The following is a 141,195-nucleotide window of genomic DNA, read 5'->3' on the forward strand; positions in this document are numbered from 1 at the left end:
AGGCAGAAGGGCATTTATCAGAGTGCCAGAAAATTGATCCATAAAATGGTTCCCTTGTCTTCCTCCATTTATAAAGTACATCAGAAGCTGCTGATGGCTGGCTTTCAGGACTGCCCAGGGCATGGGCCAGCTCCCACTGAAGTCAATGGCAGTCTTTCTATTGATATTAATGTGAACTGGATCAAGCTGTTAATGAGAACACTTCACAACTGCCTGCAAAATCATCGTGAGAATTTGCTGGCTTCGGCACAAAACAGACTCACCTGTCCTTCCCAGGGGGAGGAGAATTGAGAAAAAAATAGGTTTTATTTCACCATCAAAACATATTAATTTCCCTGCAGGCAAGTGGGGGAGAAAGATTTACCAGATTTAGAATATCAGGAAAAGATAAAGAGGAACGTATCCTTTTACAGAGGACCCTAGATCCCTGAACTCTGAACACAGCTATGCAATGCAAGAGGAAAGTGCATTTTCATGTATAGAGGAAAAGCAGTGTCACGTTAACCCTCCTCCAACCCCTTGTTGTATTGGACTGTCCTGGATGCTGTTGTTAACCTCACTGTTTTTGTGAATAGGAAAGTGAGGAGAATACGATGTCAGCGTGACATTGTGCTCTTTATGATTAATGCTATATAGTTCATATAGCTATATGTGACCACTGATCTTTCACAGTCCTCGTCTCCATAGCTGTCTCTGTTGAGGTATTCTGCTTTAGCATAATAGATGTTATCAAGCATAGAGACGTATGCAACTTTGGGGTCTCATTGCAAGACAGAGGAGCACCTTGCAAGACAGAGGGAGTGGGTCACTGCAGCAGCTATCTGTCTTAATGCATCTCTAAACAGCACTTGTGATCAGGTGGGTTTGTCACAATGCCAAGTGAGCAGGAACAATACCACTGTACCAGGTGGGTGTGAGTACAGACCATAATATAATCAGGGAAGGCCATCCAGCATGATTTGAAGGTCAAGCTTCTGGCTGCATTAAATGCAATCTGTCCTGAATGTGTCATCCCCATATGCCACCGATAACAACTCACAATGTACATGCCTCACTTCAGACCACATTTGCATCTGTTCTGTGCAAACCTTGCTCTAGCTTCCTCTACATTTCAACCAGTTGTGGATCAGAAATAGCAAATCATGATTAAATTAAAAGGAAAACAAAAAGCTTTCTGTATAATGTGGGAATTGATCCCACTGTGTTATCACTTGCTTCTGAGATCAGAGCTACAGTAGAGCAAAACATCTCAAAATACAGTGGATCAAACAACTCCAAAATACCAACCACCAAATACCAATAAAGCCAGCAGATAAAGGAAGAGATATAATTATCTTTAAACATAAAAACTACATAAAAAAAGCCAACAGACAACTGCCACCACCTACTATGAAAAACTAGAAGAAGATCCAACTCCTGTTTTCACCTTAAAACTCAAAACCACCAACACATCATTTCCATCTGAGCTACAAGAAAAACTAAAAAGCTTTACTTCCCCCTCCCCCACACTACCCAGTCCAGGGACTTTTTACATGCTCCCTAAAATCCACAAACAAGGAAACCCAGGCAGACCTCTAATATCCAAACATGAAACCCCAACTGAGGAAATACCAGGTTTCATCAAATCCATCCTAAAATCTCTTGTCACCCAAAGACTGCGTTTTGTCCAAGATGCAACAGATTTTCTACAAAAACTTTAAAAACATAGACCATCTCCCCAGCAATACCCTCCTAGCCACCATGGACGTTACCAGCATATATATTAACATACCACACCAGGATGGCATCCAAGCCTGCCTTGTATGTCTACAAGAGCAAAATTACAACTCGGAGTACAGACCTAAAGATATTACTGAAATTGTACACTTCATCCTCACACACAACTTCAGTTTCAGTCACCAACACTTTGTCCAGACCATGGGCCCAGCTATGGCACCAACATGGCCCCACAATATGCCAACCTTTTCATGGCCCACCTGGAAGAAGAATTCCTCAAGCACTGCACCATCAAACCCCTGCTATACCTAAAATATATAGATGACATCTTCAACATCTGGACAAAAAACTTGCAGTCTCTGATTTGATTTCCATCACAAATTCAATAACCATCACCCCTCCATCAGACCATCTCTTGAATACTCCAGCAGCAACATTTCATTTTTAGATACTGTGATCAATATCCAGAAGGGTAAAATACAGACCACCGTATTCAAGAAACCCACAGACCAACATATGCATCTACACAGAACCAGCAATCATCCTAAACACACCAAAAAAGCTGTAATATATAGCCAAGCTCTCCAATACCACCAGATTTGCACTGAAGAGAACACCTGCAATCTCAAAAGGGCTTTCACCCAACAAGGACACTGCTCTAGAGAGAGAGATCATACTTTTCTAAGAGCTACGCAAATACCACATGAAGAACTGCCACAGTACAAAAAGAAAATCCCCGTGACTTGCACCCTATTAGTTATGACATACCATGCTTCCCTGGAACCTATACAGAGACTCCTCAAACAATTGCAGCCCATACTAGAAGAAGACCCAATTCTTAAAAAGACCTTCCCAGAATCGCCCATCCTAGCCTTCAAACAAGCACCAAACGTCACCAACCTTATCACCAGAAGCAAATTTCCTATGACCTAAAGCACACCGAATGGATCCAGACCATGCCAGGACAAAAAATATAAAACCTGCCAACACATCTCCACCACTTCCACAATAACTGCATCCCACAACAGGACCATCACCATTCCTGGATCTTACAGCTGCACCTCCAGACATGTAACGCATCTCATCCAGTGCACCAAGTGCCCTGATGGAAAGTATGTAGGAGAAACCAAACAACCACTGTGTACCAGAATGAACACACAGCGAAAATCTATCAAAGATAAAAATCCCCAGTTACCTGTGGGTGCACATATTTCCCACAAGATAACCACTCTCTCTCCAATCCTCAAAGAGAATTTACAAAATACCTTTTGTAGATGAACCTACAAACTTCACTTCATAAATCTACTGGATAGAAAAAATCATGGAGTAAATATAGACATTGGTTTATGGTACATTATAACCTGCCTGCCATCTGATAACCCCAGGTAACTTGTCTGCATTTTACCAGCTACATCCTATCACTAGATTAACATTCCTGCTCCCTCCCACCTACCTGTCTCACACCTATTGTCCCCCATTCCCTCTGATCCCCACTGCTATGCATTTGCATTTTCAGACCTTCATTGTGCATGTTGTCTTCTATTCTGCCCAGGGATCACACAATACACTAGCAAACTCTCCCTCTGCCTGAAGAATCATGTTTGTGCCCAAAAGCTTGCAAAGAACAATTTTTCCAACTATTTAGTTGGTCTAATAAAAGATAATGCATCTACACAAAGAACCTTGTCTGCAAAATACTTGTCTGCGTTTCAATGAACCGTGCTGTGCAAAACCCTATAATACCCTTGGAGAAACTTAGTTCCATGTTTTCCTTTTATGGTGGGAGAGGAGCCCATCAAAAAGTTGCACAGCTGCATGGTTCTGTTTGTTGAATGGTGAATTTTTGAAAACTCCTGTTGGTGATGGAAAAATCAATTATTCCCACTGCTATGCAAAGACAGAGGGTGTATAAGAGAGTGTGTTTAAAGTACGGAAGTAAAAAGCAACTGTCCTGTAATGAATGCAAAGTCAAGAGCAATGTTCTGAGACCTGGGGAAAAGAGTAAATCAATTAATTAGACTATTTTATAAAAGCATAGACCAGATTCCTGCTTGCCCAACGAGTTCCTTTGTGCTGCTCTGGCAATGCAAGGCACCTGGAAAACAGCTGTGTGCACAAACAGGGGAATTGCCTAATGGTATAAAGTCAGGGGAGCAAACTTTATTCAAGGCCTCCAGGCAGGAGGGGCAGCTGGCAGCCCAGCTGTATTGGCCAGTACTTGGCAATAGTCCTGTTGACTGGCCTCAGCTGCTCTTCAAGGCTAGGGACAAATGACTTGCACATAAACCGGTATAAGTGAACAGAAACCAGTTCAAATCTGTAACACAACAGAAGTTCAGTGTACATAAACCACTTTCAAATGGCCAAAACCAGTTTAAGATAAACCTGGATGGATGTAGTATCAGAGGGCCCTTTTACACATGCTCTGGGGGTGAGGAGGGTGGCCCTTTGATTAGAATGGCTCCAAGAGCTGCTGTAATTAAAGTGAAGGGCTGCAGCGTCTCGTGTATCAGCGTCCCCATGCTTAAAAATGGCACTGGGGACACTTGAACTAAAGCTCATTTGAACTTTAGTTTAAGCGCCCCTGCCACCATTTTTAAGTGCGGGGACTCTGATACACAAGAAGCAGGAGGCTGCTGGAGCTCGGTAATTACCATGCTCCAGCAGACTTGATTAATGGAGTCTGCTGCAACGTGCTTTAATTACAGCACATCAGAGCAGCCTCTGCACTCATGTACAGGCACCCAGACTGAATTGATTTAGTCTGAATCAGTTTATTAAATTTCTGTCCCAGATCCCCTCCAGATTCAAGTTAACTCAAAGTCCCCCAGGATGCTTTTCACCTCCCCTGCAAACCTCCCCTCGTAGGGTGGGAGGGCTAGCTTTGACCCAAATGGTCTGCTCCAGCCTACATAGGAGGCTTGCTGTAGCACCCCCCTGGCTTCTGGCCTAAGCTACTACAGGCATGTGGTTGCATTTCTGGAATAAAAAAAAAATGTCTGTTCACTTGCTTATTGGTTCAATCTACACAGTTTAAACTAACCAGCAAAGATTGAATTGATTCAGCCTTGGGATTTTAGACTATCTGTATTTAGCCCAAAGGACTCTTCCTGATGGTTTAAGTTGAACAGACTTTCTGTAGGTCTAAGTAACACCAACAGTCACAGAAGACCACAGCTGACCCAGCATCATAACAAAAATGGTGGAGAATTGTCTATCCTTCTCCTCCAGTCCTTTGCCAAGTGTAGCTCAACCAGACTGAATATCTGGCCCAGTATATATGGCTGGCATTATCTGCATAGCCAACCAGGTGTAACTAAAATAATTTCTTACGGAATGATTCTCTGAGGATTCGCACATGGTTGTAAACAGGATGCTAGCTTTATAGTTCATGCTGCCACTTAATTGACCTATGAGGAGTTTTTGAGTTACTCTGTGGGCTGATTACATTCGTTCTTAGGCAGACACAACTCCTATTGACTGGAATGGGAATTTGTTCTCTGTGAACACAGCAGGGAGAAGCTCAGAGTCTAAATGATGCCCGGGGGCACGCACATTCAGGCTAGGGACAGACGTTACACATAAACCAGTTTAAGTGATCACAAACTGGTTTAAACCTGTAAAAGAACACACATAAACCAGTTTCAAAATGGTGGAAGCTGGTTTAAGATAAATCTGGTTGAACGTAGCATCACATTTAACTGACTTGAGTCAAACTGGTTTATGCATCTTATGTCACAGACCCCTTCCTGGTTCAAGTTAAATCAGTCCCCCAACATCCCAGCATGCTTTGCAGCCCTGGGCTGTGCTGTGCTGTCTGCTCCAGAGAGCAAGGCTGGCCTTGCCCCACCCCTCTGCTCCCTACCTGGAGCAATGAGGGCTGGCTCACTGGTCTCACTATCTGGCTCATTGGTCCCCCACAAGCAAACCCCTGCTGGGGTCTAAGGCCAGGGAGGAGGGTTAAACTTCCCTTCCCCAGAGTATGAAGCTGCCCTGCCCCGCTTGCTTAGTGCTGGCTGCGACTGTAGACTACAAATCCAGAGGCACCTGGAAGCAGGAAGAGGAAGTGATGAGCAACCCCGCAGAGTCCTGCTGCTGTGATTGTGGACTGCAAATCCCAGAGACCTTGGGGGCAGCAGGAAGAGAAAGCGAACACACAGCCCACACTGGCTATGTGCCAGTGAGTCCTGCTGTAGTGCCCCCCAGCTTCTGGCTTGAGCCTCTGCATTTCCTGAATCAAAAGTGAATGTCTGTTCATTTGCTTATTGGTTCGATCTTTGTGGCTTAGACTAAACTTCAAAAACTGAATCAATTCAGCCTCTAGCTTTTTGACTGTCTGTACTTAGCCTTAAGGGCAGACTTAGACTCTGGGAATAATATTTCTAGCCTGAGGACTTGAATTATTTGTGCTTTCATGTCATTTAAAATTGGGCAGGCCTAATTTTAGGGCTGCTGAGATGTTCAGGGCTGCTGAGATCCAGGGTTTAGAACAAGCTATCACTAGAAGGGAGCTGCCAGATAGCAGATAAAGGAGTGTATTGAGAAGTGAAGCCACGTGACCAGATTTACAGAGGCATCTAGGCACCTAAAGAGCAGATAGACATCTAGTGGGATTTACTGAAAGGCTTAAGTGATTTAGGGACCAAACTCATTGACTTTCAATGGGAATTAGGCAGCTAATCTATCTGCATTTGTAAATCTGTCTCCGATTGCCCAGAGCCAGCTGTGCAGATGCTCAACACCTGGCATCTCTGATTGTTAAAGACAAAGACAAATTTTAAGAAATTCTTTGTTCTGATCATTCTGAATTGCTCTGAAAACTCTTAGCTGTGCTATACTTACCAGCACTGTGGTGAGTACTTTTAATAAACACCACATTAAAGGTGGTAAGGATTTTAAAATTTTAATTTCCAAAACACCAAAAGCTATGAAGCTATATTGCAAAAATAACTGGCACAGGTAACAGTGAAGCCCTGACAGCAGAAAGCTCATCATGGGCTTACCACCCAAGCATTTACCCATGTAGGGTTTTCACTTTGCACTGATCGGCAAGCTACCACAATCAGAATGCTACTGCGACCCAAGCTAGATAGCTCAATGCTAGCCTGATTACGTCTACCCTACCCAGCAGTCCCTGTACACTTAACATTGATGCACAACTAGGAATAAGATAAGATGTATTCTTTTAACTATGTTGGTTTTTGCAGGGCCAAGACGTGAAAAACAGTAACAGCTTATTTTTAGCATTCAAGCAAACAGTCATGACAGAAAGCAGCTCTCTAAAGAAGATGCTATTTTTTCATATTTATTTATTAGAGCAGGGCTGCACTTTATGGTGTATCAATAAATATGCTTTTCTCATTCAGAAGCCAATGTGGATTCCAGACTTTATGCAATGAAAAAATGCTCTGAGCTGAGTGCTGATGTCCCAAGTTTCAGAATAGAGGCATTGTTTAAGGTCAAGTTATAAAGAGAAGGAAAAAAAGACACCCCATAGAAATGCTGACACAGATATAACTGTAATGAAGCTCCAAATTGCTATCCTCATAATAATGCTCAGGTTTGTCTTGCATTCATTCTTTGGTGACACAGGGTCTAAGGCCACTGTTTATTAGCACAGGTTTTTTGGAAATGTTTTGCTGAAATGCAAACATGCATTTTGTGGGCTTTCCTCCTTTCCACTTGTCCATTGAAAGGCTCGATTATAATGTTGATGTGAATGAAAATTAGGCTGAAAAGAGTTTGGGTGATAAAAAATCTTAGAAGACTGATAGTTAAAGTGATAACACTCTTGCTCGGCTCCCCTCTGCTTTAAAGCTGTGCCTGCCAGTTGATTGAAGCCGGATGAAATGTGCCTTGCTAATTATATGCTTTATAAAATGAAATCATTTAAACAAAGAGATGGTATGAAGTTACAGTTGTTCTTACATGGCTACACTGGGGGCTCATAACATAAATGGAAAGGCAAACCCCACCACTGACATGTTCTGTCGTGCAGGGTCATTTTTTTCCTTTCTCTTCTCTTTGCAAAATGGTGAAAGGCAATATAAGCTCTGCCTGCTGTGAATCAGCTGCCTCTATAAAGCTACCCTGGACTTCACCATTAAGGTGGAGAGTGTTGTGTACTGCAGAACCATGAAACAGGTACTTAATCATTAAAAAGAAATGAAGGGGGGAACAGCAGAGAAGGAGAAGTGCTATTAAGTTAAAGGAGAATTGATATAAACTGGTCCTGAACATTTTATACTGGAATTTAGAGTGGAAATTGGGAAAACGTTTTCCAGAATGGTTTGCCAAACAAGGTAGTGAGATCAAGGAGCCTGACTTATTCTGAGATGGATCTTAAGAGGCAGATGGAAGGGGTAGTTTAATAGGACAGGAGTCTTCTTGCAATACTAATGAGAGCATAAGGTATGTGTTGTTGGTATTGACATATGGGGATTGAAAGAAACTGGGTCTCTTTGTGGGTTACTTGCACATGTTGAGGGAGGCTTCGGGGCTTCTGGAATTTTTTAGCCCTATTAAATATATTGTTCAGCTTCTGGGTTTGATTTTTCCTGAATTTCCCAAAAGCAATGAACTTTTGCCATGGCCATGAACTTCCTTTGTAGTGTGGAGCCTGTCCCCTTTCTAAGATCATCCCTGCTTTTGAGTGACCAAGACAATGACGGCTCCCTTGTTTCTCCTCCTACCTTACTGTGGCATGTGATAGGGCTTTCCAGAATGTGTTTTATGACTGTGATGTGAGAGAGGGGCTGCAGAGGATGTTCCTAAGGACGCTTTTGGACAAATGGCTGCCTGTGAATGCAAGTGACTGGTCTTGCTTGTTCAGGAAGTCACTTCTAGTCTTACGTTTCTCTGATTTCCCAAAGGCTCAGTTCTCAACTGTCTTCTACGTTGTGTTGTCCATTAGTATTAAATAACCCTGTTCTGACCGGGTAGGATTTTCATTCGCATCCTAGTGGTGAAAATGACTGTAGATGATGTTGGGCAATACAGAAGCAGACCTTTGGGGTTCTGTTTCACCTAAAGACCCATGGAATTAATGTGCATGAATAAACTCTGGCACATATCACGCCAGAGTTCATTGTTCCCGGGCACTGTGCCTTCACGTACATGTGGGACCACAACATATTGAGCTGGCCTGAAGCAGCCTCAGCTGGCAAGGGGACTGGGGTGTCAGCCTGTCGGCCCAGGGCTGCTCCAACCCAGCTCAATATGCTGCAGAGGGGTGCTCCACTGTGGAGCTAGCCTACAGGCAGCCCCACATTGAAGCACTTTTGTGCCCCAGCCAGCCCCGTCAGTGTCTACACGTGCATTGCTACACAGTAAGGAAGTCCACCACAGAATAGTACCTGTATTTACAAGTACTAACCTGCAGCAGAGTTAATTAGTTTCCTATCATCTAATAGGGCCATGTGTGTAGACACTGAGGCTTTACTGCAGAGCTAATTGGGCAGCTCTGCAGTAAGCATCTCGTGTAGATGCGCCCACTGAGCTGTATTGCCACAGAGGGAGTCACAATGGACCCAATTCACCTTTTTGCTCGGAACATAGTGCAGTCATCTCTGCCATTGCAAAATTAGTACAAAGGTGGTATAAAATGCTACAGCATATCCGTACAACATCCCACTACACCAGCATTTCTGCGACTTGCTTTACGCCCTTTGTGCGCTGGTGCAAATGATGATGAGGTGCAGGGGCTGAGGAATGATGCCTAATCCTTCCTGTTCCTGGGAGAGGGAAGAGGTGCAGTTGCCAAATCACGCTTATAGATAATGCAGTGCATGATTCCTTCAGGAAACCAAAAGGGAAGGCTAGAAATGTGCAGGAAATCCAGGACATTCAAGACACCTGGGGCAAAACCTGTCTCCACTGCTACTGCACTTAAATTCTGCTACTACATTTTGCTATTGATTTTAGCAGAGCCAAGATTTCATCCTGGAAATGCAGTACATGGCTTCCACCAGCAGCATCCTACATAAAGGAGTTTCACAAAATAAGTTTGCACACTTTCTTCAGAGTTGTCTATATAAGTGGGGCTGCGGTGGTGCGACTGCTAAGGTGCATGGGTTGACAGCCTGAGCGGTCGCAAGCTTGAGGCCACAGCAGCAGTGCTTATGGCACAGCCTGTCGTTCCGACGAAATCTGCAAATTCTGCTAAATACCTTGTCACAAGGATATGAAAGAGGAAAGGAAGGTCTGTAGAGGCACTGATCTTCATCTACTGTGAAGCAAAGAAAATCCAACAAAAAGTCTTGAAAACAAATAATGTCACACTCATAAAGCACCCAGGCAGAGTTTTTAAAGATTCTTGTTATGTAAAGGATTTCTACTTTCCAATGTCTCCTCGATGATGTATGTATATACACACAGGCTGGCGCACACACAAGCCCTGACAGTGGACAAGGGGCAGCTACAAATGCTATCAAAGGAATTCTGAAACTTAAGAGATGATAGGAAACTACTGAGAATGTGAAAAATCTGCATGTAGTTAAAAAGCCCCTGATGACTTATTTTTGTTTTCATAAAAATTAGGCAAATTAAAATAAAAAGAAATGATAAGAATCCTTGACTGACTCCTTCTTGAGCGGTTAAAGCATTTGTAAATCTGGACCCAGGATCCAATGAGAGCTTCCTAATTCAGAATAAATCAAATTCAAGTAAGCTCAATTATGCATGAAAATGATGCCAGGAATGTACGGTTCAAAAATTTCAATAAATTATGTATGGAATCGAGTTATTTTACTACTTTGTTGTCACAAATGAAACATGTCAAGGATGCTGCATTAAAAAGAAGTTGTGGGTGAATCTGGAAAAAACAAGGCATATTTAATAAATTCTGACAACTGTTAGAGTTGTATTTTTTTTTACCTTATTAAAATTTAACCCAGAAAAACTTCTTAAGAAAAGGACCTGAAAAGCTCTACTTTGTAAAGGAAGTTTGACAACTTTGATCTAATTTGTTACTCAAATAAAATATCTGTTTGATGCAATCTGGGATGTGTTGTGTCAAGGACTATTGCTCTATAATGAACAACAGAATACTTGCATAATATTCCCCTGCCCTGGCATGTGGCAATCCTCCATAGGAGAGAGCCAGCACCACTGCTTTGATCTGCACGGAGGAAGGAGGGTCAGACGTTGTGCCAAGTGTGAATTCTTCAGTAGAGTCCAGCCTGTTTCTGTCCACCTAAACTTCCAATAATTTTAACAACTACAGTTTTTCCTTCCTCTAACTTAACTGTCATCATGACATCTGGAGTGTCCCTTCCATGTGTTTCCCCAGAGTCTCATGTGCTCTGACTTTTGTTCCTGGTCTGTACTCACATTGCTGTCAAGAATAGGCTGCCCTGTATAGCAACACCATGCCTAGATGCATGGCAGCCCTGGGTGAACTTTTAGTATTGGGCCCCCCTTCGCCAGAGATAATGATAATAATAAAAAAATTACCATTTTCGGGCCCCTTTTCTGTCCAGGTCCCAGTGTTGCACCCTGAGGGGTCAGGCCAACTCTTAGGATCTCAATATTGCACTGTTAGACAGGAAGGTGTGACACAATTGCACATATACAAACACACAAATCAATTAGGTGCATACACATGCACACTACCAGCTCAGGCACGTACACATCCAAACCAGCCTAGGCACATGCATACCTATCACCAATTCAAGCACATACACTATACACCCCAAAAGTCAGACACAGATCACTAATTTGTATATCATGCACACAATGCTATATATATATATATATATATATATATATATATATATATATATATATATACACACACACACACACACACACACACACACGCTCTCTCTCTCTCTCTCTCTCTCTCTTTCTCCCCCACACTAGCAACTCAGATACACACATGTTCAAAATAAGTAGCTTAGGTTCATGCACACCTATCACCAGTTTAAGCCCATACACGCTACACCCACCAAATTTAGACAGAGTCAGTTACAAGTTACCAACACCTGCACATCTAATACACAGTTCCTAAGTTGGGTGTTGTGATGTGTGTGTATGTATGTATGTATGTGCTTGGTGTACGTGGGAAACCTGGGGAAAAGTTAAGTTAAAGTAGAAGTGTAGGGAGTTAAAGTTGCTGGGAGTGAAAGTCACCGGGACCGGGATTAGAACTGGTAGACTAGAGGGGCCTGGGCTGAAGATCTGAGGCAAGGGGGTGACTTTAGGTTAATTGATCTTAATTGATTAAAAGACAACACCCAAAGCCTACAGAACAGGGGAGGGATGCCTGCACAGAGGCTGGGACTGGAGCCAGAGCTACCGGGGGAGCTGAATAGGTAGGTGGGGAGAGGGAAAATGGGACTAAGGGAAAGTGTAGGTGTTAAAGAGGGGCTCTGGGTATGGGAAGCCAGAGGATGGCTCCAGGGCAGCTAGAGAAGTTGCAGGGAGAGGCAGTAGGTGCTGGGAGCTGGAGAAAGGCTTCAGCTGCTGGAGAAAACTGCAGGACAGCCACAAGGAGATGGGAAGCTGCAGGGAGGGGAGGACTACAGAAGGTGTGGGGAAAGCCTGAAAACAGAGAGACAGGCAGCAGAAAATCACAGGAAAATCAGCAGGAGAGACTGAAAGGTGGCAGGTGCAGCAGGAAATCAGAGAAAGGCAGCAGAAAGTCAAAGGGAAAAGGTAGTAAGAATTGAGAGGAGATAGGGAAACTAGCAGAGAGGGTGGGAACTGGAGCTGAGGGAGAGAGAGAGAATGAGGCTAGAATTTAAGATAAGGAAGAGACTGGGATTCAGTAAAACATGACCCAGCTCGGGGTTGCAAATGACAGTGGTTTTATTGAACAGGGGAGATGGTAACACAATAGTGACACAATGTCTTATTGGTTCCCTTGCGCGCGCGTGCACGCACGCACACACACACACACACACACACACACACACACACACACACACACACAATGGCAGCAGGGGTTAGAGAGGCTTGGTGCAGGGGCTGAAGTCCACTGAAGTCCAGGAGAAGAGAGAGAGACAGAGAGTCCAAATTGTAGGAGGAGGTGTGCAAGTAATATCTACCTATCCAGGCAGGAAAGGGGTCTGTCACAGGGAAAATAAAAAGGGGGAACCCTGGGGACAGGAACCCACAGAGGAGAAGGGAGGAAAAAGCCAAGGAAAAGGGAAATACTTACCCGCAGTGGGATCTGCGGCGAAACCGGAACCTAAGGAAGAACCCGTGTGGATCAACAGCCGCGCCATTATACAGCTGTGGCTGGCCAGTGATGTCAGTGGCGATTGCTGACCGGTGGAAATAAAAAGGGCCTCTGACAGAGGAAGAAGGCAGAAGGGTGTCAGCAGGGGCACTAGGAGGAGGCGTCCGTTCAAAGCTCCCACGGGAGTGAGGACAGCCAGAGGCTGCTTTCCCCGTTGGGGGAGAACCCTCTAGCATGAGCTGCAAACCAGAGACTGCCGACTGCAGTGGAAAGAGCCAAGAGCCAGAGGCAGCTCCCTACGGCTGGGAACCTGGGTGCAGGAACAGAAGGGCGCAGAGAGACTCCGACACCAGTGTCTACAATGGAGGAGCCAGAGAGGCTAACATTAACCCCTACGCCAGACCAGATGGGACTATCGAGGGTAACAAAGAAGCCGGAGAGGTGTACAAGTGGGTGACGTGAGGCAAAGGCAGCATGAGGAGCTGCGAATCGTGATCATTAGCAGCGTGACACCAATACAGCAGGTAACTAGGGGACAGGCTCCGACCGAGGGACTGCAGGGGGTCCAAAGACACAAAAGCTGAGTGTCGGGGGAGAGGAATAGTGGTGGGAGTCCACAGGCTACCCCGGCCACATACAGGGCTTAACCTAGACCCCTTTGTATTGAAGGCCGGGTGGCCGGCAACTTAACAGAAGGGTCCGGCAAAGGAATAGCTGGATCCCTTGTAGAGCTATATTGGATTTTCTTTGGATTTTATGTTTCCCCGTTTTGGAGGGGCTGAGGAGTGGAGCTCTTGCTAGGGCCTTAGTACTAGGTAAACCCCAAGGTTGTTTTGTTCTGCCCTTAGGGAAAAGGTGGCAGTCGTGCAACCCGGGTAGGTGACCTTTGGCTGCTTTAGCGGTATCAGGGACAACCTCCCCCCTTACAAAAGTGGTCAGGAGGCTCAACAGTCGGGAGCCTGGCCAGGAGGAAAACCATGACCCATCTAGGCTTGGTGTAAGGGTGAGGTATAGGGGAGGTGGAGCCTCGCAGAAGATCGCCAGATAAACATTCCACTGTCTGGAGACTCCACATGGTCAGACCCTCCACTGAAATAACATTCAGCGTCATGGCAGGAGAGATTGGGGAAGACCACGTCAGAAGCAAACACCTTCTCAACGGACCATCGGGGATGGTAAGGCAAACACCATCAAACTTCTGGGCCAGAGCCGCACGGGACCAGATGTTCGAGGCCAGACGGGCACAGGGTCCTTGTCCAGTAGGTGTTGTCCAGAGGGGGGTTGCTGGCAGGGCCTCTGGGTGGATAGGTGGTGTGGCATGGTGCTGGTCCAGATGGAGAGGGCGTCCCACTGGCTCTGTCTTCACTGCCCCTTTTTATAGAGGCAGACCTTGTGTGACCCTAGTGACAGGAGGCATGCCCAGGCCAGGATCAGCTCCTGGTGTACTGAGCATGTGTGCTCCATGAAGGGATGTGCAGTTTCGGGTGTCTGTAATTGTGAGAGTTGCTGGTTCTGCAGGGTCTTTTGTCTTTCAAATGCTGGGTTCTTGTCTCTATTCCTGGGTGAGGTCCATGGTTCCTGGATGAATCAATGCAAGAAGATGGCCCGGTCATTACAGGCCATTCAGTAGAGGCCTGCTACCATTGTATTTCAATCATTCCCAATCATTCTCATTCATCTGGGAACCAATTTACATGGGAGGGGTATGTGACTCATACAGCTGTAACATGGGATGCCTGGGCAGAGGACATAAGGTGGAGGCTTGACATATAAAATGGAAACTTGCCATGACTTTGGTTCACTTACAAACACAGGCCTAAACCATACAATATCCATATGAAACAATAAAAATCAATACGAAAATGATAATAATACAATATACAACAGTAAGAATCAATACAAACCTAATAATAATACAATAGAAAACAGTGGATATCCAAAACCAAAAACTTGCTACCAAAACAAAAATGTTTAAAGCTTATCCTAAGTCTGAGCTCACTTATACTTATCTATAGGGAATAGAGAGGAAGAGAAAAAGTCAGAAATGGTTGGGGAAGGGGAGGGATTGCATTTTAAAATTAAAAAAAAAAAAGAAGAAAAACTGGGGTTTTGCTACACCGGGCAGCTGTCTGGTTCACCCATGCCTCTGTCCAGCCCTCCTATACAGGTAGAGTATAAGTGACATTGGAATTGAAGAAGCTAGCTAGGGTAAAATCTTGCCCACAATAAAATAAATAGGAGTTTTGTCCTTTGTCCTCCAAAGAGAGCAAGAAGAATGATGAGTGTAACTAAGCTCTTACCTTGCAAATCAAGGCAAAGAATTTTATTCTCTCTCTTATTGAGTACAAGGAGAACACTGCGGGGCTTGGTCAAAATATTACAATTATGCACTGGCAGAAATTCTGTCAATTCAGAAGAGCTACCCTCAACTCATATTGACACAACTAACATCAGAGTCAGGCCCTAACTGCAGAAAGAAGGTATGTGCTACAACTAAAACAAGACCAGCTGTAGCCTAATTAAAGTCAACAGTCCCCAAGCACTTTCATGAGAACACTTGCTCACAATTATCTAAACAAATCCACTTTCTTAAAACTCCCGGGATCTGGCTCTCTTCTCATTTATGGAGATTTTACACCTCAACAAGACTAAAGACTTGGGTGGAATTTCTCCCGATTAATACTGATGAATCCAAGAGCAGAATCTGGCCACCAGGTGTTAAGATACAAGTATGCATCTCTTTAGAGCTCTTCAGCAGGTGAAATGCCTTCCTCTTCTGCCCCAATAACACTAAAAACAGCACTTCCCATCTGCCAGCAATCAAGTCCAATATATGCAGTTCATTAAATGGTTTTGAGATGCACCCATTCTGGATCTTGATCAGTGAAATCATATGCAAAGCTCCCATAGACTTAAGGTGCAAGATCTGGACTCTCAAGATAAGTATGCTTTGGTTTCTGTGTCTACAAAACTCCATTTATTTCCAAACCAAATTATCAGAAGGGATCCTGGTTTTCTCTGATAAAACATCCAAATTATCTGTTAAAAGCCCAGCATTCTCTGATTAAAAAAAATGCAAATCCACATTTTTCTGCAATTAAAATGAAAAGCCACTATGTATATAGGTATCAGTTGAACGCAATGTTTTATTTATATACGTACAATTTTAAAACAAGTTAGAAGCCTACCAGTGCCTCAATCATTATAATAAAATAAATTCTAAATATATATATATATATATAGTATGTATGTATATATGTGTATACACACACACACACACACACACATATATATATATACATACATACATATATATATATATATATATATATATATATATATATATATATTGACATTTGATTTTGGTTTTCTTATCATAGAAAACCAGAGCTCCCCTTGCCCCCTTTGCTCGCCAAGATGCAGGTCCAACTGCGGCTGCCCCCACTCCCTGCTCCTTTGTGGTGCTGAGCAGCCCTGATATGCTGTTGCCCAACCCACAGCCCCCCACCTTGCCCAGACCTGCTAGTGCCCCTCACTCCCAACCTGCAGCCCTGCATCCCTACTGGTGCCCCTCCCTCCCAACCTGCTGCCCCCTCCCAGACTGTAGCCTCCTGTAGGAGACCAGCTCTGGCAGCTCTCTGCAGGTAAGTTTATGGGGAGGGCATAGGTGCGTGGGGCAGAGGGTCTGTGGGCATAGGCGATGCATTGGTGGGGCATGTGCTCCCCCAGATTTCTGCATTTACAACGGAACAGAGGGCTACAGCCTGGTGGCACCATACAGGAGTCACCTCTGAGGCCCAGCAGATGGGACCCCACGTGGGAAGACAAAGGGGTGGGGGCGGAGGCTCAGTGCTGCTGCTGAAAACACCACATTGCTATGGCCGCCAAAGTAAGGCACCCCTTGCCCACCACCAAAATGAGGGGACACAATTCAGGCTCAACATTAAGAAAAACTTCTTCACGGTCAGGGTGTTCAGACTGTGGAATAAGCTCCCTCCAGAAGGGGTGCGATCACCTACCCTGGAAATCTTCAAAGGAGACTAGACAGTCACCTTGCTGGGGTCGCCTGACCCCCAGTTATCTTTCCTGCTTGGTGCAGGGGGCTGGACCCAATGATCTTCCGAGGTCCCTTCCAGCCTTACAATCTATGAATCTCACCTTGGCGGCCATGGCAGTGGCACCACTGGGGGCACATGTCCCCCTACGCCCCTTTACCTATGCTGGCTACTGGGGAGGACCTAGTCGGCGACCTAGTGATCGATGGGAAGCTGGGTGACAGCGACCACGAGCTGATCACCTTCACCATCCGCCGAAAAGCTGGCAAGTCAGTCAGCAACACGCAAGTCCTTGACTTCAGGAAAGCTGACTTTGACAAGGTCAGGAGGCTTGTCAGTGAGGCCCTAAGGGACTGTGACCACAGGGAGAGGGGAGTTCAAGAAGAGTGGTTGCTCCTCAAGGGAGTGATCCTCAATGCACAAACTAAGTCTATTCCATCTCGGAGGAAAGGCAGCAAGAGGGGACAGCAGCCCCCCTGGCTCTCCAGGGACCTAGCAGACCTCCTGAGGCTAGAAAGAAAGGCCTACAAAGGATGGAGGATGGGAGTCACCTCCAAGGAGGATTATTCTGCACTGGTCCGGTCCTGTAGGGAGCAGACCAGGAAAGCCAAGGCTGCAACTGAACTCCAGCTAGCTTTGAGCATCAAGGACAATAAAAAGTCCTTTTTCAGATATGTGGGGAGCCGGAGGAAAAGCAGGGGCAACACTGGACCCCTGCTGAACCAGATGGGGAAACTGACAACTGACGCCCAGGAAAAAGCCAACCTATTAAATAGGTACTTTGCGTCGGTCTTTCATCAGCCCCATGGGACGCCCGTGCCTGCTACAGGGCTGGGAAGTCCGGGTGAGGGTGATCCCCTGCCCTCCATTAATGCTGACTTTGTGAAGGAACATCTTGAGAAGCTGGATACCTTCAAGTCAGCCGGCCCTGACAATCTTCACCCCAGGGTACTCAAGGAGCTGGCGAGCATCATAGCCCAGCCTCTAGCGCGGATCTTTGAAAACTCTTGGAGCTCTGGTGTAGTGCTCGAAGACTGGAAGAAGGCCAACATGGTGCCTATCTTCAAGAAAGGGAGGAAAGTGGATCTGGCTAACTATAGGCCCATCAGCCTGACTTCTATCCCGGGGAAGAGCTTAGAAAAGTTTATTAAGGAGGCCATCCTTAATGGACTGGCCGACGCCAACATCTTAAGGGATAGCCAGCACGGGTTTGTTGCGGGTAGGTCTTGCTTGACCAATCTCATTTCCTTCTACGACCAGGTGACCTATCACCTGGACAAGGGAGATGAGATTGATGTCATATATCTTGACTTCAAAAAAGCCTTCGATCTGGTGTCCCATGATCGTCTCTTGGAGAAACTGGCCAATTGTCGCCTTGGGTCCCCCACGATCCACTGGCTGGAAAATTGGCTCCGGGGTTGGACCCAGAGGGTAGTAATTGATGGAAGTCACTCATCGTGGTGTCCTGTGACCAGTGGGGTCCCCCAGGGCTCTGTCCTTGGACCCATACTGTTCAACATCTTCATTAATGATGTGGACACTGGAGTCAGAAGCGGACTGGCCAAGTTCGCCGATGACACCAAACTTTGGGGCAAAGCATCCACACCAGAAGACAGGCGAATGATCCAGGCTGACCTGGACAGGCTCAGCAAGTGGGCGGATGAGAATCTAATGGTGTTCAACGCCGATAAATGCAAGGTTCTCCACCTTGGGAAAAAAAACCCGCAGCATCCTTATAGGCTCGGCAGTGCTATGTTGGTTAGCACTATGGAAGAAAGAGACTTGGGGGTCATCATTGACCACAAGATGAACATGAGCCTGCAATGCGATGCTGCGGCTAGTAAAGCGACCAAAACGCTGGCTTGCATCCATAGATGCTTCTCAAGCAAATCCCGGGACGTCATTCTCCCCCTGTACTCGGCCTTAGTGAGGCCGCAGCTGGAGTACTTCGTCCAGTTTTGGGCTCCACAATTCAAAAAGGATGTGGAGAAGCTTGAGAGAGTCCAGAGAAGAGCCACGCGCATGATCAGAGGTCAGGGAAGCAGACCCTACGATGACAGGCTGAGAGCCCTGGGGCTCTTTAGCCTGGAAAAGCGCAGGCTCAGGGGTGATCTGATGGCCACCTACAAGTTTATCAGGGGTGACCACCAGTATCTAGGGGAACGTTTGTTCACCAAAGCGCCCTAAGGGATGACGAGGACGAATGGTCACAAACTACTACAAGATCGTTTCAGGCTGGACATAAGGAAGAATTTCTTTACTGTCCGAGCCCCCAAGGTCTGGAACAGCCTGCCACCGGAGGTTGTTCAAGCGCCTTCATTGAATGCCTTCAAGATGAAACTGGATGCTTATCTTGCTGGGATCCTATGACCCCAGCTGACGTCCTGCCCTTTGGGCGGGGGGCTGGGCTCGATGATCTTCCGAGGTCCCTTCCAGCCCTAATGTCTATGAAATCTATGGGCCCAACACCTCCTCACAAGTGTGTGCAGCAGCAGGGAGCCGCTTCTCCCCTCAGGGGAGTTTAAGTGAATACATGGAATTTGGCTAGTACAATAGTGCTAAAATTTCAGACTAACAACTAAATAGTAAAGCTAAATGGAAATTTTCTGTTAGAACATGGCTTTGTTTGGAAATGCTGGCTCGTCAAAATCTAGTTCCCTGGGATTATGTTCATTTTAACAAAACGCCCAAGGAAACCAGATGGGCTTGAAATAGAAATCTTCCTGGTTCCTTGGTAGCATACTGGACCTTATAGCCTAGAGTCTCTCTCTGATTGTGGATTTAACTGTCATTACAGTAACTTCTCTTTTTTTCAAACAGCTTATTATCAAATCTAATCCATGCAAGGAAGTTGCATGGGTGTAAGTTATGATGTGAAATAAAACTCATGCAAAAGGCTGTGTAGACACTCTTATTTCAATTTTTAGTGATTTAGGTGAAGTGGATTAGGAGCAGGTTTAATCTAAACCCAAATAAAATATGTCCTCTAATAAAAATGGATGTGCACATAGCCTTTTTCACTGGTTTAACTGTTTTGGTTTAAAGGGTGGGTCAAGTTATAGTGTTGCAGTTTTCTCTTAGAGAAGCCCAGAGTGCTCCAAATAATTGTTAATGCCCCTAGGGAGATAACTGCTTCTATTTCAGGATACAGCTTTGAACTTTCTGTGTTGGGAGTTAATTTAGTAAGGAAGGTTCTTATAATTTGCTTGGATGTACTTGGTGGCGAAGCCCTCCAAACAGTTATTCTTCACTGGGCAGAAGCTGGAGTTTGTGTGCAGCTTTATTAATAGTGTCTAATTGCAACAGTGTAACTCCTTTACAATTTCAGATGTGTGGGTTTAACGTTATGTGGACGAAAGAGATGGGTCTAGAAGAACAATGGCAATTGTAGATACTTCCTTGAGCTAATTAAGCATCCTCAGGCTTACGGGTATGTATAGACAGGCATCACTGTTGTCAGCAGAGACAGAACCTAGGACAATCAGCACCAAAACTTGTCTAAAAGAGCCTCGGTTGCAAGTAAGTAGTGGGCTGTTACACATTGTGCAGTCGCTGCCAAAATTTAGCTCTAAGGACACAATGATGAAGAACAGCCTAAGTAGTGATCAGAGTCAACTTAGGGGTCAAATTCTGCACTTGGGTACCCTTAAATCAAGGGGTTTGCACATGTCTGGCTGAAGTTTGTAAGGAAGATGAAGATGAGGATAAACCCATAATTACGTACCCAGTATACCAAAAGAGATTATTCTCTGTTTGTCAGTTGTAGTGAGTTGCATCCCTCTAAATTCAATCACTGGTTAATTTGATCCTGTGGGTATTTTAATCAGAACCAAAGGAATGCATTAAAAAGAATACACCTTCCATCCTTTTCCTCGGCTTTGATCATTTTAAGCAGCTGTTACCAGAAACCTACAAGAAATTGAGATGCAATTAATAAAGTAAAAGCCAACAGTGTGAACTTGTAAGGTGTACAGCCAAGCCTTTAGAGATGAAAAAATACTAGATCTTAAGTGCTTCAGGACAGAGGCTGTTTCTTATTAGTTATAGATACTCTTCTCAGCATAATGGGGCCCTAAGCCTAGTGGAGGATGTAACTTGCAGTGGTATAACTCAGTCACTTGTATTGTGATGAGCATCTGGGTTCTTCAAGAACATGAGTAAATGTTAATACATAGTTAATTGAGAATATGCCTGTATAAGTAATTGGATTTGTTTTTCTAATGGCATTATTTTACCATGAAAAGGAAGGAATTCATGTGGACTAAAGTCACCCTACATCTATAGCTACCATGCTGGAACTGAAATGGTGAGAAAAGGTCATCTTTTGTGTTACTTTGGCATCATTTTTTACTGTATAAGACAATAGAAACATAGACATGCAAGGAAATACAGGAAGTTGCTTGAATCCCCAACTGTTATGGGTCATTCTGGCTTGCTGGGTGGTCTGGGACAAGTCACTTTGCCTCAATATTCTCACCTGTTAGATTAGGGGTGGGCAAAATGCGGCCCGGGGGCTGGATGCGGCCTGCCAGGCTATTCTGTCCGGCCTGCGGGGCCCCTAAAAAATTTAGAAAATTAATATTTATCTGCCCCTGGCTGCCTGTCATGTGGCCCTCGATGGCTTGCCAAAACTCAGTAAGCGGCCCTCTGCCCAAAATAATTGCCCACCCCTGTGTTAGATAATGTTACTGACCTTCTAGGTAAGTCGTCTACGCTGCGTGGTCAATCTGTAAAAGCATCCTGTGTCCTAGTTAAAATAGCATCAGGGCCTTGTTCACTGTGAAAAAAAAATACTTTAAAAACCTGCAAACTCTACTAATAAAACCAGAAGTGTATGCCTCTGGAGAAGGATGATATTACTCAGGCTGCGGAGGTTGTTTGTCAGTCAGTAATCTCACTGATGATGAAGAGTCAGATCATATTCATCATCCCTTTTCACAAACGGATTGTGGATTTTGGGGTATACTTAAATTTACAGAGGTAGATACTTCTATTACGAGCATGCCCATGAGGGAAAAAGCAGCGAGTCCTTTCCATTTTAATGCTTTGCCTGCTTTCCACAGATGGAGAGTCAGAACCATAGGGCTCTTCTTTAGAAGAATAATGTCTTAGTGGCAGCAAATGGAGCAACAATACTAACACGAGTAGCGGAGGAAGCCCTAGATTCTGACTTAGGTTTAGCTGATCAGTCAGCTGAACCTGTAGACTTGGGAACCAGGAAAGTAACCAGCATCAACTTACTGTGCAATTTCCCCTCCACCCTCCTAATGTTTGCAATTTTTTTTTAAACTAGACTTGCTTATAAACATATTGCCCACAACAGACTGTCATGATACTTTGCACATACATATATGTGGAATTAATTATGCATTTATATGGGTAGAGTTCTTCTATCCTTCCTCTTACAGCTCAAGGGGAAATATTGTGAACCTCGAATCAAGAATGTATACCGTTTGTGTAGTAAAATTGTGAAAAAACCTTTTTCTCCATTGAATCTTAGGTCCTTGTGCTCCTCTCTGTGGTGAGATGTGTTATGCTTCCCCTGGGGAATAAGCGTTAAATCATGCAGAATAGGTCAGGTAACTTAATTCTTCCCAAAGTCACAGAGCAACTTGCTCTTGCAAAAAAAAAAATTACTCCCTGGTGTAGCAATGCTGAAGGTCTCATTAGAGACCTGCCTATCTTGATGATATCTAAGAGTAGTCAAAGCCAATCTTCCCCATCAGGCTATAGCTCTCCAAGTCACTGGAACACGCCAACCCCTTCACTATGGCATGCAGTTTCAAGGAGAGGCTTACAAATATATTAAGCTAATGTTGTTGTTTCAACAATTTGTACATGGGAAAAGAAATGAAAAATCCCTTCTCAAGTTGCATGCAGAGAGAATACACATGGGGTTTTGGGTGTGTTACCTGGTGCTGGTAAATACAATTCATCAGTGGCAGAAGAGCCCAGCTGGTAAAAAAAAAATAAAAAAAATTAAGGATTTTATATAGCGCACGATTTAGATATTTTTCCCCCCTCTCAGCCCTTAGGCACATAGATGTCTGCCCAGTCAACTAGCTAAAATGAAAGAGGAGAAGAGAAATCTTTGATGCAGACTCTAAAAATCTTTTCAGCATAGTATAACGAGCCCATAATTTCAGAAACAGAAAAGTTTTGAGGTTTTAAGGGCTTTTTTATATGACAGTGGTTATTTCTGTTTTGACATTTGATCCAATTCAGACCCAAAATTAATAATTTTTGAAGCCAAACTGATTCACAACCAGCTCTCTATTCTTCCTGTTTCAAGAACAGCAGGCAAGGCAAAGAGTCTTCCCAGAGTTCAGCGGCTTGTTCTTCTGTCTGGTAGAAACCTCTGGGTTTCATTGTCTCTGTCCCTCTCTAACTTGCTTGTTCTCATTATTTTTGTAATTGAAGCTCTTCCAAATCATAAAATAACATTTCAAGTTATGTTTTCTCCTTAGTAAAATTGTGCTGCATTTGAAAGTTTGTCTAGGGCTATCACAGCCATGCAGTTGGTCCAATAAAAGATATTCTCCATAATAATACTTACCTCTTACATTAAACACACTGATTCACTGTCAATAGTTATTTATTGTTTCTTGGAAAGGAGTTAGCCTGGGGTAAAACAGAAGCTACAGTGAGGGATCTCAGTCCTTCACCACCATCTAATACTTATTTCTATGAGTTTCAAAAAAAAAATCTATTACTTTAAGGTACAAGCAAGGCGTTGCTTGTCTCAAATGCAGAAATGAGCTGATAGACCTGTTAATAAAATCTTATCATAGATTGCATGGCACTTGAATTGCATGCTAGAATGATTATGGCAGTTCTTTATAACGGAGCACTGTCAAGAAACATGCATGCAATTCCTCGTATGTGTTTTTAAAAATGTGAACAGAAGTTAAAGAGGAAAATCTGACCTCCAGTTATGTACTGATAGCTAGATGTTGCTAGAAGGTGCTAAAATCTGCCTATTGGGCCTTTTAGCTACAGGGTGTCTCATTTGCCAGTACTGTAAATGAGAAAAATATTTAATATTAAAGCAGGAAGATGCAGGTATTTGTGCTTCTAAAAACTCTTTCCTGTCTTGTCTGAAATGGCCGGTGTAGACAGAGAGTTTTATGACAACAGACTGTTGCTCTGAGAATAACTTACATGTAAACTGACGTCTAAGCTTGCTTCTTGTATAGAACTTGCAAAGGAAGTAACTCTATTACAAGTGGATTAAATTCTCCCCTTCTATACATGTATGGACCTACTGATGATTCTAACAGGAACTGTGAATGCAAATCCCAGAACAGACTTTGGTCTGATTAATTTAATATCTGTTAAAGTAAATCAAACTCTTGTGTATTACCAAGAGTTAGTGGAGACCCAAGAACAAAATCCATTGCTGAAAGTTTATGATAAATTGCCAAGTTTCGAGTTGGAATAATGTGACTAGTGGGGTGCAGTAGAGATCTATGTTATTCCCAGTCTCAACATGTTCACTAATAAGCTGGAAGACGGAATAAAGCTTCATGTTAATGAACTGTATTAATCATGCTGAACTAGCTGGGGCACAGTGAAATAAAATAATGAGATCTGAGAGCAGCATATCTGCCCGTTGGAGAAATGTAGATTAAGACCCTATAAGAAAATGAGATTTCCATTGGAAAAGAGCAAACTAATGTGTCTCAGGGAAAACCATGAGAAATACAGATATTTGATGTGAAGGACAAATCTGGAGAGCAGTAATGTGAAAGACCTGAGACCAGTAGTGACAGGGGACAGAAAAAGAAACCGTTGCATATTTGGGCTGCCTATGCTCAGATAACATATCAAGAACCAGGGACATAATAGATCATTTCTTTGCAATTCTGATGTGTCTGTTTTGGAATAATACATCCTTTTCCAGGCATCTCATTACCATAGACAAACTGACGGGAGTTCAGTGAAGAGCAAAAATAATGGTTAGGGGGCTATATCAACTGAGTCATGAAGAAAGATTTAAAATGGCTAAATATTTATAGCTTGGCTAAGGGACAGTGAAGGAGCAGGGAGCTGAGGAACATGCCAACAATCTACAAATGGCATAAACACCCAGAAGGAAGAGGAATAGGCAGGATATCTAATGATGAATATGGGAAAATTTAAGCTGAATTTCAGAATTTTCTTTGAGTAGCGAGATGAATTAGACTGTGATAAATTCTCCCAGGGAACTGATGTAATCCCCATTGTTTGGAAGCAGACTGGACAAACTCTCTGTTAAAAGTATTGTCGAGAATAATACAATTCCAGTACATTATTAGGACAACCGATGCTTTCATTGACCTTCACACAAAACTCCCATTGATTTCGATAGGGTTTGTATATGATGCGGGAAAAGACTACAGGACTCGGCCCATTGTTACAACTGACTTTATTGGGGGTTAAAATTATAAAAGGCAAGTGGAATCTGTTCCCAGTAGAACCATTTGCTGCTTGTATTTGGAACAGATCAAATTTGAAGCATCTGCAGAGTTAATGGCTTCAATCCATTAAGCCAGGGGTCGGCAACCCCCAGCACGCATGCCGAGCATGGCATGAGAGGCCATTTTGCTCAGCACACCAGGGCCAGCCCCAACTCTGGGTAGCTCTGGAGCCGGGGCTGCTCCCGGCAGGGCTTGCAGCATCCCAGCTGCTTGCTGGGAGCAGCCCAGTCTCCGTGGCTGGCAGCAGCTACCCAGAGCCAGGCCAGCTGCAGCCAGGAAGCTGCAAACAGCAGCACCGGGCTCCGGAGCCCCGGCATCAGCTCTGTACTGGTGCGTGCATGCACGTATCAGAGCGGGTGGTGGGGGAGGGGCCTGAGGCAGTGCAACGCTGGTCTCTCCCCTGCTCCCAGCAGAGCTGGTGACTGGGCTCTGGAGCCCAGCGCAGCTGTTTGTAGCCAGCCTGGGCTCTAGGCAGCTGCAGCAAGCAGCGGGCAGGCTGCAAACAGCTGCGCCGGGCTCCACAGCTCCAGCATCAGCTCCTGCTGGTGGCAACTGTGCATGCACCTCAGGGCAGACAGCAGGGCAGTGCAGCCCACCCCAAGGGGCACATGCAGTCGCCACCAGAATGGAGCTGATGCCGGAGCTGTGGAGCCTGGTGCAGCTGTTTGCAGCCTCCCGGCTGCACCTGTCCCCGGCTCTAGGTAGCTGCTCCCAGCAGGCAGCTGGGACACTGCAAGCCCTGCTGGGAGCAGCCCAGGCTCCAGCAACTACTCAGAGCTGGGGTAACTGCTGACAGCCATAGAGCCAGCGCTGGGGGGCAGGATGGCTGGGGGGCACAGGGCAGCAGGGCTGGGGGGGCAGGGGCTTTGGTGGGGGGCGCAGGGCTGGGAGGCAGGGGCTTTGGGTGGGGAGCACAGGGCAGCAGGGCTGGGAGGCAGGGACTTTGGCTGGGGGCCAGGGACAGCAGGGCTGTGGGGCAGGGGCTTTGGGTGGGGAGCACAGGGCAGCAGGGCTGGGGGGCAAGGGGCAGCAGGGCTGGAGGGCAAGGGGCAGCAGGGCTGTGGGGGCAGGGGCTTTGGGTGGGGTGCGAGGGGCACACTCAGGGCATCCTGCTACGTACCCCTTGTCCTCATTTTGTTTTTCTGGCATGCTGGCATTCTGGCACCTTCCAAGATAGGCATTGTGGGGGATTTCGGCACTCCAACCAAAAAAGTTTGCCTACCCCTGCATTAAGAAATGCATAGATGTTGCAGATAACATCTTCTCATCAGTACTGATGAGTCCATCCTTAGCATCACATGAATGTGGCTCTGCTAATTCTGGTGTGAGAAGTGCCACATGCTAGAGCAGCACATCATGTTTCAGTCCACCACTATGTAGCACACAGTATATTAGTAGTTTAAAAATGCTCACAAATAACTGCCCGCAGGCCTGGTGCTATCCGGCTCCTTTTTGGCAGGCTCACCAAAGAAGGTCAAAAAATGATGGGTACTGAATTCTGATCTATCATAGCACTTGTTGTGTTCCCATCAGCTCTAGGGGGAAGTGCATGTGGGGAAAATTTGAGCTGCAAGTGCCTCCATCTGTTTAGATGGTCTGTGCCCAGAACTGTCAAACAAGCACCTTGCAGAAATATTACATTCACAGGATATTAAATATATTAAACAAACACCCAGGAAATTGCACCTCAAAGCATTTGAAATATGTTATGGCTGAGTACAGATGTTCTGTGTAGTTAGGGGGAAGTTAGATCAAATTAAAAATAGCCACCTGATATACGGTAAGTCATTAAGGGCATGCTAGTGAGGGGCATTGGGGAGACAAGGGAGGCAAGCAGGCTCAAGGGACAGGATTGGGGTGGCAGTGGAGTTCAACGGGGATGGGGGGGCAAGTGGGATCTATGGGAGGGAACAGGAGGTAGGTGAGACCTGCGGGAGCAATTGGGGGTGCAGGCAGTATTTGCAGGAGTAATTGTGGGGGCAAGCAGGATCCACAGGGTATTGTGGGGGCAGATGGGGTCTACGGAGGTTTGGTGGAGTCTGGGGGGGGTTTGGTAGGATCGGGGGGGATCATGGGGTCTGCAGGGGGGCTGGCTGGTCCATGGAGGGGGGGACGAGGGGCTGGGAGGATAAAAAGTAACCCAGTGCCAGGAGGCTGGGTAGGACAAGTGCAGCCCTGGGACTGGGGCCAGTGGATGGGCTTTCCTAGCCCTAGGTCTGTGCTGGGAATGGTTTGATTTGAGTACACATCGATCCAGGTCTATCTTAGACCAGGTCCTGCCATTTTTAGACCAGCCTGTGTGTGTCAAACTTCTGTACAGTTCGTACCTAGCTCCTTAGTTAGGTCAATCTAAGTGTAAGGTTTGCACGTGAATTAAGTTGGATTGAATAGCCATTTTTCATGCAATTTAACCTCCTCCCTAACCCCCCCCTCCCCCCCAATCTGTTCTTGGCCTGTGTGAAACAGCATGTAGCTTTACAGGGCTCCTGTCTCTGGATACAGAATAGATGAGAAGTTCTCTTCAATTTCAGTTTTGAAGTGTGTTTTGCCCCCTGGAAATGTGCTCTCATTTCCTTCTGGAAATATGTGAGTACAGTGTGTGTCTGAGAGTGAGTTATTATTGTTGGGTGGTTAATTTGTTATCATTAAACAGCAGGATAATTATGGCAGTGAAGTCCCACATTGTGTCAGCGTGTACATTAAATCAATCCCTGGGTCACCTTAGTTCCTCTCACTCTGCTTTTGTAAGCTGTTTTTGGTCTAATAAGTATTTTTTTTTCATGTTGAATTGCTCACCCTCTCACTCCCACAACTCTGTTTGTCTTTGGAGTTTTAGTAATGGAGGAGAAACAAAGGAGGGGGAATCTGCAGTGAGTCCACAGAAAAGTAAATGGCTGAACCCTGAGTAATTTGCTGCGTGCAGTGTGGAAGAAATGCAATTTATTCCTTCAGACCTCTAAACTGGAAGTGTGATTTACATACTGGTTAAATACCTTTATGCAAACATCACCTCACTTTGACAGCTGGAGAAAACCAGAACTCTAGGACCAAATTCAGTGCTAGTGTAATGTAGATGCATCTTTTCTTGACTTAAAGGAAGACAATAACTGGTTAAAAAAACTGTCAAAATGTCTTTTGAACAGAAAAATATTTTCTTGGCAAGATGAAAATTGCCATGCAAGGGCCTGTTCTTTTGAACAATGTTGATTATATATCAGCTGGAAAACCAAATTTGGTGTGGAAAACTTCTCAGTTGGCATAAGCACAAAAGTATGGCTTTTTTATTTTAACTGAACATGTCTATGAAAAGGAAAAAAAAAATCCCAATTTCCTATAGGGGAAACAAGAACCATTTTCTGATTAGCTTTAGAAGTAATGTTTCTCCATCTCTGTTTCAGCACATCAATAGAAATCAGAAGTCCCTGGCTTCTAGTTAAGTTCATTTTGTTAGGATAGCCTGTTTAGTCGTGGGAAGGAGGAAAGAAGAATTGTATTTATTGAACAGAAAACCTCTTGGGCTTTTTCCTGACTTTTTTGCAACCCATCTTTGCCTCTTCTGTAGATTTTACCCAGTTTTATTTGGCTTCCAAATCAAGACTGAAATAAATATCCAGAGTAACTCCATCATAAATGCCATGCTAGTGTAACGCTTGCATTATACATGCTATAGTGTGTGTGTGTGTGTGTGTGTGTGTGTGTGTATGTGTGAATGTGTTGTGATCCTGATGTTAAAAAAAATTAAAATAAAATGCAATATTTGGCTATTTTTCTAAACACCAGAGAAAGAGGCAGCGTGACAAAGAGAAAGAGAAGCAGCATGTTCAATCTACAATATATCTACTGATAAAGTTTAATTCTTACCATCCTGCTGCTGTCTTTCAGCTGTGAAAGCTGCTGTGCAGGATGTGATAATTGTGGCCTTCTCCACTGAAAAATCCATTCGCATTGCTTTTGGGTTTTGCCAGGGATCTGGCATTGAGTCACTAAGATGCGTCATGCTGCTGAACTGGATGACAACTTGATGCACCAAAGGATGCTTCTCACTGAGGACGTTGACTGTTTACAATATAACTTTTTTTTTCCCCACTAAGAAAGCCACAATTCATTCCTGTAACAGTTTCCCCTTTTCCAACTCAATTGTTATAACATATATGTAAGTAAGTGTGTGCATTGCTTCTCCAGCATCAAGAAAAAGAAATAAAAGGAATAGAAAAAGTACCCTACTACAGTGCTCTTATCTTACATGATATGTTGCATTGTAATCTCTATTTTAAAGCAGGGAAACAATAATATGAAAGGAAAATGTGTATATCATATTATCCATGCCACTTCTCTCCCAGCTCTTTGTAACAGCATGGGGTTCTAACAGCTGCTAAGAGACAATGAGCTGTTGAATCTCCCAGCTGTACGCCTTGTGATTTCTGAAGCAGAATACACAGGGTTATGGCAGATGTCAGGAAGCAAGAGGAATTTGCTGATGTTAGGTAGCTGCAATTACAGAACCCTAGACTTTTATTTGCATTAACTTTTCTTGCTTTTTTTGAAATTCTTCCAGCTGGCCCTGCCACAGATGCTGGACGTTTTCATCTACTCTTTTCCTTATAGTATCATCTCTGCACATTTCTTTTGATTTCCCTTGCTATAAATGAATTCCCAAAGGGCTTTGGAAGGAACAGAGCTGAATTGTTAAATACCAGGCTTCAAAATTTACATCTGCAATTTTACATCCGCAATTAAATGACAGTACAAACGTGCAGGTACATTTAATTGTGGCTGCAAATGATATCATTATATATTTCATAACTTGATTTGTGGCTTTTGGGAATTACAGTCCTTATTCAAGGCAGATTTATAAAGGTGCCTAATCTGCTTAGGTAACTAATGAGATATTCAAAATTGCCTATCTGCATCTTTAGAGGCCTAAATATCTTTGAACTCCTTAGAGACCATGGTAGTAGCTGCACAGTGGGTACCAGGGACAGATGGCTAGTTAGATGAATTGCCTGTATAATTTTCATCTGCAACTTTAAACGCAAACTTGACTGGAAACAGCAAAAGCAGAGATGGTTAAAAATCTGGTCCAGATTTTACTCCCTAAAATGTGTCTGGTTCCTATCAAAATCAGCATCTGTTACATCTCCACATGTCCATCACTTTTTATCCAATTGATGTTTCATATTTCAGATTAGTGACTTTTCCTTACTTTGCTTTAAATTGGTTAGCTCGTTAAAATGTATTTGGGTGCTGTCTAGTATGTGGTATTCCCTGTGACTTCAATTGCTTACTAATGTGAGACTCTAGAACAGCAAGAAAAATCGACTGAAATATAATGGTTGCATTTCACCACTATCCTGATAATACACCAGTGACATAGTTGTGTTTTAATATTAACCTCTCCACTGTAGACAGAGATAGATGCAGAGAAAGTTTAAGGATTGAGTTCTAACTCTAAGGGCTAAATCTACAAGCCCCTTAAAGTCAATGGCAGTTTTCATTAAGCTTTAGATCATGCCTTTAAAGAGAGATACCAAACCTTACACTAAAATTATGGGAGTTTTGTATGCCTGCTTGATCTTTATTGATTCTTCTTGTTGAGCCAGAGGCAAAAAAGAAGGCATGGCTCCCATGTTTTACCTTGTAAAATAAGTAAATAAATACATCAAATGATACCCAGTGGGTGCGTCTACATGAGATGCTTACCGTGCAGAAGCCTAATAATACTGCGCGGTAGCGTGCTGGTCAAAAAACATGCTAATACACTATTGCACAGTGATATTAGGTTACTGCGCAGTAAGTGTCACAAAAAAACATGCACCAGCGCTACTGCACAGTAACTATGCATGTAGTTAGTACTTCATTAGGCAAGTACTAAACTAAATGTGCAGTAACTAAGGTGCATTAATGAATGTGTAGATGTGCCCAGTGAAAATCTTCAGCCACTGCCGTAACTTCATCCTAATGGAAAGACATACTTCCTAGAATCAGTCACATTATACACATATAAGGGAAGTTTAGGTTAGATATTAGGAAAAACTTTCTCACTAGGAGCATGGTAAAGCACTGGAACAGGTTATCCAGAGAGGTGGTGGCATCTCCATCCTTGGAGGTTTTTAAGGCCCGGCTTGACAAAGCCCTGGCTGAAATGATCTAATTGGAGATGCTCCTGCTTTGAGCAGGGAGTTGGACTAGATGACCTCCTGAGATCCCTTCCAACCCTCATTTTCTATGATTCTATAAATTATCCATTCTGAATAAGGAGTGCAAATTTAGCTCTGTTTGTATCATGCATTTATTTATGAATGGATCCTGCTCTCTGCAAGTGTCTTTTGATATTGAAAATCATTCCTCAAATAGTTTATGCAAATTCCAGTACAGATTAATATCTTCAGTGCTTTAACTACTACCAGACATGTGGTTGGCCGCCTATATCACACGGTATTGATATTACTTCTGACTCTGAATGACAATTTCTGCAATCAGATCAGGAAGGGAATGACCTGACAACAAATATGTGTGAGTGAATAATACATGTGTGGTCTGAATTTTCTGATGAATAATCATTTATGTAACTTTTTGAGATTCATAGACCTTTATACAAATATGCAACAGCTGTCAGCCTTTTTTTACAAATAAGTAATAATTGATCCTACTGAGATTCAAGTGTGACACAGATGTGCTTAGCTAGAGAAACTAATTTTTAGTTACTAGTTATAGTCACACGGCATGGACCAGGGTTACAAATTATTATATCCCTATCATACAACTGAAGTTAATATTTGCTGAATTCACTGGCTGCTGTTTTATTCCCCGCCATCCCCAATAATATTGAAATGCACTTACCACTATTATTTGCAGAAATATTTGTGAATTGCTATATTATTCAGTCAAACCTAGCAGTAACTATAAAATAATATGACAGTATGGCAATTCAGTACGAAACACCAATTTTAATGGGATTTCCACTTACTTATGCCAGAGCTAAATTCAGTCCAATCGGATGAAAAAAAAAACAGACCTAGCACAATACATTAAACTGTTTTTATCGAGACCAGTAATCATGAGTCAGCAATTGGCAAAATGTTGTCTAATTAACTAAAATAGTTTAACTCTTTAACTAGAAAAATATTAAAACAAGTTCCTTTTGTTTAATTGTACCACTAAGTGCTACTTTCAATTGATCTAACTATCAGCAAAATTTAAAGAAAACAAGTGAGAGGAGCTTACTAATTACTTTGAGGCAATGGGTTCTTCTCTGCTTCATTGAATGTTCAATGAATATTTTGTTCTAATTGTTCTTTAATGTCTGTTTTTATGCACTTTGCACAAGTGGCATGTTCAAATTACTGACTCAGATATGTAAAGAAACAGGTTGTTTAACCAGACATGGCAGAACCCCAAGGAGTCTCAGGTTATCAATTACTGTAGAGGACTTAAAACATTTCAAATGAACCACAGAACAATATATAACTTTTATAAACATTTTAAAGTGAGTGTTGCTGGAGGGGGAGTTTTGCAGCAGAAACCATTAAAAATGTTTGACTAGACATGGAATGAGTCTTAGCAACGTTTGGATTACTCTTATGTATAAAAGTAAGTATATGCGTAAGTGTTTGCAGAATTGGAGCTAAATATTTGTCTCTATTTAATATACCACAGAAGATGGAAATATTGGGAATATGTTAAGAGCAGAGTGTTGGCTCTTGGGCAACTGGAGGAACGCACAAAAAGAGTTGCCTGAAAAATTCTCTGTGAAACAGTACTCAGGGTGGGAGAGCTAATGGGATTAACCATGTAAGAGGACATGATAGACATGGATAGTGAAGACTTATCTGTGTACCAAGTGATGTCTGATGTTGCAGGACAGGTTCTGATTCAGTTAACCACACTGTATTTAAATATTAGTCAACTATACAGCCTGAGAAATGAAATATATAAATCTGTGTTTATATCTAGGCTGCTTGGGTGGAGGAGCCTCCTAAAATCCAGTCATTCAGTGATATTTTAGTATCTTTCAGGTAACTCTAGACTTCATAGAGCCAAATTCAATTCTGATGGAACTTGTCAGTCTGAGAGAAGCCAAATCAGAATTTAGCTGTGCCATTTTCTGTGTCAAAGAGCCTCGGCTGTATTTTTCTCTGCTTTCTAGATCAAAGCCCTCTTTCTCTCCCCTACATGCTGTCTCCAACTCAGTAGAGGCCTCTGTCCAATCTAGGTGGCACTTCTAGGAGATGCCATAATTTCCTTTCTCCGTTCACCTGTTGTTCAGAAACAACTAAGCTACTTCCAACATACCAGGCGCATCTACATGAGATGCTACTGTGCAGTGGTTACTGCACATTTATTCAGTACTTGTATAAGCAAGTACTAAATAAATTTGCAGTAACTGGAGTTACTGTGTAGTAGCACAGGATGTCTTTTAAGTAACGCCGCTGCACAGTGCTGTGATGCGCTACTGCACAGTATTATTCAGCTACTGCACAGTCAGCATCTTGTGTCTACATGTCCATTGTGTATAAAAATGTTAACTAAACATATTTAAGTTAGCAATTTTTCTCAAAAAATGGTCTTGATTTCCACTCACAGAAATGTCCTTTTATAACATTTGAAAAGCCCATAATTATTTTGTAAGGTAGTTTTGCTTTACAGATGTATTTCTGCTGATACGATAGTCTGGAAACCATAATGTACTCTATATACTTAATCATAATGTCTTTCTTTGAACTGAAACTTTAGATCTTTTATTTTTAGCCACTCAACATACTTCTTATAATTTCTTTGTGTACCTGTGTATTAGACAGGAAAACTGCTTACATAAGCAGAGTTTTCGCCTCAAACAATTTTTCTGCTGGATGGTTGGTTGTATTTGCTAGATCACACAAATGAATGGTATTACTTCCCTGAATAAAACTGCCATTATCCTTTAAAATGGAAAATAATTTAGGACAATGCACTTGGAAAAAAAATCAATTTACAAAGGTTTCCATTTGTTATCTGGATCTACTTAGGTACATAGTTATTCCCATATCTTACTCTATGGAAATTTCCTCCCAGTTTTGCAAGTTCACTTGTTACTTTTCCACGTGTATAATTCTTTATTGCAGGAATAGTGAGTATAAATAGTTCACGCATTAAGACAGAAGATTAAGTTTTATCTTTCAGATTAAGCTAAATCCCTGGTTACTAGAAGTTTCTTAAATCAAAGCACTGAGACCCGATTGTGAGCTACACCTGCATCCTCTCAGCTGTTTACCTCACCATATTTCAACTTGGAGGCACGCGGGTACAAGAACCGACTTCATGAACACAAATAAAAACTATTTTAACTCCCTGAAGCGCTTTCTTGCTGCTATAAATTTAGTTATGATGTCAGTAATATTAAATATACTTGCTTAATGCAAGAGTGCTTTGCTTAGCCTATTTCAGAAAAAACTTTTTGATGGTATAGAATACACTGCCAAGCAAACTGGGGATCCTTCTATGCAACCCGCACAGAAAAACAGTTTAACTGATACAGTTTTATAACTCTCCTAGTTCCCATCATGCGGGAGGGGTGCTAGGAGAGGGCATGGGTGACAATGTGCCCTAGTTATGTCTGCTGATAGGATGCATTGAAGTTAGGGTACATGCAACTCTTGTGTATTAACATGGCCTTGGTTTTTTTTAAGCCATCTAATGGGTGTTGTTGTCCAGATCTCATGAAAACGAATGAGAATTGGACATTCAAATCACTTGCATAGTTCAACCACAAGTATAATTAGATCCATTTTATGAATGGGGCAAACAAGGGAATGAAAAGATTAAGTAATCTGAAGTATCTCAATAAGCGAGTCAGGAAGATCACTGCATTCTGCAAGTCCAGCCTCCTGTTCAAAACACTAGATAATGGTCTCCCTCCTTTACATTCCTCGTTAGGATTTTCCTCATCAGGGCTCACTCTCTATCTTGGACTATTTTACCAATGTAATATTTAACACTAAGGACGATGGCCTTCTTGTTAGAGGGAAAGAATGGAACGAGTGGGGCCTGATATTTCCAAATGTTTGGCCTACGCCCGTGCTTCTCAACCACTGAGATTCTTTCAAGGGTGCTACAACATCTTAGCACTGTTAGGTGTGCAAATGTGATTCACAAGACAAACCTAGAGATTTGAAATGGGAATCCACAATGTTGGAAACATTGTTTGGTCCTTCTCCTTTCTTTGCAACAGAAGAACCATTCTATTATTTTTCTGCAGTCAAGAAATGAGTGAAACCTATGAGCTGACATTTCCTGAAAGGGACTTGGAGCCTAACGAGAGTGACTGGAGTCTAAAAAGGCTGATGAGAACCGCTGGCCTATGCAGAGATCACTTAAATCAATAAAATGCTGTCCAGAGGATGGCTCTCCCTGCACAGAGCAGCCTGCAGGACAGAGGCCTTAATTCTATGCCATGAAGCTTTCAGTTCCTTAGCAAATGAATTATCCTTCAGGTTCAGTCTGAGACTGGGCATTGAAGCAGAACTTTACCTGAAAGATTAGCGTCTACACTGGAGTTGTGCTCTTCTGGGTAAATACATTTAAAAAATTTTGGACGGTTTTTCTCTGGGATCGGAGGAGAAGCCACAACGATCTTATGGCACCCTCTTGTGGACCGAGCTTCACAACCTCCTCGGATACTGAATTCCGTTTTGTTACAGAAAAAATGATGAGATGGGCCAGGATGTTGAGGGCTAGGTTACACAACCGCCTTAATGAAACAGCGCTGCAGAAAACGATGAGCTAGTCGGACCTGAACCTGTAGATATTGACATAGTTTTGATACGTGCAACACAAACTAATGAAAGGAGACCACCACTTTGTAAAGATAATGTGGGACTGTGATGTGCTAACAACAAGGCACCGAGCGTTCGTTGCCTTCTGTAACTCAGAATTACGATTGCAGATGGCAGATGGCCACTATTAACTGCATCTCAGCAGAATATTTTAGCTTTTTAAGTCCGCTTTCCTAATAACGCAGTCAACAGATTAAAGTGATGATGGTAATAATTGCCTGAACTGATTTTCTCGCTTTCATAATGGACAACACCTTTTTTTTTTCCCCTTGACGGAGGCGAAATACAATATTGTACGATACAAGATCAAACTCATGGGTCTATGATAACTGATATAAAACTGCTAAGCATGGCACAGATTTTTTTTTAATAAAGTCTAAAATATCAAAATAACCTGTGCAAGCCCTCAAACAACTCATCACAACCATCACCTACACCCGTTAAAATAATTTACACAAACATAAAACACCATCATCTTGTATCTCCCTTCCCAACAAAATTTCTTCAGCATCACATTCCCCCATATCTCATTTACATCACAGTCCATTAAATCTTTCAGCACATCTGTTTCTTTTCACTAAACATAAAACGAAATCCCTCCAGGTACTGTATTTTCACCCTCTTATTTAATGAAACACCACTTTCGTTCCCACATTTACAATTCATATAGCCTATGACCACCTTAACTTTACACATACTAGATCAACTAATTATAGTTAAGCAGGGCACTGATATTTCTAAATCAAGTTAGAAATGAAAACCGTGCCCCTATTGACCCTAAGCAGGGACTCAGGGTGCAGCCCACGTGGACCAGCCCTTCCCACCGCGCATGCGCGAGGCCTCCAGGGTGCAGGCCACGTGGACCCGCCCCTCCCACCGCGCATGCGCATGGGCCCGCCCCTCCCACCACGCATGCGCGAAGCCCCCAGGGTGCAGCCCACGTGGGCCCGCCCCTCCCACTGCGCATGCTTAAGGCCCGTGGAACGGCTTCCGCTTCCGGGTGGTGCTGTGGTGAGGGCGGCGCCAAGATGGACCGGGACGTGCTGCGCCAGGCGCTGAGCGTGCACGGGCCGGCGCTGCTGGCCCTGCTCCGCGCCGAGCAGCCCGACAGCCCCGACTTCCGCGGTCTCCTGCCGCCCTCCGGGCCTGGGCCTAGCCCTGGCCCCGGCCCCGGCCCCGAGTCGCCGCCCGCCAGGTGAGGGCGGGGGGGGGGGCACGCGCGGGCCCGGCCTCGGCTGCGGCTCCACATGGCCCCGCCGGGCCTGGCCGCCGCCTCCTGGGGATTTGGAGCGTGTTAGTGCGCGGTTTGGAGCTTCCCCCGCCCTTTCCCTGTGGGCCCCGCGGGAAGGGTGCGGACACACTGGAGAGCCACGGGAACGGCTCGGGGCTTGTGAGGAGAGAGGCTCGTCTGTGACGTGGGCCTGTTTCGTCTGCAGAAGAGAAGGGGGGTGGGGGCGGGGGCGGATGACAGTTGCAGGAAAGGATCTTTAGGTTGGACGTTAGGAAAAACCTTGCTTGGAGGGTAATAAAACATTGCAGTGGGTTATCTAGCGAGGGGGTGGGATCTCCGTCCTTGGAGGTTTTTAGCCTTGGGTGGGATGACGTAGTTGGGGCTGGTCCTGCTTGGAGCCGGGTTGCACTAGATGTGACCTCCCGAGGTCCCTTCCGCCCTCATTTTCTATGACACGATGCACTTGACACTAGTTAATTGCGTCATGAGTATCGTAGTAGCTAGGGTGAGGAGGGACCTGAACAGATCATCTAGCCTGATCCCCTGTTGTGACAGCTGCACCTCCGGTCGAGAAAGCCAGGAATAAGCCACAACGTTATTCTTCCAAAATTGCATTATAACTCTGTGGCTCCTTGACCACATGACTAGTTGAATGTGTGGCCAGGTGCCTGCCCTGTGGCTGGGACCCAGCCCGTCAGCTGATGGGACTCCCAGCCACAGTCCTCACCCCAAGTGCTGCTGTGGCTGCAAGTCCCGTCAGCTACAGCTCTGGCAGGGGGAGTCCAGGATGGTGATGCCACCCACTATAAGGCATGGTTGTATCTGATACTGGATCCTACAATCACACCTTCTGCCATGCGTGTGTGGCATGGCAGGTGTGATTGTGCAGGTCGTGCGTTGGTTCCTATCGCACCTTTACCTGAACTTCTAGAGGGGCTTTTACAGCAGCAGTTTCTCTGTTGCTGCTCTCTGCTGGAGTCTTTCCAGTATCACGACATCTTTTTTTGAAGTGCGGTGTCCAAAACTGGATGCAGGGGTATAGGTTGTAGCTGTGTTGGTGTAAAGATCTTTGGGTGAATCTGATATCTTTTATTAGACCAACTTAAATAGTTGGAAAACAATTATTAAGCAAGCTTTCGGGTTCCAAAACCCTTCGTCAGGCTAAGGAAGTGTCAGCAGTCAGTGTGTGCTCTTCCTGGATGGAATGAAAAGTCAAGAAGCCAGCGGCTGGGCTGGGCTGGTATGCGTACAAGACAGGCAGTCAGTGAAAACGTAGACTGCGGAGTCAGTGGGTGAGACAGGCTGGGGCGGGGTGGAAAGAGAGAGAAGGGGGATGAAAGTGGAGAGATACCTGGGGATGCAGTACTCCAGTTACTTAAATATGTAGTTATGCAAAATGAAGGACAATTTCTAACCGTGCCGATTGTTTTAGGTAACTTGTGTGAAGAGGGAGGAATGCTAGATTTGTCTTTCTTCCTTTTTTTCCCCTTTTTTTAGGAAAGACAAGAGAATTGATAACATTGAGATACAGCAGTTCATTGCCAAAAAAGCTGATATCCTTTTTGCTTATTCATGGAAAACAAATACAACGGCCATTTCGGAACTAAGTGAAGAGAATGAAGGTAAAGACCATAATTACAGGTGAAGAGAAACTCTCTGGGTGGCACAGAGGAGGAGAAACCCAGTGAAGTTATTGTGTAAAATAATTAATTTTTTAAACGTAGTATTTTTATTTGAAAGTTTTGATTATTTAAATCGGGGGGTGTCAAAGATACGGACCATGAGCCGGCTGTGGCCCGCGGAGCCCTGTCATTTGGACTCCTGGTGCTGCCCTTGGGTCTCCTAGTAAACTGACAGGCCGCACCCAGCACATGCTGAACCAGGTGCAGGGTCCAGGACCTATGTTGGCCGCATGCAGTGCCCACCCTGGCTGCTCTGGGACCCATATTGCATGTAGAAAGCAGTACTACGGTTTGATTCGGCAGATGGGCCAGCCCCACTTCATTCGTTTAGATGAGCTTGACCTCACTGGTTTAAATGTGTCCTCATCCAAGCAAGCATTTCCTAAACTCATGCTATTCTGAATTCATCAGGCATAATCTTTTATTTTACCTAACTGAGCTTATACTCCAAAAGTGGAAAAGTACTGTGCCACTGTTTTCTGCTGAGATAAACTTGAAACAGATTGTTATCAAATGTGAACATGTAAATGCTTCTGAGCAAATTATTTGATTAATAGTATGAAAATGGATCAGGAATACAAGAGCTGTTTCTGTCAAGATAAAACTGCTTTTTCAAGAACACAGAGACACCAAGAAAGGACTTGACCCCTTAGCACACTGGTACCTGTAAGGAAACCCCATAAATTAGTCAGCCTGTTGTTGTATCTAGTTATCCCTGAATGTGTTTGATTTCAGATTTTACTCTACAGTCTTAGAAGTTCTTTGTACTTGTTGAAACTTCTTTTTCCCCAGTTTTATCAAGTACAGCATATCATCTATGTGATTTCCTATCCTATTAGTCCTTTGAAAAGCAGCCATGTTGCAAGTTACCAGCCCACATGTTCATAGCCTCTGCCTTGGTGATAGTGAAGTTATTCGTATCCAGTAGGCTGATGAGCATAATTTTACAAAATGTAAATGTAGATATGTTTTATATACACGTGTGTGTGTATTCAGCTCACTTGTTCCCAAAATGTAATAATTTTAGCTTCTAACAAATGCATATGTGTATGTATTTGCTTTACTGATATTTAGCACTTTCTTGGGAGAAACATGAAAGCTGTTTAGAAACTCGCAGCAACATTTGCCAACTGTTAAGATGGGCATATTTACAGGACAGGAATAGATATATAATGCTCAAAACTTTAAACTTGAGCTGTCAATGCCGGCGGCGTGTCTTTGTCTGGCCCACAGTGAATCCCTCGGTCCCCTGGTTCAGACAGTTCATGCAGGGCGCGTTCTGCCGCCCCCTGGGCATGCAGCAGGGCTGGGGCAGCTCTGTGGCTGGACTGCCTTTCTAGGCAGCCCAGGTGGTGGCGGCTCCTTCTGGCTGCCGTTGCTGCCAGAACCAGCAGAGACCCACAGTGCACATCTCCAACCCTGCACCTGCTCTGAGCTCACTTGCCCAAGGCTCAGTAGTGGCGGCTGCCCAGAGCCTGCGTGGGGCTGCCCTATGTCTACACTGCCATAACTGCTGCTTGTGGGCTGGCCAGTGGGGCAGTGCTGGCAGCGCAAAGCAGACACAGGACAGCCCGGCGTGGGTTCTGGATGGCTGCAGCAGGGAACTGCTGCCAGCAGGAAAGGGAGGAGCTTCTTTCTCCCCAAGCTGAACAACAGTTTCTGTTCTGCACTGCCACTGCTGAGCCTGGGTGGGTGAGCCCGGAGCAGGCGCAGGGTGCATGGGGCTGGGCAGCATGGGTCCCTGCCAGTATGGTGGGGCTAGGGGGAGCAGAGACAGCAGCTGGAAGGAGCCACTGCCATGTGGGCTGCCTAGAAAGGCAGTCCTGCTGCAGAGCCTCCAGTGGGTGGCAGAATGTGCCACAGCTGGGCAGTGCGGGGTGGGCCAGGTCAGAGCTGTGCCCAGGTTCTGGCTGATCTGCTTGGGTGGGGGTGAGTCATGCAGGGTGCTCTGGGGCTGCATGCTGCTGACGGTGGCGGGGAGGCACCACAGGGCTCTAGGCTGTTGCAGGATGGGGTGGGTGCAGGTGTTGCCTAGCTCGGGGACATGCTCAGGGTGCCATGCACACCCCACTGCACCCACGAACCCTCCCTTGCAAACCCCACAACCACCCCCTCCTCCACACAATCACACACCCCACAAACACTGCACACACCCACACACTTCTGGGGGAGCCCCACTCACTGCTATACGCACACACCCCGCCATGCACCTATGCCCCCCATCCACATCCCACCCACCCCCCTACACATACCCCTGGCTGCCCTCCCCCTCCACACACCCACACACACACACACACACACCATACCCCATGTGTACATGCACCCATAGCCCCCCACAAATCCCATACCCACCCCTCCGTATCCCCCACCCCTTCACATTCTTCTACAATATATGAGCAAGACTTCATTTTGAGCTATTATGCAACCACCTCTATTTACACCACACAAATCAGGACAAAAATATATTTTTTATTAAAATTAAAATGTGTTATTGTGAATTTTGATTTTTAGTATCCAGTCTGTTGTTTTTTCTGGTTCCAAGATGGCAAACCCCCTTCCCAAAAGGGGGCAAGGGGAGAGACTTCCAGTGGCAGTGGTCAGCAGTTAGGGGGCAGGACTTCTAGTCCCAAAATGGCAATCGGGACATGGGTGCCTATCAACAGGTGGGGCTACCTTTGCAGCCCTTGACAGCTCACCAAAACTCATTAAGCAGCTGTCCACCCAAAATAATTGCCCACCCCTGTGTTAATGCCTCACTTACTGTAAGTATAGAGCTTTTTTGGTAAAGGAAAATCCTGTCTTACCATCTTTCAGAGTTCTTTGAGAGCGATAAGCATGTGGACAAGAGGGATCCAGTTGATGTAACTTGCAGTGAAACCTGTCTTAAGACTGAACCTGTAAAAATTGAAAACCTGCTCAAGCTGTGAAATGTCTATGGTGCCAGCATACCTTCTGGGGCATTATGTATATTTAATCTGCATAAGTGGAAAACGGTCTAATGTGGAAACAGAAACAAATTAGGGACTCATTTGTAGAACTGTTGCTTCTTCAGCAATCCCTCTCAGTCAAGGATGACTGTGGGTCTTATTTGTCTTTCCTGTGGGTCCAAAGAAGGTGGTAAGAAGGCTGATCCAGGATTGAGACACACAGTTGCAATTCGGGCATGTGTTTCTGTGGGGGGTGAGTGGCTTTAGACTCTTGATTCCGTCTGCGACAAGCTGTTTCTGCCACTTCTGCTTTTCTATCTCCTGTTCTTGTCATAAGGTTTCAAAGTACTGAGATCCTTGCAGTGGACTTATGCCAATTGGGGTGGTCCTGGGCAATAGTCTCCTATGAGCTGATGCTGCATTCTTTCTAGTTGACCTTCAGGATGTCCTTAAAGCACTTTCTCTGCCTTCCTCTTTAATGTATGCCTGTATTGACTTGAGAAAATAAAACTTACTTCAAGAGTGTGAAATCAGACATTGGGATGACATGACCAGCGGAGTGAAGTTGATGTTGGATGATCATCACCTCTGTGCTCATGGTGTTTGCTTGTGAGAGAATGCTAATGTTGGTGCGTCTATTTTCCCACTAAATTCAAAGGATCTTCCATAGGCAGTGTTGGTGGTGCTTCTTAAACAACTTGAGTTGTTTTCTGTACGTGGTCCATGCATGCCTCAGCTTGGTACAGTAATTTGGAGATCACAACTGCTTGATAAACCATGAGCCTGGTTTTGGATCTGATGTTGTTATCTTCAAACACCTGTTTTCTCAGACATCCAAAGGCTGCACTTAAACATTTGAGATGATGTTGGACTTCTTTGTTGATGTCAGCCTTCTGCAAGAGATGGCTTCTGAGATATGGGAAATATTCAGTGTTCTCCGGAGTCACACCATGAATCTGCATTACCGGATCTGGAGACTGCTCATAATTAGCTTGTTGATGGAAGACCTGAATGTTAAGCATCAGTCCCATTTTCTTGTATGCCGTGATAAAGACATCGATGATTGCCTGAAGGTCTGTTTCTGAGCGAGGACACGCTTCAGCATCATCACTGTAATGGAGCTCAATGATTGAGGTCATGGTGGTCTTGGTTTTGGCTTAGAGTCAGCTGAGATGAAACAATTTACCATCCATTTGGTAGTTTAGCTCCACTCCGACTGAAAGCTTGTTGGTGGTCAGATGTAGCATTGCAGTAAGGAATACTGAGAAGAATGTTGGAGTGATGACCAGGGACCTGGGTTTTCCCTTTCCCATGGGAAAACAGAAAAATGCGGAATTTCACTTTACCTGAGAAAAATGCGGGTTTTTCTGAGCCTGTAGCCGGCAGCCTGTACCCATAATCCCCATAGTCCTGGCAGCTGGGGGTCCCCTCCATCAGAGCTGGGGAGGGGGCTGTGGGTGGAGAGTGAGGGGCACCAGCAGGGTGGTGAGGAGTTGAGGGGCACTGGCAGGGCCAGGGGGTTGTGAGTGGGGAGTAAGGGGCACTGGTGGGGCTTTGGGTGGGGAGTGAGGGGCCTGGACCTGCATCCTGGTGAGCTAAGAGGGTAGGGGGAGCTCTTATTTTTCCATGGTAAAAACCAAAATTAAATGCCAAAATATATAGCTATTTAGAATTAATTTTATTATAATGATTGATGCACTGGTAGGCTTTAAATTTGCTTTAAAATTGTATCATTATCAATAAAACATTGTGTTCAACTTATACCTATATGTTTAGTGGCCTTTCATTTTAATAATGGATTTTGGGGGTTCTAATTAGAGAATTTATGACTTTTTATCAGCGAAAACCAGGATCCCTGGTGATAATGCCTTGCTTACCTCCTGCCTTAACCTCAAATTATCTGTGATAGATCCATTAGTGAGAACCACCACTTGCATATATCCTGGAGCAGGCAAAAAATGGTGATGAATTTCAGTAGGCACCCATACTTCGAAAGGATCTTCTACAGTGCTTCTGGGTTGACAGTCCAAGGCTTTCTTGAGGTCAAAGAAGGCCATGTAGAGGTTTTTGTTATTCCCGGCATTTTTCCTGCAGCTGCTGAGTTGTGAAGACCATGTCAGTAGTGCCTCTTGATGCCCTAAACCTGCAGTGAGATTCTGGGTGGAGCTCTTCAGGAAGTGGAAGGAGATTGTTGTGAGAACTCTCCTAAACTATCTTTCCTGTGGTAGACAGCAAGGTGATCCCTCTGTAGTTTCCACAGTTGGACTTTCTTTCCTTGAAGATTGTCCTTGTTGTGGAGTCCTTGAAGTAATCTGGGATTTTCCCATTGTTCCATATTTTTTAAGATGAGGGAATGGAGCTGTGATGTGAGCTCTGCTCCCCCCTGCTTGAAGAATTCAGTGGGGATTCCATCAGCTCCAGGTACCTTGTTCTTCTGCTTGATGGTTTTCCTAACCCTATCAAGAGCTTGCAGATCTCAGAATTGTGCTTCCATCGCCAAAGGGCTTGAAAAATGTGCTGGAAAAGCTGTTTTCATGGAAGACAACTGAGACAACTGTGCATAATTTCTTTCATTGTGGCGAAGCTGCTGCAGATCAGCAAAATTTGGGGCTCATTTGTAGAATTGCTATGTATATTTTAGAAAGCAGTTACCTATTTTGTGTGTGTGTATGTATGCATGCATGAGCAAGGAGCAGAGGGGATGGGCTGGGCATAAAATGTTGGGTATCCTTAAGAAGGGAATGGAAAACCTCACCATGCCACTACATAAATCCATTATGCATTCACATTGTGAATATTCTGCAGTTTTGGTCTTCACATCTCCAGAAGGATGTAGTAGAGTTAGAAAAGTTGCAGAGTAGGGCCGCAGAGATGATTAGGGGTATGGAAAATTGCTGGACCAGGAGGGACTGAAAAGGTTAGGGCTCTTCAGTTAAAGGAGAAGGCTAGGGGGAGAGGTGGAACATAAATGGTCTCCAAAATCGTGAAAGATGTTGATAAGGGGAATGGTGCATTATTCACTAGGTCCCGGAATAGAATAGCTTGGTGGGGGGGGGCACCCACTCAAATAAACAGGAGTCTGGTTTAAAGCAAGCAGAAACAGCACTTTGTTAGCTTGTGGAATGCATAGTCTCTGGAGGTCGTAGAGGCAGATAATACAATCGGGTTCAAAAAAGGATTAGACAGGTTCATGGAGGGCAGGTCCATAACAAGTTATTAAATAGAAGAGTCAGGGATGTATTCTGATTCCCTTAAAGCAATGGTAGTGGATGCCAGGGAGGGTGTGGCAGGATGGATTGCACTAGGCACCCTGTACATATAATTTCTTTCTAAGGCTTGCTACTGTTGGAGACAGGTCAGAGGTTCTGGAGGGGTGGGGAGGGGGAGGACACTGGGCAGAGACCACCAACTGGTGCCCACGGCCCCTTGAATATATTGATGGAGACTGTGGACACGAGCCAATGAAACTCTGCCTAGAGATGTGCATGGATGAGTGAAAGACGGATAGTCCCATAGGCTGCTGACAGGCGTGAAAAAAACCCAAACCAAAACAAAAAACCCCACACTGTACTGAAAGAAGCAGCGTGTTTCTTTGACCCAGCTCCTCAGCATCTGTATAGCTCGGGCACTGCAGCAGGGCTTTTTTGCGGTTTTTTTTTTTAAAGCTGATTCAAAAAGGTATTGGATGAAAGCACCAAAAAAGCCCCACTAAAGCACCCAATCTATACAGCTGGTGGGTGAGCTGGGTCCAACTAATGTCATGCCTCAGTGTGTGCTGGGCTTGACACGGGAGCATGTTGAGTTTAAAGCAAAGCACCAGGGGGGTGGAGTTCCCCCAGGCAGCAGCTTCCTAGTGTGGTATATGGAGAGCTTGGCCTGGGCCAGGAAGAGGTGGACCAGAAGGTCCCAGGACTTGGTGGGGATACATAGAGGTGTGCATAAAGTAAAAGGTGGGGGGAAAGTGCAGTTAAAATCTCAATACAGGGTTCTTGAGGAGGGGGTAGAGGGGCTGCATCCTGGTGTACTTGAGGTAGGTGTGCACCAAGGGCTCCTTCTGACTACAAGGATGGACATTGAGGTAGTCCACAAAATCTGTCAGGCATGTGTCCATGCTGATGGCTTGGTATAGGAGCCATCAAACTAGATCCCTGGGAGCTATGGGATTAAGGCAGAATACAGGATACTGGGCTAGATGGACTGTTGGTCTGACTGTGTGGCACTTTATATGTTTTTTCCTTTTCTTAAATATTTACTGTCCAGAAGAGCTGCTGCATTTTAATATTACCTGCTAGAATAAAGGGTAAAAGTTCTGACATTCCTGTTAAGCGTGTGAAGGGATACAGTTCAGGGGAGATAGATTAGAGCAGGGGTATCAAGCTCACCCTGGATGGCAGTGGAGCAAGTGGTGGCAGCGGTTAACACTGCCATTGTTTCCCCGCTCCACCAACATGTGTTCCTAATGGGGCTCTGTGCCCCGTATTTTGGTGGTGAGGCTGTCCCCTCTTGCCCCACCCCTGAATTCACAACCTCTTGGGGAACTCTGCAAGCTTAGACAACACTGCTTCACAGGCCATATGTTTGACACCCGTGGGTCAAGGCTGAGAGCTCCAAGGTTTGGGTTCGGTCTCATACTTTGACCTTAGTTTGCTGGGTAACTAGTGGTTTGCTTGAGTTTCCCTATTTATGAAACTAGGTTATCACTTTGACAAATGTGAAGTAGATAAATGAGCTGTTGGCTCTTTCTGTGCCAGGTAAGTTCAGGGAGGTATTAATTCTTGACAGTGGAAGAAACTAAACTTCCATCATTTTATTATCCTGTAGTGCAGGATGTTCCAGGTTGCTACTTGTTTTCTTCAAATTTTCTTAAGCTAGAAGAACAACAGCTTGATTTCAGTTAAGGTAAAGAAAGATGACTGTTTTTGGCGAAATCTGGTGATGATTTTGCTGCTTTGACCATTACCTTGGTTACTTGGTAGATATCTGTAATTACCAATTTGAAAAAGCAGTCTGTTAAAAGTGCTTCCTGTTGTGTGGGTCTATCAAAATGATTTTCACTCCTTTTTTAGCCTTGTCAGGATGTTGCTATTGTGAACCAATGTCTCCTGGAGGAGTTCACTGTCAGAGTGGCTCAGGTCTCTCTCTGGTGCTTCAGAAACAAGAGCTGAACTTTTATTCTGGACTTTTTACTGAAGGTTGTTTCCACTTGACCCAGCTTTATATGGATCATTCAGGTTGGCAACTCAGACAGCTGTGTGAAATGGTAGCCACAGTACTTCTCTGTATACAAAAACTGGTGTTCCTTAATTATGCTTGCCCAGTGGGCTGCTAGGTTTTGGCAGACTTCCCGCAGCTGGCAGATGCTGAAAGTTTGCACAGCTTGGGTGAATATGAAGCAAAGATTGATCTTGTGTTGACTATTTCTGGCTGAATTATGGGATTGCACTGACTCTCTGAAAAATAAATCTTATCCAGTCCTATTTGACCAGAAGTTGTACAGGCAAACACAGAATCTCTGGAGGCTTTAACATGGATGTGGAGAACCTTATTGACCATACTGAGGAGAGGAAGGGAAAAGAGCAGTAAGCCTCAGGGTCTGGAAGGTGTGAGGCATCCTGTTGTACTGTAATATGTGTAGAGAAATGACTGTGAATGTGACTTAACTTCTACTGTTTTGAATTTCTCCATGTTATACTTTCCTGACACTATAGTTAACTGTAATAGGATATTTCAGAAAGTAGAGTCATTGTTACATAACTGTTCTTTGCTCTTTAATTACAGAATATTATGCTGTTATGCCACCCCTGGAACAATTCATGGAGGTTCCCAGTGAAGACAGGAGGGAGCTGTTTTTCCGAGATATTGAGCGTGGCGATATTGTGATTGGGAGGATTACTTCTATTCGTGAATTTGGTTTTTTCATGGTGTTGATCTGCATGGGCAGCAGCATGATAAGGGAAATCTCAGACTTAGAAATCACTGTAAGATATGATTATGAGTTGTAACAAGTAAATGTATGCAGAGCAGCACTGGCTATCTAATGTGTCAGCTGCATCTTGCACAGGGGACCTTGGAGATCAGGGTTATCTTTTCCTGGACAGTCATTAATGCTTTCTGGCTTTGAGATGGGTAGACCTGAATCTGAAGCAAGCCAATTTAATATAGCCGTGGGGAATACAGTCAAAGATAGTCAAACGCGATGGAGGACAACTTGATCATAAAAAAGGCTTTTTCTTTATTGCAAATGAAGCTTAGACATTTTTTGTTAATAGGAAACCTGCACAGAAACTGGCAGTCTTGTATTAAATTTCAGTACCAGTATTTTAGATTTTGTGTCTGCATGCTAACTGCATTTGTAATTTACAACTTCCGTTTTGAATTGTTGGATATTTACTTAAGTAAAAAACGCTCATTACACAAAATGATTCTAATAGAGAGAGGAGGAAACTGTCTTCTAATGCAGCTTCCTTAATCATTTGTTTTTGTAATTGTTGGTGCTCTTCATCATATTTTTGGTTTCGCTCATTGCAGGCTCTTTGTCCATTACGAGATGTACCTTCTCATAGCAGCCATGGTGATCCTTTATCATACTATCAGACTGGAGACATTATACGAGGCAGGTGCCCATAACTCCCCTCCCCCCCACCCCCCCGAAATTGTTTGTTTCCTGTTTAGCTCTTAAATGGAAATTCTGCTAGTTTGCTTTAACTACTTTATGTTTCTGTAGCTGTAATTAAGGACATTGATCGTTACCATGAAAAGATCACAGTATCGCTGCACAACTCTGTTCTTCCACCCAATTTGTCTAGTACTAAACTGGGAGTAATTAGCTCTGATGACTTGCCATTACATTATAGGTAAGAGCTTGTGTTCAGCTGTGCCAGATTAGTTTTGTTAAATACATTGCTTTGAGAACCTGTGGGCAAAGCTGTCCTTTTTTTAAATGCCTGAGTCTTTCTTAGTCTAAACATTTGCATGGGGATGGTGCTGGCTTCAGAATTGTACAAAATATGACTCTGACATTGACTTTGATGCACCCCAGAGGCTGGGAACCTGAATCTGCTGATGCCTGGTCATACATTCAATTTAAGGCATGATGACAGCTAGCCACAAAGTGATTGCACATTTTGTATTTGTGTAATAACTTTGTGGCTTATTTGTTGTTTTACTGTGCCCTTAATTGCATGAATGTGTGGCTAGGTTATTACTTAAGATGTTAATCATGTCTTAAGTGTAACATCTGTCAGAGGCCTTAATTGCCTGTCAGCAACAGGTAGAATAAACCATAAGAAGGGAGGGCAGAGAAACTGGTGGCTTGATTCTGCAGCCTTTGAATGAAGAGAGCAGCAAAGAGCATGGAGTTTCAGCAAATCATAATTGGTTTCATCTGAAGTAGTGGTACTGCTTGAGGGAGGTGGGGCTACCTAATTTTTTTTTGTGAATCAGTAAGGATTAACAGATACCAACATGTGTGTACTCACTCTGTATGCCAGCGTAATGAAGCAAATGAACTGTCATTGTGGTCATACTTACATGTTCATGTTTTCTTCAAGGCGAAGTGTTGAAGTAGCCAATACTTCGGAGCCATATGAAAAAGTCTTGCATCGTTCTGTGGGATTTGCCAATCCATCAGTAGTTGAATTTTTATTAGGAAAAATGGGAATAAATGACTCTGACCCTCCATCTTTAATGAGAGGCCTGCAAAGGTCAGTGGTGTTGCACTGTCTCCATTGCTTTCTGGTGAATGTTCTGCTCCTTAAAATATTTTACTCCCTATTAGCAGTCTTTGTTTAAAATTTGCTGTGACCTCTATAACTTCAGGACTACTGACTGTGATATGAGCCAGTCAAGTGAAATAAGTAGAATTCTCTGACTTTAAAGAAAACTGAATGCCTCATGCAGCACATTGATTTGGTTGGTGCTGTTTAGCTTGGGAAGCTGTTAACAATGCATAATGGGAACAAGAAATTAAAATCACAGGTGATTAAATTCTAATAATTTTATGCCTCTTACTAATGGCTTTCTTCACTAATGGACCTAATCTTTTTGAATAGTGCAGATTCAGATTAGACTTTTTTCCAAATTGAGGAAACTAATTGCGCACATATGAGTATTATGCCTCTTAAGCGACACAGCAAATATGGTTTGTTACAGCTAAGTGAACTGTCCCTTGCAAATGAATATGTAACCACATCAGTATAGATAGGCACCTTTCATTTGGGTGGACAGATCTGATTTTGGAAATGGAAAAGGCTTTTGCTGGTTTTTTTTTTTTTGGTTTTTTTTTAAAGTGATACTGTAAGTTATTTAAGCCATGCTGGAATGTTATGTAAGCTCTAGTGCTGGTGTTGTAGATTTGGAAGGGAACTTGGACAGCTAATATGTTTCTTCCTTTCTTTTTTTCTTTCTTTTTTTACAGCAAAAACTTCAATGAAGAAGACTTTGCTTATGCATTGAGGAAGAAGCAATCTGCATCCTGGGCCTTAAAATGGTACACAATGCTTACTTTTATGTCAAGCAGTTTAGGTGATACCTAGGATAAAATTAATAGTTATTTCTTCAAGGAGAACATATTGTGAACCACTTTATGTTAGTGTACTAAGTGTCTTGTTTGGGCATTTTATTAAGAGTGGGGACTTACTTCACTTGTGAAGTAAAGAATTAAAATTTTAAGTGTAAAACTTTGTTAGTTCTCTTACGTTTGAGGACATTCATTGGGCTGATCACTGACATAAAGCTTGAGTAGTGCTGTGTCTTGTTGCCTTAGTGTTTCCATTATACCCTGATTGGGCTTTTTATACACAGCAGTCAAATGACCCTGTCTGCTGTTGAGCCTAGTCCTGGACCCTTGAGCATTCTCAGTGGGCTGGCCTGGCTCCAGTTCTTGGGCATGAAGACTGAACATGATGGGTGCATCTGCAGTCTATATTGGATAGTTGCTGTTGCTTTCAGCTTGTACCTGGAGGAAATTCAGGAGAGTATTGCCCAGCAAGCAGCCAGGAAAGGGAGCTGGTCAGAAATTTTGTAGGGACCGTAATTGTAGGCAGGAAAGGGTCCAGTTGGATGACTCAAATTGGGGGTAAAGAGGGGGGTGTACAACAAACAGAAAAAGTATTAAACATTTTTACAATTCAAAACAGGTATTTTTGGGGGGAGGTGGGATTGAAACAACTTCAGCTTTTTCAACCTAATTTAGTTTATAATAGAAGTAATTCCTGACCCAATCTAGAAATGTTACAGATAGTTGGTTTTCAGAAATTTGACTCAGTTCTGTACAGTATACACTGCCAGGGCAGGAGAGAGAGGGAATGAGTGACAATGGAGATGAGAGAAAATTTTAAGACCGGCATCCATTCAACACAGTACATGAGTTCTTTCACTGCAGTTTCTGTAACTGTGCTTCTCAAACTTTTTAGTCTCCCGGCATCCCTCCATAACTCCTGTGAATTGAGCAGCACCCCATTTCAAGAACTAATTTATTTGCTGCAGCATTTAATGCCTGGCTGATGGGGAGGGGTGGGGAAGCAAGTGTTTAGCTCCTTGCAGAGCTGTGGGGTATCAGTGGTAATGAGCTTGCCTCCTTGCACTGGAGTCTGGCACAGGTGAGCCTGTGCTTAGCTTTTCACACAGGTGAAGGAGGGAGGCATAGCTTCTCACGTAGGAAGCAGCAAGGGAACAAGTGTGACCTTAGACAAACCTGCATTTACCTCCTTGCATAGGGGCAGGGCAGGGACGAGTGAGTGCTCATTTCCTCAAACCCTGCGGTACCCTCAAAAGGATATTGCACCACTTTTGAGCACCACTGACCTATGAATTGTTGCAAAGTTAAGTTGCTATTTTTTATTTCTGTAACGAAGCCTCCGTAAGTCTGGCCTGAAATCCAGACCCCCTGGTATTAACTTACTGGAAGACAGTTAACTTTAGACAAATGTGGGGAAGAGAGAAAATACAAAGCCTCAAAATATTTTGACTCGGTAAGAGTCCTGATTTTTTACTCCATTCAGTGGTTAATTTGGTCCTATATTATCTCATATTTTCCCAATATTAGGATGGAATGTGACAAAAGTCTCAAAGATCAAAAGTGCTGTGAGCATTTCAAGCGTAGATGGAAAACAGGGTCACATATAATTGAATATTCTATAGCTATGTTCTCAAACTTCAGATTTTCACATGAAAAAATTTGCATCTCAGACTAATATAAGTACCACACTAATACAAAGAGCACCTCTAAAGCAGTACCTTGCAAAGTGCTCCTGTCTACCATCATTCTGGAAGGATGGTATAGTGAAAGTTGTGAGGCTTTTCACACAACTAATGACATGAGGTATATTTTGTTTAACCTAGTTGTATGTAACGTTTTCTTTTCCAAATATTTTCTCTAGTGTGAAGACTGGGGTTGATTATTTTAAGGCTGGCCGCCATGTGGAGGCTATGAATGAATACAACAAGGCCTTGGAAATAGATGAGCAAAATGTAGAAGCATTGGTAGCCCGTGGGGCACTGTAAGTCTTGATTTTGAAAGATGGATTCCAACCTATTGGTCAAATGTTGTCTTCCTGTACAGCTCCCATGTAACTTCTATATTCTTCTAGCTATGCGACGAAAGGAAGCCTGAACAAAGCCATAGATGATTTTGAAGTTGCATTAGAAAACTGTCCAACCCACAGAAATGCAAGAAAATACCTCTGTCAGACACTTGTGGAAAGAGGGGGACAGTAAGTGTTGACCTCTTCTTGCTCTTCAGTTCCTTATGGATGCTTTTATGCCTCTCTCTCAAATTGGGACGGTTGTGTATGAAAAACAAGGAGGGGTTGATCTTCCTGGCTACGGATAAACGAAGTGAAGATGTTACGTTCTCCATTCTCTTTGCATTCTCCATTGTTTTTGGCCCACCCTCAGCCCCTCTTTACATTTTCCTTTTATTTTTCCTTGATACATCTTTGTTTATAGAGTGCCAGACTTTGAAAAAGAACTCACAGAATTTTATCCATGCTTAGCAAGGTAGTTATTGTTATAACATTTATACCTTTGCAGTTAGGGCATGGTTTGTTTTAGTTTTGCTAAACTTCTGAAGTAATTTGCATGTAAGCATTCTGTCAAGGAAACAAATTAAGAGATCAGCGTTTAATGTGCAGGAAAATTGATTCATCAGTCTGTGAGGAATGAATGTGAAAAGTGGCGTCTCCTACTTACCAAATTGTAATTAAAGTTCTAAAGCATAGCGTTACTGATTACCAGGAAGACATCAAGTATGAAGCAGACACCTTCATTTTAATACTTCCCCTTCAAAAAGTGAATTCTGTTTTTATTTTTGGAGGGGAAAAGTAGGAAAACTAGAATTAGGGTAGGAAAAAAAGATAAATTCTATGGGTTAAGTGTTGTAAATTTTTATCATTTGATTGCTAGGTTGGAAGAAGAAGAGCAACTGCTAAATGCCGAGAGTTACTATAAGAAAGCCTTAAATTTGGACGAGACTTTTCAAGAAGCAGAAGAAGCCTTAATAAAAGTCCGCAAGCATATACAGGTGATTCTTTACTTTCTCTTAATTTAATTCTATGTACTTGAGTAAATGGCAAAAATAGTATCAAATTTGGGAATGGGGAAATTATTTACTATTTTGTCTTACTCTCCTCTTCCCTTCTTCACAACGTATCTATTAGGGTAAGCATTATGGCTGCATTTACCAAAACTCAGGGTGCATCTTACAGATTTGGTTGATTTTAGATGGCCGGGGAAAGGAACAACACAGCAATTAGATAGCAGGGGAGAACAGAATCCAGTAATCCTGTGTGATGGAGAGGAGGTGAAAACCATCTTCATGCACAAGTATGACACTGATGCTGCATGAAAACTTGCAAATAAAATCCCTAAATTGATAGGTAAAGGCCAGGTATATTCTGATATTATGGACCAACTACTAGAAGCTTGTCTTTGGGAATCACCAGCAAAAGGCAGATCAAAAGGAAAACTTACATCTTCCTTTGGGCACAAAGAAAGACCTTGCACTGAGCAATGAAATGATCCGGAACCCTGCCAGTGGGTTGAGGTGCGTTGTAACTGGTAGATGTAGGGGGGGAAAAAACAGCAGTTGACCCAGGCCAGACCTTGGAGGCAATAATGGGGGAAACAAGTTTCAGGATCCTTTTTCTATTCTTTTTCCTCCAATGCATTTCTGTTCCTGCCCTGCACACAGCATGTTTCCTGAATGAGGATCTCTATGATGAGCTCCATTGTCTATTACCTTTTGCTTTCTGTGCCTTTTTCATTCATCTTTTACTTTATATTGTCTTCCAGACAGGATCAAAGAGTGAATAAAAGTTAGAGGACTGAGGCCAGGGGTGTTTGTGCTCCCATTCTTCTACGTTGAAGGAGGTAAATAGACTGAGGTAGATGTGGACAGCCTGGTTCCTTTATACAGGTCTCGATTGACCTTTCTTTTGTTGATGGAGCCATAATGCTAAAAAGTTTTGATGAAAGAAGGGGGAAGAGGAGATGGATGACAATCTTTATTAAAGCTAAATCATGTTCCAGAAATGTCCATGTGTCACATTCGAGCACCCCTATGTAGTTAACAGCATGCAGAAGGAAGCACAATTACATTAATCAGGGGTCTTGCAGCCTATGTCAAAATGATTGAATGCATTCTAGTCAAATGAAGGGTGTTGTTTCAATGTCATTGCACATTATTCTGGTGTGACAAGGGTTATCTGTTCAGGTAAGGAACATAAGGTTTGCTGTTTGTCAGCAATTTGCCTGAGTTGGCCCAGGGCTAAGGATTTCCTTTATCTGAAGGCAGCATCACTTAAATAATTATTGCCAAGTTCCCACAGATGTGCTCCTCTGAAAAAGCTCCTGATTACTTAACCTTAAAAGGATTAATCTAGTGGTAACTTAAACCCTCTTTTACACCTCAGCATTTTTTTGTTTGCATGTCTGTTTGTCTTTTAGTTACCATAATAGAACAATAGATTTATAGCTCAAACATGAAGAAATCTTCTTTTCCTGTAATACTGATGATATGTTTTCCTCCAATGCCTTTTCTTCTGAATTGGACCGTTGCTGCTGTGTCTGTCATTGGGTGCTGCTCATCACCAACAACCCACTGGAACATGATTTCTTGTGTAAACCATGCATCAAACTGGTCTGTGGTACAATTGCAAAATGGTTTGTATCTAAATAATGGCCACTTCTGATGGCATCTTAAAATTGGATCTATCATCATATCTTACATTTATAACTACAATAACAATACCATCCTGCCAATCTTCCTACAAACCTCTCTCCTCATTTCAATCCTCATTCATATGAATGAACTGCTGTGCTTTATTTTCCTTGCTTTGCCCGTATGTACATTTTGGGCTGCCTGCTTCACTGCACTATTTCATGGGTACCAATGCAATGGCTGGTCAAATCTTTTTTTTATTGGATATTAACTGCAATATGGTCCTTAAATCCATACTGATCATCACAATGGTTAATGCCACTCCTCCACAATCATCCTCCTTTTAATTGCTGCAATTTTTGGTCTGGGAATATTGGTACAATATTCCGTTTGCATATTTTGTAATGAATGTTGGGGATTTGGGGAAAACACTTGGCTTAACATATTGTTACTTTTAACGTGGTTTCTTCCTGATACCTGGGTTCAAAAAGAAATCTTTGGAAATAAGGGAGAAGCAAGCTGCAAAAGAAGAGAGACAGAAAGAAAAGAAAATAGAAACAAGCGCACAAAAATTGCGTAAGCTCTTAAAAGAAGAAAAAAGGTAACCCTGTTATATTCACTATACTGTGTCTGTACTCAGGCTGCGTACACACATTCAGATCGTTCAGGAGAACTCTTCCAGGTTTATTTTCCTAATGGGAAAACTTAAATGTACAGAAACTCAAGTAGGGAAACAAACAGCCTGCAGCGCTGACCCTGGGCTGCCAAGGGTCTGCGGAGCATGCATTTCAAAGAGCTTTGCAGGTTTCTTTTTCAGCTCCGCCACAGAGACATAAGCAAGGGCACAGGTCAGCACTGATTGGCTTCCTGTCTGGAACCAGGAGCTTGAGGAGCTCAGGCTCAAAATCCCTGCCCTCTTACTCACCCTAGTGAGGCTTTGACAGAGGAGATCCTGCACTTGTCTGCTCTCTCGTCACAGAATTGTAGAGAATGAGGGTGGGAAGGGACCTCAGAAAGTCATCTAGTCCAACCTCTGCTCAAGGCAGGACCATCCCCAACTAAGTCATCCCAGCCTAGGAGCTGTACTTTCCAGAACAAAGTGCTGTAGTCCCAGCAGGGGTCTGTCAGGTCACGGGAAGGGGGAAGGTGGTTGCCACATTAGGGAAGGGAAGAGAAGGGGATGGGTTTGTGCCTGTCCTGTGCACACAGCTCTCCCCCCTGAGCGCTCTGCGTTGTTTCAGCCTAGCTGCAGCAAGGCAGGAACCTGCACTTCCCAACACCTAAGTGCTGCAGTCAGGGCTGAGGTGACCTGGGTACAGGGGGCAGGTTGGCTGGTTCTGGTCCATCTGGAGCAGATCCCAAGACACTGAAAAAGCCAAGAGCAGAACATGCCCCCTAAGTGCTTCAGTGCTGGGCTTTTATAGCCTGAAGCATTTGCAGGCCATGTTTGGCTGGAACTGACACACAGCCCTATGGGAGGGGGAGGAAAAAGAAGCAAAGCATGCTGGGATTCCAGAGGACAGCTCTGCATCTGCTGCATGTACAGGCATTCTGTCTCCTGAAAGAAATTCTCCAGGGATCCACTTCACTTAGGATGTTCCCAAGTTGTTTTTTTTCCCCAGAGTGGTGGGAGAAAAATTAAAAATGTACACTTGTGGTTCTCCTAAGAGAGCAGGGACTCTTCCTGTAGAAAATGACCATCTGTCTAAACCCAAAGAGTCCATTGCTAACTAGAGTTGGAGGGTAAGTTTCATTTTATGAAGATGTAAGTAAAATAGCTGTTTGTTCTAGTAACTAAAACAAGCCCTTCATTGTTCTTACTACAAAAATTTTCTTTTAGATTAGTGACTTGGCCTTCATTTTCCTGATGGATAACTAATAGATCAGATATTAAAGGAAAGAATTCAGCCCAACTAAAGCTTAACTAAAGCCACCGAACTGCCTTGGGTGGTTCATGGATAATTTCTATCTGCCACTCTTACCCATCCTTTTACCTTCATGATATAAAAGGAGGTCTGGTGATAGCTCATTAATTCTTGCCCCTAAACTTCCATCTGAAATTGTCTTTGTTTGTCTGTGACATTGTTGGCAACCAGTCATTATTTTGTGGGACACTGGCTTCAAAAGAGGAATGAGGGATAGGTGCATATAAAGTCTAGGGGAATTCATTTTCATATATTTAGTTCTGTCTTTTTATTATTATTTTACCCTCCCACAGATTTTTCCAGAATGTTTTTTAATGTCCCCTGAGTATAATGGGAGAAGAATGGAGTAGCTAATCAAAAGCCCTTCTTTATAATATCAAGGCTGTAGACAGCCTGATTCTTCAAGTGGTCCCGGCAAAGAAATAATGCTTAAAATCATGGCAGTTTGGTGTTTCCAAGGCTCTTCAGGTTTATCTCATTTCTTTTAGCTGCTGCTCACATCTGATGTTAGATAAGGATCTCAACTAAAGACCTGAAACAGCAGAACTTATGTGTGTGTGACTTTAAGAAATATTTTATTTTAGCTTATCCAAGTTTTAACCTTTAAAGATTGCCAGGGGTAGTTTGCTTACTATATCACTTCGAGCCTGGTCCCCCAGAAAAATACAGATACAGGAAACCCTCGCTATTCATGGGTTCGACATCCACGGTTTCAGATATTCGCGAATGCCGAACCTGCGTTTTTAAATGTGCTTTATACACTTACAGGAGCTCCTTGGGAGCTCTGTGCTTGCTGGTGACAGGCTCCCGCCATCACCGCCGGAGCCGTGCTGCGCCCCCTTGCCACTGGGGGCTTATTCGCGGATTTTGCCATTTGCAGGGGATACGAGAACGTATCCCCCACAAATGGTGAGGGTCGCCTTCAGCTTTTATGCCCTTCCAGTTGATCCATCACATTACTTTTTAGATCCCATTCTGTTGTTTAAAAACTTAGCTAAAAGATTCCATCCATGTCACCATTAGCTTTTTTTTTTCTTTTTTTACACTTGAGGATATGTGAATATTCTGGTCCTGCAGCAGTTCTGAGTTGAAGGACTGTGTTCTGGGGATCTGAAAAGTGTCAAGGCTTTGCCAGAAACTTTAGATGATACTGGTGACGTTCTCATAAACTAATTACATTTTTAGGCTGAAGAAGAAAAGGAAAAAATCAGCTTCTTCCTCTTCCTCCTCAAGTGACTCTTCCTCCAACGTATCAGATTCCTCCTCTTCATCGTCCTCTTCCTCTGATCACAAAAAGAAGAAGAAAAGGCATCGGAATCGGTCTGAGTCCTCCCACAGCTCCAAAAAGCATTCAGCTAGGGCATCTTTTCCTCAGAAAGATCAGAGTAGGAAAGATGAGTGGTACTCGCCTCCAGCTGATACCTCTGCTTCCTTCCTTAACCAAAAGTTTGAAATGGAAAAACTGCTGGAGAGGCAGGACAGTTTAGTTTATCAAAAGACAGAGGTAAGAGAGAAAGATAGACAATGTTCTCAATCGAGGATGTCAGCTGATGATGAAGACGTTTTTGGAGGTAGGTCTGAAGATTCAAGGGATTCTTATAGTAGCTCCAAGACTCAGGCAAGTAGCAGCAAAATGGAAAAACAGGGTAAAACAGATAGATCCTCTTCCAGTAGGAGGGGTTCCTCAGGTTCATATCACAAGAGGTCAGATGATAAAACCAGGGCATATTATTCTAGGAAATTAGAAAGGGAAGTAGAGGGGAGAAAGGAACCATTTAGAAGACACAGCTCAGGTCAGGGCAAGTATTTCTCATCTCCAGTAGGGTCTGATTACTCCAGCAGGTCAGTGGAAAAATACAAACAACACTCCAGCGGCTGGTATGAGGCCAGCAGACATTATGATGAGGACAGATACGAGCTAACTCATCATAAAAATGAAAGGGAGTATAAAAACACAGAAGGCTGTTCTGGGGACACAACAAAAACAACAGAAGTAGATGAGGAAACTACAATGAGTGGCAAAGGGCAATCGGAGAGTGGTGTTAAAAGGAGCCTACCCCAGAACTTAATCAATATATTCAATCAGATTGCTGAATTTGAGAGAGAAAAAGGAAGTAAGCAGAAAAACCAATGAATTGCCTAGAAAAAGAATGCATTATGCTGGATGCAATTAAAGGATATTATTTAAATCTGATATCCCTTGTGGAAAGTGTGTGCCCTTAAAATGCCTATAAAAATTGGCAGAGCGCTCTCTTCTGTCTTGGAAAGTGTTTGTTAAAGGTTGGCATAAGTTAAATTTATGAGAGATCATTTGACACACAGATATATGCAAGAGTATTTCATGTTATATCAGCCAGCTTCTTAAGATCTTAGTTCACTGTGCTCTTACTTAAGATACTTCTGTATTATAATGTTTAATCGGGTGAAAACTTAATTCTTCGTTACCCTTAAAATATAGCTAGTTGTGTGACTGATATCGGATTTGCACTTTAAACACAGGCAATCTTAAGGTACAATCGACTGTTACTATTTTTGTATTAGACCTAACCTTCAGCTACTGAAAGGGATTATTCGACTGAAGCTGATGTGCCATCAATGTATACAAACTTGTTTAATCATTACATTTTATTAAAATTAATATTTGTTTCACTTGAATGTACTTAGCTGTTTGTTTAACGCTGAATATCTGATTGTATTGGTGATGTGTGCCTCCATCCCAAAAGATTTCCATAGTGCTTTCTGAAACAGAAATATGTTTGCTCTTCCACTGCCCGTAAGCAGCAAGATGGTGCTGTATTCATTTTACAGGTGAGGAAAGTGAGGCAGAGGTGTGCGCGCCCTACTTTAGTCCTGATACCCCAAATGTATCATCAGAAATGGTTTTTGACTGTAGTTTTAGGAAAACAGTTATATAGGATGAGTGCTGCTGTGAATGGGCCACAGTTTCTTGCATCATAAGGTTTTAAACTCCGGTTGGCAGAGCACTTGGTGACCTGGACTTGATGATCTGGGTGATCATAGGGTGCTATTTGTCCTTGTTTACAGCTGGTTGTCTATAAAATACTTTCTTAAGATACGTTGTAGTTGCCATAAGGATATACTGTGTGGTCCTGAATGGGGATGAGAAGCAGCCTACAAGACGGCCCTTTTCTGTTGAGATGTAGTCTGCAGTGTGAAAGATTGGCAGCCTGTTTCAAACTGTTTTTGAAGCAAAGCAAATGTTAATGTGCCACTCACTATAAAGTGTTACCTGACATGTGGCTTTGGTATAAATATAGATTAAAATAGTGGAAATGGAAAGCTGGCTTTGTTTACAAACTTATTCTCCCCCTGTTTCCAATTTTGCAGTATGGAGAAATCAAGTCAAATTGTAATGTTCTGAAGTGAAGATCACATCTATTTGGAGATAGCATTCTTTATGACTATGAATCAGTATTTTGCTCAGTACAAAAGGACTGTAACATTAATGGTCAGTTTTTAAGAACGAATAGGAAGACTGGTTACTGATACACAGAGAGACTGCCCCTTTTGTCATAAGAATCTGAATTGCTGAAGCGGATTCCCCAAAGCCATGTAGTTTCTACAGCATGAACCCAGCAACAAATTAGACACAGTTTCATTTAATGTTGTATTTGTTAATTTGCAACTCACTGCTTCAGGTAGTTTAGTGTGAATCTTTACTAGCAACTAAGTTTAAAAAGCATATTTTACTACAGTAAACATTTCTATGTTAGAAGATCTTGATAAATAAGGAAGAGAGCATTAAATAATTATTAAAGTAACGTAGAAGCACACATAGAAGCACTGCTAGTGGGATGTGAACCCTCCACAATACAGTTCAAATTATTTCAGGTTTTTTCTGCTGGAAAGGTTACTTGAGCTGCTAGCTGCACTAGAGGGTCGTGAACTAGCACCAGTAGCTGAAGCAGGAGGGCTGATTGACAAGCTCAAATCTACAACTTTAGGTAATACTTGACCAGAAGCTGAGCCTTTGTTGCTCCTGGATGATCTAAAAAAAGGCAGAAAATGAGATTAGTGTGACATCTGAACATTTTGAAGACAAAACTTTTTTTCCAGATGGCTGCTGGATGGCCATTTAGACAATGACCATGGTATATTTTAAGTAGAATGTTTCTTCTGCAGAGGAACAAATGAAGGGATGTTGATTTATTAGTGGTATTCAACAGGAGAAAACTATTTAAAACTTGCACACCCACACACCCATGTGTTTGTTATTTAATTGGGAAAAGGAATTGAATTTAAAGCTGCTAGACTACAAGCTGTGAGTGGAGAACTCCAGCAGCAAGGAAAATAGTTGTGTCCTCTGAAAATCGGGGTGCACAGAGATTTTTTTGGGCCAATGCTGATGGCCAATTATTAACAAACCGTATCGGCCAATACTGATCCAGTTGCAGATATGCAGCCCTGCAGCTTGGAAAGCACCATCTGGTGGGCAGCTGCTGCTGTGGGCTGGGGCTGGGGCCTGGGCTCTTCCTGGTGGGGGGGTTGGAATGAGGCTGCACTTGGGGTGGGCAGCAGCAGTGCTGGGAGGGGCTGTGGCCACCCCAGAATTCACTACAGCACCCCTCCCAGTGCTGCTACCACCTGCTCTGAGTGCAGCCCCCCCCCCCCCCCAGGAATAGCCCAGCCCCTGGACTCAGCCCTTGCCATGTGCACAAATTTGGGGGCGCACCCCCCCATGCCTCCCCTGGGGTGCGCACAAGCACGGCCGGATGCTCCACTGCCCCACCAGTCTGAGTTCACCAGCTGCGCCTGTGGTACACCTTTTATCTGAAACCATCTAAAAATAAATGTGTTCGAGTGAAAGTGGAAAAGTAGGAGGACAATGGAGGAAAGGAAAGCATGGAATGCGACAAAACAGCAGGGTACAACGACTGGGCATGTTTGATACCGTTACTATCTTGACTTGAATTGGACTGAACCAGGCTAGGCAGACAGAGGACATGTCCACGCATCTAATATGACAATTCCAAGTCAAACTGATATTGGCTGTTTATTAGAAGGATCCAAAAGAAGGAAGTAAGAAGTATTCTTTTACTAGTCAAAAGAATGAGCTAGTAGGATGAGAAAGATAAAGGAGCTGGAAGTAAGTATAACGAATAGCAAATTAGCCTTGCAAGGTACACAGAACCAAGTTCTACCACTCAGGACAATATCTGGGTGAATTTTTGGCTAAAAAAGGAAGTGCTAAACACTTACCTGACAGAGGCTGCTGAACTCTGAGAAGAGGATGATCGAGAACTGTGACTACTGCCACTGGAAGCAGCTGTAGGAAGTTCTAAACCAGACTAGAAGATGAGAGATTGTATTGGTCTCTTATGGGAGGATAAGATATAATGGGGATATAGAAGCCAGTTAAAGCATGCAAATCTTTTTAATGTATTATCAGTACTAATAGCAAGAGTTAAATACAACCCTTATATTTTTTAAATAGCCCTACTTCCTTATGAAACAGGCACAGAGTTCCTTCGAATCACTGAAGTAACTACATTGCAATGTTACGTTTTTTTTTCCGCATGAAGCAGATTTGTTAGGTAATCTTTTATTGGACCAGCCATTTAGCTGGGAGAGTTGTTAGACTCACTAGCGCACAGAGCCCTTCCTTTGCTGTGTTGAGTTGGGTCAGGTTTTTTTGGTATGCCAATTAATACTTTTACCTGTTGAAAGTATGCTTCAAAGGGTGTAATTAAGTCAGGATTTGCTTCAAGAACATCCACCAACAACTTGTCAATGGTTCTGTTAAAATCTTTTAGTTCACGGAGATCAATGTCTTTTTCTTCCTGTGTTTCTGTTTTAGTTTTCTTTGAAGATCGAACTTCTCTGGATAATCTGGAACACTGTCACAAATTAGCAGTACATTTTTGGTTATCTTAAACCCCCTTGGAAAGCACCCACTAAAAACTGTTCAGATCAGTGAGACCACAGCATCTTGTAAGGAATTATGTGGTGGAATATAAAGGTATAACAGACAATGTTGTGATAACAAACTGAAAACATAACACATGTAATATTAAATGCAGTGTAACTTAAGAGAACAGATTGTTACACAATACCAACAGTTACAGGTCATTGTACTATATGAAACTTTAAAAGAATAGTTCATTAAATATGAACAGATACAAGTTAGTAAATAACAGTGCTATTCAGTTGGAGATATACTGTATTGTGAAAAACAGAATTTGAATACATCTTCAAACACTCAGGCAGGATCCAGACATGCAGGCATGTGCAGTTTGTGGCACCACAAACTTATGTGGTGCCACAAATGGCATGTGTTGCATGTTAAACAGTGTGCTGTCCTGGTAATTAGCAGTGCTGGGGCAAAATTTGCTGCCAGGATTTCCCAGTACCAAATAAAATACCTGGGGAAAAAAAAAGGGGGGTACAGAGCACACAAGTGCTATGTGTCAGAACAAATGCAGAGATGGGAGCAGCCCGTCTTCCACGTGCTAGAGCTCCTGCGCAGAGGCACTCTGCATGCCAGCCAACTCTTTGGTTGGCTGGGGTGCAGCATGCGTCGAGACAGGGGAGCAGGCAGCCTTCTGGGCTGTCTGCGTGCCTCAGTGTGGAGGGTCTGGTGCAGAACCCCCGTGCTGAGGCACACTTGTGCCCCAGCAAGCCGCACAGCAGCTGGCTGGGGCACAGTGCTTTGAGCTGGGGGAGCAGCTGACTGGAGTGCAGTGTGACGCAGCACAGGTGCTCCGTGTGCCTCAGCAGGGGCTTTGCAGTGTGCGAAGATGGAGCAGGCAGCCTTAGCCTGCCTAAGGCTACCTGCTCCCGTTTCTGCTGCTTCCTGGCTGTCTAGGGTGTGGGGGCTGCCTACTGGCTAGCCCCACGCTGAGGCAGACGTTGGCCCAGCCAGCCCCCCCTGCAGTACGTGGAGCAGCAGGACAATGTGTCCCACTGCAAGTAGCATGAATGGGGATGTGCACTGCAGCATAAAGCAGCACAAAATTTGTGCTGCTGCAAACGCACGCCCCTGCTCACGTGGACGCAGTCTCAGTGTTCGCAGTAACTGACCTGAATGTAAACGTGGTTTATTTTGTTCCTAATATCACTCAAACTAATGAGTTGTCATGAATTAGTTTAACCAACCTGTTTCATGATCCTTTCTAATTTTGGCTTCTGCTCATTTGTGACTTTGTTAAGCTGCAAAACATAAGCTTGTTTCTCCTCTCTCTCTTCTTGGTAGGCAGCCTCCTGTTTTAGCATGATGGCCAAAGTATTTTCCATACTCTGCAAAAATAAGCACAGATCTAATGTAATGCACAGTATTTTGAGCACTGTTTTTGATTAGTTTAAAAAACAGTATTAACTTTAATGAAGTGTTTCTGATATTCTTCCAATATTTTATTAATGTTTTGCACTAGGATCTATCTTATAACTTAGGTTGTGACAGTTAAAGTTGTGTTGAGATCTGAGGCACAGTCCCAACAATTGGGCCTCCTGTTACGGACCCGTGCACGGCAAGAGGTGCAATTGTGGGATCGAGGATCAGATCCCAAGTGCACCATATTAAAGTGGCAGAGCAAAGCCTGGAATCATGTTCCTGGGCTCCCTTTGCACTGGGAAGTAGTGCTCCCATGGCTGGGAGCATCCAGTCAATTAATCAGGTTAGTTGCATCTTAAGTGTAATGTCTGCCTGGGGCCTTAGTTTTTACTGTTAGTTGTTTTTAACCATAGCTTGTGTCCCGAAGGTATCAACATCATTATGAAACCAGACTTTCAATTCTCTTGTCTATATGTCAGGTATTTATGAATAAATAACTTATAACTAGGTCTTTATATAAAGTTTCCATACATGGGAACTATATCTTACACCTGATAAGAACGATCAGCACTGAATAAAATGTTCAGAAATTCCTAATGAAGCTTAGGCACTCCTATATTAAACAATGCAGTGCTAAACATCTAGGTGGGCAATTATTTGGGCTGGAGAGCCACTTAACGAGTTTTGGTGACTGTTGAGGGGGGGCTGGGGAGATGTCCGCTGAACCTATCTGACCCGCTGCTTGTTGCCAGGAGCCTGAGGAGGGAGGGATGTTCCCTGTGCCGCTTTGCTGTCACAGCTGGGGCTGGGCCTAGGTCAGGCCAGGCAGTACAGAGACTCCTTGTCCACTCCCTTCCCCCCACCCATCTCTACCTCCCCGACCTAGCTTCCTGTTGGCACTGTGCAGTCCTGGCACCGTGGCCACCAGCAGCCAGGCCCATTCGGGATAGGGAGGCAATGCAGCGCACCAAATAGCCATTCTGCCCACCCACTGTGATGAGCTGCTGTTGCTGCGCTGCACCAGGAAAGTCAAAGGTGGCTGTCCCAGGCTGAGCCCGCTCCACAGCCAACACAAGTTCACCTTCTAGTGGTGCTGTGGTGGCAGTGGCTCGTGGTGGCAGTGGCTCACGGTAGCAGGCTACTCGGTGCACTGCATCATGCCCCATCCCATGCGGGCCCAGCTGCTAGTGACTGATGCCAGGACTGCACAGCTGCAACACCAAGAAGAAGCCAGAAAGGGGTGGGGGCTGAATTTGGCCGGGGCCGGGGCAGAGAAGTCTGTGTGCTGTGTGGTGCAGCCCAGCCCTGGCTGTGGCCGAGCAGCTTAGGGTGCAGCCCTCCCTCCTTGGGCTCCCAGTGGTGATCAACAGGCTGGATACAGCCATGGGCTGTATTTTGCCCACCCCCAATCTAGCTGCTTAGCTTCATGGTGGAACTAACAACACCTAAGCTCACATAGGCTACCTAAACAACGTGTGGGGAGAGTTACAAGGTGTACTTCAGTGATATGTGAAGATGTCCATACTAGTTCTGCAACCAAGAGCAATACATCTATGTTAGTGAAGTATTGCACCTGAGTTAATTAGCTCCTTTAAGAAGCATGCTGTTGCTTACCGGGCTGGCTTTCTCTAGTCCTTTAATCATCTGAGATATGTCTGTAATCTGCAAGGCAGCATTATGCTGATACTCCAGCTAACAATGGAACCAAGCAGAGCAAATTAGTCCAGGCATAGCACCAAGCTAACACAAGTATACTGTTTTTAGCTCTGCATGCATTAGGGTCCAGAACCAGCTTGAGCATCTCTGCATAGCACAGCCTTGCATTGGACAGACATGCTTTTAGAGAGCTGAGAATGGGATTGATGATTCCAGCCCACAGAGAGCCACTTAAGGTAGTCCTCAGTAAGGGCTGAGGGAAAAGGGTGTCTCAAGCCCTATGCTGTCTCCATGCCTTTGACAACCTACTCTAGGCTGCAGAAAGGTGCCTCCCTCCACTCATATCATTCAGCCAGGATGTTACTTCCTGCATTTTGTGTGGAGCCTGGTCTGCTAGCTGTGCTCAGAGCACCTATCTGATCCAGTACCTTAGGAACTCTAATATCAGACACTTGGGTAATTCCAGGATTAGATGACAGCTGCGAGTAGATGTTTTGAGGACCTAGATTTTGGGCTTATGTACTAATTCCCTTTGTGAATCTCACACAGTCACTTAACAGTCTGTCTTAGGGGAAAAAATCAGTAGAATTCAGACTTAGAACCTTAAATCACCATTCAAAATGGGACATAGGCTCCCATGTGAATCAAGCACCTTTGAATTTTTTTTCCCGTTATCCTGGAGAAGTAGAAAGGGGTATAGAGAATCACATAGCTAGTACAGGAGAAATACTTCTGGAATGATGTGTAATCTTTGAGAAAGATATGAATGAGCTATGTAATACTTTGGCTTTGGTGATATACTTGGAAGTCACGTGCGTTGTACCTGAACATCCTCCTGAAGCTCCTTGATCCGTCTTCGTTTGTACCTGAGTTTTTCATCAGCCGCTCTTTTCTCTTCTTCCAACTGCAGCTTTTCTTCATACTCCTCACCTACGATCCCAAACAATCAAGTTAGTACAGACTTGCAAAGTGCATGCCATAACTCATGCTTATGTCACTGAATCTGCATATAATAGATGAAGTATTGTTGCCTTTTAAAACACCTACATAAAAATGTGTTCATATACAATATGCTGACTTTAGTTATGGCCAAATATGAGAGAGGAAGAGTTTTCCCAGCCTGCCTTAAGACTACAGTCCTGAGTTATGCTATTCTGAGGTGCAGTGTATTAGACACATCATACCTATAAATAGAACAACCTGTTTGTATCTAATCACAGGATGGCTTTATAAATCCCCATGAAGAGCAGAGTTGGAGATATAAGTCCATAATCACTTTCTGAAACAAAACCCCTTTTCTTTTCCTTTTTAATATTTTACACCACTGATTAAAGTTGCCAGGAGGAAGAGAAGAAATATTTAAACATCGTACAGTTGACTGCTGAGCTCCTGAGAAGTATATACGTTCTTTCTGTAGGTATATACCTCAGGTACTTTGGGAATTACGCTTTTACTTGTCTACCTACTTCTAGAAAATGCACTGCTGCTACAAAAGGTGTAAACCTGAAATGCACACAACTGGAAAAGCAGATGTTCAAGGAAGTGTGTCCTCAGAAGTCCTAAAGTGCTTGCTTTTTATTTGGTAACACTTTATGGGGGACATTCTCAAGATTTAAAACCTTCATGGATATAAATTCTCCATAATAACTTGTTACCAAAAATAAGGCAAAAAATGACTGGATTGGTGAAGAATAATAACTTAATTGCTGCTGAAGAGCCAGCAGAGGGCACACAAGTTAAACTTCAAACCTTTCTCTACAGCTATACTGATGCCAGTGATCCAACTTTTACACAAATAAAAGTAATAGGTTTACTGTGAAGGTTACTTGTTCAACTTCTTTCTAATCTGCCTTCCAACGGTGGTTTTGTATTCAGGACTATCCACAACCTCTATGTGGGTGTTATGACATGTATACATATCATAATGAAAAAAATTAACATTAATTTCATGTCAACGCCCTTTTTTTTCTTGTACCTAATCTTCTTACTGTGCCCTGGCCAACTAATGATAGCAGCATGTGAATTACTCTCCCTTCTGCTGGTGTCGGCTTGTTCTATACTCAGTGAATACAACCCTCATAGAATTACTAGCTCTAGTGTCTCTGATTTAGACCGTCACCTCCAACTCCCACAGTTAATAACCGTCTGTTTTTGGCATACTTGTCTCTGTGACTTTTTTAAAAGAGTTTCGGTAATTGCTGTTGCAGTTATTAAGCACACGCAGGGTATTTTCCAGGGCTACAACTTCCTTTTCAGCTTTGCGGATCTTTGCATCCAAATCATCACCTTCCCGTTGAAGGTCCTCCTTATCCTGGGCAGCCTAAAAGTAAAACCAGATATCTCAGGTTGGTAAATGACAGACCAGATAAGATACAGGGCTGCTTGTGTAGTCCTGAAACACACTAAGACAATTACAGGAAAAGAATCCTGGTGGGCAAGCAGTTAGGAACCATACATGTGGGCAAAAATCCACTTGTGAGCTCATGGTTCAGACTGGGACCTTACCTACTAAATAGCTGGAAAGAGGTTTCCAGTAAGTGGCATCCATATGAATATCCCACTGTAGGTGCACTTCATGCACTTGAGATAACAGACCTATGATAAGGAAAAGCCTTTCTGTTCACATGTGCCCTAGCTCTCATTTCTCAACTAGGGCATGAGGGCTGGTATGTGTCTCCCATTCCTGAGTTTCTTTTACTCTGCAGAATGGAAGTACAAGGTCAGGAAGAAACATAAGGTGGAATGCACAGAACTCCAATTACTGCAAGATACACAACTGGTTTGTTCTTTGAATGATTGTCCAGATGCATGTTCCACTGTAAATGACTTAAGCTTATAGCCCATATGGAAGTGGAACCTTAAAGGGTCTTATAAGAACAGCAACCAAAGCACTGTTTCCCCAAATATAGCATGCAATCTGGAGCTTTTGGAGATGTCTAGTGACTTGTGAATATAGCTCCAGCTTTGCAGACATTAACCATGGAGGCACTTCTGATTGAAGCTGCAGGTGCTGTCTGAACTCTTGACGGTATGTGTGGTAATTGCTGCTAAACAGTCTGCCATAGGTAGCTCACAGCACGTTCTGACACAGGCAGAGGTATACTGGGAGAGTGTCTGCATAGAGTGCTGTACCCTTCGTCGTTATTGTGGTTAAATAGAAGTCCAGGGTCTGACTTGAAAGGTTTAGTTCTTCACAAGTAGAAGGCTAGTGACTTCCTAGAATCATGGATCTCTCTATGCTGGGCTGGAGAGCCAGTTCAGTTAGCCCAGGTAAGTCTGTCTTGTAGAACTTTCCTATTGCTAACTAAAGTGTCTCTGATTGGAGAAGAACAGGGCTGCTGTACATGCAAGTGCATTCAGCAGCCATGCCACAAGGAGAAATCAAGCTTTCAGAGACACACGGGCCAGGGGCCCAGTGACAGGAAAGAAAGGAGTGGAGTTAGTGCCTCAAAGCCAGGTCCAACACAGTGGGCCTAGGCTAGAAGGCTTAGCCACGTTTATGGGGCAGAGGCCAAATAGGCTGAGGCCCCAACAGAGGCAACAACAGTCATGTAGCATCTGTGAGGCATGGGACACAGTATAGGGGTGGTATGGAGTCGTGCAATTAGCCCTTAAGGCAGGAGCTCCTCGCCTCTGGGTGTTCTCTGGAGCAAAGACCTGATCTGGGGCAGCCTCTTCTTTGAGAACCAAAAGAAACATCAAGATATGGCAGATGAGTGAAGGGAAGATGGTTCCCAGAAGTAGACTGAAATAAAGGGGACTCGGGTGCCTCCAGGGGTTCTCGACTGCCCTGGGGATGACGCCCCGTTACAGGGAGCAAGTTGCAGTTTGTTCTAAGTGTCTTGGAAAATGTCCTTTAAGTCCGGATGGGCTAAGTTTCTTGTTATTCCACATGCTGTTGAGAAAAGAAGACTTAGAAGATCCTGCACTTTAGCGACCTGGGCTAAGAAGTAAGCTGTTCTCACCCCAAGATATCAAGAAAACACATGGCCATGACCCTTCTCTGATGGGGACAACAGGTATGAGGATGAGAGATTTACTTTACTGGGGGAGAGAGTTGATTTAAGAATAAAACAGAGAAAACCACAGTTTAAATAGACACCTGTTATGTGACTGCCTAAGTATTGCATTGATTAAAGCATTTCAATAGTAAAGTTACTAAACTACCTTAATGACATAGTAAGTCTGAGTTTTCTCCTCTTCTCCTTCAGGAGGCATCATGACAATTGTCAGAATTTCATATCTGCGCCTCAGTTTATCAATTTTACTTAGACGTTCTTGAAATTCAGCACTGATGTGATGGGAGGAAAGGAAATGCAAAGTGAGCTCTTGAGAAATTGTTTGCCATGTGCTGTTTTATCAGCTGCTTCTGGCTACAGTCTGCACATGCATAGGGAGCCAACCAGGAAAGCAGTACTCCTACTGCTGGCAGGTTGGCCCACTTGCTCCCAGTCCTCCCAGCCCTAGACATCTGGTCCTCTTCCCACCCACAACTCTTCTAACATTACTGCATAAAGTGGACAAATTTAACATTATATTTTGGATCCCTGCATCGCAGGAGGCCAGGCCATAATCCTCCCCCAAACATTTTAAGATTTGGCATTTAAGTCCTACAGCTGCACAAACTGCCCCCTGCTGATCATATCTTAATATTGCCACTGCTAGAGGAGAGTAAGCAACAGCAGGCAACAACCCCAAATCAAATTACATGGAAGTACCAATTAGCTGTGTAATTATCAAAGGAAAAACACACAGTCTGCACTCTTGGTGAGGAGTTAAGCTTTAGTCACACTAAATCACTCTAATTTCCTATTGTGTGGGGTGTGGCTAGCAGAGGGGGAATAAAAGCCTGCCAGCTCAGCTGTTGAGTGCTTGTTTTTCAGTTGGGTTTAACCACCCACAAGATAGATGTTGAGAAGTCAGAGCTAAAGGTTGGAGCAAATATTTTGAATCAATAATTTTATTGTTTTAAAGGGAAGAAAGTTATGCTTTTATTATAACTATCTGTTTAACAGTGTAATCAACTAGCTAATGGGTATGTATAATATATACACATACCATTTCTAGTCTACAGGAGCTTGAAAAGCTGCCTCGAGACAGCTAACAGAGATTCTCTGGATATCTGTGAGAATTTTTAGCTTGCTGCGTCAGCCATCAGAGTTTCATTAAATGCATGCTCCTGCTGAGAAGGTTCTCTCATCAAATGTGACTTGCTCTTATAACTAGTTAATACAGTGTAGTCTACAGTTATCTTGAACAAATGCAATAGTGGAGAGACAAACACAGTACCTCACCTTAAAAAACAACAAACCAACAACCCCCCCATGCCCCTGTTGCACAAGATTGTACGTATTTAGTTACAGACCTTTGTCAGGACTAGATGTCATCTTTCTAAATAGGCCAAACAGCACTGTCTTGTTAAGCACAGAGATGGGGGATTGCTAGCAGAGTGATGAAACACCGAGTTAGCAGTTCAGAAAGGAGACTGAAGTTGAGGGACTTGGGCTCTGTTCCCAGGTCTTTACTGACTTGCTGTATACTTTGTGCCAAGACACTTAACTGCTCCTTAGTCATTCTATTTGTGAAATGGGGAAAAATGCTTCCTTGTGTAAAACAATGAAATCCTCAAATGAATGGAACTATATAAAAATGATTTTTGGCAGATTTTATCTTTTTGATGGTGGTACCAAGGTACTTTTGAATAGAAAATTTAGTTAGTTTTCTGAGGGGGGGAAAAACAGGAAAAATTGTAGAATGACCACAATTTAACCTTACCTTCGGTGAAACATATTTAACGTGTTTGATTATCTTCCCTGTCTTCCACTTAAGTATTAAGAAAGTTGCACATAATGTTTTGAAAATGTTTGCTAGCTACCTTACATGTTGCCGCTCCTGATCCACGAATCTTAACTGAGATTCAAGCATTGCCTTATGAACTTTAATTTCTTCAGTTCTTTCAGCCATGGCTGCGTTTAATTGTAATTTTCGTTTTTCCAGTGAGAGAACTTGCTCTGCCTTATTGTACAGTGTATCTCGAAGACGTTTCAGTTCCAATTTCAGAAGATTATCTTCAACCATCAAATCCTAGCGAATGCCAAAGGACAAATAATCCCAAATTATAAGGTTTGTTTTTCAGGACAAGTTTTTAAAAAACTTAATAATTGTAGGAAAAAAATCAGTTACTTAGAAAGCACCAGTTAAACAGTATTAATTCTATATACTTTTAATAGAGAAATGGAATACATTTTATCACCTGTAAGGGTCTCTATAGTTTGTCAATCTCTTCTTTCTTAATTACCTGTATTCACAGTGCTCTCAAATTTGTGAGGCAAACAGTTCTTCAGTTTTAACACCCTTTAACTATGAAATTTACACAAAACAAACGCAACTTTCAAAGAGATGTTATTTCTTTGAGAAATTGTTCTTAACAATTTTTATAAAGTGCTAGAATGTGTACACATCAAAAATTATATTGTAAATCAGAGTTAAATTTGAAAAAAAGTTACAGCTCCATGCTCCCAATGGATTATCTACAAATCTATTATGTAACATATGATTAATTTTAAACTTGTGTTTTATCTCTTATATTAGGCTTTCCTATTTGTAGCTTGCTCTTTAATAATAATTTATTATTATAATAATGAGACGTGAACAAAGATGATCCCTGAAGAAATTAAATAGACTTCAGAAAAGACTGTCAAGACCTTTGGATCTAATTATAACTATCTCAAGCGTATAACTTAAGTGTATAACTGCATAGGACAGTACTTCTGAGCCAGGGTGCCATGGCACCTTTGGGTGCCCATGAGATCCTTTGAAGGGTGTCAGGAGATTAAGTGGATAAGCACAGGCTCCTACTTGTCACTGCCTGGTCAATTCCCTCCCACACCGCCCAACCCCCCTGCAAGGAAGTATAAGCACTATACTATATAACTTAATTTTTGAAGTTGGGTGGGACTCAATTCACAAAAGTTATGGAAAGGTGCCTTGAGTCCAAAAAGTTTAGCACCACTGGTGTAGGAGAAAAATACCGGGCGTCCAAAAGCTTTATGGCCCGCATGTCACGTACGAAACCTATGTAAGATCCATGAGAGTGAGTAGGCAGAGTTTCCTTAGTCCATCCATGTGCCCACTTTCATAAGTGGCTTGCCTTTAACTCCATACCTCTAAGGAAAGGTCTTAATTTAGGGGAGGGAGGTCAGCTGTAAGATCATTAGGCCTTTAGGTACAATCCTGCATCAGTAGTAAAAACTCATTCATTTCCCCAGGGCAAGATTGAGAGGCTCTTGTTTTACCCTGAATAATCAGCAGAATCCCAACCACTAAATGGTCTCTATGCAGTGCCCTCCACAGATCTCCAAGAACCAATAATAGCTGTTAGAATGATGCTTCACCTGAGCAAATTCTGGTTAGAAGCAAGGCTTAGCCTCAGCACACCACTGCCCTAATCCCTCTAAATGTCTTCCAGTTCTGAAGACAGGTCAGGATATTTCTGTACAGCGCTGTTTTGAGCCATGCTAACACACCTTGGAGCAGGTGGAAAAATAGAAACTGCTTGTTGTGGAGCATTTGTTGCCTGTTTACCTCTCCTCTGGACATCACAGCAGAAGGAGGCCTAGAACCTTTTTTCACTCCACTCTGCCATTATTAAGAAATTAGAATTGAAACAAAAGGGTAACTGCTGTTTAGGCTGGGCCTACACAAAACACTTAAGGCAGCAGCAAATCAGCATTTTCCCAAGTCCACGCTAACGAGATTTGCTGGAAGAATAAAAGCACATCCAAACCAGTTCTAGAGAGCACCTTTAGAAGGCCAAAAATGTAGTTTTGCAAAATGGATGATAGGGAACAGAAGACAAATAGTTGGAAAAATTCTTCTTTGCAAGCTTTTGGGTACAGATATGCTTTGCCAGGCAGAGGAAGAGTCCGCAGTTGGAAGAGTCTGTACTCTTCCTGGATGAAATAGTGAAGCAGCCACGGGCCAGTACTTATGCAAGAAAGCCAGTCAGTTAAAATGTAAATTGAGGTAGTCAACAGGGGAGAGACAGGCAGGGCAGGGGGAAGAGGAATATGTAGCTGTAGTCAGTGAATGAGAGACCAGTGGGGTGGGGGAGAAGGGGAATGAATATAGCTGGTAAAATAAAGAACCTCTTTTTATCAGCTGTATTCATTCCCCTCCCGCCACCCCATCTCTCATCCATTGACTAGTTACATATTCCCCTCTACCCCCCACACCTGTCTCTCACCTATAGACTACCTCAGTTTACATTTTAACTGACTGGCTTTCTTGCATAAGTACTGGCCTCTGGCTGCTTTACTATTCCATCCAGGAAGAGCACAGACCAACTGCAAATGCTTCCTCTGCCTGGCAAAGCGTATCTGTACCCGAAAGCTTGCAAAGAAGAATTTTTCCAACTATCTGAGTTGGTCTAAGAAAAGATAATTGGATTTACCCAAAGAACCTTGTCTGCCTATGTCCTTAGACCAACACAGCTACAACCTACACCCCAAATGTCAGAATTAATGACTTCTCAAAGAAGCATCAGTGATACGCTGCAGGCAGAAATAGCTGTGGCAAAGCACACACCAAATAGACTTTGCTGCATAAATGGTTTTTGGTCAATGGTAACTGAACTCCCAAAGTAGCCCTGAGACGCAGGAGGTGGTATCCATTGCACTATCAGCTAGCTATTGGAACAGTACTTTCACTTGGAGAAAAATTGCAAGACCAGGAAATGCCAAGAGAGTTTCCTATGGAAGGCTCATGACCCAACACAAAAAAGAGCAGAAAACAACCCCCAACCCATTCATCACAAGTTTTTACGTGATTTATTCCTTACAATATTATTTTTTTTAAATAATCATGCGTCCTACAAACAGAACTGTAAAATGTTATCATACCTGCTTGACAGCTTTAGCTTTTTTAAATTCTTTATCTGATTTGTCATTGAACAGGTTTAGTTCATCTATCCTAGCCATCACACCACTCATTTCTTCTCCTGTCTTATCCATTGCCCTCTTCATAAAATGAATGTCACTCTGTTAGAAAATAAGTTGTTCATAGTTCATTTCAGTAGATACAGGCTGTTCAAAATACTAGCAGTTAAAAATTAAAAGCTCTTTGGAACAGAGACCATCTTTGATATGTAAATTTATATTGTGTGCATAGTATCAAGTCCTGATCTGTGGTGCTACTGCAGTAGTTCCTATGCAATTACTGTTTTATCTGGGGTGTCAGATTCTTCTGACACCCTTTTATGACAACATATACAAAACTTTCATAGTCACAGAGTCACAGAATTTAATGTCAGTGCTGCCCTAGGTCCAGAGCTGACTGTCATCTCATACACAGAACCTGCGAGACTGGACTAATGGAGCAACATGGGCTGTGGGGACAGATGAATTTGAGACCCTTGATAGACAGTATGTCTTAAAGACATTCCATTTTAATAAGAGACTCCAAATTATGGAGAATTTACCAGATCTCTTGGAAATCTGTCCCAACCCTTGCTGTTCAAAACCAATCATGCTATATCACCAGGCTTCACTGAAATGGAAAAAAATACAAACTTTTCTTACCTAAAAGATGTCTAGATACTTTCAAAAATGTTTTTAAAAGAGTAGCAAGTATCTGCCAAAGTGAGGTGGTAATTAGAAAAATGTACGTACACCAAAAACAAACAGAAGTCCTCAAAACATGCTGGAGCTGATTTATAAGTGAGTTAAGGTGAATATTGTTAGCATCTAATTACAGTATATGTATACAAATACTGTGATTGTGCGGCAAATACAAACACACAAAGAATGTCAGTCACCCACACTACATTTATAAAATACCTTTCAAGGTAGTATTTTTAAACCAGGGATTTTTAAACAGTGTTTCAGCCTGTTAACCCAAACATTTTCATTTTAAAATAATGAGGCAATGTAATGCTAATTGTCTAAAACCTGATGTAGCGGAACATCATTTTGATATCATGTATAGTATGCAAGAGCTCATGTCAAAAACATACAAATAAATACAAAGTAGTTTATTTTAAAAGTCAATCAGATCTGAAAAAGCTTGCCTTCACAATTCAAAAGTCTTCGATGGGATAAAATCTCAGTTGCTCAGTAGCTTCCTTTAAAGTACTGAGGGACATATTATGAAGTTTTCCATGCAACCTAGCTGAAGTTCAGACGTTCTAAATCTTGTACCAGATTTAACAAATAAAAGGGAAAAAATTATCTAAGTTATTAGAATTCCTTAAATTCCAGAATTTGTCATTGTAAGCAAGTTACCTGAACCTTCTTGTGCTGCACATGTAGAACATTATATGCATTTTTCTTTTCTTCTAGTGTTTTTTTAAGTTCAGCAACTTTTGCTTCTAGTACTTGTCTTTCATCTGTATTAACCTCCCCTTTTAGCCGTGACAATCGTCGCTCCACTTGCTGAATATAAAAATCCTGTTAAAATTATTTAAAGAAAAAAAATTAGAAAGCCTAAGCTAAACAATTAGAGCTCTCTTGATTAATGCTAAATGTTGCATGTGAACTCGGAAACTAAATTCTGGCTTTAGGACAGTCACCTAATTAAGCTATTGTTATTTTATAATTATGGCTTATAGGCCGCCTCATTTTAATGTGAAACACTAACTAAATGCTCTTAAATGAGTGGTGTGTGATGATGGCTCATAAGTAGTCTTCTAGAAGTCCAACAAAGCACAGGCTGCATGGATAGTCTGCTGTAGGGAGGCTTAGAGCAGTGTTGCAATCTTATCAACATCCCCTGGTAATGACATAAAGGGGCAAATTTTCAAAGTGGTGCATAGGAGATATGCACATAAATCTCATTAGAAAATAACAGGATTTGGACATGTACCTCTCTTGTATCACATCAAAAAATTTACCCTGAAGCATCAATAGTTCAGAGGAAAATTGATTTGGTAAACTAACAAGAAGAACTGCAGACACAAAAATGATTAAGAATACACACATACACAATGTAAATCTCAGCAAATCTTAGCTGTTTCAATTTAATTCGTGCATCTGGGGAGATGGAACAGAGCACATCATTAAGCATTGAACATTTCAGCAACTGCATTCTCTAAGCAGTTAGCGAAGTTTAAAAAAATCCAAACATTACTCATGTGTCAGCCCTAAAGAAAATTATGAAGAAAATTAACTGAGAACTAGCAAACCCCTTACCTGATTATAAGTTATTTCTTGTTGCTTTAATGCATCCGCGTCAAGTTTGCGTAACCGACTGTTGAGGTTTTTAAGTGATGCTTGGCTTCCCTCAATTTCTGCTATAAGACACTTCTCCTTCTCCTGCTGTACCTGTAACTCCTGAGTTTTCTTGAAATGCAGTTCTTTCAACTGGCTCATTTGAGTTTCTTTTTCCTGATGACAGATTACTCATTAAGCACACACTAATTTCTGAGCAATGTCTTTTGAAGACATGCATGTGTCTTTATCATTTATAGAAAAAAACACAGTTCAGATATTTTATACATACAAAGTAACAGAAATCTCAGAAATAGTATGTCGATAAAGAAGTATTTGATTTCAGGGAATAATTAATATGTCTTTAAAACTGACATCCTAATTCCATTATTACCAAAGTGCCATTGCTTCTTTTTTTTTTAGAGACTGCTATCCCTTCCTCTCTCTCCTTTCTCTCAGCAGCCTATAATTTCTTTGCCTTCTTCCACCCTCACTCCTCACTGCCTTCCAGTGCATAGCTATAAAATAGTGCTACACTTTTTTATTTTTTACTGATTTCTTTCAAATGACTTCTTGTAGGCTTTTACAAATAGTGTATTACAACTTATGACAAGATCTATATGTATAGGTGGATGGTTCTGTTTTAAAACTTTTATTCATACATTTTAAGGTTGCTTTCTCCTTTTTTTTAAATCTGCCCAGACCTGAGTTGAGGTTTCTGTGCTATGGCTGATACCATTAGCAACTAAAGGAATGGAAAGAAATAAGGTTCTTGGTCTGCTTAGGTGTTCAAGAGGTCAGCAGTAATAGGACTAAATCTTGAATTCTGAGCTCAAAAGGTATAAAAAAATATTCAAGGTGGGAAGAGGTAGGTATAGGGAAGGGAAGATAAAATGCCAGGACACACTTAATTAGGTCGATAGATAGATCACACCTTTGAAAGAGTCACCCAGATACCACATGAAGAATTGCTGCAGTATAAAAAAAAATCCCCACTAATCACACACCATTAGTTATGACATACCATCATTTCCTGGAACCAACTGTATACAAGATATCCTCAAACAATTCCAACCCATACTAGGAGAAGACCCAATTCTTAAAGCGATGTTTCCAGAACCACCCATCCTAGCCTTTAAACACACCAAACCTCACCATCCTGTATGCCTTGAAGCAAACTTCCTATAGATTCATAGATTCATAGATGTTAGGGTCGGAAGGGACCTCAATAGATCGAGTCCGACCCCCTGCATAGGCAGGACAGAGTGCTGGGTCTAGATGACCCCAGCTAGATGCATATCCAACCTCCTCTTGAAGACCCCCAGGGTAGGGGAGAGCACCACTTTCCTTGGGAGCCTGTTCCAGACCTTGGCTACTCTAACTGTGAAGAAGTTCTTCCTGATGTCCAATCTAAATCTGCTCTCTGCTAGCTTGTGGCCATTGTTTCTTGTAACCCCCGGGTGCGCCTTGGTGAATAAAACCTCACCAATTCCCTTCTGTGCCCCCGTGATGAACTTATAGGCAGCCACAAGGTCGCCTCTCAACCTTCTCTTGTGGAGGCTGAAAAGGTCCAGGTTCTTTAGTCTCTCCTCATAGGGCTTGGTCTGCAGGCCCTTGACCATACGAGTGGCCCTTCTCTGGACCCTCTCCAGGTTATCCGCATCCCTCTTGAAGTGTGGCGCCCAGAATTGCAGGCAGTACTCCAACTGCGGTCTGACCAGCGCCCGATAGAGGGGAAGTATCACCTCTTTGGATCTATTCGTCATGCATCCGCTGATGCACAATAAAGTGCCATTGCCTTTTCTGATAGCTTCGTCACACTGCTGACACATGTTCATCTTGGAGTCCACTAGGACTCCGAGATCCCTTTCCACCTCTGTGCCACCCAGCAGGTCATTTCCTAGGCTGTAGGTGTGCTGGACATTTTTCCTCCCTAGGTGCAGCACTTTGCATTTCTCCTTGTTAAACTGCATCCTGTTGTTTTCTGCCTACTTGTGCAACCTGTCCAGGTCTGCCTGTAGCTGTTCCCTGCCCTCTGGCGTGTCCACTTCTCCCCATAGCTTTGTGTCATCTGCAAACTTGGACAGAGTACATTTGACTCCCTCGTCCAAGTCGCTGATGAAGACATTAAAGAGTATCGGTCCAAGGACTGAGCCCTGCGGGACCCCACTGCCCACACCCTTCCAGGTCAAAACCGACCCATCCACCACGACTCTGGGTGCGGCCCTCTAGCCAATTTGCCACCCACCGGACTGTGTAGTCATCCAAGTCACAGCCTCTTAACTTGTTCACCAGTATGGGGTGGGATACCGTATCAAAGGCCTTCCTGAAGTCTAAGTATACGACATCCACCCCTCCTCCTGTGTCCAGGCGTTTCGTAACCTGGTCATAAAAAGAAACTAGATTAGTCAGGCACGATCTGCCTGCCACGAACCTGTGCTGGTTTCCCCTCAGCATAATTTGTCCTGCCGGGCTCTCGCAAATGTGAGCCTTGATAATTTTTTCAAAGATTTTGCCAAGGATGGAGGTGAGACTGACTGGCCTATCATTGCCCGGGTCCTCCTTCCTCCCCTTCTTGAAAATGGGGACCACATTGGCCCTTTTCCAGTCCTCCGGGACTTGGCCCGTGCGCCACGAGCGTTTGAATATTCCCACCAGTGGCTCTGCAATGATGTTGGTCAGTGCCTTCAGCACCTTCGGATGGAGCCCATCCGGGCCTGCCGACTTAAAGGCATTCAGTTCTTCCAAGTGACTCTGCACCATCTCAGGGTCTACGCATAGTAGTCTGGCGCCTTGCTGCTGCCTCTCTACAACCCCAGTGAGAGACTTGTCGTGCCCCTCGCTTAGCAACACTGAGGCAAAGAACTCGTTGAGGAGTTCAGCCTTGTCCCCCCTGTCCGTCACCAATTGCTTCTGCCCATTTAGCAGGGGTCCTATTCCTCCCTGGGCCTTCCTTTTACTCCCTATATATCTAAAAAACAAATTATTGTTCTTCTTCTATGGCCCAAGCACACTGAATGGATCCAGACCATGCTGGGACAAGAAATGTAAAATCAGCCAATAATCTCAACCACCCTCACAATAACTACTCTCTACAATAAAACCATCACCATTCCTACATCTTACACCTGCACCTCCAGAAATGTAATGCATCTCATCCAATGCACTAAATGCCCTGATGGAAACTATGTAGGAGAAATCAAACCACAACTGCGTACCAGAATGAACGCACACCAAAAATCTATCAAAGACAAAAATACCCAATTACCTGTGGGGGGACGCTTCTCACAAGGCAACCACTCTCTCCAATCTCTCAGTTCTAATCCTCAAAGGGAATTTACAAAACACCTTTTGTAGATGAGCCTATGAACTTCACTTCATTAATTTACTGGATACAAAAAATCATGGACATTGGATATGGACATACAGACGTTGGATTGTGGCACATCATAATTTGCCTGCCATCCAGTAACCCCAGGTAACCTCTCTACATTTTACCAGCTACATTTTATCACAGCTCAACAGTCCTCTCTTCCCCCCACTTCACCTACCTGTCTCGCACCTGTTAACCTAGCCCCTCTGATCTTCTCTGCCATGTATTTTCATTTTCACAGACCTGCATTTTACATGTTGGTTTAAGCTTCTTTTCCACCAAGAAGAGTACATAAGCACCAGCAGATTCTTGTTATGTCTGGATGAGGGTGTTTGTCCCCAAAAGCTTGTAAAAAAACCCATTTTTTCCAACTATTTAGTTGGTCTAAAAAAAAGATGTCACATTTACCCAAAGAACCTTGTCTGCCTAGATTACATTTAAGAGTCTCAGTCATTGATTGTAGTGGATCCAAGGTTCATCCCAGGTCTTTGTGGTATGTTGGGCAAGTGTGGTTTAGGCACATTATGGAGCACACCAGAAAGTGATGTAGCTCAACATGATTAGCAACTTGGCATCCCTAGGCCAAAGGACTGGGTGTCCATTTACAGCTGGCTTGACTGGGGAGGGGCAGCCTTTAGCATGAGCCTGGAACAAGGCTCCCTGGATTCATAATGAAGCATCTTAACCACTCTGCTGTATACTACAAGTCCTTTGCAAAAGATGTACTTAATTTTAACGTTAATAAAATATTGGAAGAAAAAAACAAAAGGATTTTTATCTGTTGGAATGTAAATTCAAATTCATCTTGCCCACAACAGTTAGTGACACTCAGGTAGGAACAGATGTTTATTTGAAAAATTCATGGGAAATTTGCAGCAGCATGACAATGTAATATGAAATGTGCATACAGTTGTTAAGTGCCCAATCATCCAGAAGAGCACAGCAAAGCATGGACGTGGCATATACTGCTGGTGCTCTGCAGCCAGGGGGCCACCAGAGATCCCAGCATGCTTTCCAGGGGCTCCCATCTCTGGAGATTACTGAAGACAACCAAGTGGAGGGGAACAGCACTAATCAGCTGTCCTGTCCATCCAGGTACCATGCCCACGCAGGGACTCCCCTCTCCCCATTTAGCAATGGGAGTGTACAGCCATGGTCTGCTTGGGCCATTTCCATTCCCAAAGAGTTATCAGTTGCATTCCCCACCCAAAATGGATCCCTGCCATTGTGTGCCCTGTAGCTCCAGATCCAGCCATGCCAGCAGGTCACACATGTGCCATAACTCCTGTCAGCAGAGACTCAAGACCTGCCAACACTTCTTCAGCAAGCTTGTTTAGTTCCTGTGCAGGCTAGTGCACAGTACCATACATGTCCATATGCACATGACTGAAGCCCTGGTCATGCATGTGCCAGCCTTGTTCCCTTTTAGCATGCCAGCCAGCAGCTACCCGGCTGATGCCATCCTGGACACCATGGAGTTGGGGGTGCTCAGGGACCATTTACAGACCATGTTCTGGCACTCCAATGCATGTAGCCCAAAGCACTGACTGGTGAGAATGAATCATCCTGAGGACCCGAGACAAGAAGCAGTGGCACTAGAATTTCAGGATGTGCTAGGAGAAAGCCACCAAACTGCCTCCCACTCTTGAGAAACAGGGCATTGGTATGCAGAAGCATGCTGCTGTTGCCATCACCATTTGGAGGCACAGAACTGGATTCAAGTGAAGCTCCCAGCTTATTTCAGTTTGGAGAATCAGCAAAACTATCTCCAGAGTAGACTCAAATTGGGCAGTAGATTTCATAGACGTTCAGGCTGGAAGGGACCCCAGGGGATCATCGAGTCCAGCCCCCTGCCCCAGGGGCAGAAAGTCAGCAAGAACCATAGGATCCCAGCAAGATAAGCATCCAAGTGTGTCTTGAAGGTGTTCAAAGTAGGTGCTTGAACCACCTCCGGCAGCAGTCTATTCCAAACCTTGGGGGCTCGGACAGTAAAGAAGTTCCAGGCTAAAGAGTCCCATGGCTCTCAGCCTCTCATCATATGGTCTGTTTTCCTGACCTCTGATCATGCGTGTGGCTCTCCCCTGGACTCTCTCAAGCTTCTCCACATCCTTTTTGAATTGTGGAGCCCAAAACTGGATGCAGTACTCCAGCTGCAGCCTCACCAAGGCCGAGTACAATGGGAGAATGATGTCCTGGGATTTGCCTGAGAAGCATCTACGGATGCAAGCCAGCATTTTGCTCGCTTTACTAGCTGCAGCATCACATTGAAGGTTCATGTTCATCTTGTGGTCAATCCTGACCCCTAAGTCCCTTTCATCTGTAGTGCTAACCAGCGTAGCACTGCCGAGCCTATAAGCATGCTGCAGGTTTTTCCTCCCAAGGTGGAGAACCTTGCATTTTTTGGTGTTGAACACCATCAGGTTCTCATCTGCCCATTTCCTGAGCCTGTCAAGATCTGCCTGGATCGCCCTCCTGTCCTCAGGTGTGGATGCTTTACCCCAGAGTTTGGTGTCATCGGCAAACTTGGCCAGTCCGCTTCTGACACCAATGTCCACATCATTGATGAAGATGTTAAACAGCATAGGCCTTCTTCCAGTACTCTGGGAACAGTTTGAAACTAGATTCCACATGGATTGGGAAGGATTCTAGTCTTGTTCACCAAAAAAGTGCCAAGCAGCAAGTTGATCATGTCATCGACTTAGCTCCACTTCCCTTGGTCAGTAAAGTTTGGTGCGAGTCACGGACAGAATCGCTGGAGCCATGGGTAAGGGACAAGGAGCAAAGTCTTTGGGGATGCTGGAGGACCAAGCCACGTCCTATAACACTGTATGTGACAGTTACAGGTAGGTGTTAACCATAGTGCTGGAAAAAGCGATGCCACAAAGGTCCAATTTGAAAGAGGTAAGACTGTGGCGGTTTCACCACGCTTTTAGTAGTTGAACAGCTGTATACTTCCTTTTTTGCAGTACCATAAGGGTGCGCTTACTGCTACAAATGTAATACCTATCCATGACCTGAGAAATGACTTGTGGGCAGGAAGCTGGGTTGAAAGATTTTTTTTTTTTTTTTTTTTTTTTTACATCTGGAATAATTCCTACAGGGAAAAAAAAAGCCCTGAGCTCAAGGGAGGGGGGAGCAAGGAAGGACCTGATCCAAAGTCTTTCCAAATTCTTTCTATTGTGTTTAATATCTTCAATGGGTTTTAAGCTACGTCTTAACAGAGGCAGTGAGGGGGGTTTAAAGTTATTTTTAATACTTGTTTTTATTTTTTATATCAATGTTTCCAGTTTGGAGCAACTTTTAGAATTAATAGCAAAGATGGCAAAACTACTGTCAGATAAAATGGGATCAGAATCTGGTCCTTAGTAACTAAGGCTTTTATATTTCCATGTGACTTGACTTAAACCAAACTGCTTCCAAAAGATGTCCTCGAATTACACAAATTGGTATTAAATAAGATTCACTCCTGCAACAGTATTTTGTCATAGTGTGGTTGAAGTCTTTGAGGAACTTGGCAAGTGGGATTTTTATCTACATTATTCTTTTATGTATTTTCACAGTAAATTAATAGATGCAGCAAATAGACAGGCTTATCGAATGGTGATGGAAGGCATACTTCTGACTAATACATTACAGACTTTCTTCAAGAACAGTTCATCCTCATTAAAATATGACCCTCAGGCTGTAAAGCTGCCAAACTCAGTGTCATCTTAGGTTACCTGCCACATATGTAAGTAAAGAACACCTGGCAACAATTTAGCCATTCTAGTAACAAATATAGAGGAAAACAATTTTGGTTTTAAATTCGCAGAAATGTTCTATCATCCCATCTTGTATTCACATTCTCTGTAATACTGAATTTTCTTAAGTTACAGGGTTTGCTTTAAAACCCTTCATAAGCAACAAAGGCGTAATTTTTCTAATTTCTATACTTACATTCAAAGTACGGTTTAAAAGTGCATAGTTAATGTGCTAGAAAGTTACTAGGTTTGTAAAAGAGCACCCAAACCAATCACAAGGGCAGTACTGTACACAGCTATTGCTTGAAAATTAATTCAGATAGAGGGAAGATAAGTGGCGGAAACAAAATGTGTGGCCTAGTTTTATTGTCACTTGTTTGGGAACACCTGCTCTTCCACTTTTGTGTAGTGCAGTCAGCTTACACTCATGACAAGAAAAGCTTTAGAGAACCCAATACTCTCTAAGCCAACATCAGTCAGATACTCAATATTCACTCATTTGAAAGGAATTATTTGCCAATTAGAAAAAAGGTTGAAGTTTCTTCTCAACTTTGGGAAAGTCTGGATGACAGCTGTTACAATGCTGCATTTACTGAGCAGTCTGCAACCATGATCACAGTTCTGGAGACTGTAAAAGATCCTAGATCAATATTAAAAGATCATAATATACTGACATTTTGCTATGTTGTAATAATGATGATCCTCCATTTATAACGTGTTTTTGTATGTACGATTTCAGAGAAATATCCACATTTACTGAGTGCATGCAAGCTACTAGCCAAGTATAGGCCTGTAGTTACCACTGAACTGCACTCATTTTTTAGACGAACCATAGTAATCATTTAATAGCGCCCAATCTTACAAAAGGGATTAGAGTTTTTTGTAGTATCAGGTGTATTTTGACAGCCAGAATGTAACAGGTAGAGAGTGGTTTGAAAAATTTGAGAATTTTAGCAGAATTTGCTGAAGGGCATCAATTTTGTTGAAATTCTAAAGGACATCAGGTAGGTTTAGCAGAATTCTGCTCAGCTGCCTGCCCGCCTGGAAACCCTCCTTCCTGGCTCCTGGTTGCCTGGAAGTCCACATGATATGCTGCTAGAAAGCTGAGTGCCTGGAACACCAGACTCCTAAGCTTTGGACCAGCCCACCAGGACAGACTGCCTAGAAGTAAGGGCTCCCAGTAGAGCTGGGCAGAGAACTTAATTTCATATCACAAACAACTGCCAAATTCTTGGTTCCGCTTCTAGGCACAAATCTAACATTTTGAAATAATAAAGCTCTGCAAAATGCAATTACCTCTTGTAAACCCCTATGCCTGAAAAAGGGTGTTTGTGCCTGGAAGCTTGCAAAGAACCATTTTTCCAACTAGTTTGTTAGTCTAATAAAATATTATCACATCTACCCAAAGAACCTCATCTGGCTGTGTCCTTAGAGCAACATGGCTACAACCAACAACCCTAATTACCTCTTGTGACAATGAGGCTTTTCTTAAACATTTTCCATCCAAATACAACCAAATGGATTCCTGTTTACTTAAAAAAAAACAAAACCTGAGGCAGGCCATCTTATTATATTTTAATCCACACAAATGATTGCCCCAGACACATGTATAAAGTCTATATTAATTCTCATTTTCAAGTAGTGTTAGGAGTCTTTACCTTCACATTTCTCTCTTCTTCTTTCAGAATTTCTTCCATCCTAAAAGCTTTCTCTTCTAAACTCAGTGTCTTCTCAGTCACAAACTTCAGTTTATTTGAAAGATTCATATTCTGATCTTTAACAAGGCTTAGCCTAAACAAAGTTACATGGTATAAAGAGTTAAAATGAGAGGCGCACATAACACACTACTCAACACTCTTTAATACAACTGACTGAGAAGTCTAACCGAAGTACTGTCTCATATTCATTTAAATAAAAGGGAAGTAACCATGGAGTATGTATTTGTATTCATACACGTAGCTAACTGTATTGGATACTGTCCATTAGCATCACTTTTTATTTAATTTACAAATTATGATAGCCAGGGCCCAAACCAGAACTTTTTCTCCAGAGCTAGGAATTATATTGAGCATCTGAAGGCTGTATAATCCAGAGTATCTAGAATGGTCCAGCTGTGAAACCAAAATAATGTAAGGCTCCTTGTTAGGAATTATTTGATCAAAGGTCTGATTATATTGCATTCTTAAAAAAAATTAAGAGCTTATCATTCTTACCTGATGTTTTTTTCCTGAATTTCTTTTTTCAGGTTGGTTACTCGTGTTCTCATAGATTCTAAATCAGAAGCGGTCCTGTCCACTGTGGTTTTTAAAGTATCCAGCTAATAATTAGTTAAATAAGAGTCGCTTATTCTGTTTTGTACTCTAGCATACTGTAGTACATTCTAACTAAGCAATTTTCAGAAGTCCTACTTACTACTCAGCAATACAAATACAGAAACAAACCAACTTTTACTGCCTGATCAGAAACTTCAAAAGGTTTGTTAATATTGCTAACACATCTCTGTTTCTACAACACCAAGTTTATTCTAGACATTAAAAACTGTATTTTCACTAAATGGAAAATAAATATATTCCAGATTCGCAACTGGTGCAAGTTAACATAGCCAATAATGTTAATAAACTGACTATGCCAATTGCATATGTGGCTTAAAACATTTTTAATTACCAAGAAAACAGGACAAATGGGGAAACAGCTAAAGGCTCTCTCTTGGCATAGCACATGTCAGTGAACTCCTAAATCTGCAGAGAGCTTTGTTAATTTTGTGAGGCTCAATGTGAGCATGAGGGCTCTTGTAGATCCAATAATTGGTATCATGGGTGGATCTAGGTTTGTGGCGACAGGAGTGTGGCCCTATTCCCTTTAGCAGTGGTGCCTACACAACGAAGAGAGCTCCTTGCATATGTGCCAGCCATATGAAGACAGTCAAGTAAAAAAAAAAAAAAAAAATCCCTTTTTTTTTTCAACTATATGATCCTCTTCTGTTGTGCTACCATAGCCAAAGTCTCGAGGTCAGGATTCACATTCCAGTATACGTTGCTGTCCTGATAGTGGCAAACATTGTTCCAACATAAGGGATGTACCAGAAAAATGCATGAGAAGACGGAATACTTTTTTCTCTCTTTGTCAGATTTTTTTCATTTTAAGTGAAAGTTAGACATGTTTCTGTTTATTTGGTCTGAAACTGGCAGGTTTACCTCATCCTGGAGCTGAACTCGATTAGCGTCCTGATTTTGGTACTCAATTCGGAGCTTGGCAGCTTGCCGATCAGTAGCAGCAATTTTCTTTTCATACTCTATATTATTTCCTGTCTCATTTGCCAAAAAACGGATCTTCTCTTTAATCGCATCTTCTTTCTTTCGGATATCCTGTCTTGTCTCTGCTAATAACTAGCAGAATAATAATTAAAAAAAAACCCCTTAGGTAAATTTAAAAATTGTAATCTGATGTAAACAGATAAAACAGGTATAGCAAGACTGCCAGAATACTTTTTACTATTTTCTTTCTTTACTATCACCAGAATATAATTAAGAAAACAGAAATACATTTAAATTAAGCATCAGGCAGACAAGGTATCCTGTCACCATTAAATTAACTTTAATGCATCTCTCATTTCACTGACCTAACTTAAAATATCAATACTTCAGTGATTTCTCTCACAATGAAAAATCTTATGTGACATTGTAAACTTTGTAAAATTGGGTCAAGTGACACAAAAAGGAAAAGGACTACATAAACACCATTTTATACAGACTAGGAGGGGTCGAGAGACCAAAAAGGAGACCGTTACTATAACAGCAAAAATAAATGACAACCAAGGTCTATTAAGGTATTTGCACTGGAGGTTTTAGAAAAGAATAGTTTTGGTATTTTTCAAGAAGGATTCCCAGCAAGAGATCAGATATTGATGGAACCAAGTATACAGCAAGTAATTTGTAGTCCTTTGAGATGTGTATAAAAACAATCTCAAGCAGCTGATCTGATCTACGATCAGAATCAAAATGGATTGCTTTGTTTCTCCCCCCTTCCCCTACGGAAAAAAAAAAAAGCAATTGAGCTGCTTGCTGTAAGTATGTGCAGAGGGGTGGCAGATCCTGGCCTTCAATGATCACGCATCATCACACACACAGTTTGAGTTAAGCCAGCTGCCAAAAATTAATTCACATTTCATATTATTCCTCCTTTGCCTTTTTTCTCTTATAATGTTAAGTGTTGCATTTCTGGTATGACTCAGACTGTTTTTCCTCCACAGACTGTGGCCAGCTGAGGGAACTGGAATGCCTCCCAATGTAGGCATAACAGAGCTAAGATTTTGTTCAGTAGCTTCTTTCAGATGTAACTATTACAATTTTTTTCCAAAAAAGCATCAGACAAGATTTTGAAAACTTCTGAGTTTCACTTCTGTACCCATGATCATAAATATTTCTATGCACATTTCAAATTCTTTACATGATGAACTTTTTATTTCGTCTATTATTTGTATCTCCCTTTCCCTGTAAATGTATTTCCAATCACAGAAGCATAAATCTGTAGGACAGGGTCTCGGCAACCTATGGCCTGTAGGCCAGATCCAGCCCAAAGGATTTTTATTCAGCCCACAGAGCTGGGACAGCAGTGGCCATTCAGCAGTAACTGGGCTGTGGGCATGGTGGTTTCTAGTGGCAATGTGGGGGGGAAAAATACGTGGCAGAGGGTGCAACAGTGGAGGTTGGGTCACAAGTGGCAGTCACCCTCAGCCCGAGCTGTTTTGTTTCAGCTCACTGATCCTAAAAGGTTGCTGATCCCTGATATAAGACATCGAGGACGGAGATGAACAAAGACTAGAAGCTATTACTAATGTGTAAACAGATATTCAAAGCCAGATTTTGAGAAGGGCTTACAAGAATACTACACTTGATTTATGTTTACAGGATGTGCTTAAGGACAATTCCTGCACTCAGATATGTTCCCACTGACAGACATCTGCAAGTGAGACCACAAATCGTCGCTCGATCAGAAATTAAAAAATTTACCATGCTCAGTTTCCCTTTCCAATCATTCTCTAGGGCTTCAGTTTCCCTACATCATAGCCTACTATCCTTATGCTCCTAGGAAAATGAGTTACATCTAATGTTGCTGCTGGAATGGGACAGAGAGATGGTTACTTGTAAGATGTAAGGCATGCCAGACTCTGCTGGATCAGGAAACCGAAGGTCATTCATATAGTGGAGCTAATCAGTATCCTTTAGCTTGACAGGTACCTTATTTACCTCGACTGGGGCGGGCAATGATTTTGACTGAAAGGCCACTTAACGCATTTTGGTGAGCTCTTGAGGGATGTACATATAAAATATTTCAGAAGATATCTTTTTAACAAATTACAGATAAAAAAAAAATCGTATACTAAAAATTAAACATCTACTATAACAAATTTTAATTTTATTAAAAAAAATTTTTTTTGTCCTGATTTGTTTTGAGTGGTGTATATGGAGGTGATTTGCATAATTGCTCAAAATAAAGTCTTACTTTTGGATATTGTGGGTGTGAGGGTGTGGGGGGGGGATGGGGGGGGTGCTGCTCATGTGCTAGGTCCTGGGAGCCGGCCAGAGGTGGGGGGAGGGGGTGTGCAGGGGACGCATGCAGCAGAGCTTGCCCAGGTGGTGAAGGTGCAGGTGTAGTTTTTCACCCAGCTGCACTTGCTCCCCCTGGGGCAGACCGGGCTGTGTTCCTGCCCTCCCTGGCCAGTGCACAGAGCTTCTCAGTGGGGCTGCTCCTAGTGCAGCTGCGGCCACCCAAGTATTGTTTAGCCTCCAGCTCCCAGCTGCCTTCCACTCACTCTACCCGCCCACCTGTAGGCAGCTGAGTGGGTGGAAGGTAGCCAGGAGCTGGAGCCCCACATGCTAGTGCATGAAACACCCAGGTGGAGCTTCCCCCTGGCCTGGCTGAGCACGTGGTGCCTGGCATGTATCCCTACAGCTCCCCCGTGCTGCCCCCTGCCCAGGGGCAGGAGGAGGAGGAGCCACCAGGAGTTGGGGGGAGGAGGAGGAGCTAAGCAGTACTAGGGGGCTGTGGCCACACTGAGAGCAGCCTTGCTGTATGCACTGGCAGGCAGGAACATGGCATGGGCTGCCCCAGGTGGGAGTGTGCAGGGCTTGGTCCCATGTGGAGCACCACAGGCTGGATGCAATCAATTGGCAGACACCTGCCCACAGGCCAGAGCCAATCAGTTAGAGTCAGATCTGGCCCGCAGGCTGTATTTTGCCTGCCCCTGAACTAGACAGACATCCCTTAAATCTAAGAACATTTACCTAGGGGATCTTCTGCAATACTTGTCAAGTTTGAAAGAACTTATTAAAAATAAAGAGGAACAATGAGCAAAACTGGAAGTCTTAAAATTAATTATCCAATTCTTTTCTGATTTCAGTCAACAGTAAAACTCCTGTTGGTTGCATTGTTGCAAGGTCAGGCCCAATTTTTATGCAAATCAAATTCTGATCAATAGCCATACCAAAGCAAAGTGATCTATCTCTTGATCTCTTTTCTGCATCTGCTCTATCGTACTTTCCCACTGTCTGATAAGTTCTTGCCTCTCGTGGTGAACTCTGCGAAAATCTTCAGCTATCTTGTCTAGCTCAATCTGTTAAAAAATGGAGCCTAGTTAACATTGATGTAAATGCCCCACATAGGGTGGACTAAGTTTCCACTTGCTTTATGTACACACCTGAGCAGTTAAGGTTTCTGTAAGCTCGTTATCAAGATTTTTGCGTTTCTGATTAGTTTCCATGGTCAACTTTTCTATCTGTAGAGTCAGCACCTGAAATGAAATGATGTAAACACTAAGATATTGAATTATAAACAAATACAAAGCTTTGCCTCGGTTAAATAGGAAGTCCCTGAGCCTCTGGTCTGTATTGTTCAAGATCCATAAAAAGCGAAGGGCTCGCTCTTGCAAGCATTTGCTTTTGCAAGGATCCTATATACTCATTATTTTGTGTGCTATCAATGTGATATCAAAGATCATTGTGACTACTTCTGCAAGCTAAGGTGTCTGGGTTAAGTGTTTCATTCAGAACAGATGGTGATTAATTAATTTTTTATTTGAACACTGTGAAAAGAATGTTTAAGTTTAATCAAAAGATTTTTTTCTAAGTGAACATTCTACTTTAGGCAACCTTTATGAATTTTGCACCTATTGCTTAATGAGTCTAGTTTATATTTAATGACAGGGTTTCATCGTTCCTGTCAGTTTTATAATAGTTGCTTATTTCATCCTTCAAGATATTAAGCAATTATTCCATTTGGAACATCTAAAGTAATTATACTTTTTTTTCAAGAGGGTCATGTCATGGCATGGATTTTGAGGGTTAGCTCCCTGTTAAATTCAGTTAGAGGTTCTGCTTGAAACTGACTGCAGTTTTCTTATGATAATTAGCCATAATTAAATATTAGTCTACTTTTTTGCTATACGTGAAAAAAATAAAAATTTAACATTAATCCATCAAAACAAATACACTCTAGTTAGTTTCAAAATATGCAGGTTAACCCCTTACAAAAAACTTACGTATTGAACCTTTAACATGAGTTTCACATATAGTTACATTAATTTATGATGGCACGACAAGATGCTATAAATGGCTTCTTCTTTCGTTAAAAAATAATTATAGCTTTACTAAAATGTTTTGTTAGATCTACATACCCTTAATTTCCCATCATCTTGTTGGGCATACTTCTGGATGGTGACTGCATCATTGTCTTTACGAGCTGATTCCTCTAACCAAGCCTCTAAAGCTTGATGATCCCAGTTCATCTGGCATCTTAAGGCTTCCAACTTTTGAGTGGTTTTGAATATGTTATTCTAATAACATTTGAAATAAAAGTTCTGTAATTAATAATATGCTGAGCACAGAAATTAAAGCAGACAATTCACACTGTTGGAATCTAGGAATTTAAAGGTCTCTGACAGTACTGTTGGGCAGATCAGTTTCTTTCCTATGGCAAATATCTTCAGCTTGAACAATGCCACTTTATGTCTGGGTGTTAAAAAGAAAGCACAGCAATAAATTATCTTAAACTGAGGTAAGTAAAGCTTTGCAATATGATGCCTAATATGTGAAGTTAATGCACACTGGGTAAGAAATTCATCCAATGCAATTCACCCCTCACAATCCAAGGGGTAGAGTCTGATACCCTTCCGTACAATGAATAATGCTCTACAAGCGATCCCAAATGACGCCATAATGTGAGTGTGTAGCAGAATACAGCCTCAAGTGTACAGCCAGGAGGAGGAGGAGGATCTCAGTTGTTTTGGCTGTTGAGAGAGACAGAAATTTAACAAAAGAAAGGAGAAAGAAGAAAGCCAGCTTAAAGTAAAAAACATAATAGTATGAAGAAAAGAAGAGAACGATACATTTATTTCTTTTATAGTGCATTTCTTAACTGCCACAATTACTATTTGTGTACAGAAGACAAAACAAAAATGTATTTGAAACCATGCTCATCCTTTAAAGTACAAGGATAGGGGCATTTAAAATATAAGAGAAATACCTAGACAAACTAACAATGTAGTGGTGTATCTGTATGCATTTATAGCATTTAGCATATCTGTCTCACTGTCGTTATTTATCTCTGTCTGAACCCCAGTTCTCAGCCTTTGTTTGGTAGGGGGTTTTTTTAGGTGCTCAGTGGCCTCATTCCCACAGACTTCTTGGAGATGGGAAGCAGGCATCTCAGTGGATTTATTCTTTAATTTTCTCTCTCTCTCCTGTCCAACCTCTGGAGCACACTCATTAGGGCAAGGACTTGTTATTTTATTTGTCTGTAAAATGCCACGGTACCCTGGTTACTTGATAGTAGTAGCTGCCTCTGAGCTGTGCTACAAGAAGGCTTTACTTCACACTCACAGATAAGGTCCCTGCAACCAAAAACAGGCTAGAAGAATTATTCCCAAATGAATGTAAAAACGCTACAATTACATCTTAAGTTTTAAGCCCAGTAATGGACCAGGTTTAATGAGACAAACACTCCTAGCATGTTCCTGAGCAAGGCCTGAAGGACTGAGTTCTAAATATTTGTGGAATATCATAAATGTCATGGCTCCATTAAGGCGAACTGTTCTTAAAATTAGTGTCTGGTAACTCCATTTGTCTAAAGAAACAACAAATGAAAGCAAGAAAACTACTGAGAGATAAATCGGCAATGTCTGTATTATAAAACTCTTAAAATCTTACTTCTTGATTATTTTTCTTTTCTCTTAAGGAAATCATCTCATTTTCCAGCCGTTGAATCTCACTTTTGAGACGTCCAAGTTCTCTCTCAGCAAGGGCTTTAAAGTGCTTTTCAGTTTCAATTTCATTCTCCCTGGCTCTGTAAAGTGACTAAAGAATAATACTGTTTAAAATTTTGCATGGGGTAGATAACAGACTTTTAGCATTTTTACTATTTAAACCAAAATAAGAACTCAAAGCAAATACAAATTATGGAATTTGCACATAGGAGTGTTATAAAACAAACAAAATACGGTACCGAGGTTTTAAAAACTCTAATTCCACTGGTATAAACTCAAACTGGCTAGCCACTGACTTGACTAGCATTTGGACCATAAGATATGAAATTAAAATAAAAATCTAGTGTGCTGCGTTATTCTCTGTATATACAGATCAACTCTCTCTACCTCAAGTGATTAAGAATACTTCACCCAATACACAGAATCCATTATTCCACTATTCTGCAGTTCAGAACCAAACAAGCCTAAAAATAATTATATTCAAAGTAAGTATCTTCATCACCCAGCTCTCTCTGATTCAGGAAGCGCAGCAACAGAGAGTATGTTATTGTTTTGAGATGAGAGATGGATTAGACACTGATGCTGCCACATGCCAGCTGGGTGCCTCTCTTTGTCTGGCAAAATTGCTTTAATATATTTTTCCCTGTACAATACCTAATCTCTTACCTACTAGGAGCCTTGCTCTTAAGGGAGAAGAGAGCACATGGTGTTCTCCATTTTGATGGCTAATTAAAATTTGCCATCTAACACATTAAAACTGAGAGGTTGTTCAGCTGCAGAAAAGCCTTCTATGAACCTCTCAGAGCCCATCACCTGGGATGCATCACAGATTCATTATTTGAGTTTATCTCAGGAATTCATTTGAAGTTACAGGTCTGAATTTTCAAACTAGCAATTTGTGGGGCACAACTTTGTGTCTCTTAAAGTGGGGGTAGTCTTCAGAAAGTTCTGAGCTATGAAAACTGGACCTCCTTGAGGTGTTCCAACTCAAAATGGAGTCCCCTCCAAATTGCCTAGTGATTTTGGAGAAACTAGGCATAGATTCTTAGCCATATACCAAATGGTACTCAGTACTGCTCTGAAGGTTCTCCAGAAGTAGGGATGAAAATCAGTTTTTGCCTTTCGAATGAGGCTGTCATCCATAATAGAGAAGGGAAATCATCATGGCGACCCCAGGGGGCCAAGCTGTGTTCTTATCAGATAGAGTTCTACAGATTCATGTAGTTGGAATAACATTATGAAGCTGCTAAAATGTCATCAGAGAGTGAGGTACTGGTAAAATATACTACTACCTGCCAATTACCCGTCAAGAATGATGTGGGGGGTAGGCAGGGACAGAGCGCCACCACCCCACGCTGCTGCCGTCACCTCCCAGGAGTGGGGGTGCGGGGGGGAAGCTTGCCCTGCCGTCCTCTCCATTCCCCCCTGCCAGCATCCCACGCCACCTCCAGCACCGCTGGCCTCACTACCACCTCTGAACCTGCTGTCGTGGCAGCGCTCCACTCTGATTGGTTGTTTCAGTAACCAATCAGAGTGCTCCAAGAGTGTTATGGACAGACAGAAAGATGAAGCCCTTTATTATGTAAGAACTAGCAAATTGTCCATAACAATGGCAGGGGCGGCAGGGACACAGGCCCATGTCCAGCCCCACCCCCTGCCGCTTTGGGGTCGGGCCCACTTCTCCCCCCCACCCAGCCTGCCGCTTCAGGGCTGGCACTGGGCCCAATTCTGACCCTCCCCCCCCCCATCACCCCCTGCCACTTCAGGGCCAGAGCTGGGCCTGCTCCCCACACCCCTCTTCTGGTCTGGGGACTTGCCTCCCTGCTCTGTTGCCGCTGCCTCCAGGGAGCAGAGCCAAGGGGAGGGGCAAGGCCAGCAGCACTGGCCTTGTTCCCCTGCTCCATCCCTGCCATCATAGCGGCACATCGCCACTGCCGCCTGTCCAGAATGCTGCTGGAGCACTCTAATTGGTTGTTTCAGAGAACCAATCAGAGTGTGAATAAAGCATTATGGACAGGCAGACAGACAAAGGCTTTTATAATATTAGAATAGAAATTCTGTGCTTAGTGACTTTCAATGAAGTCTTTTCAAGTGTTTTCACATAGGCTGCTGCCAGACACGTAAAAAAAATCCACCCAAAATACGCTGTACTGGAAGAAGCAGTGTGTCGGTTGGACCCGGTTCCACAGTGTCTGTATAGATTGGACACTTCAGTGGGGCTTTTTGGCACTTATTTAATTAAATTAAATCACCTATTAGATAGAAGGGCCAATAGAGCCCCACCAAAGGACCCAATCTATATAGATTTTGGGCGAGCTGGGTTCAACTAATGCAATGCCTCTTCTGGATATGTGCTGAACTTGTGCCGGCTTGGTTTTGTTTGGTTTTTTGGGGGTGGGGATGGGGGTTACATCTGTAAGCAGTCATATGGTGTATAAATAGTATTAAATGTTTCAGATGGGAAAAATAATTGAATGGAAGGGTTAATGTTTTGCCCAAGAACACAGAAATACTAGGTGGCAGGCTAGGAAACGAGAGTCCACAAGTCTGATTTTGAACTGACCAATAATAATGTAGTCAGTAATTCCACTGAGATCAGTGCAATTATTCTTGACATAAGTTTTTTTTAAGTCACTTCAGAAGGAGCTCCCAGTTTTCCTGACTTCTGGTCCTGTTGGAAAGTTATAGCATTTATTTATATGAACTCTGCGGAAAAGAACTTTTTTATTTAATTATTGGTTATCTTATATCAATTCACATCTGTGTCTTCCGAGTGCAACAGTAACCTATAAAAATTATGTTTGGTTTATATTGTGGCTTGTCATGAAACAACAATCCCTAATGCAGTGCAACTGTGGAGATCACAGCTACACATATTCTGCAAAGCACCTCTACGCTGACCTGAAGATTTGGGCCTGTCTTAGCCAGATGTCTTAGAGTATAAACAGAAACTTAGCTTTTTTTCCCCCACTTTCAAACCCCAGATCTAAGGCTTCTTTAGCATTTTACAGTTAGCTGTTTTTGATCAGCACAAACGTGTTGTATTGAAGTAAACTTCTGTTTCTTGGACCACACACATCTAGCCATTGGCCCTGCGAGTCCTCACAGACAGCTAAGTCTGCTCCTTCAAGCTTCCTACTGTACACGTGGACGTATTCTGCTATCTTTTTTAAAGGCCATTAAACAAGACATCGCAGATGTGGCCGTCCTAATTTCCTGGCCAAGTCCTGGACGATTGGGTTACGAGACCTTTCACAAACGGTGACGGTGATTTGGACAAAACAGACGAATGAAACGAGGGAGGATTTCCACCCGGCAGGACGGATCCAGCAGCAGCGCCCATTTACCTGGGTGAAGTTGAACTCCTGCCTGACGTTTTTCAAATGCGAGGTCATTGCTTCCCGGCGCTCCTCCAAGTCGGTCAGCTGGTTCTGCAGGTTGGCCTTTTCCTTCCACATCTTCTGCAGCTGCAAACAGTTTGTTTTAGTCAAATAGAGACCGAGCCCAGCGCCCGTCTGCTGCCAAGCGCGTGAACGCGATGCCAAAGGGCGCGAGGGAGGCAGTACTGTAAAAATCACACCGTCGTGCAGCCGTCCGGCTGGAAGGGGCCTCCAGAGCTCATCCAGATCCTGAGGCAGGATCACCCCTGTCCAAAACATCCGCTACACGGTGTCAACCTGGCCCAACACAGACCCACCCTGCCCTAGGGTGAGGGGGAGACCTGACCCCACCTGACCCAACAGCCGCCCGCCCGCCTGCTTCTGGGGAGGGTGCTCGTGCGCCCAGAGGGGCCGGGCCAGGGCCACGCGCCTGCTACAGAGGAAGGCAACCCCTCCCCCCCAAAAACCCATCTGATGGGGGTCAAATTCCCTCCCGACCCCAAAGACAGCAACGTCCGACCCACGGGGAGCGGGAAACCCGCTTGTCCCCAGCGGGAGCACGGGCGCAGCCCCACCGCACCGCACCTGCCGGGGAGGTGCCCCCGGGCTCCGCTCCCCGCCCCGCCCCGCCCCGCGGCGAAGAGGCAGCGCCGCCCGCTGCCAAACGCCGGGGCCGAGGAGCCCACGTGCCAGGATGCGGGGTCCGGCCCGGCCCGGCCCGGCTCTCACTTCGTCCTCCAGCGCCTGGTTCCCGGCGTTGGCCACGGGGATGGCGAACCCATCGTCCCAGTCCAGCTCGGCCAGCACGGAGGCGGACGAGCCGCTTTCGCTCGCGGCGCCGCTCATGGCTGCGGCCTGCGGGGAGCCCCGGCCCCGGCCCCGCCCCTCCCCCCCGCGTCCGCGGCGCCCTGGCAACGGGCGCCCCTGGTTACCGCCCGAACCGGAAGTCGGCGGGAGGAGCTGCACTTCCGGCCCCGCCCCCTCCCCTGCAGGGTGCGGCGCGGGGTTGGGGGAGGTGTGTCCACACAGCGCCGCCCCCGGCCCCGCCCCCGGTTTCACCGCCACCAGCGGCTGCCTGCGGCTCGGGGGCGTGTCTGGCTTGGACACGCACACACCCATGTATACGTAGACCACGCCCACAGAGACACTCACCCACGTATACACCCCACACCCACATAGACACACACCACACCGCACAGCCACATACATACACGTGCGCACAGTTATTCTGCCGCCCTCCCGGCTGTCGAAGCCTCAGCTGGTTGTGTGATGTCTTCTCCCCAAACCGCGCACTTCTGGCTGATGCAAGTGGCAGACTCGCAGCCTGCTGTCGGGGTTGTTGCGACAAGACTTTGCCTTCAGGGACTGGTGACGTTGCCGGCTCTTGGGGCTGAACGGCCGGCCTCAGCCTCAGCCTCATCTAGTGCCAACTGCTGTGAACTCCTCCTGATTCCAGCATTTGGGCCAGGGCTGGAGCTGGTCACGCCCAAACGCGGGAAGCTCCTGCCCTGTCAAGGCCTTGCCTTGCTGGTCATTTTCTGCAGGGTAAGTTGAGCAATCGGGGCTGCCCGCCAACTCGATCTGCCGTTGCGTTCAGCAGGCCCGCGCTCTTCGTACAAGGACCCTTCCTCGGAGCAGAAGGCTCTTGTGTCCCTCCATTTGCATCCGTGCAAACCCAATCTAGAGCGGAGAGAAAGGGACCTTGTTACCGCCAAGCTAGATGTGGGTGATGGTGATGGAGAACTGAGAGGACTCGAGACAAGGCTGACAAAGAAATCCTGAGTGGGGTGGGATTGGTGGGCTGGGAGGTGAGCTGATGGGCTGAATGGGGTTGGAGGCAGAGCTAGAGTGACATGAGGTAGATGTGGAATTAGCATTGATGTAGGAGGCAAAGTTGGTGTAGAAACAGAATAAAAGAGCGTAGGCCTTGCTGGATTAACACAGCAGGATTGAATTGGCAGTGAGGGGAGAATCGCCAGTAGTTGCTGGGCCGGGGACAAAGCAGATGTGTGGGGGGAAAGTCCTTCAGCACCGCAGAACCACTTGTTCAGTACATCCTCATTACACACATACGCTGGGAATAAGTAGGAGAGGCTCATCAGACAGAAGAAAGATTAAAAAACCCACTGTACAATCTTTTCATCTTCTTTTGGGGGGGGCCTGACTCATGCTTTGTGATGTCTTGAGGCTAGGTGTGTAATTTTGTATTTCAACCTCAGCCAAAATGGGTCAGGTGTTTCCACAAAACAAGAAAAGGGAAATATTTTGTTCCATTCATCTTAAAATTTCTGGCACTTTATTTCTTTAAAACAACAACAACAACAACTAAACACAAAAACATAGCTCCTTTTTGCTTTGGGGCAGGGAGTTATATGTGACAGGACTATTTGTTAGGGATCTGGCTTTTGCTGTTCATAGAAAATTTGGCCAAGCCATACGTTTATGAACAACTGCAGTTTGCACATGCTCAGTAGAGATTTCTTAGATATTAGCAGCTAAATTTGCTGTAGATTCGGTCCCCAGTGAGCATGCTCCAGCTGGGACCGAAGAGCTGAGTTTACTGCAACAGCTGCTGTAGAAAGAAAACTAACTGTCCTGTATATTTGGTAACTCCTAAAGGACCTATGGATTGGGAAGAAGGATGCTACTATAGAACTGGGCCTTTCCCCTCCCCCAGTTTGGGGCAGTCTGTTGGCCTGGAAGCCTAGTGAGGTGGGACTGGAAATATTTGAAAAATTCCATTTTCTACCCTAATTTCCCTCCCAGGGAAAAATTCCTATATCTGACCATACTTTTTGACTTGGAATGAAATTTCTTTTTGGAACTGTGAAATTTCCAGTACATCAGTCCTTGTATTGCACTCTTATTGCGAAAGCTTCTTTGTGCATGAGCAGTGTGGTATAGTCTTTAATTATATGATTGCATACAATTTTCCCACTGAATCTCTCTCTGATTTTGTGGGATTAACCTATTGTAGAGCTGGGGTTGGAGCAGCACTGTTAGTGAAGGAAGATGTTACCTGCAAAAGATCCATCTGGTTTATTGCATAAATTGAAAGGCGTTTTGTGAGTGGGACGGGATTGCAGGAAGGTGAAGAGTGATCTTGTGATTAGGGCAGTTCATTCAGTTTTCCAGGACAGAATTTCTGTCCTTGCCTCTGCCATTGTGGTCTGATGTGAAGCTGGGCAGATTGTTTCACCCAAACCTTTTCATAGGTAAGAGATTACAGGCGTGTTCTTCAGTGTCTGGGTGCCTGACTTCAGACCCTGTGATCTGACCAGCAGAAGTGGTCAGTATTCCCAGCCATTACTGAAAGCAATTTTACCTACGCTTTGCATATGCAAGGTATGTCTATGCCATGTACTGTGGTAGATGCCCAAACCAGCTCAGGGGCTAAAAGCAATCGAGCCACATCACTATGGAGCAGGGGACTAGTGGAAAGAGATGGTATGCCATCCTGTAATTAAAAAACATTTTAACACGGCAGCCAAGAGTAAGGTTGCCTGCTTTTTTTTTCCCTTTCAGTTTTGAATGCCTGATTTGCAACATTAATAGTTGTGTCTTAATGCGGTGTTCATGTATAATGTTTATAGAGTACTTTGAAAATATCACTGACCATTATTTCCAGATTTTCTTGGAAATTCCATGCCTATGGCTTTATCTCAGGCCTGATGATGACTAAATAAATCACTATAATAAGCTTTGGTGAGTACAGCTTTTTCTCACCTTCTGCCTGTGCAAATATATTCTGAACATACACATATAAACGTTTGACAGACACATTAATCCAGTAGATGGTGCTGCATGTCTGTATATTTCAATTTTTTTTAATAATAACTGAGTTATCAGGATTTTCTGTTAAAATGGAGAGCCTGATTCCTATTAAAAACAATCAGAAAAGGTTTCTTTTCCAGTAAAATCTATGGGTGTTGTGTTAGGGCTTTATGAAAGAAATTGGAAGTAATTGTTAAGGCGACGATGCCATAGCAAACTATTTTTTTGCAGTTTATTCTGTTTCTGAAGCAATTGAATCTTTATCTACGAAGACAGTTGCCTTGATCTGTCCAAAGCACATAACATAAAACCATGGTTACTTTGCTTTATAAAGTCTCCCAGTTCCTATTGTAGATAATAAACATCCAGTTTTAGATATACTAAGTTTGTTTACGCTTATTGCATTACACAGTTCATCTGCATGAAAAGAGAGGTTTTCATGGTGGTTTGGTTTCCAGTAATGATGATCCACAAGGTGATTTTTGTTACCTTTGTGTTCAGAAAAAAAACCCAAATGTAGACAAATAGATTTGTTTTTCAAGAAGTTGATGTAAGTCATCAGGAAAAACTGGTTTATTTAAAGGGTTTTTGTCTACTTTTTAGGATCAGTTAAAATTAAGGTTGAGCATTTGTGGGGGGGGGGGAGTTCTTTTTGTTTTAAACCCACAATCTACAGGTTTGCAAGTTTAATATAAAGACATAGAAAATATGGCATTTTATATATGGGTCCTACCATCCAGCGATCTTGTAGCATGCCAGCAAAAAAAAAAAGAGAAATATTTTTAGACTTTCTTTACAGATGGTAAACTAAGGTCAGTCAGGTAGCAAGATGAAAGAAGCTGCACGTTGGGAGGGAAAAGAGATTAAGAGGACAGTAGGAGTGAGAGGGAGAATAATAGCGTGTATGTATCGATGTAGGGCTGACATTATGAAAAGTACTGCATTACTAGCTGATGTAAGAACACAAGTGAAAAAATAATTAAAAGAAGATATTATGGGCCAAGGATTGACCCTGAGAATTATTTCTGTATTGATTAAAACATGGTTTCTTTATTGCATCATTGATCTTACTCCTTAGATAAGTAGAAACTAATTGCACCATAAAGGGATGTACTTAACATCCAGGACTGTTGTACTATCAGTTATAGAACATCCATTGGTAGCCAAGGAACAGAATAAAATTGGCAGTACCTTTGATTTGTATTCCTCTTCCTCCCTGAATAAAGATAGACCTGGACCAAAATCAAACTCCCCTGAACTCTGCAGAAGTTTGTGATTGGATGTAAATTTTATGTTTTAGTCTCATCTCTAGTCCATCATGGTCTCCAATAGCCTTAGGCCATGCTTAAAAACATTTACTGACATACTTAGATTGGTTAGGGTTATGGTTCAGGCTGACAGCTATACCAGCAAAAGCCCTAGCACTGATGCAGTAATGCCAGAAGAAAAGTCTAATACCTTATTTCGCTCAGAGAACTAGAATAAGCTAAACCCAGAAAAAATGCATCTTCACTAGGAGGGTTTGCCAGTACAGCTAAACCAGCAAGCCTTTCAAGGGTAGACACAGATGTAGTTATGGCTAAGATGGCGATTTGTCTTTATAGCCCCTGTGAGCAGCAGTCAGTAGAGGGCACTGAAGTCAGCAGTCAGATCTGTGCCTGCTGACTAGACTGGGGATTTTCAAAACATTGTTCATGTAATACCATGGCTAGGTTTTATTTAATAACCTTCTAACCCTCACTCTCCTCCTCCTCCCCTGTGTTCCTCTAATGTCTTTTACAGCTCTCGCTGCACAGCATGAAGCCTTACAGCTGTATTCATCAATGACTCACCCTTGCTTAGGGGCCAATTTTCATGGAAGCTATATAGTAAAATCTTGAAATGTACCTCTCCCATGCAGCGCACAAGATGATTTCTGTATTCATTACTATTCCAGAAAGACTTGTTGCCCTTTGGATATGTTCAGTTATTAGCTACTTGCACGTGTGTGTGTGTGTGTGTGTGTGCGCGCGCACACATACAGAGCTTACTGGCATTTAGATTTGAGTGTTCTAAAAATAAAAAGGTACTAGCATGATTATTATTGACACTAGTCAACTGAAAGATAGCTAAGGACCTGGTTAAGTAGAGTGATTCTGTTATGGAGAGATCTGATGTAGATGAGCAAAGACCAATAAGCACAAAACTGGCTTAAAACTGCTCTCACCCGTGACACTAATTATTAGGCTTGTCGGGAATTTTAGGACAACAGCTGAGGACTAACTGTAGGAGAGAGAACTGTACTATCCCCTCCAGAAGCAGTTCCTTCTGGTCAAGTGTGAAGCGTATTCCCACTTAAAATACCCACATGTTAGAACCGAGTACAGTATCAAAAGATCTAACCCTTGCTAAGGACAGGGTTGTGAAAAAGATTTGTCAAAGCAGGATTTCTGTTGGATCCCTCCTGACAGGACAGGAACCGAAAGTTACAGAAAAATGCTTACGGTCTCAGATTGTTTTACCCAGAATTAGTTTTTAACAATTTTGGGGAGGAGATCAAGCACTTGATACTTCATTGCCCTGTACAATGTGATGCATAGGTATAAAGTGGCTCCGAATCACCGCAACATTATGCTACCTATTCCACTCTGAACACAGTGGTGAATCTTGCCCAGTGAGAAAAATGAGATGGAAAACACTGCTGCCAGTGTACATGAAGAGTACTTTGAGATTTGTTTTTTATACCCATTTTGCTCTGGTGTAAATGACCATGCAAGGGATAATTAGGGGAAAATACCATCGGGCTTCATTTGGAACAAAGACCGTTACACCATAAGGTTTCTGATCACAGTGACTAACTCTGTATCAAAACTCCTTTCTGTTTTGCGTAGATGGCTCTGTGGGATGATTTGAATGTTTTTGACTCGACAGTAGTGTCTTCAGTAAAGCATCCCAAAGGATTTTGCACTGATTAATTGGTGAAGCTTCACCATATTTTCATAGGTGGCACAGCTATTCTAATCATTTTCTGGGCACAAAAATTGAGACAGTAACAGTTCTCAAAGCACTTCTTCAGTTTGCTTTAAGCTATACAGCAAACCAGAGTAGAGCCCAGATTTCCCTCATTTCTAGTGGTACAGCTTAACTGCTAGGCAGTGCTGCTGCTTGTGTTCTTTGTATTTCCATGATTTCAGGTTGCAATTTTAAAAATAACCATTCTTTTCTTTTTCCCTTTGTTTCTTAAACAGAATCCTTGCCAGCTTGGGTAGTGGCAAGTGAAATTTTGTTTTTGAGCCTAGGCTGCATCGGTGAGTTCCTCTACTACCTGCGGCACAAAGTCTTTTAGGGTTCTGATGCACATATTTAGAAGTTCACCTTAATGAGTGCATTCTTTCTGTCTAACAGAACATCTTTCTGCATTTTAAAGAAGGCCAAAGAAGAAGTGTAGTAATAGTACAGTAGTGCTTACAAGTTCCAAGCCCCATTTTTTGTGTGTGTGTGTGTGTGTGTGTGTGTGTGTGTGTGTGTGTGTGTGCGTGCGTGCACGCACATAAGTGGTGAGGAAGTAAAAGACCGGACTGAAATGTACAAACTAGAGGATAAAAAAGCAACTACCAGAGGCAGAAAAATTAGAGGCCAAAAAGACATTTTAGTCAAAGTAAACAGCAAACACCTACAAGGTATATTAGGTGTACCAGTGAATTAATACAAAGGGGTATATTGAAAGGTGATGCTCTCTAGGGTAAGGCAATATGGGAATGTACTATATGAAATCTTATCACAGGTGAATAACCTGTTGTTTTGTGTGGGGAGTAAAGTTTACTCCGTTATGAAGCTAGATCCTGAAATCCGTCAGACCAACATAGCAAATATGCACCTATTGCATTGGGCCCATAAAGATTTAGTTTGCTCTGCTTAGTCTTTTTGCTGTTAACATTTAGGGAATTTGGGAGATCTTGTAAAGAGAAGGCTTGATTGTTGTCCTCCGGGCTGCAATACTCCACCTAATACCAGGGAGACTTTTGAGAGGGAGTTGTTTACTTACTGTCAGCCATCTGGTCTCCTGCTCATATGTGCCCTCCCCTTATGTACAGAGCAAGAGAGAAAGATTTTTACTTGTCATTGACATTAAGAAACACATTATGTGCATGTAATCACTGTTGTGTACATGCTGTAACCCAGGGGTGGCCAACCTGCAGTACACGTGCTACAAATGGCACAGGCAGACACTGTGTGGCATGTGGCAGATTAGAGAGGGGACAGGGAGCACAGTGGCAGATCAGGCAGGGAGCAGAGCAGCAGATCAGATTAGGGGTGAGGATCGTAGTGGCACTTGGAGAGGGTGCAGGGCTTAATTTGTGGCATGCCTGCTAAAAAGATTGGCCATCACTGCTGTAGCCTATACCTAGTTATTCAGTGATTTGAGTATGTCCATCCCATATGGTATATTCAGGGTTATGAAGGCATTTCACCCTAGAAGCGGTAAATAACTGATGAGTAAAAGGGCGCTGTCTGCTTCATCCTAAAGCAGGATGGGCAGCTAAGGAGATGAATAATCAGATCCAACACCACAAATCTTGTGTTCCCACCATCACCAGTTCAAATGATCTCACTCATTTGGACATGCTTGTGAAATGTCTACATAGTCTCATTTGAGCCAGGTGTTTTCTACAACCATGTTTTCTCTATGTGCCACCTTAAAACGCATCACTCCTTCCCGTATTTCTACAGAATAGTGTTAAAAGAGGAGCAAAGGTTATTGGTTGGGAACAACGTATGATAGAGAGAGAGAGTACAGAATGCTGTCCACACTTACGTGAATTCCTCGGGGTCTGGCCGGACAGTGAGAGGGAATGGGCAAGGCAGAGGCAAAACCATCAAGACAGTTCGTGCAGCAGAAGACATGGGGATCTTTTCTAATCACTGTATTTACTCAAATGCAAATGAGGTTCCCGATTTGTCTTATATTTGAGTACAAGGTGGGAAGGCAGGTGGCTGCTGCGGCTCTGGCCCCTATGTGGGCTTGGGGTTGTAGCCACTGCCTCTGCCCCCCTGTGATTCGCACATGGTCATTCTCTAGTAATTGCAAGGACTTCTTCTGATGATCTCCAGGGTTCCCTTCCAGCCCCTAGCAGTTATGAATGAATCTATGAATCTTCTGTCATCTTACTAGGTTTAGATGGCTAACTGAAGAAAATGTCAAGATCATGCCCTAGTGTAAATTAAGAAAAACTTGGTTGAAGTTGGTAGAGTTATGCCTATGTGATGCTCATTTGAAAATGGAAATCAGGCCCCTGCCCTTTGAGACATAGTCGTTGCTGATGTAGCCAAGTCTTCAAGTGACTTCACTCTTTCTAGGAGTTTTCAGTGCTTGACCCACCCTACTACTTTTTATGAGATCCCCCAACTTTAAATAGGATTCTCTATTTAGGCAGGATCATAGGATGGAGGGGCTTAGAGCAGTTGTTAGTTGTTTATTTCCCAGCAGTTCTGCTTCTTATTGGAGGAAATTGGCCTTCTTCCTACTGGCATGTGAGGAGCCAGAGAATGCCCCTGGTTGTCACGGCAACAGCTTTTGCTTGGGCAGCAGCAGAAGAAAAAGAAGCAGAACATCCTCCATAGGACCAAGGTCATTTGTCTGATGTCATATATAAGCATGTGGCCTGGTCCTCTCCCTGCAAACAGCATCTGTTTTTGAGTTAGCGAAGGCAGAGGTCACATAGATTTGCTGCGTGAGATGGAGCAATGTCTTTTTTTATAAGCACCCTCTTGTGAACATTGTGGTCGTCTATCTGCATATACACTTGTGCCTTCAGTGTGCTTGTTCTGCTGTGCAAAGTTATCCTACATAAGTAAGGAAATGCCTTCAAATGCTTTTCAGTTCTATTTTCTCCTTGCAGATAGCTCTGTGCTCTGGGAGTTCTTTTGGCTTGACAGTTTTATCACTATTCACAGCTCTAGAAGAAGGACCCAGATTTATCTACTTTGTTGTTTGAATCGCTGCTTGTGTGTTGCCCAGGTCACTTCTTTACAGTCAGGTGATTTGCTTCTCATGTTGGACATGTTGGAAAAGTGTGGGCCAGACTCTTTACTGTCTTAAATTAGCACAAACCCTTGAAATGTGCTGATCTATGCTTGCATACACCTTTTGACAATATGGTGAGCTTAATGTGGAAAACATAAAACCAAAAAATCCAAATACTCTTTTTTAATCATCATATAGAAATGAGTGCATGTAGATAATCCTACAAAAGTGCTTTCATCTGACACAAGGCTCATGGAGTCTTACAACATTTAGCAAAGTTTACACTCTTTTACTATCATTAGAATAATTAATGCATGCTCTGACGGTGATGTATTAAATTATAACTATTATTAGAAATCAAATGACAGTCTCAAGTAAAGTGAAATAATAAGTCAAAAGTACAATTCTCAGATGCTTGAACATGTTATGTTGTCTGGCATTTATTCTTCTACTCTTACTTTTCTTCTTCTCTGCAGTTGTCATAGAGAGCATGACCCAGCTGGTCTGTGACATCTCCAAATTCTGTATTTGTCGTCTTAACATTGTATAATAAATACAGGAGTATCACATACATTATCAGATGTGATTGTACTCTTCTTCCTTATGTATCTCTTGACCAATTTGTTTTCTAGTGCTAGTTAATAATAAATGAATATGCTACGTTTATTCATACAGCACCGTCACGTACACTTTGGAAGGTAGTGACCCTCTCCCACAATACTTATAGTTCAGTTTAGACCACTGATTCTTAAACTTGTTTGGGTCTCATACTCTTTTTAAGTTTGTTATACTTCTGTGTAACTCTGATTCTTATGGATAATAATAATAAACCGATCCCACTATGTTGCTATAATCACACTGTAATCTCTTCATCCACCTAGAGAATATTGTAGATTTGGTCTTTCTTCCTTTTCCTTCAGTTTAATTTTCTCTTTCTGTCATCCTACTCTTTCTTCTTCCTGACCCTCTAGCAGTTCCCTGTATACGCTCAGAGATGCATTAATCCTTTGTGTCCACACCGCAGTTTTTCCACCTGATTACTTTCTTTCTTTCTCTTTCCATTTCTAGAGGGTCTTCAATGTGGTGAAATCCTTTAAGATCAGATCTATGTATATGTGGGAAAAAAAATGGAGCCCCAAAACATTATTCACCACAATCTGTACTAATTTGGAAGTTCAACTTTGCTCTGCACTTTCTTTGAAAGTGGTGGGGAGTGGGGAATGATAAACATCTGGAATGGTAAGGATGGACACCAATGGTTTAAAAGACTCCAAAAGCTGGAGGGCAGTTGTGAATCCGGCCCATGAAATATGTGCATTGTCGGTACCAGACATTTATCGACGGTTGCAAGTCTAGGGGGAGTCCAAATGAAAACATACAGACTTTCTTAAAAATGAAGAGCCTGGAAATTTAAGTCTCAGCATGAGATCATGCGTAAAACAATCTCTACTGACATCTCAGCAGCCGTGTCAGAAATCCTGTCCCTAATCCTTTCCCTGTAATGTGTCATATCAACATAGATACGTGTCATAGAGATCAGCAGTGTAGCCTTTCTATTAGGCTCGTTTCTGCTCAGAGAAAGGATTTGCTGTCTGACTGTAATTCCATTCCCATCACCAGCTTCACCCCACACTGGTTGTGCCTCACTGCTCCTTCAATGCCTAATGCACTCCCAACACAATGGAGGGAGGACAGAGGCAGCATGGTGAAAAATCAAATAAAGCAGACAAAAACTTGACAGACTCATTTCCTCTTAGTGCCACAATATGAACTGGCCAAGTGAAGAATAATGGCCATTATCCTGTCTTACAAGAGTTACAGCCTCATGCAGAAGAAATTATTTGGATTCTTACCATAGGCTTCTTACATATGGTAAAATGTGGAAGGCAGTTTTCTTCTGTTTGTTTGGTCTGATTTTCCTTTGGTAGTACTGCAAACTAGGAATAACTTTATTGAAAAATGAGTGAGGTTACTCCAGTGTCAAACGGGCATTGATGAAAGCAGTAACAGGCATATTGTGCTGCTTTGCAGTTCACTAGGTCTCTGTGCCTACAATAGCCTCTCTTTTACATTCCCCGCTGCTGGTGGGCTCCTGCATGCATTGCAGCTAACCAAGACTATTTCTGACCCATATGGTTGGTCTGTCATGCTTGATTGTGGGCGTGATTATAACTTTTAGTCAATATACAGGACTGGTATGTTGGGGGCCTTCAACTAGTTACCCACTTTCTCCAAAGCATTCATTTATCTGGCAACCTATCAAATCTGCAAGTTCTAATAAACATTATTCTGAATGTTCTCATTTCAAAACCTGGGTCAGGTTTATTGGAACAAGGATTTGAACTTGGGTCTCCCACATTCCAGATTAGTACTCTAACTGCTGAAGTTTTAGCTGGCTGGGCTGGGCTTCTCTCTTCCTTATTTTGACAGGACCTGGTCCTGAGAAATCTTTCGCAATGAAGGTTTTGTTATAACTGGAACATAGTTATGAAAAGTTCAGTTCTGACAAAAAAACAGTCTTATTGAAAAATTGCCAATCAGTGCTGCTCTACTTGGAAGCAGCTGTATTCTGCTTCCATGTTCTGTTCCTAGAGCCAGAGACTTGAATACAAGGTCTGAAGTGGTGGCTGGCCTTTGGGCACAAGCCATGGGAAAGCTCCCAGTGCTTTTGTGAGGGCAAGTCAAAGTATATCCCTTAATGATTGCTAGTAGAGTTAAAATTAACACCGAAAAGGCATGTTTTCAGCTAATGCGAAAGGCCATTGGCTAGTAATCGTCTTTCTTTGCATGAAGACAACAAATGATGAAAACATATCACCTAACTTATTTTGTCATAGGGGAAAAACTAAATTGATTATCACCTACATTTCTTGATTGAGCTCAAATGCATCTAAACTTCTGTGCAGAAATATGTTGCATCGTATGCTGTACTGTGATGTACTGTCATCCAGTTGTGCTTCATTGAATTAAATCTCACTTAATGCTCCAGTAGGAATAGGCTAGCATTATACTAGTGTCCAACCAGTTGACTGTAATGGGGCAGAAACAGGTTCATGTACTCGACTGTATCCAAGCAGGGCCCAGTACTGTTCCCAGTAATTGGGTGTGGTGTGAAAAGGAGCAAAACTGTGGCTTGTATTAAATTGTGCTGAGGCCCAATCCTGTGCTTTCTGTTTATGTCATCCAAGGACAGGATGGGGTAGCTTAGGCTATTCATGCTGCCAATTGCCTCAGTTCAGTTGTGGAACCCCAAACAGGCAAATATGTCAATCTCTAGGGATTTGAGAGCTTCAGGAAACACAGGGTGAGTGCTCTCTTGATGACTGCACAGACTCCATTAAGCAGCAGACTTGCTCATGTGACTTGGTGAAAGCATTTCTGAATTGTTATTGCCACCCACTTCTTTATAGTCGGTGGGACTAGCGTGGGTGGGCTGCCCTCACAGCTTCAGGGCCAGTTCTGGAAGAAAAGTAGGCTTTGTCTTCCACTGGTGATCATGCCATATCCTCAGCTCTATAGTCTCCCACCAATCTGCACTTTTCTCTCATGCCCAGAATTAGCAGTGGATGGACTGGAAATGGATCCGAAGCAAGCCATTCTGATTGGTGTTATTTTCTTCCTCTGGCAGGTTGTAGTTCTTTGCTGGGAGGAAACTGCACAGATCCCTTTGGGCATTTATTATAATGGACAATGCATCGTGTCTTGTTCAGCTCTGAAAAATCTTGTATAGCAAGGCAAACATCCAGATAAGGATCAAGAAATAGTTGAAGTCTTGGTGCCATGACTTCATGTAGACTACCATAGCATGTGCCATTGGATAGATATTCATGGTGGTGCCATGATGTTCTGCCACCATTTCAGGTCACGTCAAGGAGCCTTCAGCATAGTCTTCCTTCCTGTCATGCAGCAAGTGGAAGTGAAGGCCTAAGACTTTTAGAGGATGCATCGCATTTCCTTGAAGATACAGTGGTTTCTATTCCAGGTTGGGACAGGGAAGCAGGGCCATAAAGGACCTGTTTCCTATAAGCAATCTCCTATGAGAATGTTAATTTGGCACAACTGAGGGCATTTATTTGCTCCTATCACAGTAAAATTTTTCAAGACAAAACCTGGTTTAAATTATACTGGTTTACTAGATCATATGTCCACACGCAGACATATATACACCCAAAGTCTGTAAGTCATTAAATCACAGTGCATAAAATTAAAATCCTTTATTCTGGGAATGTTGCATATTTCCTGTATGTTACACTGTACATTTTGTCTACTAGTGAGTCGCTTAAATTGTAGAAGCAACCTAATGAATATATAAGCAGAAAGATACACAAAGATTAATAACTTTGAATCCAAAGCAGGAATTTTGATTCCACATCTACTTGATGCACTTTAGACATGTCCGTTTACTTTAGTTCATATTAAAATAGCATTTATAGGTGTTAGGAGACATTATTTGTACAGATGCAAATAGTATTCCATTTGCTGTTTCTCCTTTCACCTTTGTTCCAATATGTTAAAATCATATTTCTCTGCACTGAAGTGCTCCTGTTGATGAAGACTGAAGCATAGATGATAGACACAAATCCATTAACAAGTAAATACTGTGTAGTGAGCTTTTCAGCAAGTTTTCATAACGCACCGTTGCCTTTTCCTCAGGTCCTCATACTGAATGGAGTATGATCTCTTGTGCAAACAGAATCCTGTACTATTTTAATGCATTATTTAATATTATATATATAAATTTTGCTCTGTAAATTCCCAATTATTTCTGGGAGGAGGTGGGGGGGTTATGACAAGCAGATTCAAGCTACACCAAGGACAGCTGTAGGACAGCAGAACTCTCCCATTAGACCCCTTCAAAGTTGCTTCTACACTTGTGGCAGTTGGCTCTCTTTGCTCACAAATCAATGCAGGCAACACCACTGACACCCACATAAATGTTTTACCCGCAGGATGGGATCTCTGGTGCTGAGCAGAAGAACCCAACTTTGAATAATCGGAAGTCCAGTGGGTAAGGTATCGTCCTAGGATGTGACAGACTTAGGTTCAAATGGACCTTTTTTATTGCCTGATTCAGACCAAGGAGAACTTTGTATTGGTGAAAATTGTTTTGGACAGCGCTCTAGAAAAGCATCGCTGTCCTGTCTGTTTTCTGTATCGGCGTTTTACCGCAACAGAGCGATTAAAAGAATGAGGGGCATAGAGGTAGGAGACAACCAAGTACAACACGCTGGTCACGCAGCCCAGGCCCAGCCAGGATTCCTAGGGGGGACCAGGAACAAGAACTGAAATGGACCTCCCCACTCAGTCTTGTCCTCCTGTTACCATAGCTACCCCATCATACAGGCCCTTTCATAACCTGATTAAGCTGTCCCTTAGGATCAAGTAAGTTGTTTTGTTGTTACTAGTCCTGTAGACCGACTTTTCCAGAATTTCTCTGCTGCGATGGTTAGAAGCCTTCTCATTTTCTGTCTAAAATTATTCAAGGCTCACTTGTCCTTCGTGCTAATCAGACTTGAGTGGTACAGGGTCAGGTTCTTTGACTGTAATCAAAGGTGACACTTTGCATGTTTTAAACAATGAGACTGTGAGCTTTTGTAGCTTGAAACTCCTCCTGTAACTGTTATTTCATTCATTCTGTATTACTTGGCTTTCTTAAATGTTCATCCAGTTTCTTTTAAGTTTTGCAAACCTTACAAATGCTGTGCCTGTTTTACGGCCTGAACCTCTAGGCCTTTTCTGGACAAATATCCCAGTGACTGGAATGGGGAGTTTTTACTTCAAAGAATTTCCCTTTCAGTGGCAGGCTTTTTTGAGCGAGGAGAGCAGGATCACCTCCACATCTTGCAAAGACTTAAAATCAGGAATTAATATGCAAAAGGAATATGATACTAGCTTTAATTCTGTTCACATTAATTTTCACTGTTGTTGTTAATTAAACTCTGAAAATCAGGGATTTAATGGAAACTCTGACAGACCTTTAATTATAGCATTTCAACAGTTTAATACTCTAGAATGTCCTCTGCTGGGTACACAGAACATTCTGTACTTCACAGTGTAGGAAAAAGCCATGGGTTTTGACTTTAAATTTAGAATACTTTTTAAATTCATGTCATGCTTTCCAGACTTTAGGATCTCGTTGTTGATTGCTACAGCTGGGTGAGCTGTTCAAAGGAAATAAATTATCTTTTTTTTCTTGTTGTTGTTCATGAATAATCTGCAAACAGGGTTAGATTTTTATGCACGCATTCGCTGTTCAATAGTATCTGGCCAGTGTTATATGAGAATGTATTTCAGTTGATAGATGGCTCATGGACTGCTAACTGTGGTTATTGCTTCATGCCCCCTGTCTATTTATTTGCATCCACCTGTCATCTCTTATCTTATACTTACGTTGCAAATATTTTGGGACAGGGACTTCTTGTTTTGTGTTTAAACAGCAAATTATATAATGTAGGTTCATGTTCATATAGATAACACAATAGTTATCTAGGTGTTACAGTAGGACAAATAAATAATCGTTTAAATTCACTTCTGCGCAAGGTATGTAGACTATGCTTCAAGATTTAAAAATAGGTGTTAGATAGGTTATGTATATATGAAGCAGCTGTTTTTGAGTAGGCATGTGGATTTAGGCGGTATAGCCAAAACCCATAAGGAAGGACTGCAGCCTGCAGGGAGTAATCAGAGAACTGTAGACATCAGGCTCCAATCACTGTTTTCTATGATTAACTGCAAACAATTTGCAAAATTCAAACGTGTTAAAATTTGCTAAGAACACCACCACGTTGTGCTGTCCCACTGAGGTCAATGTCATCCTATCCCCCTGTTGCCAATTTCTGTCTCTCTTTTTTTTTTTTATTGTGACCTTTGCAACATATAGTGTTGTTTTTTTAATTAAAGTCAGAGAGCCTACACATGTGTAAACATGTGAGATTTAGTCTCTTGTTACAAAAAAAGTACAAAGTACATTTCCAGCCTTTGGGGGTGTGGCGAAAGGAAGGAGAGAGAATTTGACTTGAGTATAGTCTAAAATAGTGATTCTCATTCAGGGTACTTTCAGATCATTTCAAGGGTGTTGCAGGGTGCCATGCAATGCTAGCACAATGGTATGTGAAAAGGATTCACAAAATAAATCCAGAGATTCCAATTAGGAATCTGTGTTAAAAACATGCTGGCCTATTGTAGTCTAAGTTCTTTGCAACAGAAAAATTGCTTCTTTTCTTAGTGTTTGTAGTCAAAACATGAGTGACAAGCTACAAGCTGACATTTTCTGAGGGTGCCCCAAATCTAACAAGGGGTACCTTGACTCTTACAAGGAGTGCCCTGAATCTACAAAGTTTGAGAAACACTGGTCTAAAAGCTCGAGAACTCAAAGGCAAGTAAAAACTCCAGTTTTTTAAAACAAAAAACCTCTCATTATATATAGACTCAGAATTTGTATTTTCTCATTTGACCAAGTCTCATTTTATATATAAATAATATATATTATTTATATAATAATATTATATATAAATAAAATGAGACTTGGTCAAATGAGAAAATATAAATTTGGAGACTATACATATATATATTGACCAAGTCTCATAATTTTGAAAGGAATGAATCGTGATTTTTGAATGCTAGAGCTTGGTAGTACTGCTGTTTTTGCTTTGTGACAAGTCAGTTAAGTCCAGTTCAAATCTGTGGGCAAGAGTGAGAATGTGCGATGGGTTATACAGTTTTTATTGGTATTAGTTTGACATGGTTGCACTAGTTACACAGATGAAGACCTTAATATGTTATGTAGGTCATCCTAAAAGTCACATGCTGCATCGTTGTGAAGAGTATGTTCATGGTATTCTACAACAAAAAAATTCTAGAAACATTTTTTGCCAGCTTAAAAATACTTTCTGCAGCAGAACTGACACTGAAAACATAATGGTATTATAAAATAATGTACTTTGCATTCCCATTGCATTTTCCACTCAGGACTATGAAAGCACTTTACAATCAACAATTAATTAAAAATCATAACAATGTTGTGGGGGAGGTAAGTATGATTTATTCCCAGTGGACACGTATAGACACTGAACCACATGGCAGAGCCCACGGTAATGTGTGTCAGGGTCTCCTGAAGACAGTATGGTCAAACCAGGAACGAAATCCAGGAGTTGTAACTTTGAATACCTTGCTTCAGCTATTACATAATATTCCTGGAAGGGCCAGGTTCTCAGTTGACACAAATTGATATCGTTCTACTGAAGTCAGTGCAGCTACATGGATTAACACCAGCCAAGGATTTAGCCCCAAATACCACATACCCAGGAACAAAAAAACTCATATTCTTTATACTGTGTCTATCTCTGAAGAGCAAATGTCATTTGATTAATTAATTTTAGTCATCTCATCAGAGCTCCGTTCTGTTACTTCTCTTCACGCTAGGGCTGCTACTCGGCTGGTGCGTGGATCAAAGCTGCAAAGCTTTACACCTTCTGTCTGGATCTGGTCTTTAAGAGTGCAACTGCATTATACAAGGGATTCAGTGGTATTCAAAAGATCTAAGGTGATTATTGAACAGGATCGGGCAATGCTGATGTGCCTGAATAATGACAAAACAGGCTATATGGTTTCTGTATGATAAAATTTTAACCAGGAGCCTAATGGCCCAACTGCATAGTCCTTTCTCTCGCTGCCCTAACTTACTCATATAGCTATGCGAGGGAGTAGTTACCAAAGTGAGTAAGTCCTGCACAGCTGTACTTTTACAATAGGAGGTATCACCCTTCCAGGCTTGTAAATCAGGTCAGAATGAAGTCTACTGGTTTAAATGGGAGGTTTTGGGGGCACAGACTGTAGTGTGTATATATGTATGTGTGTGTGTGTGTGTGTGTGTGTGTGTGTGTGTATTTAACAAGCATTTTTCAGAATAAGTGCCAGCTTTATTACTCATGCGCATCTAAACCTGAAATGCTAAAAAGGTGTTTTAAAATAACATAACGCGACAGACTATTTCAAGAGTGCTATTTGAGAAGGTATCTTTCCTCGCCCAGTAATAGGATTGTCACTGCTGCTCAACACATCACAAGAAAGTTTTATCCTAAAAGAGCAAAATAATATCATTAACAGAAATTAAACTTAAAGTCACCATGAACTATGGACTTGAAAGACCCTCAAGAAATGAAAACCAATTGTCTGTTGTTAAACCAGGAGGTCAAGTAGTCATTGACCAACCAAAAGCTGCACCAATTGCCTGAAATATACAGTACTTTCAAATCCAATTAACTGTTTCAAGGAGGCAGTCCTCATTTTCTCTTTCATCACGAAGGGAAATTTGCAATCATATATTCCAATGAAAGTTAAGTTGTTTTGATCTGATAATTGTCAGATGTATTTATCTTAATTTGTAAGTTTCTAATGCTAAAGCTCCAAGCTGTTCAGATATAACAGAAGTACTGGGAAATGAGGTACAAAATGCTGGAATTCAAATTAACCAATAAATATATTTTAATATATATCAGCAGGACTCTAGAGGATTCCATTAATGTTGAAAAATAGAAAGGATTTAGGTTAATTTGGTAAGAAGGCAGGTCAGAACGTTTACAACAGTGGCATAGAATTGTATAGAGATGCAAAATTTTTCAAGAGAGCAGAATTTTTTCAAAAACGCTGACTCTAGCTGTCACAGCCCTGCCTTGGTTAAATCCAGTGGAGAGATATGAGGACTTTCTAATTTGCTTTCCCTCTATTTTAATAATAGCTGTGCATAAGTAATTTATGAAAGGCCAACCAGGCAGTGGGCAACAGAAAATTAAACTCATTTTATCTGAAAGCAGGTGGATTTCTATATATCATTAGCATGCATAGAATTCTCACAATGTTATTTCTCATACTGATGGAATGTAACCAAATAATATATGAGTTTTTTGCTTATGCACGAGTGAAATTTTTAGATAAAAGTGCCAGCCCCAATGGCAATTTTCTGCAAAACGAAAACTAATTCTGCGAAGCTTCTTATTACTGGGAAGACTCATTTGGCTTGCATTAGAGACTGACATAAGTGACTTTAGGATTTTACTAACAGATTAGATGAGATGTGCCATATGCAGTAATATCATTAGAGAATGTAGCAACGGCAGCAGAAGAGTTTGTGGCACTTAAGGATACTGGTACGAGTAAATTGTTTTCATTTATGACAAGCTTTTGTATGATTTTTTCCTGATGAGAATATGTTTTAGGTCCCCGTCCCTCCTCCTTAACATTTAGAACAGCTCGTACATAAATTATTCCTCACGTTATTTTGCCCACTGTTACTAAACCTATTATCTCTGCCTTACTACACCTACACCACCTAGACGGGATCGATCTTCTTGAAGAAAATAGCTTCTACAGTGCTGAATACGTACTCTAAACTGATGCATTATGAATGTTACTCTAACTTAAATCAAGAATGAGTAGCAAACGCTACTTTAGTCCCAGTTACTTTCTTTTCACTGCCCCCCCCCCCCCCCCCATTTTTGGTTCATTCACTTGTTGTTCAAACATATTTTCAAAACGAGCAATGAATATGAATCATAATCTTTATAATTAGCCAAAATAGTATCTCCTTGTCCCTAGCCTCCCTATTTGCAAGTGTTAAAAAACTCACTACACCTGAGGCCTTCTTTTCTTAGGCTTTGCATCTTGTTTAACAACAACCATTTATGTCTCTCAACATTTATCCCTGACGCAAATAGAGAGGGGCAAAAGAACATGCTAATACATCCCTGTCTTTACAATGAACATACGGGGATAGCACAGGTAGTTTGTGGAAGGCAACAGTGTTTCTTTATTTTACAAGCACAAAGAATGACTGCCCGATATAGCAGTTACTGGCTGGTAAAACTGATTGTATTAGTTGGTATTTGTTCCATGTGGGTTAGAATTTTTGCATCTGAATTTCAGAAAGATATAAATATTGCCACTGAAGTCAGTAATAAGGATCCTGGTTATGCGGCTGGGATAGTAGTCCTTTGTAACCTTAACCCAGGTCAGGTGGCCGTGTTTCGTTGTTCCTTCAGTCCCTTGTATTGGCACTCATGTATGTCATACTTTTATTAGGGGAGCTCTCTTGGTTAGCTTCAATGGCAAAGTTGTTCTGCTGCCCACATTCAGTACACTTTCAAAGCTGTCTTTACTACAAATACCCTAAGAAAGATGGAACTAAAATCCTACTGTCAGTTACAACTGGTGTAAATCTGGAATAAATCCATTGATTTGAGTGAAACTAATCTAGCTTTATAATATTGTATGCAAGAACAGAATTTGGCCCTGTGTGATTGATATTAAGGATGCCCTTGATATTAAAGTGAACTAAGTAAATAAGGAACCAGGGGCTAAATCCTGCTTTGTCAGACTGGTGTAAATGTAGAGTAACTATACTGAAGTCGAGGGCCTTCCCTCATACTGAATTCAGTATAAACAGTAGTAGAATTCATCCCCATAGACGCTGGTGTGGTTTCATCCAGAGTATGAAAAAGTAATGATTTGTGTAAAAAAAACCCAAAGTATAATGTATAAGAGCAAAGCTCTTCACGAACTCTTTACTGGAATCATTTTACCCACTGTTAAAATGCACTGCCTCTGTGTGATGTTTAGCCAACTGCTTAAAATCACACACAACATGACATAGCAGCTAAGGATAGAAAGTGAAGAAGCATGGCCTACCCCGTGGCGATCGCCCAGTGGTGATTGTAGAGGTAATTTCCAATAGATAGGAACCAGTAGAGTGCACCTGTAGATCTATTTATATATACTACATCCATCTCTGTGGAGTGTAGTGTATAGAAGGGCTTAGTATCTAGCTGTCCTCCCTCTTGAAGCCAGTACATCAACTCTTAGCAAAAGTGCTGTTGACTCTTTGTTACTAATGATCAGAATTTGGATTTGTAGTCTGAGTAGTTTTTCATGCACCTTATTATAACTTACATAAGGAATCTTCTCTCTAATTTGGTTCATGCCATTTTCCTTGTGCTGATAGGGTAGTTAAACATAGGAGTCATAGCATGTTTTGATTGTATGTTTTTAATGCTAAGGAAAGATTGAGAGAGAGAGAAGTGACGGGGGAAATATTCATAAATCCAGTTCAGTGCAGAGATGTTCAGATACTTAGGCTGTGCATCCACTAAGGTTTGGGGGGTTTTTATGCACACTGCTTTCGGATATAATTTTAGATAAATGAAGTAAGCAGTACTTCATATTCAACACAGCAGTGTAGATCCACACGCCTATGAAAAAGGACCTGCTCTCAGCTACGTAGGCAATGAAAAGGAGCAAGTTCTGATTCCAGACTGATTCCCTTGGTGCACTAGGTGACTTGGCCCTTTACCATGGCCTCCAAGCACCAAACTGGGGTTGCATGCAGAATAAGAATATAGCATACAGAATTCGAGGGACTCTCCTGGATCTTCAAGTTCGATCTCCTGCTGTCCCAGACAACTGCACGATATAAGCTGCTAATAAAATTATCAACCTTCCTTTTAAAACTAGATGGGTTTTTTTGCCTCCACTAGTCCTTACTGGAAACTGTTCTGGAGCTTTACTCCTCTGGAACGTAGAAACCTCCTTCTGATGTCCAACCTTTTATTCATAACCGGTTTATTCCTAGTTCCTACTTCAGTATTGTTTCAGCTTTACTTAGTTCTTCTCACTTATTGGTATTTACCTCTTGATGTATCTGGGGTGAGCTAAGTCTTCCTTTTGTTAGGCTACATAAGCCAAGATCTTCTAAGGTATTGGAACTGGCTCCCAAGGGAGGTGGTGCTCTCCCCTACCCTGGGGGTCTTCAAGAGGAGGTTGGATATGCATCTAGCTGGGGTCATCTAGACCTAACACTCTTTCCTGCCTATGCAGGGGGTTGGACTCAATGATCTGTTGAGGTCCCTTCCGACCCTAGCATCTATGAATCTATAGCTACCCTGTCCTCAGCAGGTGCTGTCCCCCTATGCCCATTTGCATGTGTCAAATGGAAATGCAGCAGTAAAGCCACTCCCAAGACATCCCCAGCATTTACTCTGAAGTTCCCCAGAGACTTAAGTTTTGGGAGTGGCCATGAAGAGTGCCCCCAAAGCAGCTTTGTTGTTGCATTTCTGGAATCGGAGCTTGTTGGTGGGCAGAGTATCCTTAGAGGTGTTCCTCCTGTGACAAATCAGGGACAGGTTATAGATGTACCCTTAGTCTTTTTCCTGTGAGATGTGCCATGATAATACAGATCCAGCTCCCAGCTGCAACATTCAGTGGAGAAGGGCCAGTGAAGTTCTGGCTCATTGCCTGTATCTTCTCACAAGGACAGGACACTGCCCCAACCGATGCAGGGCAGGATGATGATAAGTGGACCATTTCAATATTTGTAGGCAGACAAACACATTGGGAATGATAGCAGTGACTCACGTTCTCATATGTAGTGTCTATATCCAGTGAAACAGACTGTGTAGTTGAAAGACTGTGCTCAATTTCCTGTTCTCCACCTCATGACTTACATTCCATATTGCTCTTGACCAAACCGGTTATTGCCCGCGTTCAGGCAATAGTTCAGGCAAAAGTTGGTAGCCCTAGTCATACTCATAAGCTAGAATATTAGATAACAGCCCTACTCTTCAGCATTTTTCCAGCTATTCTGCAGTCCCTCTAGGTGGATCCCGAATATTCAGGCCTTATTCATGTAGGGTAGCGTTAGTTCAACACAAATAACTCTCGTTAAAATCAAAGGGAATCATCTGTTTCCTTCTGTGTTAGGAAATGCTTTCTCCCATATAAGAACATCCACGTTATTCATTACAAAAACAGTTAGTGATTAAACTGAAGACTTAACAAAAAAGAATATACAATATCCTACCCAGGGAAGGTTTACGTAGGTGTGCTACAGTTTACCTACATTAATCATATGCACACTTAGTGATAAGAACAGAGAGAAGGAAGAATAGAGAAAGCAGATAATAGGTAAGCCAGAGATACATAAAACTGCCATTTTCTTTTTTGCAAGGGGAATAAAAGATAGTGTTATTTTTTCCAAGTTTTCTCCTACTTTTTTTGTCATATTTTGTTTCATCATTGTAAACACAAAGCAAACAAACAGATACTTCAAGAGAGATAATTATATCCCCCATATTTTCATTTAAATAGAGTGTTTTAGGCCACTCTACCCTCCACCCTCTCTTTATTTGCTGCTAGCAATCATGTTAAGTAGTTTTGCTGCATTCTTAAAAACTGAAACAAAAATACTTAAAAAAAAAAATTCTTAAGCGTTTTAGAAAATGGAAGGGGATCTTTTTCAGTAAGTGCTGGCAAGTCTAGGTCTGAGTTGCTCATGTTGACACAGTGCTGAAGGCTAAAAACAGCTTATACTGATTTTATTTGTTTATAAGGCAGATGATAAAATGTTCCACCAAAATAAGTAATGACAATTTTTGTCTACATAAATGTGCATGTAAATGGAATGATGTTTGTTGTCATTAAAACATCACTGCCATTATTGAAACAGAAGAGCCAGTACTAATTCTTCCTGTCACATTTAAAAAAAATGAAAATAACGCCTTTTAAAAAAGTGTCAAGGTTTTCAGTGCTGATCATTCAGTTCCTACATGCTCTTAGAGAAACACCCTCAGCAAAACAGCTATACAAAGGCTAACTAGAGTTCTGGTTTCTAATCTGTTTAGGAAACACACACTCTAAAGATGTTTTTAACTTTGGAGTTTTCTGAAACTCAATGAAATCTAAATGAATAAGAGCTGAGAATGCCTCTGTTGCCTTAGATGCTCCTTAACCTAGGCACTGGGTGAAAACCTCAAGAAATGTGATGTTTGCCTCTGCTCAATTTTTTTAATGTCACCAGACAGTGAAAATAATTTCCTATTTAACCTCTTCTAAGTATGTATTATGCACCAGCCACTGTGGTGACAACTGAAACATGGATGACCTTGCATGGTACCAGTCATCCAATGAAACCCCTCCTTATAATTTTTTTCTAAGGGTCATTCATGCTGAAATTCACACAGCTCAAAAGCTTTGAACTAGAAGGACATGAATAGAGCATGACCTTATAATGGCCTCTGCGCAGATGAGAATTTCACCCTCAGGATGTTGGACAGGTAACTTTTGATGGCTGTAGATGCTCTGACAGGTCACTTCATGAATGACCAATTCTGCTGATAATTATGGCATTTGCCACTTCTGCTTCCATAGAAGTTACTAATATACCAATTAAGTCCCTTTTTGTCAAGATGGGCAACTCTAGTTCACTGACTTACAAACGTCTCTTATATGGAGCACAGGAATTTGGGAGTGAATATAGCCTTGCCAAGGCTGGCATCCTCCACTAACGACCAACCTTAGATGTTGCAAAGAGAAAGAGCAAAATGCATAATGAATTATCCTGATAATATGGTATTGAATAATGTGACATCACCATTGTTAAATATTTCTGATTCTTATCGTATGGCAAACAGTAGGAGGAGACTAAATGGAGAATTGAATGGAAGGTTTTTGGCACAATCGCAATCAGTCAGTGAAGAACCTGATAATTAGTCATCACAGGTTAATCACAGACTGAGCACCAGCCTAAAAACCAAGAACTCAGGTACTCTAATCTTGCCTCCACCTATATTGACTCTGATAAACGTACCTAAACCTACTTTTTAAAGTAACCTCTGATTTTTGGGTGCCAATGATATGCCATTTTAAGGAGCCTCCTATATGGAGATACTGAGCCTCCCAACTTGAGCTTAAAGCTGTGGATGTTCAGCATCTTGAAGTCAGGCTTTTTCAAGGCATCTCAAGTTGGACACCCAAAAGCAGGGGTTGCGTTGTGTGTGAAAATGTTGTCCTTCACTTCGCAGTGCCTGAAGCTGTTAGTGTACCTTTGCTGTTAACTGAGGCTGACAAGGTTTCTTAGAACTAAGGATTAGTTCTAGTATGTTAAATGATGTTAGTTAATGTATGTTAAGTGATTTAAAAATAATTATTATTACTATTCTGTCCTGCCTTCACTCTGTGGGCACCCAGCGATGGGTTATTTGGGAAGGGGCAGAACCTATGGAGCATCACGGCACAACTGGCCTGCATGGATAGCAGGGACTGCTCCCTTCATATGCTTCCAGGGCAGGGAGGAAAAAGGGATCGTGCATTGGCTAGTGAAGCCACCCCTCAGTGATCAAGAGTATGCTGTAACTTCTGCAGCTGGGGGTGCCATCTTGCTGTATTTCAGGGATTCTGTGATGTATTTTGCTTCTTGAGTTCAACAAAATATGGATTAGCTATAAAACATATCTTCACGAGAGAAGCAAGCTGCACCCGGTCTTCTGACTATTTGGGGTGGGAGCCCTCCTTTGGGTCCCTGTGACTTCAAACCTCTGGTCACAAATCAGAATAAAAATGTAACACTTGAAAAAACAAAAACAAACAACCCCCCAAATCCCCCCAAATCAACCCCCCGCAAAAAACCACACCACTCTCTCCCTTCTTAGTAACAATTAAAAAAAAATCCTACTCTTTCCCTTTTTCATTGATTGAATTCCGTTATTCCTTTAAGTATTCACAAGAGAAATGTATTTTGTTCAGCAGGTTCAGAGAAATCAGCACCATAACATCATCATCAGTTTTTAGGATTGTCAAAAACTTTCTCAGCATCTTTCATCTGTAAATGTAATGCCAAACACACTGCTTCATGCTTTATTATCTCACAACAGTAACTGCAGTTACCCTGTGATTCATCTGTGAAGAATACATTATGAAGCAAAGCATATACTCATAAAAAGTTGGTCCGTGGAGCTTTTAATTGCAGAAACATCACAAAATGTTAATTTGTGGTCTTCAGGGGTGCCTATACACGTGCATTGAGGCTGCTCTGATGTGATGTAATTACCACGCACCAGAACAGACTCAATCAAGTCTGCTGGGGCGTGGTAATTACCGCACTCCAACAGACTCCAGTGTCACATGCATCAGCGTCCCCATGCTGAAACATGGTGGCAGGGGCACCTTAACTAAACCTTGTTTGATGAACTTTAGTCAAAGCGCCACCACCACCATTTTTCAGCGCAGGGACACAGATACATGTGACGCTCCGGGCACTTTAATTAGAGCAGTTCTTGGAGCCACTCTAATTAAAGCACCCCCCCACCTCCTCCTGGAATACATGTATAAATGCCCCATAGTGGCAAAAATATCTATTAGTGGATGCTGAGAGGGCAAATCCCTGCTCCTATCCTTCACTTGGGGAAAATGTTACAGCTTAAAGAAACTCAAAAGGCCTCATAAAATTTCTAGCCAACAGGCTTTCTAGAGGGTTCGTCTAGACTTAGTGTCTTCTGAATAAGAAGTATGTACTGGAGAATGGAGTGTTTGAAGTAGCCTCGTGCAAGGACTAAAGTGGTAAAAGAGAGGTTTGCAACTTCTTGTTTTTCACCTGTGGGGTATACTGTGTGTATCGTTATATTCTGATTCATTTGGTTAATCTAACACTGAGACAGCTGAATCTTCCAGGTCATTTGGTGGTTACAAAGGCCCAAACCACAACTGAATCACCCTGGTTCTGTTGCATGTGGACCCCAGAAGCAGAGAGAACGTACAGGCAGAATTCTCAGGCATGTTGATAACATCCAGGATGAAGTACAGGAGCATGGAGAGGCAATATTGGGTGGAGTGGGGTGGGAGCACAGGAAGCATGGGATGGGATACAGCGGGGAGATCACTTTCGGAAAACTACACTTTTATTATGGCTGAACTGTGCTTACAGTGCCCTTTCGTTGGTGTGCGTTTGCATGCCTGCATATGCATGTGTGTATGGTAGTTTTGGTAGGAGCTAGAATTTCATCCACTGTTAACACATCCATTAGTCAGAATAACTCCGTGATGTTTAGGAGGGAAGTCATAACACAGAAATATAAATTTGTCTTTGTTGAATTTTGCTTCTTGGGTGGGGGAGCACGTGGGGCTTACTTATGAAGTAACAGAAACAAACCAACATAATTTCAGCACCATCAGGATTTTGTGGGTGAAGGAGTGGAGCACATTGAAGCAGACCAGTTGAGGGCACTTATTTATAGAACTGGCTGGATGCCCTCAATGCTATTGTAACTTATGTGACCAGCACTTACACGCCAGATTAATACATCTTAGTCATCTTGTTAGTATTTATGAAGCAATCTTTGCATAAAGGACCTCTCCAGTAATTATTTGTTCAGTGGATTGAATACAAACAAGGGTTTCTGAATTTCCCAGTATTTTTGCCTCTAATTTCCATTTTTCCCCCTCTCTCAACAAGTATATTGATTGTGCTGATTAGAAAGATAACCTATTCCATCTTAATGTTGGGGACTACTTGTATTGTTTAATCAGTAAATTACGGTTGCACAAGATCTTATTTTTGAAATGAGAGAGTCCTAGACACAATGCTGCAGGTTTGGTATAAACAAGTCACATCTTTCAAGTCCTTCCCCATGGATTCAAGGCTAGAGATGGCGCCACAGCCCCTGTGAATTTAATAGCAATTATTTCTCTTTTCTATCAGTTATGCTATTTCTGGTGGAATGAGGAGTGATGCAACCTCATCTGGGTACACAGGAAGATCCTACAAAGAAACCTTGGTTCACTTCTCCCCCTTGCAGTGACAACATTTGAAACCCCGGGTCTATTGAAATTTGTCTTATTTCCTTAAAGGGTCGTTCCAAAAAGAGAAACACATGGAGTCATCTGCTAAGTTGGCATTTCACTTGCTCAACTGGTAGTTTTAACTCAAGGCTAGTTGCTGGTAGATGCCATTTACTAGCAAGAGAAAGGGCATCCTTTTTTAACTTCTTCCTCAAGTTACCTGAGAGGTCATATGCCTGCATCCTCAGCTGGGGCAAACAATTTTGTTCTGTTGCAGTCTCTCGAGGTTTGCTGATTTATACTAGCTGGGGATTCAGCTCCGGGTCTTGCAAAGCCATTTACAGAGCAGGTCAGGTATAGTAGGCCAATGGCATTTTGATGAAAACATCCACATAAATTCATCATTATTTTTCAGAGGGAGGGGTGGTTAAGTTGGTGTAACTGGATAAGAGATTAAAAAATGAATGAGAAGTGGGTATCTTCTAATGGGTGAAATACAGTGTATACCCATTTTCTTTCATCAAAATGTGGGGATGGAAAGACATTCATTGAAGTGGCGAATATGTGGGAACCACTGTATAGTGCAGGAGGTTGTACTTTCTAGTTTTTAGCCTTGGAGCACACCGTGTGGTGACCATATTTTTGTCTATCAAGATTAAGAATGAATGATCTTGTTCTTCAATAATAATAATAATAATAATTGAATATTGGAAGAATAATGTAGATGCATTGTTTATGAAAACTGATGGGAAAATTGACCCTGTATTGGTAGCACTGGGAGAGCGTTTGTACCATGTATTAATCTAGAGTTTCAAAAATCCAGTCAGTGCTGTAGATTATTTTATATATGAATGTGAAGAACGAAAGTATGTTTATTTCTAGGCAGCATTTACATTGGCAAAACAGCAACTAAATTCCAATTTCCTTAGGTTAGCAGCACAGTATTGAAAAGAAACAGCCCTCTTGCTCGCCTTGTGTTTTTATATTTTCTTTAATTTTGGATTTACAAATAATATAGCCACAGAAGTCCATAATAGCCCATGATTTCTAATATTGGGTAAAGCACAAATATAAAATATACTTGAAGCTCAGCTCTAAGTAGATTATAAACATTTAATATAGAATGTTATCATAATATTCAGAGCACCAAATTGCAGACTTCTGTCACCCACTTTCAGGCATGCTTCTGAAGATCATAGTTAATTCTGCTGATTTATGGTAATGCTGAAGCACTATCATATGCAGCATCAGAAACCACTAACAAGCTTAGTATAAGCTCGGACTGAAATGGTTTGAGGTTTAAATTTCTGTAACGATTATAAACTAGAGGGAGTGAAATCCCACTTCAGCAAAAAAAAAAAAAAAAAAAAAGTGCCTTGTTACAATTCAATATTGCATCCTCTTCCTCCCCCTTCTCTCTAACTTCTCTGAGTAGCCATATTTGAGAAAAGTCATTTTAAATTGTGACTGGCATTTTTAAATTTAAAAATAATCCTTTTTGTATGGTAATAGGCTTCATAATTAGGAGACACAATGTGCATTTATTGGAGGGCGAAAAAAAGCGAGGCTGAGAAAGATGAAAAATCAGCAGAATTTTTTGCCCCTTTCTTTTAGCGTGATAGCTATTTCTAAAACAACGCTGATGGGCTTGCCACCGCCTTCCACAAACATTTTAATAAAGTATGACATACATGACCATTGCAGGGCTACCATTTGCTGTGGAGCTGTGATTACCATAAAATCTGGTCTGGACCTTGCTTTGAACTCAAGGTTAGGAGAATGGTCCTGCATATGCACGTAGGGAAGCAGTTAGTGATCAGCTTCTCTGCTGGGGTAAATCAATGGAGCTGGGAGTCTGGCCTTATGTTTTTTGTTTTTCTTACAGCTCTTTTTTTTCCCCCACGCGTGCCTTCAAGGGCTGTACAGGAGGAGCCATTTTTGGCAAATGGTAAAATGCCATCCTGAAGGAACTAAAGAATTTGAGCAAGCTTGCCACTGCTGCATGCAAGCTGCAAAGTTTCAAAGAGCCAATTTCACAAGTGTCATCAACTAGAATGGCCTTTTTTTCTGTAGGAAAATCCAAAGCGTGGCTTAATGTTTTATAAGCTATTTTGAAATTCTCATCTTTTGTTTGATCAATTTAAGGTACTTCAAAGACATCTGATTTTAAAAATGAGTTGAGTATCCGACTTCTGGGAACCAGGCCCTTTTAAGTTTGCTTCAGAGGGAGCAGAAAGTGATGCACCCAAAATCACTTGTCACAGAACATTTTAGGTAAAACCCCGCAAACATAACACAATGTAAAACCAGAATAAGTTCCTCTTTTTTGATGATGAAATTCATGATGAGTTGATTGTTTAATAAACATCAGTGCAACTTGTTGGGTTTTGCAGAGCTCTGATCTTTGTTCCTGTTATTCAGGAAACCAGCCAACCATGTGTTTCCATTAACATCAATGCAATGATGAGGCTGAACATGATTTGACCCACTACATCAACCCTTTATATGTTTTTGTAGAGGGTGAGTTTTGTAGTTCCACACAGCCTAATAACAGTAGCAATAGCATGGTCGGTATAATGTGCCTCTCCATAACCCTTTTCATCCACACCGTTTACAGATTTTGGGTCAGAATTCAAGCAAAACTCCTGCTGAGTTCAAAGAGCATCTTTCCCAAGTAATGCTTGTAGAATTTGACCTTGTACATAATCATAACCTAAAGGTAGTAAGCCACAACAGGCTGCTGAACAGCTGTAGCTTGGATGATGCAGTCTTTTAGCTGATGCAGTGGGGCTGTTGCAAAAAAATTGCTATGGGATCTAAGCATTGTGAGCATAAACTCTTACAGAATCTGGTGGTGAGCATAAACTCACAAATCTCACTCATTTTGTGAGTTTAAAACAAACAAAAGGAAGTTCTTTTTCACACAGCTTGTAATTCAAGTGTGGAACTCATTGCCACCAGATGTGGCGGAAGCTGGCGGTTTAGCCGGACACATAAAAGGATTGGACAGATTCTCGGAGGAAAGGTGCATCAGTAGCTATTGAGCCTGGGAGTCCGTGGTACTGCCTCTGAATCAGAACTTCTTAGACCTTTAAAAAAATTTTTTTTTGAGTTTTGCTCCTTTGATCGGGAGGCCAGTTGAAGACGTTTGGTTGCTGTTTCAGTGACATTAGTTGTGGACCCAGGAATTCAGAAATTCAAGAAGTCAAGAGACTGTTTAACAGGGTGGGCCATGAGAAGGCTGTTGCCATCCATCCCAAGGAAAGTTTGGGCAGAAAACACTTTCTTAAATAAACACATTGTTTCTGACCGAACAATGCAACAATCGGGCTTCAACCTCGCATGGAGCATGTGGACAGCCCTTAATAGGATGTGCACTGGAAATGGCTGGCATAGCCACCTGATATACAAGCAGTGCCTAAAACCTTGCCTGGCTGTGACTGTGGAAACCCTGACCAAATCATGGAGAACATAATAACATCCTACGCCAGATACAAGTTTGAGGGCAACATCCTGGATTACACTCGCTTTCCAGCAGGACATTGGTCTGGTTGGGGAGTTTGGAATGAAAACTGTGATGATAGCTCTTGCTCCTAAAGCCACACAAATGGAAGAAGAGACCTTGCAGCTGGGGGCTGCAAATCAGAGGGGAACAATGAAAAACATCCTGGTGAGACCCATTCTCTCTCTGTTTCAGCATCCATTCTCTGCCACTACCGTGCCAGGGGATACTGGGCAAGATGGACCTATGGTCTGACCTAGTAAATGGCAGTTCTTATGTTCTTATGAGTCAGCTCTGCTGGGATTTGAAATAGTGACTCTATTCAGTTTAGATATTTTGCATGTGATGCTTAGGTCACCGGGGCGACCAGTGAGTCAAAACCTTTTAGTTCTACAAATAGATCTAACTCACATGGCTTCTTTCCCTGCTCAGAGGAGCTGAGCTTTGGAAAGGAAGCCACCAGGTTCTGTAAGATTTGGGAAGGCTCATCATCTGGTGTTGAAACACGGACTCCACACGCTACAGCTTTCTTTTCAGGATGTCACTCTCCCGCCTCCACACTCACCACCAAACAAACATAGAAATCTACTACTGTTCTCCCCATGCACTCCATTTTCTTCCAATCTGAGAGCCATTTGTGTGTATAATTGAAAATTAGCAGTGCAGCTGTTTGAAGAGAGTAATTTATCACAGTACATTGTTCGCTCCTGACACTTTAGACCTGGCTCTAACAAGGCAGTGGTTGCTGGGGGTTGAGCTGCAGAAAGTGATTCGGCTGTAATGCTGCGTTTCCCCTGCTTTGTTGCTAATTGTAGCCTCTTTTTCTCCATTGAATTGGGAGTTGAGTAAAAGAGCTTGTTTGCTCTGTGCGACGAGGCTGCCAGGGCCGCTTGGGCTATTATCACAAGATACTCTTGATCTTTTGAAAAGCAGGAAATAGAATTTTTCTCCAACAGGGAAAGTAATTTGCGATGCGTCCATTAGTTCTTCATTAAAGCAAGATTAAATTGCACGGCAAATCACATCTGTGTTTGGATGATTAAAGGGTGGCATTTTAGAGGCCAAAACTAATTACTAGCCAAAATGAATGGGAGTGAAAAAACAGTCATGTTTTTACATTAGATAGTGTGGCTTGTAATTAGATTCAAGCTAATTCCACTATTTCTTCTCATTTAATGAGATGAGCCTGTCCTCATCTTTTTCTAGGCCATGCTAACAGCCCCAAATGTATAATTTTGATAATACTGAGAGTTTACTTTATTGAAATTTCTTTGCTACCTGCCACAAGTGACTGTTCTGTCTAGTGGTGCTTCATTATGCAGCAACACAAGCTACTGTGACATGGCCCTAGTGAGCTCTGAGAGTGATCTCCATATATATGTGTGTGGTATGTGGGTGTGTATATATGTGTGTGTGTGTTTTGGTTAAATGAATAAACTGAACTGCTTTGAAGAATATTTGAGAAAGTGCATGCCTAAGGCAAGCCTTTGCATGCCTACAAAAGGGCACATCTATACAGCAAACTCCTTTCATTAAGGAAACTCAGGAATTTGCTCTTTAGACATAAGCACCGCAGAAGGAAGTTCGTTGTCTCAGTGGAGAGGTATATGCTTGGAAGGACTCGGTTATTTACTGGATGATTTTAAAATAAGTTCCTACCATTTTTGCAAATGGAATCAGATGTCTGTTGCAAATAACTAGTTCCTTAATTTAAAGCTAGCTTAGGCTCGGGATCTGAAATTCTCTCTCTACCCAAGTGAAGAAGTATATAGGCCACCACCATTTTGGTACTACTGTATTCTTCTCAGGTTCCCACTGAGACAGGAATCAAATGGGGAAAGAGACCAAGACTGGGCAGCAAGTCAATGGACCCACATTGGGTGGAGATAAGGATTAGAGGACATATGTTACCCTCTTCTCATTTAATTAGATGAGCCTGTCCTTAGGCCTCAGCCCCAAGAAGATTGCCCAGGAATATAATAGTGCCATGGAAGAGGGAATACAGTCTTTCAGAGTGGGCCTGCAGCTCATTTGGCAAGATCGCAATATTTTCTTACACTTAAGTTCCATGGAAGAGGTAGGGAGAAACTCTGCAAGGATATCTGGCTTTGATTTATAGAAGTTTGTGTGTATGTGTAACACACACACACACACACACTCTCTCTCTCTCTCTCTCTCTCTCTCTCTCTCCCCTGGCTGCCAAAGAGAAAGGCAAGATCCTTACTTTAGGGAGTTGTTAAGGTAAGGATCCAGTCTCCAGTCCTGCATACACTTGCTACTACTAGATATAGGTTCTGTTGCCATGAACAGTCCCATTGGCTTCAAAATAGTGAAGGTCATCAATTGTCATATTGAATTCAATTGACTTTCTTCCCTCTCATGTCCTTGTAACAAGGTATTTAGCAGAATTCACAGATTCATTGGAATCTGACATGGCCATGTGCTTCTGTGTGCTTCTGTCATGGCCTCAAATTTGTGACCTCTGGGCTGCTAACTGTGTGCCTTAACACCCTCGTTGACCTAAGCCCCCGTTCAATGAACTCTGCAAAGTTGAATGGTATTGGATTATGTCTCTTATGTCATTAGGCAAGCTAGAAGATTTAGGATTTCTTAAAGTCTATGGAAAGAAAGGGTTTATAGGAAGAATGTACAGGAGAACATGGAGGTTATATGGTATGTGGGATAAATAAAAACTTGCTAGCAATGAGGATGTCATTGAAGAAGAGACAAAGGGCCTTGTATAGGGGTAGGATGAATGAGTTTGAAGGGAAACAGGGTTACCAAGGCAGTCAATTCATGAGACATGAGAGGAGAGGTGAGAAGGGGAACTGTTTTGAAGAAACTTATAGGTAAGGATAAGGAATGATCTGGATATAGAATCAGATACTCTTTCCTATTGCCACCCTATTTACTTGCCTGATAGTTTATCTCCTCTTACATGAGGATCCAAATTAACTTTACACAAGTTGTTTTCCAAAATAGGCCCCTCCTCACTCATGAGTGAACATATAATCCACTGCCTTTCATTGGAGACCCAGTAGACCAGGTGTGGACAAAATGTGGCCCACCAGGCCATTCTATCCGGCCTGCAGGACCCCTAAAAATTTTAGAAAATGAATATTTATCTGCCCTGGGTTGCCTGTCATGCGGCCCTCTATGGCTTGCCAAAACTCAGTAAGCAGCCCTCTGCCCAAAATAATTGCCCACCCCTGCGGTAGACAGTTTCACCACTTAATTCACAATCCCACCTTATCTCTGTGACAACAACTACAGTAGTTTTGTGTGTGGCAAAGCAACATCGGGAAAGTAGATTATGCGATTTAGTGATAGGAAACAAGGAGGAGGAGCCAGCACCATGTGACCAACCAGCAAGTGATATCAGCAGTTAGTATTAACAATAAAACGTTATCTGGGACAGAATAGTTGACCTATAACACGACCTCCACATCAGGTTAAGGCACTCTCATTAAAGAAAGTTGATCACATCTTCCACTAACAAATTCAGTTCTATGACAAGTGAAATTCAGGTCACACTTCTCCTTTGAAGTTTTAATGGCCACTACAATTTTATGTTAGTCACTCACTCATGTTTGAAGTAAGCGTGCAAAGCCTCAGCTATCTCCATTTGTCTCTAACTACTTTAGAAGCTTCAGAAGGCGCTGAGCTCATAAAGCTGCAGGCTTCAAAGAGCTTATTCAGAGATTCCATTCTGCTGCTGCCATTTATCACAGAGGCACTTTTAAATATATATATATATATTTCTTTAAAATAAAATGTATTTTGTAAAAATACTAGCTTAACAATGGGCCTGATGGGCTAGCTGAATGATTGTACCGAAAGTGCCAGTAGCTTCAGTGGGAACATAACTGGCACCCATAGTTTTAAGTGTTTACATTTGATGCTTTTGCAAACAATGTGCTCTTTTAAAGATGTTCTTAGGACAATTAATTACACTGATTAATTAAAATGCCACATTTTAGACCTCTTGCATTTTATCCGCTGTACTTTTAATGAACAGTGCTGGAACCTTACACTTAACCCTATCCTTCAGTAATGGATTGTCCTTTTATTATTTTTTTATTTAATAGGAACTCTCTGTTTCTGCCCAACAGGGTGAATCCCAAATCTTCAGGGCAAGTGGCATTTTAAGGTTAGACTGTAGGAAACCTAAAGGTACCATGCATAGAGGCCTTTAATATAGGGGATAAGAGTCCTGTTATTAAGCAACAGGACTGGGTTCACTTCAGAGCTTATTCATTTCTAGGTCACGCTGAGTAAGTGATATAACAGGTCAAGCTGGCCTTGCCTTGTTTTCCCTCTGTAAAATGGGGATACTAGCAATTACCTTCTCTTAGAAGTGTTGTGATGCTCTTGCATCTGACCCATTTCCCAGTGAGAGTCTTACCACTGACTTTAATATGTGTTGAATCAGCCCTTTAATTCATAATCCTTAATTCTGTAAAGCAGTTTCACATGCTTAGATGAAAAGTGGTATTGGATATTCTAGAAATAAGTATAATATTAATTAACAATTTCATATATATATATATGTATATGTAAATGTATATATATGTATATGTATTTATGTTAAGTAAGTTTTTTCCCCATTTTTTCCATTTGGTCCCAACGTGGTTATCATAACATCATATGATACAGGCAAGTTGGATTTCCCAGGCTGGAAATAATTTTTGTGTTTCAAATTCAGCTTTACATCTTCACAGGTTGGACAGAAGGAAGAAACAGGGTATAGGAGGAAGCCCTTTTTAAGGTCACAGGGCTGGTTAAATTGCAAATTCAGACCTAAACCTGGGAGTAATTCCACTGAAGTAACTCACAAAGTATGTGCATTTTGCTGCTATGTATTTGTGGTCTCTGTTGTTATTTATCAGTCTTGCTTAATTAGATTGGAAGCTCTGGGGGATGGAGTGCCCCTTTATTTTGAATGCCTAGAACAGTGCCTTAATTTGGGATGCTGAATATAACCAGGATACAAACAAATGATTATGTCACTGTTATGCTGTCACTATGAGCTTCCAACACAGCAACCAGTATTGGAAACATGTCTTAAATTATTCCCATACTTCGGGGGCTCTTGCTGACAGTACATAATGTATAGCATTGTGTTTTTTCTCTGCTAGGATTAACCCACCACCTGTTTTTCTTGAGGGAAACCTAGCCCCGGTTTCTCAATCTGAGGCTGTGTCTTGCACACATCCTGCTGATTCACAGTTTGAATACACAGTGCAGTGGACTAGCACAGGCATTCCAGAACGACTCTTTCATTATAGCTACTCTGGAAAAACTTCCCCTCAAGGACCCTCATTCTGGAATAATCTGCAATAAACTCACATCTGTTTTGGAATAGAATGTCAATACAGGGAGTTATTCCAAAATATCTACAAAGATGACATAAATTTCCATCGGATCCTTAATTATAATTTTGTTCTTAGGCATCACCTAAATTCCGCCTGAATCTTGTTTGGATTTGGCCCTTCGTATGGGGACAGGATTTGACTTAGGGGTGAAACATCTGAGTTATAATTCAAGTCGATTCTTCAGTGAAGCCATAAAAGTTTGCCTTTAAACCAATTTAATTAAACCAGTGGAATATTGGGATAGATGCACAAGCCATTTTTACCTCGAGTTAATTTGATATACTTCGTAGGCTTGAAAAGGCTGATGTGGATGCTTGTATCCTACATGTTCCAGGCTATAAAGGTTTGTTCTTCTCCCAACATGATCCCGGTGCGAAACAGCAAAGATTTGTAGCCTTGATAAAATGACTGAGGAATGTTCACAAGCACCTTTAGAAGTGGGGTGAGCATTGAGTTAATTGTTTGCCTCAAGTGGTTAAAAAGCCCGGTGAATCTTCTTCAGGTGTATAGCAGTAAACCTGGTGTACAGCAGTTATTTACAAAGGGTTGGTATATTTGGTTTGGGTAAAGATGATCCTGCCTCAGGCAGGGGCTTGGTTTGGATCTGTGATGCTCAGCCTTTTGGTCCCACATGCCAGATGAGTGGTGTGGGGCCCGTCTGTGGGCCAGATATGGCTCTGGGGCCTGGCACCAACCCTTTCCACCTCCTGTACACCAGGACTGGATACCAGGGGCTGCTCCTCTCCCTCCCCCCTCTCCCCCTTAAATGCACATTGGGATAGGGTCCCGTGGACCAGTCACCACCCCACCCCAGTTCCTCACACTGGGGTTGGGCCCTGGAGCCTGATGCTGCCCCCTTCCTGGTCCTGCATGTTGGGCTTGGGTGCTGGATCCAGTGCACAGGGTTCCCCATGGTTTGAGAGATTTGGCAGGAGGGGAGTGGTGGCACCACTCCCACACCACCAAATGTCCAGACCTGTAAGTAACTCTATAGGCCAGATGTCATGGTGCTGTAGGTTGGATCTGGCCCGCAGGCTAGAGGTTAAGTACCGCTCTTCTAGATGACCTTTCAAGGTTTCTTCCAGACCTACTTCTCTATGATTGTCTATGATTCATTACCAGTGCAAATTAAAGAAGTATAAGTCAGGTTTTGAATCAGTGGAAGATTGCCTATACAGAGTTTGCAATAATTTAACTAAAATTGGTTTTAAGAAAGCAATTTAATTCTAATGTCCTGTGCATGTGGACAAGGCCAACCCAGTCCAGTTACAATTTACTGATTTAAAACCTAATAGGAAGCGTGAGATTTGAATGGTAGAAAAAAGTACCATCACAGGTCTAGAGGAAGATTAGAATTGTTTTCTGGCAATGATTTCTATCATATAGTATAGAATAACTATCAACCTTGCCAGTGCCCCTCAAACCACAAACTCCTGCTTTGTGTAGTATACAGATTTTTTTTTTTAAATGGTGATCCCTGCTCTATTCCACACAGTGTTTTCACTGGGCATGTTGTTAATGCGCCGTAATTACAGCACGTTAAGTTTAGTACCTGTAATAACAGGTACTAACTTAATGCGCTGTAATTGGCACTACTGTTCATTAGCACAGATGAATGCTTTTTTGTGATGTTTAATGCACATTAGTCTACTACGCATTAGCACACTTTTTGCATGATGTGCTAATGTTCAATAGAATTAGTCTAATGCGCATGTATTATCTCGTGTAAATGCATCCACTAAGTAGGGCCAGTGGACTTATAAACTGCCAGATGAATCTCAAGGGACTTGTACATAAATGCAGTGGAATGAGCAGAGGGGACTAGATTCGGTTCTGCCGTAGACAGTCAGAAGGGTGTTGCAGCTGCTTTTGCCAGGACTGAATTGGCTCCATTTTCTTTTCAGTTAGAAATTACAAATATGGCTGCAGATTTATTGTTGAATGACTGCAGTCAAAAACAGCACTTAGGTTGCAGAGACAACTCTCATTGAGGTACGTGTGCTGTAGCAGAAAGAATGTTGTTCACTATAATTATGAATCGAGGACCCAGGGAGAAAGATATGAAAAGGTGGATGCAAATTTGAGAAGTAAAGGGAAGTAGGATAATGCCGTAGTTCTTGTAGATGTATTCTGATACCTGTGTCACACTGAAAGCATGGACTAAGCCTAGGTAAACCCCCCAACTCTCTCCCCTGAGATGACGTCAGGGGAAGACTAAGAAGAGAAATGTATTTCCTGAAGGGATGAGAGGGGAAGAAGAAGGGATTAAAGTAAGGTAAGGCTATCATTTTGCAGTATATAACCTCTGTAGGAAGGTTGGCAGTTACTCGATCCCTGTATGGAAATTCTCTGTTGACTCACGCTAAGCTCAGGTGCGAGAGCCTTGCATAAAGAGGCAAAGTAATTACTGCTGACTCATGCTAACAGGTGTCGCTTGTTAGCTCAGGGCTCTGGAGGAGGTTGAAGTGCATCTCTGCTGCAGAGCAGTCTGTAGGCAAAAATGCCTGCTGCAGGAAACCACGGTGGGATTTTCTTTTCTTTTTTTGAAGAGGGGGAAAAGGAGAGCAAAGGATGAACTCTGCATTTGCTGCTGTTTCAGGGCTAGATGCCTCAAAACTTATGTTTCAGCGAGACACAACCAAGATGTTCCCAAGCACACCCTGTCCCTGTCAGGTACTTCAGACCCAGAGATACACCAGTGAAGCTGCTTTGTGACATGCCTCTGGTCACTTTGGGCTCTGGTATGCTTGAGAGCAGCTGCTGAAGACATCCTCCTAGGACACATTGGGACCGGGATGCAAACGTCCCCGGAGGCACCCGAGTCCAAGATTCAAATTATCACAAGCTGTGTTCAGCTGTTTCCTAAGTCTGGAGCTCCCTGAATTCTCTAGGTGCCTCACTTCTGTTTTGGGCATGCCTAGAAGTCTTTACAGGGCTGAGCAGTTTGGCACCTAGTTATATCTAAGCCCCATTGGGACTTACAGTCTAGCTGTTCATCTGCCTGTTTTCAGCGGAGGGGTTCAAACAGGGGGCTTCAGTTGGAAGTTCTCAGGTTACTTCAAGTTGACGAGGTTCTTTAGAAAATGAAGTGACATTCACCTTCCTTCAAAACATGCACAGTTTCATAGTGCTTAGGGTCGGAAGGGACCTAAACAGATCATCAGGTCCGACTCCCTGCCCCGGGCAGGAATGAGTGCTGGGGTCATAACACCCCAGCCAAATATCTATCCAGCCTCTTCTTGAAAACACCCAAGGTAGGAGAGAGCGCTAGCTCCCTTAGGAGTCCATTCCAGATCCTGGCAGCCCTAACCATAAAGTAATGTCTCCTGATGTCCAGCCTGAACCTTCTCTCTAACAATTTGTGACCATTATTCCTAGTAACCCCAGGTGGTGCCCAGGGGAACGGAGCCTCCCCCAATTCCTGCTGGTCCCCCTGGTGAGTTTGTAAACAGCCACCAGATCCCCTCTCAGCCTTCTCTTGTGGAGGCTGAATAGATTCAGGCCCTTTAGCCTCTCCTCGTAGGGCCTGCCCCGCTGCCCCTTGACCATGTGAGTGGCCCTCCTCTGGACCCTCTCCATGCTAGCCACATCCCTCTTGAAGTGCTGTGCCCAGAACTGGATGCAATACTCCAACTGCAGCCTGACCATTGCCACATAGAGGGGAAGAATCACCTCCCTGGACCTGCTTGAGATGCATCTGTAGATGCATGACAAGGTGCAGTTAGCTTTACTGACCGCTTCCTTGCATTGGCAGCTCATGTTCATCCTGGAGCCACCAATGACTCCAAGATCCCTGTCTGCCACCATGTTGACAAGAAGGGTGTTCCCCAGCCTATAGGTGTGTTGCTGTTTCCTTCTCCCGAGATGCAGCACCTTGCACTTGTCTGTGTTGAACTCCATCCTATTCTCATCTGCCCACTTCCGTAACCTGCCAAGATCTAGCTGGATTCTGTCCTTCCCCTGCAGCATGCCCACCTTGCCCCACATCTTGGTGTTGTCAGCGAACTTGGATAGCGTATTTTCCACACCTGTGTCCAGATCGCTGATAAAGATGTTGAATAGTACATGCCCCAGGACCGAGCCCTGGGGGACTCCACTACCCACACCCCTCCAGGTCGAAAACGACCCATCCACCACTACTCTCTGGGTGCGACTGTGTAGCCAATTTGCCACCCATCCGACTGTGTAGGCATCAATGCCACAGTCACCTAGTTTTTTTAAGAGAATGTGGTGAGGAGCAGTGTCAAAGGCCTTCTTAAAGTCCAGGAAGATGACATCCACCTTGATGCCCTCGTCCAGGGACTTTGTGCCCTGATCATAATAGGAAACCAGGTTAGTCAGGCAGAATCTGCCTTCAATGAACCCATGTTGGTTACCCCTGAGCATTTCCTCCCCTGCTGGGCCCTTGCAGATGTGTTCCTTGATAATTTTCTCAAAGGTCTTCCCAAGGACCGAGGTAAGACTGATTGGCCTATAATTGCCGGGGTCCTCCTTTCTCCCCTTCTTGTAAATGGGGACCACATTGGCCCTTTTCCAATCCTCTGGTACCTGGCCAAAGTCCCACGGGTGCTCATAAAGCCGTGCCAGGGGCCCTGCTGTGACCCTTGCCAATTCCCTCAGCACCCTCAGGTGAGAAGCATCTGGACCTGCTGATTTAAACATGTCCAGCCCATCCAAAAGTTCCCTAACTAAGTTATCCCTGACCCCAGGCATAGCGGTGCCTTCCCTGGGTCCATGTGCAATTCTAGTAGGGGAGATGTCCCGGCCCCTGTTTAGGAATATGGAGGCAAAGAATTCGTTAAAGAGGTCAGCTTTTTAGTTTGCTGCAGTCACCAGATTGCCAAGCCTGTCCTGTAGGGGCACCACATTACCCAGTGCCACCTTCTTACTCCAAATGTATTTGAAAAAGGACTTTTTGTTATCCCTAATTCTGGTTGCTAGCCATAGCTCCAGCTCTCCCTTGGCCTTCCTAACAGCCTCCCTGCAGTCCTGAGCAACAGAGGTGTAATCCTCCTTGGTGATAGCCCCTTGCTTCCACTGCTTGTATGCCTCCTTTTTTTGCTCTCAGGATTCTCGGTTGCCTTTGCCGAGCCATGGGGGCTTTTTAGCACTGCTGCCCCACTTGGTACACATTGGGACTGACTCCCTTTGAGCTCAGAGGATCGTCTCCTTGAGGAATAGCCACCTGTCTTGGACAGGTCGTCGCCTGTGGCAAGGACCAAATCCAGGAAGTCATTTCCCCTGGTGGGGCTATGCACCTCCTGGGTTAGGTGGAGGTCCTGTATCCCAGCTGGGAACCATTGAAGGAGGGGAATAGGTAATGATGCTTCTCCCCCTCATTATCCAATAGTTCATTGGCTAAAGCACTCACCCAGGAAGTGGGAAACTTGGATTCAGTTTCCTCCTCTGAGGGGATTCAAATCCATGTCTCCTAGTTCTCAAGAGCACCAAGTTAGAGGTCAGGGCTGGCCACGCTTCCTAACACTTGAAGCCACAAAACAAAATTGACAGAGGACCAAAGGCCCCAGTACTGGGGTTACCATATGACCAGGTTTTCCCAGACATGCCCTCTTTTTGGGTCCTCCCATCTCTGTCCAGATGGCTTTTTAAATATGAACAAATGTCTGGGATTTTGCTCTGCTCAGCATCAAAGTTTTTCCTAGCACTTCCTAGCTTGCCCTAGCAATAAGCTGCTTGGGCCTGGGGAGAGCAGGAGGAGGGCGATTGGAGGCAGGGGGCATCATGTGCTCCACGTGTGCACATGCACATGGCTAGCCACGGCATGCACGTGACCAGCAGGGTGGTGGGAGCAGCCCTGGCAGCCGCATGCAGGTAGGTCTATGGAGGGCATGGGTTGGAGGGCCAGAGCTTGGGACTGACTGAGGTCTGTGTGGGTGGCAGGGGTGTGTGGAGGGGATGAGTGTGTGATGGGGCCGGGTGCCTGGCGGCACTGGGGGAAACCGTCCAGGCACTGGGGCTGCAGCATGGCGGGAGAGGTGCCTGCTCCTCCAGCAGGGGAAAGGGACAGGGGGGCCCTTCAGGGCAGTGGAGAGCTGCGTGGCCAGGCTGCCAGCACTGGGGCTAGTGTCCTTGCTCACAAAAGCAGGACAGCTGGGAGATGCTGCAGGGCTGGGGGGAGCAGGGGCCTGCGGGTCAGGAGTGAGGGGCACTGGCAGGGCTGGGGGGGCCATGGCTTAGAAGTGAGGGGCACTGTGAGGGGGACTGTATGTCAGGAGCACAGAGCACTGGCAGGGCCAGGGGGCTGCGGGTTGGGAGTGAGGGGTATCAGCAGGGATGGGGGTGGGGTTGTGGGTTGGGAGTGAGGAGCAGCAGCAGGGTTGTGGAGGCTGTGGCTTGGGAGTGAAGGCCAGGGGGCAGACATGGGCATATCACTGCTTCCCCCCCCCCCCACAGGTGTCCTCTTTTTTGAAACTAGAAATATGGTAACTTTACCCAGTATTTAACTACTCCCTCTTCAGGAGTCATGTTTACCCTGCCCAGGAGTCTCATGCAGCTCACAGGCTGTGGTTTGACCACCCCTGCTATTGCCTGTTTTGACTTGGGCACTTTCACTCCCTTCTGCTAGATTTTGCATAGTGTAAATGAACATTCACTGGGGGAGATGGGAGGAGTGCTAGTGACCGTGACTCAGTATTTTACTGGTTAGGGCATTCCTCTGTGACATCTAGTGCCCTGCTCTAAGGACAGTTCCTGTATTTCATGCTGTTTATCGTTGGATAAAGCAGGGCTGTCTAACTGGTGACCTGAAGCTTGAATGGAGCCCACAGGCTCCTGTCCAGCCCCTGCTCCACTGTTGGTCCTGCTGCAGCAGCCAGGCTCTTTGGGCTTCCCCTTGGTTCGCTGGCTTTGACTCTGTGGCCCTGCTCCTG

General features: G+C 42.9%; 2 protein-coding genes across 3 annotated transcripts; one reads left to right on the plus strand and one right to left on the minus strand.

Annotated features, from left to right (window-relative positions):
• The first annotated feature begins 37,219 nt into the window (after positions 1-37,219).
• TTC14 (tetratricopeptide repeat domain 14) lies at positions 37,220-59,796 on the plus strand. 2 transcript variants are annotated; one of them, XM_006266935.3, is made up of 12 exons: positions 37,220-37,418; positions 38,952-39,076; positions 47,842-48,041; positions 48,592-48,676; positions 48,788-48,917; positions 49,614-49,766; positions 50,480-50,551; positions 52,443-52,562; positions 52,653-52,775; positions 53,467-53,584; positions 55,714-55,823; positions 58,333-59,796. In XM_006266935.3, the coding sequence occupies exons 1-12, from the start codon at positions 37,252-37,254 to the stop codon at positions 59,279-59,281; spliced, it is 2,352 nt and encodes a 783-aa protein (XP_006266997.1). In that variant the 5' UTR covers positions 37,220-37,251; the 3' UTR covers positions 59,282-59,796. The 2 variants fall into 2 exon arrangements, with proteins under 2 accessions (XP_006266997.1, XP_014461707.1); XM_014606221.2 differs by lacking the exon at positions 37,220-37,418 and having other exon boundaries at positions 38,983-39,095.
• Positions 59,797-60,751: 955 nt separating this feature from the next.
• CCDC39 (coiled-coil domain containing 39) lies at positions 60,752-97,934 on the minus strand. The gene is made up of 20 exons (XM_006266928.4): positions 97,780-97,934; positions 97,018-97,137; positions 93,615-93,761; positions 92,084-92,242; positions 91,109-91,201; positions 90,896-91,024; positions 87,606-87,797; positions 86,625-86,728; positions 86,070-86,202; positions 77,281-77,475; positions 76,375-76,539; positions 74,995-75,132; positions 71,970-72,178; positions 70,262-70,385; positions 68,255-68,414; positions 66,918-67,024; positions 64,264-64,404; positions 62,826-63,005; positions 62,368-62,456; positions 60,752-61,156 (listed from the first exon to the last, which is right to left on the minus strand). Exons 1-20 carry the CDS (start codon positions 97,894-97,896, stop codon positions 60,991-60,993), a joined length of 2,868 nt encoding a protein of 955 aa, XP_006266990.2. The 5' UTR covers positions 97,897-97,934; the 3' UTR covers positions 60,752-60,990.
• Positions 97,935-141,195: the final 43,261 nt, after the last annotated feature.

This window comes from Alligator mississippiensis, chromosome 7 (assembly GCF_030867095.1).
Source record: "Alligator mississippiensis isolate rAllMis1 chromosome 7, rAllMis1, whole genome shotgun sequence".
Taxonomy (NCBI): domain Eukaryota; kingdom Metazoa; phylum Chordata; order Crocodylia; family Alligatoridae; genus Alligator; species Alligator mississippiensis.

Coding starts and splice junctions, on each gene's coding strand:
- TTC14 (XM_006266935.3), top strand. CDS start 37,252: ATGGACCGGGACGTGCTGCGCCAGGCGCTGAGCGTGCACGGGCCGGCG. Junction 37,419..38,951: donor CCCGAGTCGCCGCCCGCCAG/GTGAGGGCGGGG, acceptor CCCTTTTTTTAG/GAAAGACAAGAGAATTGATA. Junction 55,824..58,332: donor CTCTTAAAAGAAGAAAAAAG/GTAACCCTGTTA, acceptor TTACATTTTTAG/GCTGAAGAAGAAAAGGAAAA.
- CCDC39 (XM_006266928.4), bottom strand. CDS start 97,896: ATGAGCGGCGCCGCGAGCGAAAGCGGCTCGTCCGCCTCCGTGCTGGCC. Junction 97,138..97,779: donor ACCAGGCGCTGGAGGACGAA/GTGAGAGCCGGG, acceptor AACTGTTTGCAG/CTGCAGAAGATGTGGAAGGA. Junction 77,476..86,069: donor AAGAAGAGAGAAATGTGAAG/GTAAAGACTCCT, acceptor ATCTGTCATCAG/GAAAAAGAAACTCAAATGAG.